Genomic DNA, 144,179 nt, shown 5'->3' on the forward strand with positions numbered 1-144,179 from the left:
AACCTTCTAGAAGGGAGGTGTGGTTTTACTTTTGCCGCCTTGGCTAGAGGTCACCTGACCTAGGGCTACTTAAGTGAGAGGGGGAACTTTTTCTAGTCAGTTGGCCAGTGGGGTAAAGCAGAGCTGGAGAATCCACGCAGGAGTGTAGGCGGTAGGGCCTAGCCAGGGACTTATGCCTCTGAGAGTGACAGGATTTAGGTGCTGCCTCTTAAGTGAGTGAGGGATCCTGTGAAACCCACTGATCCTGCCCAGCAGTAGGAGGACCCAGAGAACCTCTGCCCAGCCTGACTAGGAAGGACCTAGTCGCCAACTCACTCCCTACCCCCCAGGAACAGAACCCCCAAGGGCGACAGAGACATCTGCGCCATTAAGACTTTAGAGAACAACTGAATACTGAAACTGAATGCTGTGACTTCGTGTCAAGACTGAACATCGAAACTACATGCCTAACCGATTGTGTTATCGCTGAGGATCAACCAGGTCTTAGCGCTGTGACCCCTGCGCTCCCTGACCTGGCCTGGGATCCCCGGCAGCGTGCTCCGTTGAGCGCGGAGCTCCCCAGCTTAATTTGAGCCCCCTGCGGCGTGGAGGCTGAAGCGCGCTCACCGCTGCGGCCCGGAGACCGGACGAGTGCCCCTCATCGAGGCGAGGCCCGCGGAGAAACCCGGGGCCCCGTCGCTGCCGTCGCAGCTGCTGCGAGAAGTGCGTGAGGCCGTGACCTGCCCCCTTCGGGGAAGGATCAACTGCGGAGGCCGGAGCTGGGTTGGACGCCTCAAGACGTCGTGATCAAGGTAAGCCGGGAGGCTTGGGAAGGACCCCGGTGCGCCCCCTAGCGACCGGGAGCAGCACCGCACCCTGAGACCCTGGTTCCCCCTCCGTGGGAGTCCCCCGTTAACCCAGAACTGTAACCCCTCCGAGGGATTGCCCCCTTTTCTGCAAGACTGTCAAGGGGCGCTGTGCCCCACGAACTGCACCGGAGTGCGAGAGGCGCGCTCCGTAAGAATCGTTGTGCTCCGTGAACTGCTCCGTTCTGAAGTACTATTTGCTACTGATTACGAGTAGCGTTATGTTCTAATGCTCAGTGCTGAAGTATTCACTGCTTACTGATTACGAGTAGCGTTATGTTCTAATGCTCAGTGCTGAAGTATTCACGGCTTACTGGTTACGAGTGGCGCCATAGTCTAATGCTCTTCTCTGAAGTATGCACTGCGTGCTGGTTACGAGTGGCGCTATGTTCTAAAGCTCTGCTCTGAAGGTGTTTCTCAGATTTGTCCCGAGGTGTACGAGGCCCGCTTAGCGCGTAGAGCGCGGTGATCGCCACTGAGGCGCTACAGGTAACCAAGGTAGCGGTAGGCCCGCGAGGTCTGCCCTGGGTCCCTGCACGCCCCCAGGAGTGGCGCTACAATCCCCCAAACCCTACCACGGGGAGTAAGATATACAGGGGTGGCCTAGAGCCTGCAGAAACATACTGGTGAATAACCTACGGGTGAATATCATACTGGTGAATATGGGGCTGGCGGATCAAACACTGACATAAGTGAATTGCCATTGTCATCTCATTAACTGCATTTATATCTCATGAAGTGCATTTATATCTTATGAATTGCCTAGTTATCCCATGAACTGCATTTATCTTGAACTGCTTGGATAAACTTGAGTTATTTGCATAAATCTCTACAGTGTGGCGTCCCTTATTGTGTGCGTTCCTGGCTTCAGTGGATGTGCGTGTTGTATGGTCGCTTTACACACAAGCCTTTGGGTGCCCAGCCGCTCGTGTCACGTTACCCCCTTAGGGCCTGGAGACCCCAGCTCTTACATTGTTGGCGAGCGGTGGGATATTAGGACCTGTGACCATACAGCACCCTTCCGTGAAGCGGAGAGCACCACAATTAAACGCCTGTTGTTTCAAAGCTCTGCAACTATTATTTGCTGTATTTATTGATTCCACTGTCCAGGCTGAGAGTGTAAAAGAATCCTGGTTAGCTGGTAACTGTCACCCATATCCTAGGAATTTTTCCTTAGTATCTAGGTCCCCACCTGTCAAGATGGAATTCTGGTTAGCTGACCTCGAGGGGTACTCGGTGAAGCAACTGAGAGAGCTCGGGCAGGGGATGGGGGTTCCTGGGGTGCGGAGGGCCAAAGGACCGGAACTCCGTACCGCCATAAGGGCATGGGTAGAGGCCCACCCAGAAGGGAGAGAGGATGAGGGACAGGAGGCGCCGGATGCACCTCAGGAGGAGAGCGCCCAGGAAGTACTAGACATACTTAATGTGGATATGTCTGAAAATGTGCCCCCAGGGAGACGTTCTGGGGCCAGTAGTAGGGCAGGGTCTAGGAGGAGCGCGTCTCCAGAGGAGTACGAGGACAGAAGGTGTTGGACAGGCCACATAAAGGGCTTGCTCCCTCCCCGCATGACAGGGCCCGAGCCCCGGCCCTCCAGGTGTTACCCACAGAAGCGACCCGCACCCCGTCTCACACGGGACTCCTGCCCCCGGACATCTCTGTATCATGGGGCCGAACCACTACCGGCTCCCTCGCCCGGCCCGGCCGCCATCTTGGACACTGCACCACGAGGCCGCGTGGCCTCATCTCGACCCTAACCCTGGGCCTGGCCAGGCCCCGACATCCCGGCACCACCATCCACCCAGGAGGTGAACGGACCACTTGGCAGGTCAATGGGAGAAAGAAGTGTCGATGGCTCTCCCCCGCCAGGTGCCGATCGCCCCCCAGCTCCCCCGGGTGCTGGCTCCACCCCCCTGCTGGGTGTCTGGACTCCCTCATCCCGGACCTCCCGGCCTCCAAGTGCGAGGGTCCGGACATCAAAGGGCGCCAGACCTATAACTGGGGCAGCTCCAGAGCAGGAAAGTAGTTGTATCCTGGAGTCGAGAGACACCGTGAAGAACTCATCCTTGACGGACTACTGGCGCTGCCATAGCCCTGCCTTGCGAACTATCGTCCTGCCTGCTGGCGCTGCCGCAAACCTTCTGCATCCTCCATCCTCGTCGGGACCTGCTGGCGCTGCCGCGGACCGTTGTAACTACAACCTTCACCGGGACCTGCTGGCGCTGCCGCGGACCGTTGTAACTACCACCTTCACTGGGTCCTGCTGGCGCTGCCGCAGACCGTTGTAACTACCACCTTCACCGGGACCTGCTAGCGCTGCCGCGGCCCGTCCATCTAGAACGCCGAGCTCGAGGATTGTGAGCTATCCAGCATATCATCGCATCTACCAGATTGGTAACAAGACTGTCCCGCTACCCCCTTTCCCAACCAAGAGACTAGAATCGAGGGGACACCTGAGTCCTGGCCTCCTTGTACCATTCTATCGTACCTAAAGATTGCTTATAAAGAACGTTAAACCTTATCTTCGTGTGGTGTACATCTGTGGGGGGGGAAGTTACTCGTCTGTACGATCGCTGGAGACGGCTCTCCCCAGAGACCTCTCTCCTTGTCCTCGGCCGACCCTTCCGGTCCGTCTAACATTGGTGGCAGCGGTGGGATCCGAATCAACGCGTAATCGTACAGAGAGTAGCTCACCCCACGACGAAACCACAATGACAACCAAAGAGAGCGGATCCACCGAGAAATTCCAGATGGAGAAATTGGAAGAGTACAGCCATCGTGAGTTGAAACAATTCTGCATTGAACTAGGCATTGCTACCACGGTCTGAGTACCAAAGACGATTTCAAGCACGCCATTGAGTCGTGGGCAGAAACCGGGGCCGCCAGACCCCCGGACCAAGACATTGCAGCATCAGAGAGGAACACCACGGCTCCCGAGGAGCAAAGAACGGGTCTCTCGCAGGAAGAGATCCAAGAGAGAGAAAAAAGCAGACTACATGAGTTAGAAATGGCACGACTCAAAATGGACGGTGAACTAAAATTAGCCGAACAAAAACTGAACCTAGAACATCTGCGGCTCCGAGAAGAACGGGAAGAAAAACAGAGGCAGAGAGAGCTTGAAGAAAAGAGATTAGCGTACGAACACGAGCGCAAACTGGCAGAAATAGACCTACGAAAGCAGAACAAAGAACTGGGGGTGCCCGAGCAACCGCGCACCCCAGGAGCGACAGAAAAGAAAGTCCACATCCCCAAGGATGTCGTTCGAGAGTATTTCCGAGATGACGACATACAACAGTGGTTCAAGGCCTACGAGATCGCCATGACCTCCCACCGGATCGATCGAAGTGACTGGGGAGCCGGCATATGGGGGAGGATCGTCAATGAAGGCCGCGATGCCCTGTTACAGCTCCCAGACCATCTGATGACATCCTACGACCACATGAAGGCTGCCCTCCTCACCCGATATGGGCTCACACCCGAAATGTACCGCCAGAGGTTCCGAGACTGCACCCGGATCCCGGGTACAACTTGGGTGGAATATGTAAACTATTTCAGCCGAGCCTTCGAGGGTTGGATCAAGGGAAGCCACGTAACGACCTACGAGCAACTTTTTAATCTCATGGTGTGGGAGCACCTCTCTAACAACTGCTTCGTCGAGCTCCGGCAGCACCTCCTCGACAGTAAATTGACTGACCCACGGCAGCTCGCCGCCGAAGCTGACCGGTGGGAAAGCACCCGAGTAGGCCGGAGGGGGCCGCACAAACAGAACCGGAACAACCAAGGTCAGCACCGGCCCCGAGGAGGAGGAGGAGGCCAGGGACGAGGCAGAGACACCGTCCCGGCCGCCCCCGCTGCCAGCACCCCGCCCCCGGCCAGCCAGGGCAACCCCCCGATGCGCCCAGGGTTCCGAACCAATGTCACGTGTCACCGATGCCAGCGAGTCGGCCACTACGCCAATGACCCGAACTGTCCACAGAACCAAACTCCGAGACCCCGCCAGGTAGCTGCCGCCGCCCTGGGGGGAGAACAAATCTCCGAAGAACAGGAAGAATGCGAACAAGAACAACAAGAGTGGGAACCGGCCGCCATGATTCTAGCGTGCCTAGGGGGAAGAGACATGGTCCCGCGGGCTCCCCTACCCGCCAACACCAGAAAATACAGTCAGTTGGTGAACATTAATGGACGCAAGGCCGAAGCACTACGTGACACGGGGGCCAGTGTGACGGCCGTCCGCTGTCACCTGGTGACCCCAGAACAGATCTTGCCGAACATTCTCTGCCCCGTCCGTTCAGCCGACAATTCGGAGAGTCTATGTCGGATGGCCTGCGTCCCCTTCGAATGGGGAGGAGTCTCCGGCATGTTGAAGGTGACGGTCCGAGATGATGCCCCCGTGGACTGTCTCCTGGGGAATGATCTTGAGAGTTCCCCGTGGGCCGCCGTAGAAAGAAGAGAGCACCTGGGGATGTTGGGCCTCCCGGACTGGGCGTGCGTAACCACCCGATCCATGGCCGCCCGTGCCATCCCCCGACCAGAAGAACCAGAATGGCCAGCACCTCCTCCCCCGATCGCTCCAGTAGAGGACACCGACCATACCGACCCCCCAGAGCAAACCCCCGAAGGGCTCGCTCAGCCCCAGGACCTTCCCGACCTGGCTCAGTGGCGTCAAGAAGGGGGGCCCACCCAGGAACAGTTCCGTCAAGAGCAGAAGACCTGTCCCTCCCTCGAGGGACTCCGCCAGCAAGCCCTCGCCCAGAGCACAGGGGACACCATCGGAGCCCATTGGATCTATTGGGACAACGACCTGTTGTACAGTGAACAGAGAGTCGCGGAGTTAGGGGCCAGTCGAGTGCTGGTGGTGCCCCTCCGTTTTAGAGACTTCTTGTTAAATTTGGCCCTCGATGTCCCTCTGGCTGGACACCTGGGCCAGGACAAAACCTACAATCGCCTGGTGACCCACTTTTTCTGGCCAAAGATGAGGAACGACGTCCTCAACCACTGCCGGTCCTGCCCCACGTGCCAGGCCAGCGGGAAGAGCGGCCGCAAACTTAAAGCACCTCTGCAACCCTTCCCAGTTGTCACCACCCCGTTCGAGAGGGTGGGAATAGACATTGTGGGGCCCCTGGACCCCCGTACAGCACAAGGACATCGGTTCATCCTGGTACTGGTGGACCACGCCACCCGCTACCCCGAGGCTGTTCCCCTGCGAACTGTAACAGCCCCGGTGGTCGGCCGGGCCTTAATGGGGATCTTCTCCCGGGTGGGCTTCCCCCGAGAAGTCGTCAGCGACAGAGGCACAAACTTTATTTCAAAATATATGAAGTCCCTCTGGCAACAGTGCGGGGTCACCTACCGATTCACGACCCCCTATCACCCCCAAGGAAACGGACTAGTCGAGCGGTTCAACCGCACACTCAAGGGAATGATTGGGGGGTTGGAAGAGCCCCTCCGTCGCCAGTGGGATGTGCTACTTCCGTGCCTCCTCTTCGCATATCGAGAAGTTCCCCAGAAGTCCCTCGGCTTCAGCCCTTTCGAACTCTTGTACGGACACCCTGTGCGAGGGCCCCTCAGCCTAGTCAAAGAAGGTTGGGAGATGGCCCCCCTAAAGACCCCTCCAGACGTCTTCAAGTACCTCCTGGCCCTGCGCAATCAGACCAGGCAATTCAGAGAAATGGCGAAAGCAAACCTTGAGGCCAGTCAGGAGGACATGAAAAAATGGTACGATCAAAATGCCTCCTCCATCGAATTCGAACCTGGCCAACAAGTGTGGGTGATGTCCCCCACCGACCCATGTGCCTTGCAGGACAAGTGGACGGGGCCCTTCAAAGTGGTCGAGCGCAAGAGCCCCGTCACCTATCTCATCGATATGGAATCTCCACGGAACCCCCTCCGGGTCCTCCACGCCAACAGACTCAAACCCCACTTTGTGCGCTCGGAGCTCAGCCTCCTGATGGCTACAGACAGTGGAGCGGAAGAAGACTCCGAGCCTCTCCCTGATCTCCTAAAGACTCGTGAGAAAGATGGTTCCGTGGACGGGGTCCGACTCTCGGATGCCCTCACCCCGGAACAGCGCCAAGACTGCCGGGATCTCCTGCTGCAGTTTGCGACCCTGTTTTCCCTCACCCCAGGGGTCACCCCCTGGTGCTTGCACGACGTGGACACTGGGGACAGTCCCCCTATCAGACATCGGGCGTACCGCGTACCAGATCGGGTACGGGCCTGCATCCAAGAGGAGGTGTCAAAGATGCTCACGCTCGGGGTCATCGAGCCCTCGGACAGCCCCTGGGCCAGCCCAGTCGTGCTGGTCCCCAAAGCTGCTGCCCCCGGCACCACTCCTGAGCTCCGATTCTGCGTCGACTATCGGGGCTTGAATGCTGTCACCAGAACCGACGCTCATCCCATCCCCCGAGCGGATGAACTGATCGACCGCATGGGGGCTGCCCGCTACCTCAGCATCTTCGACCTGACAGCGGGCTACTGGCAGATCGGTCTCACACCCCGGGCTCAAGAACGATCCGCCTTTTCCACACCCGATGGCCACTACCACTTCAAAGTCATGCCATTCGGCATGAAGAATGCCCCAGCTACTTTTCAGCGACTGGTGAACCAGGTCTTGGCGGGACTCGAGGAGTTCAGCGCCACCTACCTGGACGATATCGCTGTGTACAGCCGCCACTGGTCCGACCACCTCCACCACCTCCGAGAGGTCCTGCAGGCCCTCCAACGGGCCGGCCTCACAATCAAGGCCAGCAAGTGCCAAATTGGTCAGGGGTCCGTGACCTATCTCGGACACCAGGTGGGAAGCGGTCTGGTGGCCCCTCTACAACTCAAGATCGCTGCCATCCAGTCCCGGCAGCCTCCAGTCACGCAGACCGAGGTCCGAGCCTTCTTGGGGCTCACCGGCTACTACCGGCGGTTCGTGAGGGACTATGGCAGCATTGTGGGGCCCCTCACGGAACTCACATCCAAAAACCACCCGAAGAAGGTCAACTGGACCCCAGACTGTCAAGCGGCCTTCGAGAAACTGAAGGCTGCCATGTGCACTGCCCCTGTGCTCCAGGCCCCCGACTACAGTCGGGAATTCATCGTACAAACAGATGCCTCCGACTATGGCATCGGGGCGGTCCTCTCCCAGTTGAACTCCGAGGGACTTGACCAACCAGTGGCCTTCATCAGCAGACGCCTCCTGGCCCGAGAACAGCGCTGGAGCACCATCGAGAGGGAGGCCTTCGCAGTGGTGTGGGCCCTCAAAAAGCTCCGGCCCTATCTCTTCGGTACCCACTTCTGGGTGCAAACAGATCATCGGCCCCTGCAGTGGCTAATGCAGATGCGGGGGGAAAACCCCAAACTATTGCGTTGGTCCATCTCCCTGCAGGGGATGGACTTCACTGTGGAACATCGACCTGGCCAAGACCACGCCAACGCGGATGGCCTGTCACGCTTTTTCCGCCTCGACGAGGAGAGTCCCCAAGGGGATGGGTGACTCTCCCCGCCTTCAGCTGGGGGGGACGCATGTTGGACAGGCCACATAAAGGGCTTGCTCCCTCCCCGCATGACAGGGCCCGAGCCCCGGCCCTCCAGGTGTTACCCACAGAAGCAACCCGCACCCCGTCTCACACGGGACTCCTGCCCCCGGACATCTCTGTATCATGGGGCCGAACCACTACCGGCTCCCTCGCCCGGCCCGGCCGCCATCTTGGACACTGCACCACGAGGCCGCGTGGCCTCATCTCGACCCTAACCCTGGGCCTGGCCAGGCCCCGACATCCCGGCACCACCATCCACCCAGGAGGTGAACGGACCACTTGGCAGGTCAATGGGAAGAGAGGCAATTAAAGTGGGAGCTAGCGAAATTGGAACATGAGAGAGAGAGAGAAAGAGAAAACAAGAGATGGGCAATGGAAGAAAAGAAGATGGCGCTCGAGCTGCAGCTGAAGGAGTTGGAGCTGCGCGCTATCCAGTTAAAGGCGTCCAATAAGGACAATGGTGGCAGCGTACCAAAAGATCCCCAGGAGTTAAAATTCTATTTATCCAAGGGTGATATCGCCAGGGTGTCTGAGGAGGCATTGGGGAGTGACCCTGAAGGGGGTGGTGCAGGGATCTTCCAACCCAGCGAGGTGGGAGAGGTGGTGAATAGCCCAGCTAGGTCCCCGGGAAGAGAGAGGGTTGTAGGGCCTCACAACCTATCCATAGGAAGGAGTGAGACGGGGAGGTGTCCCGAGGTGCCCCAACCGCAGTCTCAGGGCCTGGAGAGTTCCGTAAGGGAGCCTCAGGTTGGGAGCCTAGGCTGTCCTGATGTGCCGCCCGGTGAGGGAGAGCCCCTAGTGTCAGGAGGACCCGGGGCGACTGTAATCAGAGCTCCTGAGGTTCTGGAGTCGGCCCAGTCGCAGGGTTTAGATCCTGGGCTGGGATGCCAGGTTCAGGGGTTGCCTGACCTGGCGGGTGGGGCATCTGTTACCAGTGTCCCCCCAGAAGTGTCTTCCAAGGGTACTTCTCCTGTTGGGAGGGTGTGGAACTCTGGGAGGGGGTGCAGGGGGAGGGAAGACTCGCCCCTGGCACCGGTGCAGCCTAAGGTTTTAGACCCTAGGCTGGGGAACCAGTTGAAGGGTCAAGGCCCTCGACTGGGGAGGAGGGTGAAGAACCCCAGAAGGAGAGGTAGGGGGAGCAGAGCCTCGCCCCTGAAGGCTGGTCAGCCTGAGGGTGCGGACCCCAGGTGGAAGGACCAGTGGCAGTTTGGGACTGCAAGGAGGAGGAGAGGAGTGGTTAACTGGCACTACAGGCCTGGGGCTACTGCCCCCCACTCTGCGAAACCACAAGGGCCAGAGACAGCTGGATGGCCTAGGGGCCGGTCCTGGCCACAACCAGCTAGGGAGCCCCAGTGGGGTGGCTTTGTTGGTCCAGGGAGGTTTGAGAGGGAACCATCGGGTTCCAGAGTGGAGGAGAAACTGCGGGTGTTCCTGCAGTTGCGGGCCTGCGTCTACCTTTTCTCGCCCCAAGCAGGGAAGCCCATCAAGGCATTGACCGGTCTACCCTAGCTTTCGGCTGGGGGGGACGTGTGTTGGACTTGGCCCTTTTCCCTGAATTTTTTCATTTTTTATTTCTCCCAAGATGGCTGCCACAGATCCCTGCTACTGCAGAGTGGTCTTTATTAGTAGCACCCTAGCTGCCAGGAGCTGGCTGGAACCCCACAACAATGTTGCGACACCAGCCCGCCTTTTTGTCCCATAGGTAGAATGGGGAAGCTCCTGGAATGTGCTGGAACCTTCTAGAAGGGAGGTGTGGTTTTACTTTTGCCGCCTTGGCTAGAGGTCACCTGACCTAGGGCTACTTAAGTGAGGGGGGGAACTTTTTCTAGTCAGTTGGCCAGTGGGGTAAAGCAGAGCTGGAGAATCCACGCAGGAGTGTAGGCGGTAGGGCCTAGCCAGGGACTTATGCCTCTGAGAGTGACAGGATTTAGGTGCTGCCTCTTAAGTGAGTGAGGGATCCTGTGAAACCCACTGATCCTGCCCAGCAGTAGGAGGACCCAGAGAACCTCTGCCCAGCCTGACTAGGAAGGACCTAGTCGCCAACTCACTCCCTACCCCCCAGGAACAGAACCCCCAAGGGCGACAGAGACATCTGCGCCATTAAGTCTTTAGAGAACAACTGAATACTGAAACTGAATGCTGTGACTTTGTGTCAAGACTGAACATCGAAACTACATGCCTAACCGATTGTGTTATCGCTGAGGGTCAACCAGGTCTTAGCGCTGTGACCCCTGCGCTCCCTGACCTGGCCTGGGATCCCCGGCAGCGTGCTCCGTTGAGCGCGGAGCTCCCCAGCTTAATTTGAGCCCCCCTGCGGCGTGGAGGCTGAAGCGCGCTCACCGCTGCGGCCCGGAGACCGGAGGAGTGCCCCTCATCGAGGCGAGGTCAGCGGAGAAGCCTGGGGCCCCGTCGCTGCCGTCGCAGCTGCTGCGAGAAGTGCGTGAGGCCGTGGCCTGCCCTGGTCGGGGAAGGATCAACTGCGGAGGCCGGAGCTGGGTTGGACGCCTCAAGAGGTCGTGATCAAGGTAAGCCGGGAGGCTTGGGAAGGACCCCGGTGCGCCCCCTAGCGACCGGGAGCAGCACCGCACCCTGAGACCCTGGTTCCCCCTCCGTGGGAGTCCCCCGTTAACCCAGAACTGTAACCCCTCCGAGGGATTGCCCCCTTTTCTGCAAGACTGTCAAGGGGGGTTGTGCCCCACGAACTGCACCGGAGTGCGAGAGGCGCGCTCCGTAAGAATCGTTGTGCTCCGTGAACTGCTCTGTTCTGAAGTACTCTTTGCTACTGATTACGAGTAGCGTTATGTTCTAATGCTCAGTGCTGAAGTATTCACTGCTTACTGATTACGAGTAGCGTTATGTTCTAAGGCTTAGTGCTGAAGTATTCACTGCTTACTGATTACGAGTAACGTTATGTTCTAATGCTCAGTGCTGAAGTATTCACTGCTTACTGATTACGAGTAGCGTTATGTTCTAATGCTCAGTGCTGAAGTATGCACTGCGTGCTGGTTACGAGTGGCGCTATGTTCTAAAGCTCGGCTCTGAAGGTGTTCGTCAGATTTGTCCCGAGGTGTACGAGGCCCGCTTAGCGCGTAGAGCGCGGTGATCGCCACTGAGGCGCTAAAGGTAACCAAGGTAGCGGTAGGCCCGCGAGGTCTGCCCTGGGTCCCTGCACGCCCCCAGGAGTGGCGCTACAATCCCCCAAACCCTACCACGGGGAGTAAGATATACAGAGGTGGCCTAGAGCCTGCAGAAACATACTGGTGAATAACCTACGGGTGAATATCATACTGGTGAATATGGTGCTGACGGATCAAACGCTGACATAAGTGAATTGCCATTGTCATCTCATTAACTGCATTTATATCTCATGAAGTGCATTTATATCTTATGAATTGCCTTGTTATCCCATGAACTGCATTTATCTTGAACTGCTTGGATGAACTTGAGTTATTTGCATAAATCTCTACAGTGTGGCGTCCCTTATTGTGTGCGTTCCTGGCTTCAGTGGATGTGCGTGTTGTATGGTCCCTTTACACACAAGCCTTTGGGTGCCCAGCCGCTCGTGTCACGTTACCCCCTTAGGGCCTGGAGAACCCAGGTCTTACAGACACCAAATGTGCCCCCGTGCAGAACTTCAAATCACCAGAGAGTGCTCCCGCCCAGCCCGAATACACATCTGCCTGTCTGGGGAGGTGGTTACACCTCCCTTCGACAGGAAACCTATTGTCCAGGCCTCCCCTGCCAGAGTTTCGGTCAGCAGCAGGAGGCCAGACCCGGGTCTGTGGCAGAGGCATCCATTTTGTGATTCCAGGGCTCAAGAAAGTCCTACCGGGTTAGACCAGTGTGAACATGTCTCTCCCTCTAGAAGGGTGGAATGCTACCCCCGCCGCCAGAATTGGCAGGGGGGTAGTATTCCATAAGCGTTTGAAACCAAAAATGTAATGTTTCCGTGCAGCCATCCCAAAGTTAGCATTTACTGCGAGGTTATAATGCACTTAACAGTATATGGTCAGGCTGCACCACAAATAGCATCAGAGGAGGTACTCCGAATGCTGCAGAGGGGCTCTGCTCATGCAGGGGCACCCTCTCACATAAAAACCAAGCACTCTGCCTTCAGGATTGTTAAGGCCTGCCATAGGAGTGACTTATAGGTTTTATATGTAGGTGCAATGGTAGTGATATAGGTAGCCTATACCACAGTAAGGGGTGCAAGCACACCCTTACCCAGGCTGCAGTAGCAGACCTGTGGTGCCATTTTGGAGTGCTTCCCAGGAGTGGCATAATACATCCTTCATCCCCTGGTAGGCCTCTGAGGTACCTATGCCCTAGGTACATAGTATACCATATACTAGGGGCTTATAAGGCACTCCAGAATCCAATTAGATATGTACCTAATGTACATGGAAACCATTTTAGAGAGGAAGCAGCTAGGCTGTGGTCCTAATTAGCAGGGCCACATCCAGACTAAGGTTGAAAAACAGTGAAACACCAGCAAAAGTGGGGGTACCCATGTGAAGCAGATCCTACTCTCCTACAGTGGGCAAGCAGTAAAAGTAGCAGGGACAACTGGTGTTCATGGGCAAAAGGGGAGTTGCCGTGCCACCCTCGTGGAAGAGGCGAGAACAGGGAAAATAACCACAGAGCCCCTGAAAAGAAACTACGGCTCTAGGTCTGTTTGCTGAATCTCCTGGGTGTACTTTGCAGATGTCCTACTGCACAAGCATAGCCAGGTTGTCTTAGACCTGCAGACATAAGCTACAGCAGTGACATCACATGGGAGGGAGTGCCGAATTAGAATGCCATGGACCTGGTGGTTTTTGGGGCGCATGACCAGTGGCCCTGGGAGGAGTTACAAAACTCCATGCACGTCAATGGCTGGGGGTGGAGCAGACCGATGAGGCCAAGGAGGCAGTGGGTGGCAACAATTTGTTGATTATCCCAGAGGGGCAGGCTGCAGGGGGGGGTGCAGGGGGCTGCTCTCCTGGCATGAACGTGTGCATGTGGTTTCACTTTGAAAAAAAAACATTAACGCGCTGAAGACACAGAATGCTCCTTATCTCAAACATAGAGGCTCAAGAGAAAGAAGGGACCACCAACAATTGCACTAATGGACTAAGAGGTAAGTGTGCAGTTAAGCCTCTGCATCAGGGGCATCATCACCCCCACTCCCACCCTACCCTGCTTTAGCAGCTACAGGAGGAGTGGGGTTCTTTATAGGTCTCTTCTGTCTGCAGCTTGGCAGACAAAGGCTTATAATACACTTGGGAGGGTGAATGAGTAGAAGGAAGGATGGGTGAATGGATGGAAGGATGGTTGGATAGAATGGTGGATGAATAGATGCATGGAGGAATGAGGAAAAGGATCAATGTAAGAATGGAAGAGTGAAAGGGAGAGAGGGTGTATGAGTCAAAGGGAGGATGAATGGTTGGATGGAGGAGTGAAAGGATGGATCGATAGATGATGTGATAAAGGATTGATGGATAGATGAATGATTGAAAGGCTGGATGGAAGAGGGGAAGTGTAAAAGGGTGGATGAATGGATGGAGTGAAAATATGGATGGATGAGGTAAAGGATGGAGGAGTGAAAGTTTGTATGTAAATATGGATGAGTAAAACAATGGATAGATGAGTAAAAGGCAGGGTAGAGGGATGTATGGATGAAAGGATGGATGGATGGGTGAGTGAAAGGATGAATGTATAGATGAATAGATGGATGAGTGAGTGAAATGATGAATGGCTGAGTGAAAAGGTAAATGGAGGGATGTATGAGTGGATGTATGGATGGATGGATGATATGGATGGATGGATGTGATGAAGGGTGTAAGGATGGATGGCTGAGTGAAATGGTGAATAGATGAATGAGCCAAAGGGAGGAGGATGGATGGAGTGAAAGGATGGATAGATGTAGCAAAAGGATGGGTGGATAAGCGAAAGGATGGATGGACGATTGAAAGGATGGATGAATTAGTGGAGAAAATGAAGTTGGATTAGTGAAAGGAAGGATGATTGAGTGAATTGATTGGTTTGATGGATGGGAGGGCATTGGGCAACACGTACCTTCATATGGATGGGGGGTCTCTTGAATCCTTGACTTTGAGTCATACTATCTCACAGCCCAGCTTCTGAGTGTACCGGGATGGTTCAAATCCAGTTGTCTCTTTCGAGCCTACATATTTGAAAGGGGATCTCAGCCCAGTAGGTTTCTATGAATATGTGTGTGATAAAAAGTCAAAGGCCCACATCACATCCAGAATAATGAGAGCTGCACACTATAACTGGCCCCAATATCTGCACTGGCACCCGGACATGCTACCATATGTCCCCAAGGTCTCTCTGTACGCGTGCTAGTATTTTCTTAACGGGTCAGGCGAGAGGACATCTTGGACTTGCCTCGGGCTGCAACCACTGGTCGACCTCGGTGAATCTGGCCTGCTCCTGCCCTTTGACGACCTTACACAGTCGCATGACCTAGCACCTAGGCAGTTCCTGACCCACACTGCATTAACTAGGTTCACTGTGCAACGACGGGGTGGAAAGAATGGAGCCACAGACAGATGCGCTGCCGCAAAAACTACAGATAATGGTCAACAGCATGCACTTCCTTACATTTGTCTACAGGCCCGAAAGAACTATCAGTTCCAAACCTCTGACCCTCTATAGAACAAACAGGAGTGAAGTATGGACGAGCCCTCACAGACCCCTAGGCGTGTCATGCTTCATCATCGGGCAGCTCTTCGATGGGCCGGCACTGCAATGCCCAACGGGCTCCTCAAGGGGGCTCTTTGCCGGAGATCTTCTCTTTTTTGCCTATGTGTATTGCATGACTGAAGTGCACAATAAATAAAGGATGGTCAACGGGCGGGGGGGGGACAAACTCAAGCTGAACAGTATAAAATAAATAAAGCCAGCAATGGTCTTATAATGCAGTCCGAGTAATGTGGGCATCGCGGCTCTAAAGACAGTCAATAGGATTACAAAATAGATCATGGTAATCCCCAAGGAAGCAGGAGAAGTTGGGAAAAGACAGGAAGCGGAAGCGAGAGATCGCCTCCAGGTTAATACGTCAGATCTAGAAGACACAGGCGGTGGGAAGGATGAACGGGGAGCATGGATAGTGGTGCAACGGCTCCTAATGGTCTTCAGGACATCAGACGAGCAAGAAAGCTGCCCCAAGAAGTAATGAGCATAAATTATGTTAAATAAAAGAACTTCCTGGGCCCCCAATAAATGCGAATATGAAACAGCAACAATTGACAAGATATTCAATTAGAGTTTAAAAAAATGAAAAAACAGCCACCTATTTTGCCTGAGCAGCAAGAAAGAGAAACTGTTCACTTCAAGCAGGAAATATATGTAGGGCACATGCTCCTAATCGGTTAATGTTTGTAGTTATGTTTCCCATAAATGCTGAAAAATGTGCTTCTGTATGACTTCTTACTTGCTGCCATCATTTAATAAATGCAACCAGGAGAAAATAATCTGAGGGGTGCGTGTGTGTGCGTGCGTGCGTGCGTGCGTGTGAGTGTGTGTGCGTGTTGATGTCACTCTGTAGTTTGCCCAGGCTCACATACAGCTGCTCAGCGCTGCTCTATCTGCAGCCCTTTTGCCTTTGTCGGTCACGTACCTGAGGTTGCCAGTTTGCAACTGCATCCTTCCCTTCTTCATCTACTGCATCACCCTTGACCTCTCCCTGATCCGCCCACTGCTGGTCCTTCATGAGCCCCACCATCCACTGTGCCATCTTCCTTCTCATCCATGTTTTGGACCTGAGCTAGGCGTGTCATTGTTGTCTGTACATTGGCCCACCCTGAGAAATGGGGGCTTATTTATCAATGTGTTGCTTGCACTACGCAATGGGTCACAAGGGTGACACAACAGTAATGTAAGATGTATCCAGCCACGCAAGTCCACCTTGCGTGGCCCTGCATGGCTTGATAAATCTGGGGTAACGCAGTGCAGCACAAATTGCTCCGTTGCATTACTCAGACCTGGGAAGGTGTTGAGGGGAGTGTGGGTGTTTCCAAGCATCCACCCATGGATTTTGGCCAGTAGTCGAAGTGGGGAAAAAAAGTAGGGGAACTGTGGGCGGAGAATCAGAGGGCGAGCATAACCCAAGGATTGGGTCAGTGGGCGGAATCAGAGGTGTGGCCCGAAAGAACAAAACATCCCAATTTTTAGTATTTGTTTGGCATTTCACTGACCAGTTACAGCTCACTGCGTCATTTAATTCAACCAATGGACACACATGTTTATTTAAGGTTTAATATGAGTTATTGACATTAAAATACATTCATAAAGTGGGATACGTTCCCAATCACAGAATGTCCCAAATACGCTTAAAAGTGGAATCACACGCCATTTGTCTCACTGAGCCATGGAGTTTCTGTCATTAGCACTTCTCCCTTTTTCCACAAGAGCAGTTCAAACATGAATGGCAAAATATCATAATTTGCTATTGTTTTCCACATAATTATGGTTCTGCCATATTTGCCACATAATACATCATCTATTGCAAAATCTGCCGATTTTAACAAATAAATTGTTTGCAGCTCAAACGGATCAAAAGTTACTAAAAAAGGTGACTTGTATTGCTGCGAAGTGGACGGCCCTTTGCAAAGGTTGACTGAACACTTTTCCAAGTGCTGCATTTCTATGTTAAACTGGTACTAATAAGTCAAAATCTTTGCCCAGACAGTTAGTATGTGTAAAAATATCAAAATAAGAAAATATCAGAAAATATACCGCATTACGCTGCAGCCTTTTTTATGCTGCATAGTTTAGTCAACACTGCGGCATAATTTTGTCCTCCAGTGCTGCATAATTCCAAAGGCCCCAAAGCAGGTAGAACATGTAAAAGTGCTTGTGCATAAAGCAGAGAGACCTTGAATTTTCCAAACTTAGTTTGGTGTGTGTGTAAATCCTGCATTGCCGATCCCTGGCGAGTTACACTACTACTGCTGAAACAAGGCCAATGGAGGTGCCAAAGGGTGAGGCGGGCTGGCCTCAATGGTCCTGCGATCTCAGTGACAGAGTCATTGCCGCTCTGGATTGTGTTGCTTCGTAGGCCTGCCCCCAAGACTGGAGGTGAACTTCAGTATGGATTGTGGTGGACAGGCCTTCAAGGTTAACCCACACTTGCCACCGCTAGGGACTAAGGTCCACCTGCTGGTGCTAAGACACCAAGGCTTCTAAGGCCCAGCGGGGCCTTCTAAGATCCTGCATGGGAATGTGCTGTCTCAGGAGAGTGGTCTGAAGGCTGAACCTGGTTCCCCAGGTCCAAATTCGGCAGCTCTGGCCATAGTGCAACATCCTCTCCCACTCTGAACACATTACTGCCCCACTGAGAGAAACTCACACTGCCTTCAGCACAGCTACAACCCAATTGTGCCCGCTATAAAAACCAGGATGCCACTTAATTCAAATTATGCACTAGACAAGAGTAATAAGCTGCCTGAAATAGAAAGTAACGACATCCTGGAAAAAGCAAATACTGACAGGGAATGCTAAATTAGGTAAAGTATGTGAAATGTAAGCAGGAATACCAAACAACATGGTTACCTTAAAGCTTTTACACATTCAGAAATCAGTGAGTGTTTTTTCGTGAAAAGTTAAGGACATGACTACAGGGCCCAGAAGGGACCAGTTTCAATGTCCATTCCTTATATCCTTACAAAATGTAAGCAGTATGGTTTAAAAAGACCACTTCTGTGAACACAGAGGCACAGTACACATTTTGTTTTCTACACCACCCGTCAACCAGGTATTGCAGTACCTCCAAGAATGGTGCACTTCCCCACCCGGGTAAAACAATGTTGTTCTGGCCACTGTGCAACCACTCTGTCTTGCTTTATTTATTTATTTTCCATAGATTAAACCTTTTATTTCTCTTCCTCCCAAGTCTGCACTTTATAATAGAATGACATATCAAGTAAAAGTCTTTTTCTGTTTTTGGATCTATTTCACAGGGGAACAAATAAATGAAAGGAGAGGAAAAAGAAGGTAAGAAGAGTTTCTAGAACTCACGGTTTTCAGCAAGTGAGGAGGAGCAAGAGAGAAAGAGAGGGAATAAGAGGACGAAAGAGGGGGAGCAGCTGCCAGCAGCAGAGCAGGAGAAGTGCCCTTATCTTCTCTGGTCAAGAAGGAAAAGACAAAATCCTTTTCCTTCTCTGCTAACCCGCCCGTCCTCCAACGTCCGCGAGCGCGGGACGCATTCTTTAAAATAAAATGTAGGGGAACGCATTCCATTGAATTAAAGAAGTAGGGGCCCTGCCGATCCCGCCCACTTCGAGCACTGATTTTGTCGAATTTCCAGATTTACCATTAGTGGAAGACCTGGAAATGCATAAAAAGGCTAATCCTTCCCAAGGGAGTTGCAACGAGGAGGAATATCTTTATTTCTCCTTATTGTTTCCTCTTTCTGAATATTCTGCAACACACTTAGAAACAGGAAACTGCCTCTGAGGATTTGCCTACAGCACAGGCGCCCTTGCACTATGATGCTAGGGCGCCTGCGTTGGCGCCAGGCAGCCGAAAGGGCGCACGAGCAAGGGAAGGACATAAGTGCGCGGCACAATGTTAAATACGGCGCATACCCGCCCTTTCCCTTTCATGCCGCGCAGCAAGCCCTGCCACTTCCTGGTCCAGTCTGCATCTGGCAAACAACATCCAGGGCCACCGTCCTCCTCCCCCTCAGAGAAGGAACCGGAAGTGATGCATCCTCCTGCACAGTTATCTGTGTACATTCTTTATCTGATGTGGGGTTTGAGGGGTGGCACATTCACAACGTTCGTGACTGACTCTTCGCTCACTCGAGGCTGTGTCTGCAGGGAGGCAGCAGTCACATGTTGCGAAACACACAGTCGAAGACCCAAGGACACACTGGTTCATGGTCCAGATAGTACTGCGCCCCTGCTGTCAGGGGCAGTGAGAGGAGGCAAGGCGATGGAAGTGGGAGGAAGCTGATCAGAAACACTGCAGGGGCCACCTTGCATTTTGAAAGTACTAACCATAGATTTGAAGTGCTCCTTTGTCGATCAAAGGTTTTCCTGTCAGTTGAATGTCCCCAGGGACCGAACTAAACCAGATGACAAAATGGGTTGTTCCTTTACTAGAGCCTTCACCTGGCCTTCATTTGAGAATCAGAGACTAGTCAAGGACATACATTCCACCTTCATGGCAGAGATAAATGGAAAGAAAGGCAGGGCACACTCTTCTTTAGGTGTCCCATGCAATTTATTTTAAAGGTTTAGCAATGCACTAGAGGCCTCATTTACAGTGATTTGGCGTAGGGCAGCAGCACAAATATATTTCCTGCGCTGCTCGCAGTGCTTAATTTGAGCTGGGGCTCTCCGGTGCTAAGCACCGGTTTCCGGTGCTCGCACTGGCACCTAATTGTCAACACCATACATAGAACAGTCTGCCACATGGTGGCGCTGCTCATCTAATTTAGAGATGAGCAGAACAACGGTTGTTTAGGAATACAATATACATTAGAATTGCAAATACCTGCCTCCCCAGCCATTCCTTTAGCTTTGGGGACCTGGAATAATCTGAACTGTCGCCTTTACATGCGTGAAAGATGATTTGTAGTTGTTTTGGCAACAATGACAAGGGCGATGAGTGGTGCAAGCTGCAGTGGCCTCCTGGTCAGAGCCCTGGCACTTAATATTTTACAAATTAATCACTGATCAAATCGAAAGGGCAGGTGTGCACCATATTTATGAGACATGGTGCATTCCTGTCCTTTCTACCTGCGCTGGCGTACAATATGGTGCCTGCGTTGTTGGCAGGATTGTTTTTGTGCAGGCAGGTGCCCCTTGCATGGACACGGTTTCCTCTTTCTATGTGTGCTTTCAAAGCATTCCCAGGTTTACAGAAAGTTGCAAATCTGGAATGTGTCAAATGCCATGGGTGTTACTTGTAAACACCCATGGCACGCCTCCCCATCGCAGTGTGAGTCAACACAGCAATTTGCGCTGCATTGTCTCGCACCATGGGCCTGATTCACAGAACTGACTTAAGACAAAATCCTAAACTTACTACCATTTTGGTATTCACAGAAGGCTCTTACACATTTTGGTATTCACAGAAGGCACTTACTCATTTTGGTATTCACAGAAGGCACTTACTCATTTTGGTATTCAAAGAAGGCACTTACTCATTGATGAGTAAGTGCCTTCTCTGTATACCAAAATGAGTAAATGGTAGTAAGCTTAGGATTCTGTCTTAAGTTAGTTCTGTGAATTGGGCCCCATATGTACATGGCCATGTAAAGACACACAGGGCGGCTTTACTTGGCGTTGTAAATATGGCACTGCACTGTGCACCACCAGAACATCAAAAAGTGAGGCTCTGTCAGCATACAGCGGCTTGTAAATGAGGCCCTTCATTTGTAAAAGAATAATTGCTGGTGTACAAAGTTTTGCACAGAAGCCAGAGGTCAGAGCTATCGACTTTTAGGGCGCTCAATACAGAGGCTGTGTGACTTTGTTTCCACATCAGCCCTCTTTCATCGACCATTAGACACTCTCGGGCGAATATGCCTCCTTATCCCGCAGTCTTTTTGTCCACAGGGAATCACAACGCGGTCGTTACAACGACCGCGTTGTGATTCCGCATACCATTACTCCGCAAGCCGGAACAACGACTTGCGGAGGGGGGCGCTGGATGTTGGAATAGTATAATTTACTATTCCAACTCCAGTCTGTGCGGACAGTAGGGAAGGTGTTGGATTTTAAATCCAACACCTTCCCCCCCCCCACCCCCCCTGCAAGTCGTTGTTCCAACTTGCGGAGTAATGGTATGCGGAATCACAACGCGGTCGTTGTAATGACTGCGTTGTGATTCCCTGCGTACAAAAAGTTTCGTTATAAACTTTGTTTACCCTCTCGGTCTATTTATCTCGCTCTATCAGCCTTGCTTTCTTTTTTCGTCTCTGTTTTTCCATCTTTCTCTTGCTTCTTATGTCCCTATTTTGTGTTTTTCTCCCTCTTGCTGAGTTCATGTCATATAAGAGCCAGTGGGCACGACCTACAACCACCAAGCTCAAACTAAGTACTGCCTTTAAAATCATCTGGACCACGGAATACACCTTTTCCTCAGCTATTCCATTTATTTTTCTTTTACCTGAGTACACAACACATACTCCCAGGTGTATTGTGTTTCTGTTAAACGCATATAAGAAAAATGGAGAGATTAATTGAACCCTTTCAGTCATTCAACACGCCAGAGGTTCACAGGCTCTTCCATTTAGGGGCTTAAAAAATACAAAACGTCCAGCCTACACAGCTAAGTGCTTAGATGTATTCATAGAATATTAGGTCATTGTGAGATCAGGCGTGCCAGCACACAGAACAACATATCAGGTCACCAATGCCGGGTCTCAGTCCAAATGTTAGGACTTTAGAATTGAAGCTGCCTCAGATTCTGGAAGTTGGCATAGCCTCTTAGCTCATTATATTTGTGATAAACACGCCAATGTATGGAGAGCAGTGTCTATTTGCCAGCCTGTACTCTCAGTTCTACTGGAGTGTGGACTCAGTGGACCCCTGCACAGATGCCCAGACATTGGTCTGATGTTAGCGCTGGGACGTCCCTGTTTGGGGTAGCTGTCGCGCTTTATAAGCTGCTGTATTATTATTATTATTATTATTGGGGGTACATACAATGTAGTACCATGTGGGACCACGATGGATGCAGGGGTGGAGGGTGTATATTCACCAACCACCCTTATGGGCTGCTATGGGGCATGAAGTGCATCTGCTGATACCGCTACTTCATGCTTCTGCCTTGGTGGTTAATGGCAGGGGTGTAGCTTCAGGGGGTGTTTCGGGTGTTACACCCCGCTTAAAAAATTTATTCTGTAGTAAATAGTTGGGTACAAGTGCTTTCAGTGGGGTAATGTGAAGTGTCTGTTGGGTTTCACCTGGTATTTTTACGTGCTCACACTGACACACTTGGGGTATTTCTCAGATATGTTTAAAAGACTTTAAAAATGTTGATTAATTTGAAAATTAATGTATTTTAAGTCCCCCTAAAAATCTGCTCTTCTCTCTCTTTCCCCTGCCCCTTGAGCCCACCTCATGTACCGCTTCTCATATAATGTGTTTTAACAATGTGTCCCTGTGTGACAGTTAGGACATCTGAAACTCACACCCCCCAGACATACTGACCAAGCTACGCCCCTGGGTTATTGTTCCACAAGTCATTGCATGATTTATGTCACGCCCACCTCCCAGTGAGTAGCCATTTTGCTTGGGAAAAAAGCCTTTTGAGGTATCCCTGTCCTAAAAGTTGCAGTGCTCATGACAATATGAAAACTACACCTAGACTCCACCACACTCAGTGGTGGGAAAATGGGAAAATGCTTTTTAAAAAAAAAAAAAATAACCGTCACCCACTAGCATGCTTCATCATTGGATTCACTTTGACTACTAAATGGTTCCAGGGAGATCTTTGAATACTTTGGTTTTTGGCTTTTCTTTTATAAAATTTCTCATCCAACCCCAAGGAATCCCTTTATTGATCGGGTTGTTGGGAAAGGTTAAAAATGAAATGAGGTGCACTCAGGATATTGTGGTCCTATGACCCTATAATTAAAAAGTCCACATGTTTCTGCCCTACTCTATTGGCCGAACAAAGGCCCTGGTCATTCATCAGTGCAGACCAGAAATGCTCCCCCAATAGCGCACTCCTGTGCTGCAGATCCTGCGTGGCATGCACGGCTCTTTACTGCATGCAGTGATTATGGTGTGCTTGCCGTCTTGGAAGTACCTGGAGGCACAAAAATTATTGTCACAAGTGTGTATTTTATCACAAGGTGTGCTCTTAACCTTCTCATAACAAGTGCTTATTTACAAAAATAGCATAATACTGAATGTGATTAAGGCCCCCTAGATTCTGGGTGACGCATTATTATGAGCATAGTATCCGCGCTTGTCGCCTGCTATGCTTGTACGTGACCCAAGCAACCAAACTTTGGTGCTGCTTGTCACCTGACTGATAAACAGACTAATCAGTCTCAGTAACGCACACAAAATGTACCACTTACACACGGTTTCAATAATCATTTGTATTTGATTAACGACTTAATATATCTGACGGATGACCAGATAGTCATGACTTACAATCGTGATTTTTCAGAAAAACAAACAAACAGTGGCATGCTTTTATGGAAAAAACACATACCCTGTGTTGGAAAACGAGGCATTATTTCTGAGGCCTACATTTGTCCTTCACTGGGAAACAATCACCTCATTGTAGCGCTTGACTCTCAGAGGGTAGCGTTGCAGAGCAGTCTAAGGCTTACTCAAGGGAGGTGGTGTGGGCTAGTAATCGCCATTTACAGGTACGCAGAAATAACACTCAATAATTGATTGTCCAGTCTGTACTTTACTTAATAAAAGGAAGAGTACATTTATTAAACACGCACACTACTCAATACTATTCAACAATTTACAAATATACATAAGCTGTTGGAAGTACTTCTTGACATTGCATAACCTTCCCACCCCTCCCGGGTCCTCCACATTCAAGTAGGTGAGAGAGTAGCTCAGGGAGGCCAGCCCGGCTGCTCTCGCTGTCTCTCCGACTGGCCAGTACCCTCGCGTGTCGCTGCGGGAGCTGGCTCTTTATTCTGGTCTGCCTGCTCCTGTGGGCAGACACGGATGATGCTGCCAGTCGGGTGGGGCCATGGGGGAGTGTGACGGCACTCCCCCCTCCTTCTTCCCGCTGCGGGGGAGTGCAATGGCACTCCCTCCTCCTCACTGCTGAGAGCGGGGTCTGTCCAGGGCCCCAGGAGTTTCTTCACGGGGAGCACGACGGTGCTCCCCAGTTTCATTTTTGGCAGGGCCCAGAGTTGGGGGGCCTGGGCTCCTGGCACCAGTTCATGGATGGCGCAACAGTGCTCCCCAACTTCTGTTTTTGTCGGGGGCCAGGGTGGGCTCCTGGCACCCCTTGGGGGCAATTACACGGGAAGCGTGACTGCGCTCCCTCACTTTACTTCTCGGGGGCCAAGGATGGCGAGCCTGGTCCCCGTAGGCTCCTTTCCAGGGGCGCAACGGTGCTCCATGGCATCTCCTTCTGGGGGCAGCTCCCAGGACCTGACCGACCCCGGCGGCACATCCAAGACTGGCAGCGGAGAACCACGCACTTCGTCGTCGGTCTACTCAGAGGTCAAAGATCGCCTACCTTCTGGGGGGCATATCTCGGCCCCTGTGTGGCCGATTTTCACAATCTTGGCCTCGTCTCATTCCTGGTGGCCAGCCCTAGCCATCTGGATCACTTTTCACCACCCAGCTGGCCTCCAAGAGGGTGACTCTGCAAGGAACTGTCTTCACTGGCTACCTGCGCCAGCCTTTCACCTGGCTCTCCATCTGGGCCTCTCTTCTTCTTGCGCAGAGGTCTAGGTTTCTTCTCACTAGCCCTGGACTCCCTCAAAGGTGCAGTCTAGAGTCCTGGGAAAGTCAGGTGGTTCCTCCTTCCAACTGTCCATGGCCCCAGGATCAGCACCAGTCTTCCTCAGCAAGACCGCACCCCAGAGAGAAATCCCCTTCCTGTGCAAGACCTTTTAAGAGAAATTGGAGGGGGCTGGCAGGAAGGCACTTCTGCCCTATCCTGCAGCGACACATCACCTCTCTGCCCCTGCACCCTCCATCCTCCACAGGCCTCTGGGATACTTGACGATGGTGGCGTCCAGGGGTCTCATGCCACATGGCCTCTGAAAATCCCCCTTTCCCCCTTGCTGACTTCAAGGCCCGGACCCAAGGCAGGCCTGGTGCCTGACACCGGGTGACAGCTGCTGATGGATAAACTGCAGCTTAACCCCCATCTCTCCCTCCTGGAGAGAAGACCTTCGCCCTTGGGAATGCTTGCAGTGAAGGACTAGGCTTCCGATGCTACAGCTTGGGGAGAAAGGTAATTAATCCATCCTGGAAGGATCACACTCTGGCCAGGCTCTGGTTATGAGCTGCGTCAGCGGAATATGACATTTCTGGATGACCAATAAGCAGTACAGATATGGCTTTGGACTCAGCAGAATACTTCCTCTCACACAACTTGCAGTGTACTTTGGTGCGTGTCTGGAATTTAGAGGTCCTAGGGAACTGAAAGTACCCTATGTGGCCTCTGTCTCTATAGGAGAATAATGGAGTGTTCCTACAGTGAAACAGTAAAGCACACTGACTTTTCCTTACATGTGTCTCGCCACATTATAAAGCCTATTCCATGTCACCACCCAACTCCTCATAATTCCTGCCACACCATTCTATCTGTACCTGCTCCTGGGCTGCGCACAACAGGAATCTCCCCTGCGCAGCCCTTACACCAGTGCACACACGTGTGCAAACATGTCCACATGTAACCAGTCCGGTGCCCCCTACCCTGGCTGCAGGGCAGTGACATTCTTCACAATGCGGACACCGGTAAAATCCACATGCGGTGTATTTCATCATGAGTTCACCATGGGTCAGTCCCAGGTTATGAGGCTCTCCCACAGTAAAAGCTCAAAAATCAGGTGTTCAAAAAGTGAAAAATCCAGGCCGCTCAGATGTTCAGAACCACCTTCTCACACCCTGATAGTAGGCTAATTATACTCATCAAGAGCCGCTGGGGGTAGGCCTTGCAGTCACACTCTAAGTTAACTATAATAGGAGAAAAAACAAACAATCGCTGCTTTGTCAGCTTTATTCACAATAACTAGTACTGTGCTTGTGCTAGCGTTAACAAGGGTCCCTAATTTGCCATAAACAAAACGGGGCCCGAAATGCATCAGAGGCCATCTACTTACATCATCAAGGCTACCTACCCTCAGCGTACCTATTCGGTGTACCGCTCATCTTGGCTGGTGGCAGAGAACTGCCAAGAGAGGCGGTTTTCTCCACCAGGGATTTAGCCAGCTGTCTCCAATGTTGTGACCCTTAACTCAAACTGTGTGTTATCTTCCAGCTGTAATGCATTTAAGAGCCTGCTAAGCTTGGTAGGTGAGGTCCCTGCTTCCTTCAGGTGTGGGCAAGAAACGCCCATAGCCAAGCGCAAACCCAAAGGTGGCGCAGTCACAAAGACGCGAGGGCTGCATATTTTGTTATTGATAGGAGTGGCATTTGACCACTAGTCTGGCCCCCTCCATTGGGATCTCTAGGTGGAGCGCCCACGCGTGTTACATGCATGTGGAGTCTAACCCACCCCTAGAAACATGCAAACCCAATCGGGCGTGGCCACAAAGTGGCATGTGCTATGCCCTTTGTTATTAAAAAGAGCAGTTGACAGGCGCCCTCACTAGAAAGCTTAGGTGGGAGGGCCTAAGTATGGAGAATGCATGTGGGATCTAAATTGTCGCTAGGTATTTCTCAGAGTGGTCAATAGTGCATTATGGGAAACAAAGTCCTCTCTGCAGAGGGGAGGGAATGATAACTTTATTTTAGGCAAAAGGCAGTGCCTTATCAATACCAGACTCTGGTTTTCAGTGGTAATGATTAAGTCAATGTATTTTTTCTTTGGAGATCAAAAAGTGTATTGATTGTAGGGTTAATTTGACCAACAATCAGAGAATGGAATACTTATACTTATGTCTAAGTGAGATCTCAGGGAGTGTGACTACATGAACTGCTCTTGATATGCCGGTGAATAATACCTCCGTCTGTGATATTGCAATGTTTCTTCTGCTGCAGGATCTATTTGAGATTCAGTTGTTGCCACGGTATATCATCATTAAGCCCACCTTTATTTGTCTGGAGTTCATAAACCCACCTTTGCTCTTTTTCTAAGAGATTGTTTGTAATGTCTCCTCGGGGAGTGAGTTTTTCAAAGACTGACCATTTAGGGAGTGTAGTAGTTTTTCTCCAGGAAGTGTGAAGTGAGTTTAGTTGATGATCTCCTACATTGGACTGTACTTCCATCCTCACTTATCTGGATTTTCACTTTCCTGGTGGTCATTCCAATATATCGGAGTCCACATGGGAATGTGTGGTGTAAATTACTTTGCTATCGTTAAAGTTGGTGTGAGCCCTTTCTTCCCATGCTGATGTTAGTCCCAGGTCGAGTGATTTTGATTGTCAGTAAGAGGGCCCACCGAGCAATTATTGCACGGATAGTGCCCTGTCCCTGGAGGAAGGTCCCACACTGTGGTTTATTGTTCTGAGGCCCCTTGACCGGTATTACTATGCAGAAATCTGTCCCAGATACTTCTATTCCGTTTGAATGAGACCATTGGTTTAGAAAAGAATAGTTGGTTTGATGTTAGTATTCCGTAGTGTTTGTTGGCTATTTCTTTTATACTGTTTGATGAGGAGTGATATGTGCTGATGAAGACAAGGGTATCTTTGCCTTGTTTGTAGTAGGTCTCCAGTATAGCCTTCTTGGGATATTTTGTGCCTGATTTTACTCCTTCTTGATGATTTTTTCACAATAGGTTTTTTCTCTAAGTTTTCAGTGAGAATTTCAGCTTCTTTTTTGAAATCCCTTATGTTAGAACAATTTCTCCTTATTCACAAGAATTGTCCCATGGGCAAATCTTTTCTTAGTGCACGGGGATGTGCACTATTAACGTGCAGGAGGCTGTTTCGGTCTGTGGGCTTTTTTGTACAGGGAGGTGGTGAGTCTTCCATCCTTGGCTGTGATGGGCACATCAAGAATGAACACGGTGTTCCTATCTGCAGTTAAAGTATAATTCAAAAAGGAGTTTCTGTCATTTGCCATGTCATGAATGGTTTGCTAGTTGTATCGTTGCCATGCCAAATCACAAGGATATCGTCTATATAACGCCACCAAAAATGGGTATCATCACTGTAGGGGTGGTTTGACCTGATGCTTTCCTCCTCAGAGTACACCACATATAAGCTGGCTAAGCTTGGGTTAAAGGTGCTTCCCATAGATGTCCTGTGGAGCTGCAAGTAAATCTAATCTTTGAAAGACAAGAACATTTACCTGAGTGCATCTTAGCCAGACACATAATCCAATGGACTGGAGATTGGATTGTGCAGCTCCAATCCGTTGGATCTTTTGCCTGGCTAAGCTGCCACTCACAAGAAATTTCTTCTCATAGGTGTCACTGGGTAGTTTTGGTTAGGATCGTGTTTTGTTATGTTGTTAATAATTTTGGCGACATTTGATGCATCTCCACGAAACGTCCCAAATAAGTGCTACTTTTTGAACAGTTTGCACATGGAAAGTTTCGGGGTGATCTGTATCGCAGGGGCCAAAAAAAAGTAGGTCCCAAAACGCATTTTCCCCATTCATTTTTCCATTAGAACTTTAGACACATCTTCAGCCAAAACCACTGAAACAAATTTACAACAAATTTGGCAGAAAGCTAGATCTTTGTCCAGAAAGAGTGCTTTTTGTGATTTGGTGTACATCCGTTCAGTTCTTTTTGAGAAGTTAATGTGCAAAAACTTTGTATATTTCATGCCACGAAGGATCCGTGAAGCCACATCAACAAGGATGTGTTGGCCACCATTTTAGGACTTGGGACTCAATCTCGAACCCAAAAGAAATGCAAAAAAAGACATAGGGGTAGGTAGGGATACCCTAACCCCCGAGTCCTGGTGGTGGAGTCACTGAAGGATCCCACCTGGGGCCAAAAAAAACAAGCAGAAGCATCTGGGTGGGCGGCGCATGTATTTATTAATGGAAGGGGGACGTGGTCTCCCTCCCCGAGCCTCTGAGACGCCCCATCCTCCAGGGCTGAAATGTGTTGAAAATGGGAGTGGGCCACATAACTGTCCTCCCCAAGCCTAGAAAGGCCCCTTCCCCAGGGGCTAAGTAATTAAATGAAGAGATCCACTCCCCAAGCCAAATTTGTCCTCGGGGACCCCATCCACCAGGGTCAAAATGTAGAGTAAAGAGGTGGGGCTGCTCTGCCCCACACCAGTCACCTTCCACCGGGGCTGGCTCAGTGACTGTGTCCTGTGGAGCTTACCCCGGGGACAAGGCAATTTTCCTGCCCAGACCAGCGTGGGTAGGGAAACATATGTTTGCTCACATCTGGCGGCAGCATTTTTAAATCTCCCAACAGATGGGTGCAAACGTGCAAGTCAGTGGGTGATTTTATCATGTTCCTTTCAGCAGACTCCTGTTCTGTTTCCCTGCCTGCACTCTTGTGGGAAGTGAAACACAACAGATTTTTCTCCTGCCCAGAGGAGACAAGCATTGATAGCTGCTCCTTCAGGTGGGAGCAATGCCGGCTCCCGCTCCATGTGGTACGTGCCCCCTTCCCTTAGTATAAGTGTTGCTTGGTGGATGCCCCGGGAGGGCACTGGGTCACCCCAATAATTTGAAAAGGCTCTGGGTCAAGAGGCTCTAGGTCTATCCTCACAGCGTGGGATTGCCTGAATGGGAGTCCTGCAGCCGACCCCCACAACACACAACCTTTTGCAGGGGGTTTGGCTTTACATATGGTAACAAAATATTACTTTGTGTTAAAAAAAAATACTAGAAATTCCCTGTCAAAAACAAAGGTTAAAGTAACGTAATAGTTTGGAGAAATGTTTAGTAACAACGTACTGTTTTAAACTTTAAAAATCACAGAAATTCACCAGTTATAGTTATCTCAAGTAACTATAACTCGAGACCTAAGATAACTATACTCATGGGTTCGCCATGCACTGCTAATTACCCCACATATTACATCACTCACAACATCTTCAATGATATCATTGACAATATCACTGCAGCATTTTTAATGAAATCATTGCTTGATGGGGACGCAGGTTATACTTAACTCAGGGCACGAGTTAAAGTAACTTAGATTACTGCAACTATAACTGGTAAAAGTTGGCATTTTTTTTGTTTAAAATATTACGTTGTTACCCATCAGCACCCTGGGAGATGGGGTCCCCAGGCCGTAAGGGCTCTGAGTGCGGGGTTGCATGCCTTCTCCCTTTATTTAAAGAAAATTGCCCGAAAGATGGTGCCCCTTGGGGCTGTAGTGGCTTGGGAAGGGGAGCCACATGCCTCCTCCCCTTATTGAAAAATACAGCCCCTGCAATGGGCCCCCATGTCTGTAGTGTCTCAGGGACGGCACCTGCCCCCCCTCTTCCTATTAAAAATACGGCCTCAGGGGACGGAGTTCCCGGGGCCCGAAAATGCTCAGGCAGGAGGGCCGCACACTCCCCTCATATTATAAAAAATTAAGATATGAATTTCCCAGGTGGGCACCAGGGAACCCAATAATTTTATTTTTCATAAAATTATTAATAAATTAGCATCAGGAGCAGCTCATTTATCATTCACTGTTCCTAGTAAGGAGCTCCCATAATAAACAATGTGTTAATGCTTGTGGTGCCCCTAGAAGTGGCAGGGGCACCACTAAGCATTTTTTCTATTGGTTGTGGGGGCTACAGGAAGTGAAGAAATCCCGCGCAACATTATAAAAAATAATGTAAGTCTCCTAGGTCATTAAAATAATGCCTGTATGAGAATTTACCATATTATTTTTAATTACTCATAGCTGGAGCATTGTGCTCTTCAATGGAGTGCAAGACCCTCTTGTGGTTGTTTTAATGGTTGTAGTTTGTGGGCTGTAAAATGTTAAAAGAAAGATTTAGAAACATGTTGGTTTTATAAAAAAAAAAAACAATTCGTCTCTCAGTCTTTTTCTTAACATTTTTCACTCCATAAACTATAAAAACAAATACTATGTTAAAAGATAGATTCACAGACATGTTTTGTATTGAAATGTCATTAAAGTTTTTGTAATAATCACTATTAAACATTGGAATGTGTGAATTTCTGAAATATACATTAGATTAGAATTATTGGGGATTTTTGGAGAAAAGTGGTAATACGCTCACTTTTTATATTTTGGTGTTATGACTCTTTTTCAAAGTCAATAAGTCACCTGAATATAGCCAGGATCTGTGAGACCAACCACACGCTGCACATGCCAGAAGCCTGTGCGATGCGTGGGGTTGGCTTCTCGCACGGAGTTAGACACAGGACCTGGCCGCCTGAGGTCAACCTCCCGCTACAAATGGCCAAAGGCTGTGCGAGGGCCAGGTGGCTGCCCACAGGGTGTTGGCCACAGGGCCTGGTCCATCCTCTTTAGTGAGGTGTTACATCTTGCTGGCTCCCACTTGTGTGGATCCGTTACGCTTTGTGGGTGCCTCCAATCACTGGTCCCTGCTTGGGGAGTGGCTTTCACTTGCTTTATTTTCTGTGGTAGTTATATCTTCAGGTTGTGTGGGGTTGGGCCCCTGGATACCACTGTACAGAGACCACCAGTGATCCAATCATTGTATGCTTTAGTAGGTGGAGGCTTCGTGCTGCCGTACAGAGATAGCCTTTCACTGCTCCATGAGCCGTTTCTCTTTGTCCACTTACTTGTGAGCACCTCCTTTGCTCTGCATATTATATGTTTCTCCCACTGCAACATGTATAGATTCAGATTGCAGAGTGTTCCTCTGCATTCTGTTAAGAACACTGTTGGAAGAATTCTGTGATGAGTTCCACTTGAGTCAGTGGGATCTGACTGTTGGTGGATGAGGTGAATTAAACCCATCTTAAATAATCGTTATTCAAGAGTATCGTTTTGAGTTATTTCGGTGTAAAACACTACATTTATTTGGCGACGAGCGGGTCCTCCATCACCTCAACACCAGATGAACTCGAATATTTTTTTTAAAGATCTCCACATGAAAAGACGTATTCCTCCTCCAGAGGCAGTATTTATAGGAAAAGAGAAGTATATCTTCTCCAGTGGCAGATTAGCAATCAATTGCATCAGCGCAGGTGTTGAGTGAACAGAAATTACGGAACTTACGGTGAGGAGGATAGAGGGTGGAGTACCTGGTGTGGCGGGTTTGCGTTCCAGCGTTTGCGTGTCAAATCTTCAGTTTGAGAGGATTTCAGGCCATTGTTGGAACTGTCCTGCGTTCCAGTTTGCGTTCCAGTTTGCTCACTGGATAACGTTATGGCCATTGTCTTTCTCTCTTAGACTATTGGATACATGCTGCGCATCATCTCTGACGGTGTTAAAAGCTGAGCTAGAAAGTAACCGAGCGCTGTGTGTCATCGCGTATGGTGTTCATAGCGAGGCTTGGATGGAACCAATCAGAGCGTGACAGGTCATGTGGTGACTCCATTTTGAAGGATTGGGATCTCCTTCGTTCTCTAATATTACAACGCGAGAATTTACATGGAAAAGAGAACCGCTTCTTCGAGTTCGTTTTAATTGTCTGGATTATGTGAGTCAGCAACTACATCGCAATATTTTTACACACATGTGAGGTATTATTATATGAACAATTAAAATATTGGCATCTTCTGCCAGTATTTGCGGTGACTGGCACACCTTAAACAGTGAATGTGGTGTTTGAAAGTTATGAACTACATAATTTTCAATTATAGAAATTAATCTTATTTCTCGGATCCTTTATAATAACATTAGATGAGTGCACAGGGGTATTAATATAGTTTTTTTTCTGTAATACAGTTTATTGAAGATTGTAATAAGTTTGGTCTGGCAAGTCTCCATTTAACCTCTTCTGTGCCCATGACGAGATAGTCTCGTCATGGAGCACGGTTGCGCTGTGCCCATGACGAGACTATCTCGTCATGAACCCCGCCCGCTAATGTAACGGCCGGCACAGGAGGGGGAAAGGGCGGGGCACTGAAGGGGTTAAGGGAAATTTTACATAGATTATAAGATGCAAAATGTAACTCAGCCTCCATTTTTCTTAACAAGTCCAGGTGAACCTAATGTGAAGTGGCAAAAATTGAATAATTTTTTTATAAACTATGCTAGGGTTTGTGGAACTAATTTGAGTGCAGAACGCAAACATTCATTATTATTACATTGTCTTGGAGGAGAAGGGCAAGAAGTCTTGGAACATCTTCCTGAACTTAATGCAGCAGAACAAAGGAATCTCAATGAATATGAGATATGCATTTTGCAATTAGATCGTCATTATCTTCCACGTTTAACTACAATAATGGAAAGGTACCACTTTGGACTTAGAGAACAAAAGAAAGATGAGTCTGTTGAGGAATTTGTTTCAGCTTTGAGAAAACTTGCTTTTTCTTGTAAGTTTGGTCCTGCGGTAGAAGAAAGGATCAGAGATCAGTTTGTGTTGAAGTGTGCTCATGACAACATTAGAAAGGAACTTTGGTTAAAGGATGAACCTCCATTGGAAGAACTTATAACAATTGCAAAACAGGTAGAACACATGATGAAATGTGTTGATGAACTTAGTGGAGAGAAGAATAAAGTAACCACAACAGAAGCAAAGATAGAAGAGGTAGTATGTCAAGTACAGAAGAAAAATACGATAGAAAAAGACAAGAATTCTTCTTCACCTAATAATGCTAGTAGTTTTTCTCATGTAGGAAAACCAACATGTTTTAGATGTGGACGAATAGGTCATTTGGCTAATTCTTCTTTCTGTCCTGCTTTACGTGTTGTTTGTAACACCTGTGGTCGAAAAGGCCACTTTGCTAAATGTTGTAAGAGTAAAGTTAATAGAAGTGAGCATTTATCTACTAAAAGTCAACCAGAGGTGAAAGTAGTTATGCTTCAAATTAATGAAGGAAAAGTAGATCAGGGAACCTGGTGAGCACAAAACAACAGCCGAAGTGTGGCGTTTGCAAGGACCGTTTCAGGGCTTAGGGGGTTCACCAAAAGGTTGGGGTCCAGACCAGTTGAAGCTCTCTTAAAGGTTTACAATGCAAAATGCTTGGCCGTTGCAATGTATGGTTGTCAAATATGGGGTTATACCAACCACAACAAAATTCAGTTAATAGAGAACAAGTTTTTGAGAGATGTTCTCTCAGTTCCTCAGTCCACCCCCACTTTTTCTATCCACACAGAAGTGGGGGTTGGATTTGTTACTGATCAAATCAAAATTGCACCTTTGATATATTGGTTTAAGGTTTGGTTGACTGAAGAAATTACCCTAAACCATACACTACTCAAAAACTGCCTAAAAATGGATAACGCTAACAAAATTCCATGGCTGGCTTATATAAAATCTGGTTTCCAACAAATAGGGTGCGAGGCCCTTTTCTCCTCACCTGAAACTATAACAAGAAAGGACCTTGCTCTGACAAGAAATTCCCTACTGGCTTTGTTATCTTTAGAGCGAGAGGAGACAGAAATGAAAAAAACAAAAGTAAGAGCTAATTGTGCCTTGGTTAGCTGTCCAGGCCCTGAGCCATACTTGACTATTGTGAATACCTCATACCATCGGTATCTTTTAATAAGATTTAGGTTTAACCTGATACACTTTTCTCTGGGTTTTTTCCGAACATGTTGTACTATGGATTGTGCTGACCCCTGTAAATGTGATAATTTTTCAATACAGGACACCCTTCACTTTTTTATGTTTTGTAATTTTTATAATGATAGTAGAAGGAAGTTTTTTTTCCCAATTTTGAGGGAGGCGGGATTTATACAGGTTAGGCCAGCACTTGTGTACCTACAGCAACTAAATTCCCCACGAATAATGTTTCATGTTGCTAGTTTTCTGGTTGCTGCTATTCGTGTTAGGAAAAAAATAAATATCTCACTGCCGGATTTAATTGGTTTTAATTAGAATACTTCTTGCATTTTAAGATGTCCTCGATGCATAATTTTATGGTAGTGGTTTTTAGATTATATTTATTTATGTTTGTGTTTGATTGGGTTAAATAGTTCATGACAAGTATATTATGAACTTTTTATATATTAAGACTTTTTAACTATGAAATTAATTGTGGTTGTTTATGATTGTATAAATGTCTTTTATGATATTGATTTATCGAATAAAGGAATTTCACTGACTGAGATCATCCTTCACATATGGTGGACATTGAGGGTGTGTTACTCAATTTCAAATTTGACTCATGTTCCAATTTACCAATGATAGGTGAAGACATTTTTTCGTCAACATTTGTCTAACAAAGTCAAACTTGCCAAATATGATCTTTCTCCTTTAGGATATGGGGGCATTCCTATTAAAATGATAGGTTGTTTTGTAGCAACAATTGAACTGGGTGGAAGAATGATCCCTGGGAGAATTTATGTTGCTAAACATGGTGATTCTCTCTTAGGTTGGCCTCACCAATGATTACTTGGGGTACGACTTAATCCCAATGCCTCTCCACAAGTTCAGGTCCAAGAGTTAAATGATCTCTCTTCTATGTTTGCTGAACAATTTGATGATGTGTTTAAAGACAGTCTTGGCTGTCTCAAAGGTTACAAACATCGTATTAAGCTGAGAGAAGGCGCTGTTCCTGTTGTTGCTAAAGTCAGGAGAATTCCGTTAAATGAACAGGCCGGTGTTCAAAAAGAAATTGAAAAACTGATAAGTTTGGGTGTCATCGAACCTGTGGAAGTCACAGAGTGGTTGGCTCCCATAGTGGTCGCTAAGAAAGCCATCGGGGAGATACGCTTGTGCATTGATTTACGCTCTTTAAATAAAGAAGTAATTGTTGACAAATTTCCGTTACCAAATATTGATGAGATGATCAGTACATTGGAAGGTGCTAAATACTTCACAAATCTTGATTTAGCGTCAGCCTATCATCAGGTTGAATTAGATGAATCCTCACAAGAGTTAACAGCATTTTTCACTCCTATGGGGACATATAAGTTTTGCAGGATGCCGTTTGGGCTTATTTCGGCTGTTTCAGTGTTCCAGCGTATTATGTCAAGAATTATTAGAGGACTTAATGGTGTCAAATGCTATCAAGACGATTTGTTGATTTTTGGTAATTCAATGAAAGAGCATAATGCTCGTGTGTGTGCTGTGTTGCAGTGGCACAGGGAAGCTGGTTTGTCCTTCAGAAAAGATACATGTAAATTTGGAGTGGAAGAAGTGAATTATCTGGGTCACAGGATTACTGAGCACGGAGTCTTTCCGAAGAAGGAATCAGTTGATTCCATAGTCAACATTGCTGAACCAGTCAACAAGGAAGAGCTTCTCTCTTTTCTTGGTTGAATTTGACAGTAAATTAATTCCTGACTATGCTAAAAAAACTTATAATTTGAGGAAACTCACGATAAAAAATAATGTATTTCAATGGTCAGTTGAGTGCATGGAAGAATTTATGTCTATTAAGGAAGAACTAAGAAAAGCACCATCTCTTCAAGCTTTTAATCCTAGGGATCCCACTTTTATTATGACTGATGCAAGTAAAAAAGGGCTGGGTGCTGTTCTTATTCAAAAGAAGGGTGATATTGATTGTTTGATTACATGTGCCTCTAGGTGTCTTAGACAGTCTGAGCTTAATTACTCAGTCATAGAGAAAGAGTCTTTAGATATTTTTTGGGCATTAAGAAAGTTTAAAAATTTGATTAGGGGCACAAAAGTTAACGTGTTGTCTGATCATAAGCCTTTGAAGGAAGTTTTCTCAAACAAAGGTCTTGATTCAATATCGTCAAGAATTAAAAGGGACAAATGGATTGATTCCATAATATCGACCTCTCAATCCATGACCTCCCGAGGTGTGTCATTGATTTTCAAAAAGCATCTTGGGGCCAGGGTACTAGATTTCAAGGTTGACCCTGCGGGGAGATGGGTTATTGCCTCCCTGGCAATTTTGGGTGCTCGTTTTACAGTGGTTGGATATTACGGCCCCAATCTTGACGACCCTTCATCTTCGGAAGTGATTTTTTTCCATCTTTTGTCCTTTCCGGAACCAGTGATATTAGCTGGTGATTTCAACATCGTTTTAGATCCAATTTTGGACAAATCTCATAACAGTAGATCTCGTGTCCCTTCGAAATCAAGATCCTTCCTGTTGGATGTAATGAAACAGTACGGATATGTGGACATTTGGAGATTAAGGGCCGGGCAGCAGCAGGGGGTCTCTTTTAGAAATTATAAATATAATCATCAGTCCAGGATAGATTTTATATTAATCAACCATAGCTTAATTGACGCTGTTAAGGACATTCAATATCTCCCGCTACACTTATCCGACCACTCTGCTGTATTCCTGGAACTTATGGTACCTACTTCTGCTGTGGTAAGGTCTTGGTCCTTTGACCGCACTTTACTTTCTCATCCTGAAGATGTCACCTTTCTAAAAACTGAGGTCGGATCTTTCTTAGAGGTAAATGTGGGTTCTACTGGACCCGGTGTGGTCTGGGACTCACTTAAAGCCTTTTTGAGAGGCCTTATTACGGGCAAGGTGTCATATAGAAGGAGGGAATACAGAGAAGCTATTGCCTCTGTGGAGGCGAAGTTGTTTCCACACCAGAGGCTCTTTCACTAAAGGATGCGGCTGAGGCAGCACATGATCTGCAGGATTCCATCGCCAATGCAGTGGAAAAATTTGCTCCTGCATCCCTGCGATATGTAGCCCGGCGCAAACCATCAGCACCATGGTTCTCGGACCATCTCAGAGGACTACGACAGGGCTGTAGAAGCAGCGAGAGAAGATGGAGGAAATCTTGGGATCCCATGGACAGGGAGGCCCATAAGTCTGCTCTTCGTGAGTACAAGCAGAAAGTGATTATGGAGAAGCAGAAATACTTCTCCAGCCTTACCAGCTCACTCACTTCCTCTAGGGAGCTCTTTAAAATTGCTGACTCGTTGTGCTCCCTTCAACTTCCAGACCCTGTAGTCAGCTCTCAGCGTCTTTGTGACGATATTGCAGACTTCTTCCATACTAAGATCTTAGATATTTATACCTCTTTGGAAGCACAACGTCTTGCCCTGCCGGAAATTCTTCTATCAGTCCCTTTCAGTCCTCCTTTAGTATCCCCTAGCCTTCTTTCTGCATTTCCTTTAATGTCTTTGGAGGGTCTGAATGGCCTTTTGGATAAGATCAAATCCTCCTCTCCTCTTGATCCACTGCCGCTCAAAAAATTAAAAGAGTGTAGGAACAGCCTTCTCCCTCCCTTACTTGAGGTGATGAATAAGGCAATTGTTCAAGGCATCTTTCCATCAATATGGAAGAAGGCCATTGTGAAGCCGCTCCTAAAGAAGCCTTCACTTGATCCAGGCCTCCTGAAAAATTTCAGACCGATCTCCCTGCTCCCTGCACCCGCAAAAATTTTGGAAGCCCACCTGAATCGCCACTTATCCTCTTTTCTTGAAGTCTCTGAGTATCTTGACATTACCCAGCATGGTTTTCGAAAACACCACAGCACAGAATCCGCTCTCACCTTTGTAGTCGATAGCATCCGACGCAAGGTGGACGCTGGACAAACAACTGTTCTTGTGCTACTGGACCTCACAGCCGCTTTTGACACTCTGTCCCCTGCCATTTTAACATCCCGGCTTAGAGAGGCAGGTGTCACTGGTTCGGCATTGAGTCTCCTCAATTCCTTTCTCCTCGATAGGGAACAAAGAGTAATGCTCGGCAACCACCTCTCCCCTGCAAAGTCTCTGCAATGTGGGGTGCCACAAGGGTCGGCATTAAGTCCCACCCTGTTTAATATCTACGTGGCCCCCCTTGCTAGACTAGTAAAATCGCAGGGGATGGAGGTGGTATCATATGCCGACGACACCCAGATCATGGTTTCGCTGACTCAATCCTCTGTCACAACATCTGCCTTTAGCTTCCGGTCTTGCATGCAACATGTTGCAGACTGGATGGTTGCAAACTCCCTAAAGCTAAATGGCGACAAGACTGAGGTTTTGATTTTCGGGAAGAACCAAGAGATTTGGTCAAGTGAGTGGTGGCCTTCCTCTCTGGGTATCTGCCCGACTCCATCTCAATCTGCCAGAAATCTGGGTGTAATGTTCGACACCTCACTCTCAATGTCCCTACAGGTGAATCGGACTGTCTCGACCTGCTGGGGCGTGATCAGGACGCTCAATAGAATTCGCAGCTATCTGTCACTTCAAGCTCGCAAGCAGATTGCAGTCGCCCTTGTTGGCTCCAGGTTGGATTATTGCAACTCTCTTTACATGGAAGCCAACAAGGGCCTTATACATCGACTGCAAATCGTGCAGAATGCTGCTGCACGTTTTGTCCTGGATCTCTCCAGGTCTTCTTCTGCTACTGCTGCGAGGAGAGACCTTCATTGGTTGCCTATTCAGCACAGAATTAACTTTAAAATTCTGTGTCTGACATACAGAGCAATGGAGGATGAATCTAAAGGCGCCATCAGCTCCTTGCTTACTCGTTACTGCCCTTCAAGAAGTCTGCGTTCTTCAGGGCTGCTTCAACTTGTTGTCCCTCGTTTTAAGCTCGCCAGATGGGGAGCCAGGGCTTTCTCAGTTGTTGCGCCACAACTTTGGAACAGCCTGCCGATAGAGCTGAAGACTCTGCCTTCTTTAGCTCTGTTTAAAAAGGCCCTAAAAACCTGGTGCTTCTCTAGAGCTTACACAGGTTGAGCTGCAGGAGCTTTGTTATGAGCTGGATTTGGAATTAGGCGCCTTGACGCCCATTGGGCTATGTTTGCGCATGACAAGATCCCTTTTATTATTATTTTATTTGTCTAAGACGCAGATTGATATTGATGCCAACTTAGCGTCCACAGATGATGTCTTAACACCTCTGCGGGCTAAATTACTTACTCTAAGGGGCCAACTGACTTCGATTCTCAACCGGCGGCTTCAGGAAAGATGGGAGGCCAGTAAAATCGCACATTTCCAGTATGGAGAGGGTGCTGGTAAGTTATTGGCATGGAAAGCAAAAACCGATCAGGTCCGTAATAACATTAACCAGATCAATGTCAATAACGTCCCTCTTTCTTCAGATACAGATATTAGAGCAGCATTTAGAGACTACTATCAAGCTATCTACCATGAAGATAAGAAATTGGATACTGCTACTATCAATGATTGGCTTAGGAAAATAGATCTACCAAGTCTTTCGGCTGATCAGTCAGTAATGCTAGATAGTGAAATCTCGGAAGAAGAGGTAAGGAAAGCCATCCAGGATGCCAAGAAAGGAAAGGCGTCTGGGCCTGATGGCCTGCCTGCTGAAATATATAGAACTTTGGAGCAGGAACTTGTCCCCTTCCTGTCCACGCTGTTTAATCAGATTTTTCTGGATGAAGTGCGACCGCCCGTGTCATGGGATAACGCATCTATAACTGTAATTTTGAAACCAGGGAAGTCCCCAACAGCCTGTGGTTCTTATAGACCAATCTCTATTTTGAATGGAGACTATAAGATCTTTGCCTCCATTCTTGCAAAGACATTGGCTCTAGTCGCTCCCACTATTTTACACACTGATCAGAAAGGATTTATTAAGGGGCGACAGCTTTTTGAATTGACTTTTGATTTGATTGGATCAATAGATGTGGCAAGTTTGAAGTCTCTGCCCTTGGCGGTTCTCACGCTGGACGCCACCAAGGCCTTCGACAGAGTCAATTGGTTGTATCTGTTGGAGGCCTTGGCAAAATTCGGCGTGTTGGGTAGATTTCGTCAGGCGATTGGTCTTCTTTATCGGAACCCTAGTGCCCGTGTATTGGTTAACGGTATTTTATCTGACCCATTTGACATCTCGAGGGGCACCAGACAGGGTTGCCCTCTCTCCCCACTCCTGTTTGATCTGTACGCTGAACCTTTTGCCCAGATTTTGAGGGATAGTGTTAACGTCAAGGCATTCGCATACAGGGGTTGGGAGAGAAAGGTGGCCCTCTATGCCGACGATATTCTTATATTTACCTCTGAACCACATGAGGCCCTCCCAGTAATATTTAAGTTGGCTTCGGAGTTCGGGAGGGTCTCCGGCTATGAAATTAATACTTTAAAGACCGAGATGATGACCTGGAATATTGACCAAAGTACTTTTAATTCTGAAAACCGGCCGGGGAGTAAGTTGAGGTATCTAGGTTTGGATATTGTAGCTGACCTCGATCAGATTACTATTATTAACTTTTCAAAAGTTGTAAAAGAATGTCGTAAGCTGCTCCAAACCTGGGCCCATCTTCCGCTCTCCCTACTGGGTAGGGTCAACCTTGTTAAAATGTCCATTTTGCCCAAAGTTTCTTTTTTGTTTAATACGATACCCTTATATTTTGACCTCGCCTCTATCAGAAAATTGCAGTCTGATATTAGTACCTTTATCTGGAATAAACATCTTCCAAGAATCTCCTGGAAAAAAATCAGGAGGCGTAGGGAAAGAGGTGGGCTCGCTGCCCCTGACCTCCAGGCTTATGCCTGGGCCTTCCAGCTATCTCACGCTAGGATCCTATTAAAGAGTCCAGTAGGTTATGGAGTGGGGTTCACTTATTCTATGTTATTGGATGTAGAAGGGGTAAGCCAGTCAGGGTTTCTTTTCAAATTTGGAAACCCCAAGTTTTTCAAAAAAATTAAATTGAAAATGTTATGGGGTATGGCTAAAATATGGGCTCAGATGTCTAAGGCCATTAAAGTCGGGTACTATGGAAGCAGGACACCGCTGTGGGATCTCCCTGATGGTCCAACTTGGTTAGGGGATGCACCAGCTATGTCTATGAGAGAAGCTGGACTGGAGGAGTGGGGTGACCTATTTGTTGACGGGGACTTGTTACCCTGGAAATATCTTTGCACTAAAATTGGTCCAAACTTCTCCAGGCTTAAGTATCTTCAAATATCGAGTTGGGCTTGTGCATATTCTGTTCAAACTCCACATGGTGGTAAATATCCCTTGGGTGCGTATAGTTATCTTATAACGCTTTTGACAGATAAACTGCCTGCCAAGAAGGAAATTTCACTGTGGTATAATCTAATCCTGGAGGAAATGGATGGAATATTTTCATTGCCAGAGGAGCTTTGGTCTTTGCATGTCACCAATCCCGATCTACAACATCTTTGGAATTCGTCCTGTACGTTGATGTGGGACATTGTCAAACCTGCATGGTTACGCAGGAACCATCTTTTTACCATCCATCGAGCATATTATTCACCCCTTCGTCCCTCCAAATTTACCATGGGAGTAGTGTGGCTTGCGCAAAATGTGGTTTGGTGGCTGCTTCTGACATTCATATGTTCTTTGAGTGCCCGCATTTGTCCTTATTCTGGGAAGCCATTAGTAAGACTCTTTCACTTTCTGTTGGTATTAACATTCCCTGGATCTTACATCAGTAATATTTGGTTGCTACCAAGGGGTCCCTTCCTTGGCGAAAAAGCTTATCTTTTATGCCATACTGCTTGACAGGAGGGAGATATGTAGGAAGTGGAAGGATTCTTCATCTCCTTCTATCAATGACTGGTATGCTTCTACTCTGCTGGTCTCTAAGTTGGACCTGGCTAGAACCGGTAATCCAGATAAAAGATCCTTTTGGCATCTTCTGAATTGGGTCCATTGAGTATCTTTTTTTTTTTTTTCCCCCCAGGTCCAATGATTAAGCCATCAATCCCATTCTGGGGGATAGCCATTTCCAGGTGCTATTATTAGTACCTTGGCTGGATTCTAGCAACCCCTGTTTGGTTTTATATTAGCGATCACTATTGGTTGAAACATTACTGCTGAGGGGTGAGCTCTCCGGTCCACTACTGCCCCAACCAGTCATAGTAACTGAGGCAGCACAATGTGTGTAAACCTACAAGATTGCATATTGAAACCTGTGTGGCAGACGAGGACAAAAAAAAAAAAGAATTAAAAAATGGGTCATTTCTTTGCAGGAGTTCAATTTTGATGTTGATTATATTCCAGGTGTTGCAAACAAATCTGCTGATTGTTTGTCAAGACTGGTTAATGTGAATGAATGTGTTGAGGATGAGGGGTGTCAGGATGAAGAAATAATCAATGTTTGTGAGATTACTTTTGGCGCTGTTAGTAAAATTGATTGGAAGTGTGAAATTGAAGAGGATGATGAGATTAAAAAAGTAATGGAGATGTTGAAGAACAAAAAGAGCTTAGGAAAACCTTGGTCTCTTGTTTGTGCAGACCCTTCTGTTGTGGATGGTGTACTAGCTAGGGGCACACAATTGGTCCCTCCTGAAGGGGTAAGAAATAAATTACTCAATGTTGCACATAATGGTCATCTTGGTATTGTGAAGACAAAAGAATTGTTAAGATTACAATTTGAAGTCTAGACAATCACCCATGGGCTGTAGGAAATTGCCTAATCATCCCTGGGATGAGATTTCTATTGATATAGTTGGTCCGTTACATGGTGTGTGTGACACTCCATATCTAATTGTAGATTTAGATTTATACTCTAGTTGGATAGAAGTGGGTGCTGTTAGGGAGATTTCAACTGATTGTATTGTTACATTTTTAGAAGATATTTTTAAAAGAGAAACAGTATTCTTTCAGATAATGGTCCACAATAGTGTTCAAGTGAATGTAAACGTTTTCTCAATAATTATGGCATTGTTCATAAGATGTGTGCTATTTATCACCCGGAGACAAATGGTGCCATGGAGAGAGTCAATAAGACTCTCACGGAAAGTATACAACTTGCCAGGGTCAATTATTATTATTATTATTATTACATTTATATTGCGCACGAATCATCCCCAGGGGGATCTCTCGGCGCAGATGAGGCAGGCTCCGAATGACCACAGCAGATCACCTAAACAGCCAAGTCTTTAGATGTTTTCTGAAGATGTTTAAATCTGTACAAGAGCGCAGATCCCAGGGCATCTGGTTCCAATACTTGGGCGCGAGATAGGAGAAAGCACGACCCCCCATTTTTTTTGTCCTGATTCTCGGCGTTTGAAAGAATTTTTGGCCACTCGATCTTAGGCACCTTGCCGGAGAGTGCCAAACTAGTTTCTTAGTGAGATAAGCCGGACCATGACCGACCCGTACTTTAAAGGCCAGACAAAGGAGTTTAAAGAGAGCCCTCTTTCTAATTGGTAACCAATGGAGTTCTCTCAATAAAGGGGCAGAAGGCGTGCATTTATTTATTTATTTATTTATTTTTATCATTTATTAAGCGCGAACAAATGCCCGCAGGCGTCTCAGCGCTGTACTGTTATTACTCTCCCAGTGATCTTATAAGTTTTAGAGGTTAAATAACCAGGTCTTCAATTTCTTCCTAAAGGACATTAACTTTGAGCAAGATCTTATGGTTTGTGGGAGTGTGTTCCATAGTCTTGGGGCGACTACTAGGAAGCGCCTGTCTCCCCAGTTGACCAGCCTAGTCCGTGGCACTACCAGGTCATGTAGTTTTGCTGATCGTAGCGTTCGAGTGGGGACATATGGAACCAAATGGTCGCACAAGAATTGAGGCGCTTGATGGTGCAGTGCCTTGTAGACAATGCATAAAGTTTTGAATTTAATTCTGTTCCTAACAGGAAGCCAGTGGAGAGTCCTCAAAGTCTCAGCCACTGGTTTAAATTTAGGAATATCAAGAAGAAGTCTGGCTGCTGCATTTTGGATTGTCTGCATTTTCTTGATAATCCTGACTTGCGCATTGCCAAACAAGCCATTGCAGTAATCCAACGCTGACAAGACCAGAGCGCTGACCAATGTCTTTCCCACATTTTTAGGAAGAAAAGGGAGAATCTTCCTAACCAGCCGTAATTTATGGAATGCCGTGGAGGCCGTTTGATTGACATGGGCCATGAAATTTAGATTGTCATCAAAGATGACTCCCAAATTTCTCACCTTCGTGACCGGTTTGGGTACCGCTCCAAAGGAAGAAGACCACCAGGTTGGGGACCAGCTAGGATTGAGATGGCCAAAAGTGACCACCTCGGTTTTGTCAGAATTAAGTTTCAGACAGTTTGCTGACATCCAGTTACCTATGGCCAGCATACCTGTTCTGAAACTCTCCGCCACTGCTTCCCCATCATTTCTGACAGCCAGTATCAGCTGTGTATCATCTGCATATGAGGTAAGGTTCATCCCATGCGCTTTGATGGTTTTTGCGAGGTCCGACACATATATATTAAATAGCGTCGGACTGAGGGATGAACCTTGAGGTACCCCACATGGCAGTGATAACTCAGCGGATACAAACTGGCCTAGTATGACAGCCTGGGATCTCTCTGCCAGAAAAGACGCCAGTAGATTTTTTGCTAGGCCTTGCACGCCCATTTTTTCGACACGGTTGACTAGGATCTTATGGTCAACCGTGTCGAAAGCAGCCGATAAATCTAGAAGCACCAAGAGTGCTGTACCGCCTTGGTCTCTGATTAGACGGATGTCGTCCGCCGCTTTAATGAGCGCTGTTTCCGTTCCATGAAACTTGCGGAATCCGAATTGTGATTCGTCGAGCAGATGATATTGCTCGATGAATTCCGCAAGTTGGATGTTCATGGCTTTTTCGACAATCTTAGCCAGAAAGGGTAAATTCGCAATAGGCCTATAGTTTTTTAGTTCTGCTTTATCTAAGCCCGGTTTCTTCAGGAGGGGTTTGAGTAATGTCTTTTTTAATTAGTTAGGAAAGATGCCTGTGCGAAACATGACGTTAATTATTCGTGTGATAACTGGAGTAACAGTGTCCATTAGTGAACGAAGGGTATTCAGAGGACAGGGATCTAGAGCTGATCCAGATTTAATAGTGTTAATGATGTGTTGGATTTGATCCTCAGTGACCTCTGCGAAGCGGGAAAAATTGTTGCTTGAAGATGATCTATTTGTTTTATCTGTGTCCTGTTTATCACCTAGGTTGAACGCAGAAAATATGTCGTTCACCTTGGTGAAGAAGAATGATGCCAGTGAATCACAGGCATCTTGTGAGCAAGGGGGATTAAGGTCTGGAGCACATCCCGCTAGATGTTTGGTTATTTCAAAAAGCTTTTTATTTGAGTTTTTTGCGCTTTCGATTTGTTCGGTGTAATACTTCTTTTTTGTCTCAATAATTAGAAGTTTATATTGAGTTAGCAATTCCTTATACACTTCCCTACTTTCGTTATCATACTTTTTCCTCCAGTTTCTCTCTTTATTTCTGCACTGCTGCTTCAGTTTCTTCAGCTCCTCAGTGTACCATGGTGCTGAGGGGGAGCTTCTGTTTCTGGACATTGTTTTAACTGGTACCAGTCTATTAGCAGCCTGGCCCACCCATGTGTAGTATTGCTCAATAGCAGTTTTCGGGTCGATGGCCCATATGGGTATTGAATTGTGCAACGCCTCCTTAAAACAGGGAATGTTAATGTCTTTCCAGACCTTGAACAATTCTCGCTTGGGGGGGGTTGTCATAGCGGTAGGTGTTTTATTAATTGGGGGTTGGGGCATGGGGGTTTATTTAAAGCCAGACGCGCTGCCGTATTTTGTACGACCTGTAGCCTTGACAATAGATCTTCCCTGACTTCTACCAGAAGCGCATTCCCATAATCGAGTCTGCTCACTAATAGTGACTGGATCAAGACCCTTCTTGCAGAGAGGGGCAACCAAGGAAAGATCTTCCTTAGAGTGCGCATCATGCCAAAGCAGTTACCTGTCACGGTTTTAACATGCTGTTCCATGGATAGATTCTGATCCATAATCACACCCAAATTTCTAACCCATTTTTTTGGAATGGGTGAGGGACCCAGTGCCTCTGGCCACCACTCATCCGTCCATACTTCCTCTGCCTTCCTGAACAATAAAATCTCCGTCTTGGTGGGATTAAGTTGGAGATAGTTGTTTTTCATCCAATTGGAGATTTTCATCATGCAGCTCTTAAATCTTTCTCTCGTCAGTAGGTGATCCTTTTCTATGGGGATAAGCACCTGAGTGTCATCCGCATAGGAGATGGTTTGGAAACCGCAGGATTCTATGATGGCGGCTAGTGGGGCCACGTAGATGTTAAACAAAGTGGGGCTCAAGATAGAACCCTGCGGTACCCCCTTCTCCACTACTGTAGACTGAGAGACAAAAGAGTCTACCTGCACACACTGCCACCTGTCTGATAGAAAACTTCGCATCCACTCCCAGGCCCTTCCATTGACACCTATCTCCCGCAGCCTGTGCAAGAGAATTCTGTGGGAGATGGTGTCAAAGGCCGCTGACAAATCAAGTAGGACCAGCACAGCCGGGGTCCCCTCGTCCAGAAGAAGCCTGATGGTATCTGTAACCTCCACCAGCGCTGCCTCCGTGCTATAACCAGCACGGAAGCCCGACTGCGAGGGATCTAGCAGGCCATGCTGGGCCAGATGATCCGACAGTTGGCGATTTATCAGCGCCTCCATGATTTTGGAGCATCCTGGGAGGAGCGAGATGGGTCTATAATTCTGCAGGTCTGCAGTGTCCAATGATGGTTTTTTTGGCAGAGGTTTGATGAAGGCTTTCTTCCAGCTGATCGGGACGGAGGCAGTCGTCAGTGAGACATTACAGATGTCTGTCATAGGGTCAACAAGCTCTAAGGCTAGATCTGACAGCACATAAGGGGGAGCTATATCTAGCGGCGATCCTGACTTTAGGCCTTTTAAAAGTGGTAGCACCTGTTCCCTCGTGATCACTGAGAATGCTGCCAGACTCACCGACGGGGGACTCACAGTGTTCTGCAGTTCCTCCCAGTTCTCTGGCAGCGGCACAAAGGAATCATAAATGGTGTCTATTTTGTTCTTGAAGTGGCTCGCTAGCTTATCACAAAACTCCTGGGTGGAAGGGCACGATGAATTGGGTGCAGTAAATTCTTTTACTATCCTAAACAATTCTTTAGAGGAGCCCTTTGCCCCCTCTATACGAGTGGCCAGGAAAGCTCTTCTTGCCGCATTGCAGTTATTAAGGTATCTCCTGTGAGCGATATTATAGGCCATTCTATCTAAATCGGTTTTGGATTACCTCCACCTTCTTTCTTTTTTTCTACAGGCCGCCTTTTCGATCTTTAACGTATCTGAGTACCATGGGGCTGGACATTTTTTGTCATAGATTATGACAGCTTTCCTTGGGGCCATCATGTCAAAGGTTCTACTGACCTCAGTCTCTAGTTTATCTAGCACAGAGTTTATGTCCTGGCCTTCACTAGGCTGGGGGGGAGAGAAAATTGTTTTAAAGCTCTTAGGGGAAACCTTCCTCCAATGTCTGCGTACCAATCTGCGACCTTGCACTATTTGCAGGCCCTTCGGTACCCTGAAGGAAAAGTTAAGAGCCAATGGTTTGAGTTGGAAGGATATGCTTCAAGATAGGATCACAGCATATCGTTTGACTCCTCATTCCACTACTGGAAGGTCTCCCTTTGAACTGTTCAAAGGTAGAATTCCTAATTCTATAATATGCCCTGGATGGATGAAGTTAAATAAAGGATTTGTTGATAACAAAATAGGAGAATGGAGGAAAAGTGAAATGGACAAACAAGTTGATAGGAAACTGTATTTTGATTTTTAAAAAATGCTCAATTTCTGGATGTGAAAGTAGGTGATCTTGTTAAAATTAAAGCCCCTGTTGGATCTCGTCCTTGGTCTAAATATACCAATGTAAGACCTCTAGTTAAGGTGTTCAAGAACGCTGTCAAAACTAGTGATGGGAGAATTTGAAACAAGAGTCGTATTGTGTTATTTAATTCTGACATGTCTAAGAAAGTGACATATCAAGAGGATGTTAATTACCATTCCAAGTTACTTAATACTCTGCCTTCTACTAATAATTCTTCATGTGTTCCAGGCGCTGTCAGAGAAAGGAGTCAAAGATTACGCAGACGTCCTGTATATATGAAAGACTATGTATAATGTGCTCTCCTAGTGTTCTCATGTATGATGTATTTCATTTGATATTTGTTTATGTACAAGTCATCTTCCTTGGTTATATTTAGGCTTAGTTTTCAATAGACTCCACTTTGTTATTTGTTTTGTTGAGGAGGAAAATGTGTGATATAATTTCATGTTTCTCCCACTGCAACATGTATAGATTCAGAATGCAGAATGTTCCTCTGCATTCTGTTAGGAAAACTGTTGGAAGAATTCTGTGATGTGTTCCACTTGAGTCAGTTGGATCTGACTGTTGGTGGATGAGGTGAATTAAACCCATCTTAAATAATCATTATTCAAGAGTATCGTTTTTAGTTATTTCGGTGTAAAACACTACAATTTTTTGCTTAGTATCTGCACTGTGGTCTGGTTGTGTAACATCATTCTGAAAATGTAATTTTCATTTTGAAAATGTCATTTCAGATAGTGGTTTGCTTCTGCTGTGTGTGGATTGATTTATCTGATTGTAGTTATTGGTCTGTTGTTTCTTTCCTTGAGGATGTGGTGATGTTTGTGCATTGATGTTCACATAGGTAGGGAGGTATGTGAGTGTGGTGTTGAATAATGTATTTTGATGCCTGTGCCTGCAGTTATGCGGTGCTGCCGTTGTTTGGACTTTGTTATGCTTTTGAGATTTGCCTTCGTACTAAGACTTGACTTTGATATGTGGGCTTCTCCACTGGCAAACTCTTGGCATTTGTTTTCCAGATTCTGTATGGTTTTGAACACTGTTACATAGCTGTACTCAGTGTTGCCCTAGGAAGGCCACAATTTGTACTAAACAGACACAACGCAGCCACACCTCTTTATTTAGGTTTACCCAGGCATCAATCTGTTTCAGGTTCTTTGGTCACACTTCACAGGCTTCCCATTAAAAAAACAAGGTCACATTTACAGTACTATGCATTGTATACCAAACTTACAATAAAAAGCGTCCAAGCCTTGTGCATCATCTGGGACAGTCCAGCAAGATGTCCGAGATCTTCATCTTCTCACCTAGCACTGATCCCTAAAATTCTGAAATATTGGAGCGGAGGCCGCTCCTCTTTAGGTCAAGCCTAGCGGCCGCGCGCATGCACTGCTCTCTCTGCAAAACTGCTGTAGTAGAGTATGGGAGAGAAGCCACGTCCTCACTCCTCCCATATTTTTGTTTGCTTGTATCAATGTTTTTCGTAAATGCTGCCTTCGGATTCGTTAATAGGCTTGTTAGTCCCTCCTTATCATAGCCATGTCTTCATTTGTGCCCTCCCATTGCTACTGGCCCCTTTACTTCGGTTGTTACAAAGGACCTGTTATTTAGTCTGTAAGCATTATTTACTTTATTGAGTTTCTCTTACGGCAGGCCCGACACACGCTGCTTCAGCTGAAACCGCTTGTGTTTTTTTAAGCAGCACGGCCGCCCCCATAACACGGGCGCCTACTTTCAATCCCTTTAACAGGCATTGTCTTGAGTCTGTTTCAACCCCCCAAGTAAAATGGATTTAGAAATGATTTGCGAATTAAGTCATGTGAATTCCAAGTAGCACAGTGCTAATGGGCTGAAGCTGACAACAGCATATCTATGTTACATGTCATCTGCACTAAGCCACCTGACGGGTTGTTTTCAAAAGCCTGTTTTATTAACAACAACACCACCACCAATACCACCACCACCACCAATACCCCCACCTCCACTACCAGCACCAATACCAACACCAATACCACCACCACCAAGCCACCACCACCAATGCACCACCACCAATACCATCACCACCAACACCACCACCACCGCCAATACCACCACCACCACCACCACCAATACCACCACCACCACCTCCACCAGAAATACCACCAATGCCACCACCACCAATATCATCACCACCAATACCATCACCAAAATCACCACCAATACCACCACCACCTCCAATACCACCCCCAATACCACCACCACCAATACCACCACCTCCAATACCACTACCCCCACCAATAACATCAATACCAATACCCCCACCACCAATACCACCACCCCCAAAACCTCCACCAATACGAACACCACCAACAATACCACCAATACCAACACCACCAATACCACCACCACAAATACCAATACCACCACCTCAGCGCCTCTCGCTCCCTAGTAATAGCAGGGCCACTGTACGAGGACGGAGCTGCAGCCGAGACCATCCCTCCCTCCCTCCATGCCTGCCATAAAGAACAGCTCGCCCTGTACCAGGAGGTGAAGCCAGGGCTCTACTACAGCTGGAGTGTTTTTTATTAGACCAAAGATAGCAATGACATTACGCAATGCCACACTGCACACTCAAATCATGGAGATGTGGAAATTTAGTTTGTAACTAAACATTATCTGCACCATCTTGTCTCTCCTCAAGCGCCACACGCAGAAAACGCGCGATGGCCATTTTAGGCACCATGACCTCATTGCCGATCGCCAGCGCGTCCCTCTGGCACTGCGAACATCCCCCCGCACGTTGACCACCCCCGCTCTCTCGTACATGGGTCATAAACTCTCTCCTTCTGCGCGACCCTGCTATGGAACCACATCTCGCGCCTGACCAACACCTCTTTTCATCCCATACATGGTCATACATCCTTTTGATAACCCCCTTCCTCTGTGCCCGATTGTCCGAACCGATCCCAGGCCATCACCTAGCCCTGCGGATGCAGTTTATTGCCCCTACTGTAAGGGAAAATACCTCACATCAAAGGGATTACAGTAGATCAAGGCCCCCACCCCCTGAGACCCGACCAGTCGCACACACCCCCGGGAATTGGCGGAATGTCCAGCTGTGTGATAGCCATCTCCTACTGTGGGTAGGGTGGGGACCTCTACTGTAGATATGTGTGAGAACGAGCTTGAGGTGGGGATTCCGAGGATGTTCTTTCATGTATCAAAGCAATCTCAAGGATGTGCCATGTACCATAAACCGTGTAATAAAGCAATAAACTTGTGTATAAGAGGCCAGGCCTCAGAGATGCGGTTAGAGCACCTCGAGACGATACTTTGCTGTCCGATTTGATGTGTTCTGCTCCGACGGAATAAAACTTTGTTTCCTGCCTTCCAGTCTCCGGCGCCTGCCTCTTTTGTTAGTTAATCATCGAATGGTGTAAGAGGCGATTACCGCCGGGCAATACTTGAAAGGTTATCGACTGAAACTGCCGCTACCATTTAACAATTGGCGTCCCAAGCGTGGGGCCCATCAGCGACACGTGGATCCAGTGGGAGAGGTCCCGACGACAGAGTGAACGACTGCAGCGATCGGGAGAGCTCCTGCCTGATAGACCCTCGTCTGGCAGCCAATCATCCGAACTTCACTGGTTCCGAGCAGACCTCTCTCGAGTGATCTACGGTCCTGACTGGGAACCATCAGGAGTGCCGTGGCAAATACGGAGAGTAGAGGACGATCGGGCGCTGGAGGCGGAAGATGAGAAACTGTCCATGCGGTCCGGGTAAGGTCGTATAACACGACAAACTGCGAAACGATTGATTGATTGATTGAAAATACTAGTATTGCTTATTTGATTGTTCTTTTTGAGATATTCGCTGTCTACAAACGGGGATATTCTCTCTCCCTTTGCAGATAGTGAAGGGTAGGTAACGCGGACTTTTGTCCCCCTTTGTAATCTGTCGTGCCTATTATTCTCCCCACTGATTGATTGTCCGAACATTGATTGTTTTTGACGAATAGTGCTTTTTGAGATATTCTCTGTTTGCAAATAACGTAGAATAGAAATATTCTGTCTTGTCTTTGCAGATAGTGAAGGGTAGGTAACGCGGACTTTTGTCCCCCGTTGTAACCCGTCGTGCCTATCTCTTTCTCACCATTGATTGATTGATTGTCCGAACACTGGTTGTTCGATATTGGTTCTTTGGAGGTATTCTCTGCTTACAAATAACGTGGAATAGAGATATTCTGTCTAGTCTTTGCAAGCAGTGAAAAGATAGGTAGTGCAGACTTTTGTCCCCGTTGTAACCCGTCATGCCTATCTTCTCCCCACCGATTGGTAGTTGGTTCTGCCCGGACCGCTTATTAGAGATGAACCATCCGGCTCCACTGGAAGGCACCCCTAATAAGGACATGTTTACTAAATATGGACTAGTCGCTGTAGCTTATAGCAAACTATGGCATAAATATACAAAGAAGGACTCCGAAAGTCAGTGGCCACTGATGGGATCCTTTGATGACCATAAAATAGAAACTCTAGAAATAGCTCTACGTAGCAATAAAACGACGCCCACTATGCTCGACAGTTTCGGCATGTGGCGCAAAGAAACAACGCAACGGAAGAAGAGAGAAGAAGTAAAGGCAGAAAAAGAACTACGAAAGACAGCCCACCTTGTCGCTAGAAAGTTAGAGGAAGAAATAAAGGAGAGAAAGGAAGCTAAACAAAAACAAGAATCTGAAACGTCAGGCCAATGCCCTGTTAGGACCCCCTCTACGCTCTACCCTGAGTTGCCTTCCAAGCAACGGGCGAACGATGAATTGCTATTAGGTCCTCCAATCATCTACATGCCCCCTCCATACGCTCCCTCCCAACCTATAGTGCAGCACCCACAACCCCCGAATGCAAGCGAAAACAGTACCAGGGCCTCGGTCCTCACGGCCTCCGCGCTGGCTGAGCCTCTTGTACTGAACACGACGTTAGCAATAACGTTAGATGACCCCGAGACGAGAAAGAAAGATTCCGCCAAAATGAATCGGCTAACAAAGGGTGAACGAGACGGAATCGATAAGGTAGTGAGAACACTAGTAGAACGGAAGGAAAGTGAGGAATATGTGACAGATATGTACAACTCATATGCCAACAACCACAGACGACACCTTGTCGTACGACTTTGTTATCACGCTCTGAATGCCTATGAGGATAGGTACCAGGATAGAGGTCCCGAAGGCTTAGCAACCTTGTATAGAAAGGTTGATATTGGAGAAGGGGGAGAGGGCGATGTGACGGACCTCTTCACACGTACACTCAAAGTCTTCCGACATCTTAAAGAACACAGACTGACGACCAAGACAGAAACCCCCATAGCGACTGAACCCCAGGCAGGAAAGGCTGATACCATGATGCCCATCAAGGAAGCCGCTCCTTACTGGGTCCCCCCACGAGGTCAGGGATCACACGATGACATCAACCACCAAGATGCGAAGGGAAGGGTTGTATATAACTGGGTCTATCAGCCATGGGACCGACAAGACATCCTGACCTTTAGAAAATCCCTACCCGACTTAAGAAAGAACCCGACTGCCTTTTACACAGAACTAGGTACGGCCTTAGGTTCAACTATAATGACCTTGGCGGATATCGATTTGTTCTTCGGGTTATGTCTGCCGGCTGATGTGTGGAAGCAAATCCGGAAAGTCGACCACGCTGAACCGTTCGGATATACCTGGGTGCAACTCGATACCATAGACAAGCAGCGAGAACCTGGACAGAAACCTCTAAAAGCCATATTGGAACTCCCAGACAAGATTGTTCAGAAATTAAAGACCCTAATCCCAGAAAGAAAAGTAGACTGGTCGATAGTGACGGCTTGCCGCCAGAAACCCCAGGAGGATGTATCCGAATACTTCTCTCGATTCGAGACAGTGTTTTCCGATTATAGTGGCCAGGACATGACCACTGCAACCGGACATCACCTCTTTGTCCAGAATTATGTGAAGCGTCTGTCACAGGAAGTCTTCCAGAAGTTACAGACCAGCGAGAGTAGTTGGGCAGCCTCCAAACCCGCGGCTATCCTCCAGATGGCCCAGTACTACGAACACCAAAAGAATGAGAACGATAGGGCGTCCGAGAGAAAGAAAAAGGAGCTGAAGGAAAGGGTAATGATCGCACAGTTGCAAGGGGTGACCATAGGAAGGGAACCTCCCAAGGGAAACTACCAACCGACTGCCCCTAGGAAACCACCCCCTAGAGACCATGCACCCGCACCCTACGTTGGACGCAGGGACTTAGACGAGAATCAGTGTGCGTTCTGTAAAGGGTTCGGACACTGGAAATCCCAGTGCCCGGTCCTTCTGGATATGAACAAGAATAGGGACACAAGAGACATAGCAAACAGCCCTAGAAATAGAGGACAGGGACGAGGGTACACGAACGACACCACCAATGACAGGCCATACAGACCAAACACCTTCGACCGCCCCCGACAGGACCAGTGCCAGCAGTCCGACTACAACAACACCCATGACTTTGCATAGGACCGCCGGGGGCAAGGGAGGGGTCCAGTCGAACTCCGTGTTGACCAACAAGGTCCTTACATCACTGCTAAGGTCTTGGGCACAAAGTCTCCATTTTTGGTTTACACTGGGGCGACACGTAGTGCGCTATCTAAACGGCTGATCCCAAGGGCACCCTTGTCTGGCTCACATGTAACCTCAATAGGCTTTGATGGAACGCCCTCCACTAATCCCTTCTCCGCACCAATCTCCTTTGACTTGGAAAATAACACCACTGACACAACATTTCTGCTCTCCTCCAACACCCCCGATGCCATTATGGGTCTTGATTTACTAAAACATTTCCGGGCTACCATCAGATGTTCCCCAGACGGAGTCCGGGTCATACTGCACGATAACCCAGATCTGTTCAGGCCTTGTCTCACACGACGTATGTTCTCCATAACCGATGCTGACCTGTCCCTACTTGACACGTTACCCACACATCTATGGGCTAAAACCGACTCCGACGTAGGATGCATGGTGATCGACCCTGTACACATAACTGTCCGACCGGAAGCGGTGCTCCCAAAGCTTCCGCAGTATCGGATATCGCCCGAAGGCGAGAAGGCGTTGGTGGAAATCATCCAGTCCCTAGTTGATGCAGGAGTGGTAGAAGAAGTAGTTAGTAATGTTTGCAACAGCCCTATCCTACCCATTGTTAAGATGCAAGGCGAGGGAGATGAGAAAGCATACCGCTTCATTGTCGACTTACGAGAGGTTAACAAAGTAGTCATACCTCAGTACCCCGTAGTCTCAGATATCACCACCATCCTCACCCTGATTCCGTCCACTGCCACTACCTTTACCGTTATTGATCTCAAGAACGCATTCTTTTCCATCCCCATCCACCCAGACAGCCGCTACCTTTTCGGCTTCACCTTAAAAGCCCGTTCGTACAGATTTTGTAGGGCACCACAGGGCTACGCTGAGAGTCCCAGCATATATAGCCAGGCCCTCAAAAGACAACTGGATGCAGTTCAACTACCGGACGGAGTGGTGTTAATACAGTATGTCGACGATATTCTTTTGGCGGCTGACACCACTCCGCTCGCAGTCACAGCCACCATCCACCTCCTCCACTTCCTTGCGGAGAACGGTCACAAGGTCTCCAGGAAGAAGTTGCAATTCTGCCAACCCCAAGTGACATACCTAGGCCACCTCCTATCCAAAGATGGGAGGAAGCTTACACCTGACCGAATTCAGACCATCCTAGAAACCCCTGTTCCCAAAACTCAGAAGCAAGTGCGGTCTCTGGTAGGCCTCACCTCCTTCTGTCGACAGTGGTTGCCAAACTTCAGTCTTATTGTAAAACCTCTGCTTTCCCTGTTGGCTAAAGATGTCCCCTTCCCCCTCCCCTGGACACCCGAATGCCAATCCTCCTTCAAAGAATTACGAGATGCCCTTTGCTCAGCACCAGTCCTAGGAACCCCAGACTACACTAAACCTTTCTCCCTCTTCACCCACGAAAGGGAGGGATGCGCGTTGTCTGTTCTAACCCAGTCCATAGGTCCCAAGCAACGCCCTTGTGCCTACTTCTCTGCCACTCTTGATCCTGTAGCAAGAGCTTTGCCCGCCTGCCTTCGAGCGGTAGCCGCCGCTGCTGTCTCTATCCGACAAAGTGAGGGGATCGTGCTTTCAAACCCCCTCACCGTGCTAGTACCCCATGCAGTTGACACCCTCCTGAACCAGACTAAGACTCAACACCTAACTAGCGCACGACTGACTGGTTATGAACTGACTCTGCTTGCACCCCACATCACGTTGAAACGATGCACCACTCTGAACCCAGCCACTCTGCTACCTCTCCCTAACAATGACCCAAATGCGTCCCCTATACATGACTGTGTGACCCTCACCGACGAACAGACCAAGAGTAGGGTTGACCTCCGAGATACTGCCTTCCCAGATCCTGACAGAGAGCTGTGGGTAGATGGCTCATGCATCAAGCTCCCCGACGGCACCACCTCAGCCGCCTATGCAGTCACCACGGCCCGAACAGTTGTTGAGACAGCCCGCATCACACAGCGATCCGCACAGGCGGCTGAACTGATTGCTCTCACACGAGCATGCATCCTAGCAGCGGGGACAACCGCAAACATTTACACCGACAGCCAGTACGCCTTCGGGGTGGTTCACCACTTTGGGCTCCTATGGAAGGAGAGGGGATTCCTGACTTTCCATGGCACACCCATCCTACATGGAGATCTAGTCTCCGCCCTGACCGAAGCAGTCCTCCTCCCCACACGGCTAGCTGTGATCAAATGCCAGGCACACAAAAAGGTGACGGACCTTATAGGACAGGGAAATGCGCTGGCTGACATCACTGCCCGAACCACAGCCGAGAATAGGTCAACAACACACATGTACGTGACCAGGTCACAAACTGAAAAATGGAAGGATGCTAGGGAAACCATTAGAGACATACAATTGGCCAGCTCACCACATGAATTGTCTGAATGGGCACGGGTGGGATTGAAAGATGATGAAGGCTGCTGGCGAACTAGAGGCACAAACAAATGGTTGCTACCTGACTCATACCTGATTCCCATGCTGACCATGACACACTCCCCCGCACACATAGGGTCTGCCCCCATGATTGAACTCATCTCCAAAGTCTGGCACAACGACAAAATCCCAGACTCAGCTAAACGCCTAGTCCAACAATGTCTGATATGCCTCCAACACAACCCTGGTAAAGGAACTGCTGTGCCCCGGGGAGGGTTTGGGGTTCCTAGTCACCCCTTTGAGGTCCTACAGATGGACTACATTCAGTTAGAAAGGTGCCAAACCCTGAAGTACGTGCTTGTCATTGTGTGCGCCTTCAGCAAATGGGTGGAAGCCTACCCAACCCGCGACAACACTGCTATGACTACCGCAAAAGTACTACTGAAAGAATTCTTCCCCCGTTACGGCCTTTGTCGAATTTTGTGGAGCGACAACGGCCCCCACTTCGTAGCCGAAGTTATCCAACTCATCTTAAAAGGGTTGGGTGTAAAACAGAAATTCCATGTGGTCTTCCACCCCCAATCTGCAGGCTTGGTTGAGCGACATAATGCCACATTGAAACTCAAACTAGCCAAAATTGTTGCCACCACAGGACTGAAATGGCCAGACGCCCTCCCACTAGCATTGCTATCAATGCGTTCCACTCCTACCAAGCACCACTTAACCCCCTACGAGGTCGTCTTCGGGCGACCCATGAACCTTTGGACAGCACCAAAACCAGCATCCATTCACGACGTCCCGGATGTCCTCATGTCTGACTATCTGTACAATCTAACTAAAACATTGTCTGTTATCCATCAGCAGGTGCTGCAAGCCATTCCCGACGCTTCCAGGGGCCCCGGACACGACATCCAACCCGGCGACTTTGTCCTAGTGCGCAACTTCCAGCGCACCAAGAGTCTGGAGCCCTGGTGGACGGGCCCCCTGCAAGTCCTGATCACCACCCGAACAGCTCTTCGAGTGGAGGGGAAACGTAATTGGCTGCATGCACACCACTGCAAGAAGGTATCATCGACCCTGACGACCACCGACAACATCACCGCCCAAGAGGAACTTCTGGACAAGGACCGACCATCCCTGAGTTGCTGCCCGAATACAGAGACACTTGAATTAACTGAATATCCCGATCCCACTGTGCCATCCAAAGAAGGGTATAACCTACGACGCAAGGAGGGAACATCGGCTAAGCAAACCACGAACTAAGTTGAGATCTCAGAGCGGTTGCCTAGTCACCTCAAAGGCCTCCAGGAGAGAAACTAAACAAAGTCTGTGGTTCTGCCCGCTACCGAGTCCCTTGAAGGTGATGGAAGCACCCGACATGAAGATGATGGAAGCAACCGGACGTCCGAAGATCCACTACAAAAATCCAAAGACTGACAAAATGCACAGCTCAAAGACCATTGCACTTTTTGTTACCCTTCTCCTTTGCCTCCTTCTCATGGTCACTTTCTGGATCCTGGAAGAAAACGCACCCGCTCATAAGACATTGCTGACCACTGCCCAACCCACCACCATGAAAGAACACCATCTGATTTCACTTTCACCCCAACTCTGAGAAAGACGTAAGGAGTTCTGGAATAACTCTTTTGTGCAACTGCTCCACCAACACAACCTTGCCGCCAATGCCACTAACTGCTGGATCTGTGGATTGCTACCACATGCCACTGGACATTCCATCCCTTTCATCCCTTCGCCCTTCTCTGTCCATGGCTCCTGCCTCGCTTGGCTAATCCTCCTGCAAGAAAGTTACAAGGACAATGCCACTTCCGGCAAAACTGTGTCGCACTTCTACCATGGGTTCTGGCTGAACCAAACTGGGAAAACCTCTGCCCCCTTTTGTCCTCTGAGATCAACCACCTCTTTCCATATGGACATCCCTGCCAAAGAGCGAGTTGAAATGCAGGTGTTCAACAACCCAGCCAGACCCACCTTCTCTTACCTCCGGAAACGAACGGCCGCCACCCTAACAGTGGCCCTATCCGTCGTCAACATCACAGGTCTGGTGTGCCTCGAAGGCCTAGGAACACAGCCGGTAGGCCACAGTTCCTGTCTCATCACCCGAACATTGAACTCAGTTGACCCACCCTCCTTTGTTACCTCCCCAAATATGTACTTCGTCTATGGTACTAAGGCCTACACCTGGCTTCCGAAAGGTTGGGGAGGCACCTGCTACATCGCTTTTATCCTTCCTCCAACATATGTGGCTCCAGCAAACCATCACCGGCAGAAACGTGCAAAGGACATTGTACAAGCCGACTCCACTGGAGCGCAGTTCATGGACGCAGTAAAGGGACTTGTTCCACTGTGGGGACCAATGGCAAACAGCCGTGCCATCCGGCACCTAACCCAGGCAGTCGAAACCACAATGAACATTACAGCCGGCATCCTCACCAACAACACCGCTGAGCTTCAGGCCGTCCGCCTGGTAGCTCTTCAGAACCGCCTCGTTCTAGACGTGGTTCTGGCTGATCGTGGAGGAGCATGCCGCATCATTGGGTCCAGCTGTTGTACCTACATACCGGATAACTCACCTTCAGTCTACAAGGCGATTGAACACCTCCACAGACTTTCCGCAGAGGTTCATCAGGAGCAAGAAGGATGGTCGCTTGGGAGTTGGTTTTGGGACACTATTAAAAGTTGGGGGTGGAGGTTTTTTACGTTTATCCTAATACCGATTGTGGTACTGTGTGGATGCTGCTTGGGGATTCAATGCTTGCCACCTCTATGTTCACTTTTCACGAACTGCATCTGCCCTAAGACTCTGAACTTTGAAGCAGAACATATGAAAGCTCTATACGAGGTAGAAGTTCGTGGTATTATGGGGATAGATCCGAACTAAACAAGCTGGCGAGATATGTTAAAAGGGAGGACTGTGGAAATTTAGTTCGTAACTAAACATTATCTGCACCATCTTGTCTCTCCTCAAGCGCCACACGCAGAAAACGCGCGACGGCCATTTTAGGCATTATGACCTCATTGCCGATCGCCAGCGCGTCCCTCTGGCACTGCGAACATCCCCCCGCGCGCTGACCACCCCCGCTCTCTCGTACATGGGTCATAAACTCTCTCCTTCTGCGCGACCCTGCTATGGAACCACATCCCGCGCCTGACCAACACCTCTTTTCATCCCATACATGGTCATACAGCCTTTTGATAACCCCCTTCCTCTGTGCCCGATTGTCCGAACCGATCCCAGGCCATCACCTAGCCCTGCGGATGCAGTTTATTGCCCCTACTGTAAGGGAAAACACCTCACATCAAAGGGATTACAGTAGATCAAGGCCCCCACCCCCTGAGACCCGACCAGCCGCACACACCCCCGGGAATTGGCGGAATGTCCAGCTGTGTGATAGCCATCTCCTACTGTGGGTAGGGTGGGGACCTCTACTGTAGATATGTGTGAGAACGAGCTTGAGGTGGGGATTCCGAGGATGTTCTTTCATGTATCAAAGCAATTTCAAGAATGTGCCATGTACCATAAACCGTATAATAAAGCAATAAACTTGTGTATAAGAGGCCAGGCCTCAGAGATGCGGTTAGAGCACCTCGAGACGATACTTTGCTGTCCGATTTGATGTGTTCTGCTCCGACGGAATAAAACTTTGTTTCCTGCCTTCCAGTCTCCGGCGCCTGCCTCTTTTGTTAGTTAATCATCGAATGGTGTAAGAGGCGATTACCGCCGGGCAATACTTGAAAGGTTATCGACTGAAACTGCCGCTACCATTTAACAGAGAGGGCAGGAAATTGCCCCCTCCCCCGCTCTTCCTCCTGATCCACCACAGTGTAACCACAGAGTGAAAGTTGTTGGAGCACTTTGTTAATGTTTATGGCTTGGATCATATGTAATTCACACTTCACACTTTGTCTTTTTTATTTTACAACACTTACACATCTTCTCGGCACTATTTATCACTACTTTGAAGACGTCACAAGCCGGTCTCTTCCCCTGATATTTACAATCTAACAAGCGGTTGAGAAGGCCCTTTATTGCAATGCAATAGGTCTCGCAAATGAGTTTAAGCTATTAGTATTGTAAATGACAATGCCTTTTATTTATGTTTTAAAGCCCAAAACATAAATAAAAGGCATTGTCATTTACAGTGCCACTAGCTCAAACCTGCGTGAATGCGAGACCTATTGCATTGTAAATGTTTGTTCTTCTTGGTTTCGAAACATTGGAACTCTTTGCCTATGAGGATGCGGGTGTCGCTGAACTCACTATCAGGAAACTTCTTAAAACTTGGCTTTTTGTGTTAATGACGAGTAGTCTGTATTCTGCGCTTGAACTATTCAGCATTGGGAGGTCCGTTTCGGGTAGCTAAGCACTTTATAAATCATACAGAATAGAATCATAGTTGTGGGATTGGATTAAGACACAAGATGTGGTGACACCAGGATGACATTAGAAGTAGGAGGCTTAGGCTACATGACAGGAGGGGGAGGGGTAAACTCTCCTGTGCATAGGGATTGGCATCGCTGGATGTGCAGTAAACACTGCACCCCCATCATTATTCCCTGATAACTCTTGGCAGGTCACACCTGCTGGAAAACACACGCGGAATTAGTTATTGGAAACAGAAACTCTGCATGTTATGCCTCATTTTCAAGAGGAGAGCTCACAAAAGGAGGCATTAACTGCACTGGCTAATTACTGCACCCGCTAAATACTGATCCCGGAAAATACTAGACTTATAAAAACTGCACCCAGGAAACACTGCACCTGCTAAATACTGCACATCGGAAATACTGCACCTGCTAAATACTGCACCCGGCATATACAGCACTTGCTAAACACTGCACCCGGGAAATACTGTACCCAATAAATACTGCACCCAGTGAATATTGTACCTGCAAAATACTGTACCTGGGAAATACTGTACCCTATAAATACTGCATCCAGAAAATACTACACCTGCAAAATACTGCACATTGGAAATACTACACCTGCTAAATACTGCACCTGCTAAATGCTGCACATCGAAAATACTACACCTGCTAAATACTGCACCTGCTAAATACTGCACATTGGAAATACTACACCTGCTAAATACTGCACCTGCTAAATGCTGCACATCGAACATACTACACCTGCTAAATACTGCACCTGCTAAATACTGCACATCGGAAATACTACACCTGCTAAATACTGCACCTGCTAAATGCTGCACATCGAACATACTACACCTGCTAAATACTGCACCTGCTAAATACTGCACATCGGAAATACTACACCTGCTAAATACTGCACCCGGCATATACAGCACTTGCTAAACACTGCACCCGGGAAATACTGTACCCAATAAATACTGCACCCAGTGAATACTGCACCTGCAAAATACTGTACCCGGGAAATACTGTACCCAGTAAATACTGCATCCAGAAAATACTACACCTGCAAAATACTGCACATCGGAAATACTACACCTAATACTGCACATCGGAAATACTACACCTGCTAAATACTGCACCTGCTAAATACTACCCCTGCTAAACACTGCACCTGCTAAATACTGCACCTGCTAAATACTGCACATCGGAAATACTACACCTGCTAAATACTGCATCTGCTAAATACTGCACATCGGAAATACTACACCTGCTAAATACAGCACCTGCTAAATACTGCACCTGCTAAACACTGCACCTGCTAAATACTGCCCTGTGAAATAATACACCAGCTAAACACTGCACCTGCTAAATACTGCACATCCGAAACACTACACCTGCTAAATACTTCACCCGGCATATACAGCACTTGCTAAACACTGCACCCGGGAACTACTGTACCCAGTAAATACTGCATCCAGAAAATACTACACCTGCATAATACTGCCCTGGGATATACTACACCTGGTAAAAACTGCACCCAGGAAATACTACACCTGCTTTTAAGTACTGCAACTGGGAAATACTGCACCTGCTAAGTACTGCACACAAGAAATACTGCACCCACTAAATACTGCTTCCGGGTCTTACTGTACCCTGTAAATACTGCACACAGGAAATACTGCACCCAGTTAATAATACACCCACTTAATACTGCTCACGGGTCTTACTGTACCCGGTAAATACTGCACACAAGAAATACTGCACCCACTAAATACTGCTCCCGGGTCTTACTGTAGCCACTAAATAGTGCACCTGGGAAATACTCTACTCGGTAAATACTGCATGTAGGAAATACCTGCTTAATGCTGCACCCAGGGAATACTGCACCCGAAAACTACTGCACCCAGGTAATACTGCACCTGCCAAATACTGTACCCGGGAAATACTGCACCAAGTGAATAATGCACCTGGAAAATACTGTACCCGCTAAATACTACACGTGGCAAATACTGCACCCAGTGAAAACTGCACCCGCTAAATATTGCACCTGGAAAATACTGCACCTGCTAAATACGGCACCAAGTAAATACTGCACCCGGTGAAAACTGCACTCTGCGGGGTGGTGTAATTACCGTTCTCTTTCCTGATCTATACGTAGCCAGGGCCCATGTGTTACGTTTGACCCTTTTGAGTGTGGTTTGGGGTAATATTAACTAATTTACCTTAAAATGTATGGAAGAGCCAGAGGGTGGTTTTGAACTCTTGTTGTGTGAGCGTTGTCGTGTCCTGGTGAGGGCGGGCGTCGGCCGCTGAGTTCATTCCCCTCCTTTATCTCGTGCTTTTTATCTTTCAAACATTTCTTTTTCTCTGTGCCTCCGCTGCGTTAAATTGCCACGGGGCAGTGGGTTGAGGGTTGGCACTTTATGCCAAGGCTCGACCCACAGAGCCAGTGGCAGCCTCTCTCCTCCCTCAGTCTGCGGCTTTGGAACCCCCCCACAGGCTCCAGAGGCCACATCTGGAAACCAGAGATCACAGGAGGCTGAGCCTCAAGGCAAAGATTGACACAATGTAATTTAATTTAATCCTCCAGCGTTTGCCCTTCTTCAGAGGAGTCGTACAATTTCATTGCTTAAAAGAAACCTAGAAAAAGGAACATAAGAAGATGCTTTGCCGAATAAAAAAAAAGAATGCCAGAATGGAGAAAGAAAACACCAGTAATAATAATAATATTAATACTTTATTCGGTATAAAAAATACCATAAAAGTGCAGATCAAATACATCATAATATAAAAACAAAACAATCAACAGCTTAAAATGATACATGTTCGATCCTTCCATGAGTGGGAACCTCTTGTCACATGAAATTCATATTAAAGACCAAAGAGAGGCTAACATCGCGGGCCACAAAAGTACATATAAAAAACATCAAAATTAAGAGAGGAACATAATAGTTTGACAGCTTAGAATTGATATATATTTGATCCCATCACAATTAAAATAACCTTCCCATCTTCAAATTCATTCATTTTTTTTATGGTGCCTTTTAGAAACTGGTATTACGAGCCACATTTGTTCATCTGGTACCTCTTGTATTTCTGATTCTGATGGCTGCCCTTAAAAAGTTTACAGTGCAGAACAGGGTTAATGTGTCTGTGGACAATTTTAAAAATAACAGGCCACCTTTGCATGTTTAAATCTAGAAGTCTTTAAAATACTTTTTAAAAACAAACTCCTAGGTAGTGAATAAAAAGGGCATAATAAAACAAAGTGAAGAGTATCCTGAGGAGACCGATGGTCGCAGCCACACGGACCCTTCAACTCTATGGACGGGGTGCATCCTGCCGGATCAGCTAGTGTGTGGTGCAATAGATTGAGCCTAAACCGTGTCATTATAAATCAAACATGGGCATTATGGAAATAAGATAAATAGGGCTCAATACCCAAACATGATTTAGTCAGGAGGTGTTCTCTAACTGACTGTTTAACCAGTTCCCTATCTTTCCTGAGTGATATAACATGCTTCTGGAACCGGGCCTGTACCAAAATCTTGTCATGCACTGACATTTTAGTGGGGTTATTAAAAATATCTGCGCATCCTATGGCTTCTAAAGTCTCCTTTACATACTTAAGCCATGGGATGTTCAGACCCGGGTCACAGGCAAGGCAGTTTGTTATAATCTGCTTACTAAATGAGGCCTCTGTATTTGCCCATATTTTGGCCCAGCAGGTTAGGGGTTTGGCTTCCAACCTATCTCTGATATAACTGACACCCAGTTCTTCGTAAATGATGTGAGACGGTGTGCTCTGAGGCACTTTCAGTAGGCGCCGAAGGTACTTGTTTTCCTCGGTCTGCAGATGCTGCGTGTCAATAAAACCCCATACCTCACTTCCATAAAGAATTTTGGCACAACATTTAGAGCTGTATAATCTCAGTATTTGCTCCAGGGACCAACGGCCCAACCTTCGTGCAAAGTTCATGATCGACCCAGAGCGCTCAATAGCGTGCGGCATTTCTCTTCTACAAGGGCCTTAAAATTAAGACGACTCTCAAATAATATCCCCAAATAAGAAAAGGTTCCCATCACCTTTCCCAGGTGATGGGAACCAATCGAGTAAACATCGTTTTTACTCGTTTTTTCCTCACTTCCATGATGTATGACTTAGTTAAATTGGGGGACAGATCTAGGTTCTCCATAAAGGAAACAAAGCCGTCTATCAAACCCTGGAGCCCTTTGGATGTCCGCGCGAGGAGAACCGCGTCGTCCGCGTAAAGCAGGACGGGGATCCCTCTTGAGCCAATCCGCGGTGTATCAACCATAAAAGTGCTAAGTGCCTGATCCAAGCCATTTATGTACAGGGTGAACAGAAATGGGGCCAGAATACATCCCTGTCTCACCCCACTTGAACATGGGAAAGGGTCAGTGGTACTTTTCTCCTGATTGTATTTGACACTGGCAGTGGTATTCTGGTGCAATACCGTGAGAATGTTAATAAGTCCAGGGTCCACACCAAGACCTCCCATAATTGCCCATACACCAGTATCTATTTGGGGGGAGAAGATTCATCTTTGGCTGACCAGCAACAAAGAGCCATGAAATCTTCTAGATCCTAAATGTTCTCTTTGCAATTCTGTCATCCTTTCATCCAAGCATGCGTGCATCCACCCATCTGTCCACTCACCGTTTCATGCTATACAAATGTCTGTTTTAACACTGAGGACAGCCTTTATTTAGAATTTAGCTCAATCATTGACCATTGCACAATTCTCCACAAATATATGTGTTCATAAATTAGCTCAGACCTTTATGTTGTACAATCATAAATGTCCTATATTAAGTCTAACCATTTTTTTTTGCCTTTCTTCAGTAAAGAACTGTCACCATCAACACTTTCTCTCCGAGTCTGTACCCTCTGCCCCCACTCAGAATAGATTTAGAGGTTTTGGTTTGTACAGGGTCAATGATTTTCAGAAGTAAGAATCTTGTAAAATCATTGAGGGTGACACAGGTGTAACATAGATACATTTTCCTATTTGTCTATATTATTGAACAGAGACAAATAGGAAAACTATTCTATGTTACACATGTGTTACCCTCAGTGGTGTTACAAGATTCTTACTTCCGAAAATCTTTGACCCTGTGCAGCGCATCACTCACTGCCTTTTGGCTAGGTTCACGCTGTGGAAATGTCACATACTTACATGCATACATACATACATACATACCTACATGCATACATACAAACATACATACATACAGATCTCTCATACTAACAATCTTAAGATAATTGATTGCAACGATGAAGATAACTCTAAAAAAGACAGCACTACATAAAAACACTTCTAGGTGCTGGATTCATATTGCCCGAGAAAATAACAGCCTTAGCAAAAATATCACTCAAAGTCCTAGAATATTCCAGAGTTTTGTGCATAGATCTCTGTAAAGGTGTGGGCATATAAGTGCAAGCTTATATGTCCCTATAGTAGCCACCTTTTATAAGGGCCTACCATAAGTGTTCAGGGGCCTATAGAATAACATCCCCACGTTGCCAGCTCCATTATGGTCCCACTTAAAATTGTCATAATTGGTATCAAACAACTTGTCTCATCAGACCCAACCTTTTTCTAAAGTTGGATTTAAAGTGCCCTGCACCCAGGTGGCTACCTTAGAGGATGCACCAGCCTTTCCTGTACCCTGGCTGCCAGCCTGCAGTTGCTGCCGCCAAGACAGGAATCTGATCCCTTGCCAAGAGGTTGAACTCTCTCAGGAGGCAGAAACAAAGCCCTGCCTGGGCAGGAGGTGTTACCTCCCTCCCTGGCAGGATGGCTAGGAAAGTGGCACATTGTTGGATTTGGCCCTTCTGGCAAGTTCACCCCTAGAACTTTTTGCAGTATCCTAGCCTTTTTCCTGTGTTGTACTAGTGGTTTTAGGCCTCTAGGCGCTTTCACACTGTGTCCCAGTGGAAAGTGCGTGAGCTCTGGGTTACATTGAATGAGACTGACCTGCCCTCCCATAGGAATGCATGGGGGATCTGAGTGACCGTGCTAGTTCCTGATGCGTGGGAAGTGCAGGTGCGAGTTTGGGTATGTACGGACTCGTGTGATGAAATGCTGCGCGATGATGTGTGCGGCATCCATGTAGCTAGTGTAGAAGTGCCACTTCTAGACGCTGGCATAAATGTGCAGTGACTGCCTGGCGTGTGATTGGCTGGTGTGCCTGGCCCCAGGAGTCAGGATGGGTCTGCCCCAGTGGTGGGTGGAGAGAGCTGCATGTTGATGAGTGGGAGGAGTATACCTGGGACCTAAATAGGGCTGGGCTTTCCCCACACAATGCTGGCTCCGCCCCCTGTGGTGCAACTGATGACCCTGGCCTGTTCTCTGAATAGGGAGAGGGGCTGAGCAAAACAAAGTGCTCAGGAACCAGTTGTATCTGGTTCGCCCCTTCCCTGCACCTTGAGACAAAGGATTTGGTGTATAAAAGAGGGGCTGTGACCCCATGAAAATGTTCTTGTTCTGACTTGAATCTGCCAGGGGTGTGCTGCTGCTGGGGCCCAGGGGAAGGCTTGCCTCCCTGGGCCCTGCCCAGCCCCTGGATACCTGATGGACTCCAAGGACTTTATTTCTAGCGCCTGGTGAGCGCTTTATTGCTGGTTCTCTTCCAGGATCCTATCTGAGGGGCGGCTGCTGCTGCTGCTGGAGGCCAGGAGGAACCGCCACTTGGGACTGCCTTCCTGCCTGGAGGGCCCAGTGAGCTGGCCCCTGGCCCAGCCTTGCCCCCCTGCCTACTTTCCTGAACTTTGCCAGGACTCTGTGGCTGGACCTTGCTCAAAGTACCTGGGAAGCGCTATCTCTTTATTTACCAGGGAGCACCTGCGTTATGGCCAGCAGCGCTGAGCTGCGATAATTTGCGAGGGAACCCCGACGTAGGGATTCCCCTGCTGTTTGCCCGTGTTTGGTGGTGGGTGCCCACCCCGCATTGTGGTGCTCGAGCGGGAGCCTACCCCGCTTTATTGGAGAATTAATATCCCTAGCGGGTGCCCACCCCGCCAAGGACTTTGCCGTTTTTGTTTCATCCCCCTCGCGGGTGCCCACCCCGCATCACCGCAATCGAAAATCACCGCCGCGGCCTCTAAATGTGGTCATTTCTGCCTAGGAGGTTGTTTTACCTGTTTAGGTTGGTGTTAGGGAGATTGTACTTCCCTGTGCGATATATCTGTAATCAGAGCTCCAGTAGTCCTGGTGTCTGGTGGTACCGCTCCAGTTTGGGAGGGTGCGGAAGTCCAGAGGGAGGGGTGAGAGGGGGAGGGATTCCCCAGAGGGAACCAGTAGGTCAGGGACCAGCCGGGATGGCTGAGTCGCCACTGAGTGACCGCGGTGTCGCCACTTCTGTCCTGGGGGGTCTGCACGCACTGTCAGATGGACAGGAGGTCGTGAGATCAGCGCCAGGCAGACTGTCACATGACCCATTAGTTATGTGTCACCCTCGTTAAGTCCTGGTTCGCCAGGCATCTGACCAAAGGGTACGTCCCTCGGTTGGGGAGCCAGTAGTTTGTGTTTACGGATCTGGACGTAAGGGCAGCTGTAGTCCTGAGGGCAGGTGGGGCTCATCTTAAGTGAAGAGACCCTGCTCTACAGTGGAAGGGGGTGCAGAGCGAGGGAGTCCTCGCCTCTGACCCCTTGGATCCCAGGTGGTAGACCAGTTGGTGGAGAGAGGTCCTGAACTGGTGGGAGAGTTGTGTTCTGGTGGGTGCTTCCCTGGGAGGGTGCGGAACCCCAGAAGTAGAGGTAGGGTGGGGAATTCTTGCCCGTGACCTCTGGTCAGCCTGAGGGTGCGGACCCTAGGTTGAAGGATCAGTGGTAGTTGGAAACTACACTGAGAGGGAGAGTGGAGAATGGCTGGTATGCCAGGGGTTACTACCCCCCACTCTGGGTTTGGCAAGGACCAGTGGTATCTGGGTGGCCTAGGGCCTGGTCCTGGCCGTGGACAACTAGGTAGTACCAGTGGGGTAGCCTAGTTGGGCCTGAGTTTTTTTCGGTTGTTTTTTTTTTCAGATGGAACCACGTTGATTGAGAATGGCGTAGAACCGGAGAGTGTCCCTGCAGTGCGGGCCTGCGTCCGTGTTCTATCGCCCCAAGCAGGGAAGACCATCACGGTGGTGATTGGTCTGCCCTGCGTTTTGGCTGGAAGGGGGTTGTGTTGGACTTGGCCCTTCTGGCAAGTTCACCCCTAGAACTTTTTGCATTATCCTAGCCTTTTTCCTGTGTTGTACTAGTGGTTGTAGGCCTCTAGGCGCTTTCACACTGTGTCCCAGTGGAAAGTGCGTGCGCTCTGGGTTACATTGAATGAGACTGACCTGCCCTCCCATAGGAATGCATGGGGGATCTGAGTGACCATGCTGGTTCCTGATGCGTGGGAAGTGCAGGTGCGAGTTTGGGTATGTACGGACTCGTGTGATGAAATGCTGCGCGATGATGTGTGCGGCATCCATGTAGCTAGTGTAGAAGTGCCACTTCTAGACGCTGGCATAAATGTGCAGTGACTGCCTGGCGTGTGATTGGCTGGTGTGCCTGGCCCCAGGAGTCAGGATGGGTCTGCCCCAGTGGTGGGTGGAGAGAGCTGCATGTTGATGAGTGGGAGGAGTATACCTGGGACCTGAATAGGGCTGGGCTTTCCCCACACAATTCTGGCTCCGCCCCCTGTGGTGCAACTGATGACCCTGGCCTGTTTTCTGAATAGGGAGAGGGGCTGAGCAAAACAAAGTGCTCAGGAACCAGAAGGATTTGGTGTATAAAAGAGGGGCTGTGAAAATGTTCTTGTTCTGACTTGAATCTGCCAGGGGCGTGCTGCTGCTGGGGCCCAGGGGAAGGCTTGCCTCCCTGGGCCCTGCCCAGCCCCTGGATACCTGATGGACTCCAAGGACTTTATTTCTAGCGCCTGGTGAGCGCTTTATTGCTGGTTCTCTTCCAGGATCCTATCTGAGGGGGGGCTGCTGCTGCTGCTGGAGGCCAGGAGGAACCGCCACTTGGGACTGCCTTCCTGCCTGGAGGGCCCAGTGAGCTGGCCCCTGGCCCAGCCTTGCCCCCCTGCCTACCTTCCTGAACTTTGCCAGGACTCTGTGGCTGGACCTTGCTCAAAGTGCCTGGGAAGCGCTATCTCTTTACCAGGGAGCACCTGCGTTATGGCCAGCAGCGCTGAGCTGCGATAATTTGCGAGGGAACCTCGACGTAGGGATTCCCCCGCTGTTTGCTGGCGGGTGCCCACCCCGCATTGTGGTGCTCGAGCAGGAGCCTACCCTGCTTTATTGGAGAATTAATATCCCTAGCTGGTGCCCACCCCGCCAGGGACTTTGCCGTTTTTGTTTCATCCCCCTCGCGGGTGCCCACCCCGCATCACCGCGATCGAAAATCACCGCCGCAGCCCCCGCGAAACCGGAAGTCAGGCAACCGGAGTTAGGACGTGGGCGGGACATCGAGCAGGAAGCGGCGGGAGCCTACACCGCGCTTCTGCAGAGGAAGAAGGAAACGAGGCAGCGAGACGCTGCTGCCCCGCCGGAGTGCTACCGGCAAGAGCGAGAGAGACCCCGAGGAGCGGGAGCTCTCTTGTGACCCATCGCGTTGTCCTGCATCCAAAGAATCCGCTGTGCCTGGAGCCTCGGAGGCTCCCCCGGAGAGGAGCTCTGGTGAGAAAGGCTCCAGCGGGCCGTTCGCCCCCGGAGCTGAATCTCGGTAAGTGGAGCTCGGCGTGACTGGGGCTGGTGTGAAGGGAGACTGAGCGGTCCCGCCGTGCAGGGACCGCTCCCGCATACCCGGGGACAGTGTTGATTTGGAGCCCTGATAGGCTCCTGCTGAGGGGGCATTTCTGTTGTGCCTGCACAAGGCACCGGGGCATCACAAGTATCGGGCGGCCCCGGAAGACAGCGGGCTGCCCCCACGTGTTTGGGGACAATGGTTAAGAGCCCGGAGAGGCTCTAAACATAGGGGGCCATCTGTGTCATCAAAGAGTCCCCCGAGTAGGTCTCCACCGAAGGAGGCAGTGTTCCCGAGCCCCGAGAGGCTCCAACGAGGCCCACATTGTTTGTCTAAGAGCCCAGGAAGGCTCCCACGCTGGTGGGCATTGTGTATTTTAGAGCGCTGGTGCGCCCCAACGAAGGGGCCATCATGTTTATTCTAAGAGCCTAGAAGGCTCCAACGAGGGGTTTTGCCAGTGGCGCCGCCGTAGCGGGCCACTGTATTTCTTGGGGACATGTTGTCTTAGAGCCTAGGTGGCTCCAACGTTGTGACATTGTCTTCAGGGCCATTGAGAGCCATGCCTCATTTTACTACCACAGCTGTGCTGCACTTAGTGCCAGCTGCAGCGTTTAGGCCCTGTGCTTGTCCCCAGCTGCCCAGCAAGTAGTGGGCAGCTGCTACGTTTAGGTTTTGGTGCGACCTGGACCCTAATGTCATTGGGTGCTAGGAAATGTACTGTGTATAGCATGTTTTGCGCACCCTGTGTTTTATACCTCTAAATGTGGTCATTTCTGCCTAGGAGGTTGTTTTACCTGTTTAGGTTGGTGTTAGGGAGATTGTACTTCCCTGTGCGATATACGCCCCTAGTGTAGTTATACTTAGGTGGTTAGGTCTAATGCGTTAGACTGATGAGAAATTGCATAAATGTGTTTATGCCCCTGTGATGGATGCAGGATAGGTTTTATACCTGATACTAGTGTGATGACGCTGAGGTCATTATTGCACCAGTAGTTACTGGTTGTGCTCTACAGTGCTAATTTGTGTTATGTTCTACATGTACACTTGGTGATTTGTGCTAATTCTGACAGTGGCCCATGTGGCCCTGTCCCGTGTAAATAGTCCCTTGTAAAATTCTGCCCAGTGCCAGTTGGCACAGTGTAAATTATGTGAATATTATCTAATGTGTTTTGGTATAATACAAAGGCTATTTTTATATAATACCTTGTGTGGAGTTTCTTTTGTGGTGGGCCTTGGGTGTTGTTGCTGGGTGCGCGCGCAAACGCTTTACACATTGCCTCCGGGATAAGCCTGACTGCTCGTGCCAAGCTACCAAGGGGGTGAGCAGGGGCTATCTTTGGCGTGTAACTCCCCAGCCCTGACTAGAGTGGTGGTTTCTGCCTGGCTTTGGCGCAAGCCTCAGCCAACCAGAAATCCCATTTCTAACACACATCAAGTCAGGGAACTTCAAAGCTCCCACCGCTCTGATATGCAGTCAGGCCTCCTCCCAAAGAAGGACAATGCCTTTGGAACTGGACTCTGGTCTGGGACGAGTCGCAGTCCTGCAGTTGCAGGCTGGTTGCACAGGTGCAGGTTAACGCTCCTTTGCTTTGTGCGGGTCCTGAAGTCACAGACTCGGGTCTCTTTTGTCCTTGGTTGAAAGTCGATCAGATCTGAGGTTGTGGTTCCAGAGGAACCCCTTAAATCCTAGATATCCGGACGTTAGGGGTGAGGGTGCTAGTTGCCAATGTACTACTAGCCCCAGCAACTAATCTGCCCCTGAGGTGACCACTTCCTGTGGAGGGCGTCACGTTTTCCAACCAGAAGTCTCTGTTCTGACACTATTAGAAACGGCAGAACCCTTCTTGAGCTGTACAGACCATATAGCCTATCGTAGGGGTGTGGCTAGCCTTCTGAGTCCACCCCCAGAAAGCTAGCCTCACCCATAAGATGGGGGTATCCACTGCTCCACAGTGAATCACTGGTTGGCCCTTTGGACACCAGCAAGACAGTGAATGCAGTTAGATAGCAAAGTATGCTGGTGCTCTGTTTACTTTTGGGCTGCATTTGATTTGGTCGACCAAGGTATACTGTGGAACAAATTAAAAAGCGTTAACATCCCTGCTGATTTATTGTACACGATACACACAGCAGTTGCACTTTTAAAAGTGGCTTCCGTTGCATCCGAGAGGACAAGATGCCCTCTCAGAGATTGGTATGTATTAGCTCCCTTCCCTTTTAACCTGTTTATTTCTGCTCTTCCAAGCAAATGTCTGTAAACAAATTCTTTCTCCCCTAAAATTGGAGGATGTCATGTCCTGTGTCTCATGTGTGCCAATGATCTTGTCCTGATGGACAATGCCCCTGTCAGCCTCCAGTAAAAACTCTAATACTCTTTATGCATACTGTGAGACAAATAAACTTATGATTAACATAGAAAAAAATATCTTAATTTTCTTATTTCCTTAAATATGTTTCCCCGGAACAGGTAAACGTGTCTAAGTGGCAAGAGCTTACCTTTGCAAATATTCTGAAATGGGACAAAACACCTGGGAACTTTATAAACCTCCTTAATGGTGGTGGACAATGATTTAAAAGATAAGCATTATTTGCTATTCAAAAAATCTGTAAGAACTCAATTGAACATTTGGGAGATGGAGGGACTTTTTCCTACTTTTTCAAAATTCCAGAAGAAGAAGTACAGACTGGAATATTACTGATCCATACAGGTATTGATCCCATATGGAGAATCCCAGGGCTTTGGAAGAAAGTTCACCATAATAAAGGTTATTGCTCATGTGACCTAGAAGTTAAATATAACTCATCTGGTTCTTGATTGATTACTTTTTGTAGATATAAGGAAACAAATTCTTTAGCTCAGTTTTTAAAAAGGTGGAGTGCTCTTTAGAAATGTAGTGCTAAACACTTTGGGGCAGATTGACAAGCAAGTGACGCATCTGTACAGATGCGTCACTTTCCCTGCGCCACCCTTAGAAACCCTTGCGCCACCATAGATGCGCCATATTTAAAATATGGCACACTATGGCGCAAGGATAGACACATCTGTTGGCGGAAAAGTCACGCATTGCTGGAGTCGTGTCGCAAGCACGACGCAACTCCAGCAATGTGTGTTGAGGCCTATTCCCACTACACTGCGCCACTACTTACGCCTGCTTGAAGCAGGCGTAAGGTTTTGACGCAGTGGCGTCCTAAAAGTGGTGCAGTGAAATCTTGTAGATTTCACTGAGTCACTTTTACGAGGCCTTCCTGCGTGGGAACGCCCACCCTGCATACATTATACCTGACGCAGGTATAATGTGACGCAGGGCTTTACAACTTGACGCATCTCCCTAGATGCGTCACGTTGTATATAGGCTGCATTGTTTGCGCCGCTGTTGCGTCAAAAAAGTGACGCAACTGCAGCGCAAAAGTCATGCAAGGGGCTTGTAAATCTGCCCCTTTATTTAGGGGAGAGGAGTTGGCCTAACGGCTACGGTCGACCTCGAATGTGGCGAACTGGGTTCGAGTCTCGGGAGGGACACACAACACAACATCCCGTTATTCTGGGCAAATCACTTAGGGGCATATCTACAAGGCGGCGATAAAAAATTATCGCCGCTTTTGCCACCGTTTTCAGCTTAAAAGCGGCGATAATTTTATCGCTATATCAGCAAGGTCACGCTATCGCGTGAAACCTTGCCTTAGCGCCTGAATTCCTAACGCCATCTTTGCATCTCTAATGAGATGCAAAGTGGCCGTTCCTCCCCAGGATAACGGGAGAAATGTCGCTTATCAAGCCTCAGGCAAAGCAGCATAGCGACAAGAAAAGTAGCGATAACCTCTGTTATCGCTACTTTCCTTACGCCTGCTTTGAAACTGACTTAGCCATGATATCCTAAGGAAGGTGGATATCTTGGCTAAGTATGTGAGGCCCTATCAGCAAGCTATCGCCAAACGTTGTGAGATTATTGCTGGGTTTCCAGCGATAATCTCACGTTTGGCAGTTAGCGCTAGGATTTTTATCGCTTTTGAGATAAGCGTTTCTAATAGCACGCTATCTCAGTGATAAAAATCCACGCTAGCCGGCGATAATTATCCTAGCGGTAAGTGTGCTTAGCGATAATTATCGCCAGTTGTTGCTGATATGCCCCATTACCTCTCCGTGCCTAACAAAAAAAAAATGTGTAATGCAACTGGTGCTATGTAAAGCACACTGATACCCAATTCGGGTCAAGTTCGCGCTATTTAAAACTCTGTAAAAAAAAAATCTTTATGTTGTGGTTGTTGTTATGGCTGTTGCACGATTTATTAATGCTATACAGAAAAGGTCAGTTTTTATCCTGCGAAGAAGTCACCTATGTTCTGATGCTAAAGTGTGAAATGTTGGTTGTTCATTAACATTATAGAAATTGATTTAACTAATCCTTGTATTATGCATCTATCGAAAAGTATTTAATTCGTACTACAATTTACTTAATTGTTTTACCTGGAATTAAGCTGATTATACTAAAATAAGGATAGTAAACCACTTACAAGAAAAATAGGAAAGATTTTTAGAGGAAATATAAAATGAGAATCTCAAGCAGTGGCTATGGACCATTCTTTGTCCTTGTAGAGAAGGGCACATCATTATAAATTTGAAGTATGGCCTTAAAACTTTGAAAACTTAAATTGTCAGGGAATACAACATAATTGAGAATACGGTACACAGTAAAGAGTGTACTTGGTAAATAATAATCCTAGAAAGAATTTTTTTTGTAAAAGTCCTTTAGAAAAACCTGGTGTGCATAATAATTAGTAATGTTCTAATCTGTTCCTTGGCAGTACAGAAAAGTAAGGAAAAATAAAGAATTGAAATATATGAACACAATGCAAAAACAATAGCCAGATGATGGGAAAGATAAATAGCAGTTGCTATGGAATTAAAGGGGACAGTTCATGATTTAGGAATAAATAAATAGGAGAAATAAAGATGGCGAAGTTTAAGTAAGATAATATTTTTCATAGTAAAGTGGAAAAATCAGAATAAAATGGTTAACAATTAAAATTGGACAGAGAAAAGAGGAAATATAAGTACCATGTTATATTGGAATTTAATAAGAAATGTATGAACTATATATACCTATATGATGAACAAGCTTGCATGTGATAGAGGGTAACAGATACATTTGATCGGTTTTTGCTGTTTCATTAGATCCAGAACATACAGAGATCATCAACAATTTACAAACAAAGAATACAAAATTCCTGACCACCCATATTCTGTGGAAGGCTAACCAATAATGTGTCTGCTGGAAGCTTGACTATGAGGTCGGTTGGTTCATTCAGTAAGATAAAGTAAAACCATTACATTTAGCCCTCCTATAAAATCGATACAATTAGGAGTCATCAGTGTTCTCAATGGAGAAATTATGATTTTAATGACTGTATGTTTAAAGAAGGTATATATATATATATATATAGGTGTATCTGTGGTCAATTAAGCTTTACACAGTAGCACATGCTCTAACGGGACAGTGATTGTTTCAAGTGGGAGATTCTACTCAAAATAAAAGTAAGTTATTAATATATAATGAAATTCGTAATTTATTACCATGGTATATATCGCATTATATGAATTTTGTTGTTTTTGTAAACAAATATTTCACTGTCTCTCTGTGAAGCAGCAGCATATAGATGAAAGATGCCCAAACAGGAAAGGGATAACTCCATGTTTATTTCAGGAGAAGAAACCCCACCCACTCTGTCTGCTGAGTGACAAGTTATAGCAGTCCACTCTTATGCATTCCATATTCTATTACAGGCAGGAGGACAGAGCAGATCAGAATCATAACCAATGCAGTGGTCATAACAAAAGGAAATACAGAAACTTGTAACACACACATATCACACTAGCATTTCAAGTTCTATCATTTAGGGGTCGATTCCGATCTCGGTCGGAAGGGCACCAAATCGGGTTCGGCCGGAAAAACTACGAACCGAACGCGTGTTTTCCGGCCGACTCGTACAGCTGTACGAGCGAGCAAGTACGATGCGAGCTACGTGAAATTCACCGACTGAGTCGTTTCCGGGTCCGAACCGCTCCGTACGTTCCGGTCGGAAGCTAACCGTGGTGTGCAAGGGATGCGATTTACAACCGAGCCAGTACGATGCACACATCGGACAGCCTGTGCGAGCCGGAGTATCCGGCTGGCTAAAGCTCCCGGAGTCGGACTTTGGGGGTCCGTGTCAGACCCCCTGACACCCTCAGCCCTACGACTCGGACACAGGGGGAGACTTATGGGTCTCCCCAACACAGGCATGTACGGTGCGGGTGGCACCGACGCGTACCCACTGTAGGGGGTGCACTTGTTCGAGACGTACCTGTTCAGTCAATGGGAGCCCATGTACGCGTCGTACGACCGGCTCCCGTTGACTTCTATGGGAGTCCGACCGAACCGAGTCCGACAGCATACGTGCGCATCGTACTCGCTCGGTCGGACTGTAGGGGTCTGGCTCAGTCGGGAAACACTCCGGATCCGACTCAGTCGGAGTTCTTTCCGACCCGGATCAGAATCGGCCCCTTAGTTGTTAAAGTTACTAAAAAAGTAGCAAACATCAATATTTAACCAGTTATTAAGAAAGCATGGCACGTGGTGCACCATAAACTGTAAACAGCCTTCTTGGCACTATTAGCACACTGATTTTCACCGAAACCACCACTGTGTCATATATCACTCAACTTAGAGCATTGAAGGGGTGATTGTCACAATATTTGTTGTAAAAACATTGATCAGCAACAATATCAAGTCCACAACACTGACTACCACAATATCCTCAAAGTAGTATATTTTGGATTGTATCCCAAAATGTATGTAGCGCTTACTTCCCCTAAGTGGGTCACTGAAGCGCTTGTCTACATAGTCAGCATGCTGTGCGGAGTAAGGCGAGTGGTCTTTAGTTTTGGTCCTATGTGGGATCTGTTTCCATGTCGAGCGTGATGACCATCGAGGTGTTATGGGATGCATCGTTTAGCCGTGTGTTGGATGGCGAGGCATGATAAGTGGGTGTTCAGTATGGTTTTCCATATGCTTGTAGCATTCAGCATCTCTGCAGGTCCCTTTACGGTATTTCTTACAATCATAAACACTTAGCTGGTTACTGCTCTGGGTTGTCCAATGTGAGATTTTTTGTTTAAAATGCCTGGCCCTGAGCAGGCATGGTTGGAGAGAAAAGCGATGGGGACATCAGCTGGGATAGACTTTCTTTCTGTCACCCTACATCTGATTGCCATTGTGAGATGTCAGCAGGAATCGCAGTATGTAGCTAGTTGGTGCCTGCACTGGCTGACTGGATTAGAGGCCTGTGATTGGCCAGCAGCGTGTGGCAGCTGTCTTCAGTATTCCATGCTTATTCAGCTGGTGATAGCTGGGGTATGGGCTGATACAGAACTGGGTGATGGACAACTTCTGTAGCAGATCACTCATTGTTGACTGTGTTCAATCGTATTTTGGGTTTTTTATTTTGAGTATTATTAATGATGATTCAAATTTATTTTCACACACGAGTTTACATAGACTAACATGTTTGCAATTGAAACGAGTTTCATATGGTGTGTGGAAATATGTTTATTAGAGTATTTTAATTATGCCACATTTCCAATATAAAATTACATTTTAGATAAGATGGATGCCAGCTCTGTCACTCACTCTTGCTTCCCCACCTGCACACATCCTCTCCCACAGGCTTCGAAGAGCACGCCTTTGAGCTGATGGCATGGTGGTTAATTCCACTGCTGTATGTGTCTTGCCTGGGTTGAACGTGCTATGGTGTGGATGTAAGATTGCAAAACATATTATAAATTGTTTTTTCCATACTGGATCCCTTCCTTGGGAGAAGGTCCTGTTGTCAATGTTTCCTAATAGCAAGAACATCTCCAGAGAACATTAGTATAGAGGGTGCTGAATATTTTTATCCTAAAACTTGGATGGTGGTTAAGTCTTAAGGTAATGACGTGTACTTATCTTTGTGTTCTGATTTGCGAAAGAATGATACTTTTGCTCATCCCACAGTGATTTCACAGTTTTCCATATCTGCTATGCAAGAATTATGTGAACTACTGGAATTTTGGGAGTGAGCCAGAACAATTTCCTATTCTACTAGGAATGCTACCAAACTTCTTTCTACGTTTGTTTTTTTTGCTCATTTGGAACGTAGAATCATTTTCTGATTTTGCATTTGGTGTATAAATTTCAATATTCTGTATCATGTATTTTTGAACTTCTGTAATAAAACCTTTTGACTTTTTATTGAGCTAGAACTCAGTTATTGAGTGGGCCCCATTACTTACTGAACTGCTTTAGTCTTCTAAATGATATTTGGGAGGTGCCTCAACACGAGGACAATATGTCTCATGAATGTGAGTTTCAACACCTCCTGTAATCCAATAAACAGGGGAGGACCAACTGAGGTCAATTTTGGGGTGTCCAAATGCTGGAGTATAGTGTTTGCTCCCACAACTATAAGAGAATTACGCTGTATAAGGAAGTTATTCTGCATACTATATTTACTACCATTGGATGCCAGCTGCTGAGTGTTATGGTATGAGTATTTGTGGGAGCCAAACACGTCATAAATGAAATGATATTATGATAAATACCTAGTCTAGCCATAGAGGTCAGCCCTTAATAATTTTCCTGACTATGGAGAGTAATGTTCTAGTTCAGGTTTTATATATCTGTGGGCTGCAAACTGTAGAATGTATTTGAAGGTGCGATTATCAATCCGGGTTCTATGCAGAGGGTGATGTAGTGATCCTAAAAATTGCCATGTTTTCTATTGTTTTCTGAAGTATATATGCTCCTGAATGCTTCCAATTTTTGCTTGTCGGGTGCTCCAGCGCTTAGCACCCTGTACTGAGAAAGCTGCGCCACTATTTCCTGTGGTTTTAAGCTTGTTTTTCTTGCCATCATGTGATATTGGCTCCTCACCGTGTGACCGTGTGATGGGAGCCGATATCATATGTCACGCAGTGGCACCGTGTGAGTTGCCAAGTCTGATACAAGCTAGTTTAAAGCAGTCGAGCACTTTCACTCAGGCTTGCACCACGGATCATCATACCACCTTACCGTAAGGAGCTCCAGGAGGCACCACTTTCTCTGCATAAGCTGCTGAGAAGTGAAACTCACGACCAGCCAAGATCTGATGCAATCAGGAATATATCCACTTCAAAAGAGAGTTGAATATGCGGCTATTTCCAAGTTAACTACATCATCCACCAACTCTGGAATAGAACCCAGAACAAAATTTACACCCTGAAGTACAGTTTACAGTCCACAGAAAAGGAACAGCCAACCAGCACATTTCTTTCTTATGTCAGGTAAGTTATGAAAGGCTCACCTACGTCTAGATTGGGAAGTTTATAGTAATGTGAATTAATATATAACCCTCATTAACACTAATACGATAACAGTGGTCGGGCAGCTGACGGCAGGCCATACAGACTGAGTAATAATTCCATTATTCTGTTTAACACTTTTACACTCACATAAGACAAACCGCCTGTGGGTCATGCCCATCACCCAGTACTGTACCAGTCCACAGCAGTAACCCACCCATCAACAACAGAGTAGCCACGGAACAGCTGAAGAGAGCTGCTGCAGGCTTCTGGTCAACAAAGGGATTTAATTTACTCCACCACTGCAGGTCCCAACAAGCTACTTGCTATGTCTGCTTCTTTTCATCGCACAATGACAAATAGATATGGGATGATAGGAATAAAGTCCATCCAACAGACTTCTCCACCATTTATCCCTGTGATCTATGCCTGCTAAGGACCATAAACTTTGAACAATAATCTCAGAATGGACAACGCATCACAAGAATCAGTTAAGCGGACTACGGTCATAGGAAATATCCTCAAAGGACCGGCGGAGTTGTCTGCCAGCTTACACCTTTCTCCACACGTCTTCATCCAGCAAACTACTAAGCTCTGTGTCCCATAACACATAACCACATGACATGGAAACACTTTCCACAAAGGATCCCAAACAAATACAACAACCTTATAAACACACACCTTACAAGGTGTAGACTCCATTTCTATTGTGTGCATGAAGAAGCACACACAGGTCCACTTGAGCCCTTTTGGCTTTGCCATGACTTGTTGTAGTATTCCTCCAGAGGAAGGACTGCCCCAACCACCCAGGAAGGAGGAATCGCCATCGCACACGAGAACTCCCTCAGACTCACCACCTCCAGCAGGAACGACTCCTCGTCCCCAGCGGAACACCTCCATTTCCAGATCCAGACCAGCCCCAGAATGACCCTATGTGGCACCCTCGCCTACAGACCTACCGGACCTCGAACTGCATTTACCACTACCATCACCAACCTCATGGCCCCCCACGCCATTGCCTCCATGGACTATATACTGCTCGGAGACCTCAACTTCCACCTCTACAATCTCAGCGACCCCAACTCCTCCGCCCTCCTGGACAACCTCGCCAACATCAGTCTGAAGCAGCTCGTCACCACCCCCACCCACAAGGGAGGACACGCCCTCGACCCCATCTTGCAGGAGGCAACAAAATCCACTTCAGCAACCCCCCTTGACGGATCACCACTGTGTACACTTCTCTTTTGACAAGGTCACCACTCACAAACCCATAACATGCCCTCTGCCAAGGAACTGGAGCACGGTCACCGAGGAGCACTTCAACTCCTCCCTCAACCACGATCTCCATCCCACCTCGACAGACGTCAACTCTGCAGCCAAAGAACTCAACTTCTACTTCCACCTGAAAATCATGGCCCTCTACGACAACTTCAACAAACTGATACCAGACACCGAAACCACCCCTTCCTACAGCAATGACAGCCAGCCTACCATATCGGCCTGAACCGCGGTCACCACTGAAGACACCGCCAAGACCATAAAAAACATTCACTCAGGAGCTCCCAGGAGCTCCCACAGAACCCTGTTCACCGCACATCTTCCACAGAGCCGCAGCCACCATAGAACCCAATCTTCAATGCACCATCAACGCCACTTTCGAAACGGCACTTTCCTCGACGACTGGGAACACGCAGAAGTCAAGCTCCACCTCAAGAAGCCCTCTGCAGACAGACCTCAAAAACTACATACCCATCTCTCTCCTCCCCTTTGCAGCCAAAGTCACTGAGAAGATCATCAACGTCCAGCTAACGAACTTCAACAAAGAGAACTCCATCCTCAACCTTGCCTCTCTGCAGCCTGCGACACCATCTCCCATCACACTCTCATGCCAGACTCCATGACGCCAGCATACAGGGAACTGCCCTCAACTGGCTCCGCTCCTTCCTCACCAGCAGAACCCAAAGAATCAGACTCCCACCCTTTCTCTTCGAACCCACAGAGTTCAATTGCGGAGTACCCCAAGGATCATCGCTCAGCCCCACTCTCTTCAACATGTACATGGCCCCCCTCCCCGCCATCGTCAGACAGCATGGACTCAGCATAGTATCCTACGCCAACGACACCCAGCTCATCCTCTCCCGCACAAAGGATCCCCACACCACCAGACTCAGCTTCCAGGAAGGAATGAAAGACATCGCATCCTGAATGAGCAGCAGCTGCCTAAAGCTCAACTCGGAGAAGACAGAAGTCCTCATCCTCTGATCTACACCCTCAGCATGGGACATCGCCTGGTGGCCCACCGCCCTTGGAAACCCCCCACTCCCACGCACCACGACCCAAACCTTATCTTTTTTGATTTGGGATTTATAGAGTGAATGGCTGCCTGAGGACTTTCCAGCACTAGGCACCATTCGTCATACTCAACTTCTCCCTCACCATGACCCAACAGATCAATGCCATCACCTCCACCTGCTTCAACACCGCCTGCATCCTTCGCAAGACCTTCAAATGGATCCCCACAGAATCCAGAAAGACCATCAACCTCGAAATCACAAGAAGCAGACTGGACTATGGGAATGTCCTCTATGCCGGAATCAACAAACTCCTGCTCCGCAAGCTCCAGACCATCCAGAACACCGTAGCCAGACTCGTCTTCGGCATCCAACCACACAAACACATCACCCAACCCCCTACGAAACCTCCACTGGCTCCCCAGCGAGAAGAGAGTAACCTTCAATCTACTCACCCACGCCTGCAAATCCCTCCATAACACCGGACCTCAATACCTTAACGAAAGAGTCTCCTTCCATGTACCCAAGAGAAACCTCCACTCTGCCGACCTCGCCCTCGCCGAAGCCCTGTGCATCCGCAAAGTCAGAGCCGGCGGAAGAGCATTCTCCCACACCTCGGAAAAGACCTGGAACAAACTCCTGATCAACAACAGACCCTCCCCAACTCTGCACACCTCCAGGAAGAGCTTCAAGACTTGGCTCTTTGGCTGACCCAGAGCTTCACCCCTCCCCCCTCTAGCGCCTTGAGGTCCTCACAGGCGTGTAGCGCGCTTCAAAATTCCCTGATTGATTGATTTCACTCAGCTCTCCACAGACCGCCCCTGTACTCATCTCCTTCTGTTGTCTGCAGGCTATATAATAATTTTAACAGTTTTGTGTTTACTGAATGCCTATCTATTAACTGCATTGCGCACACATTACAACTACTGTAGGTTTTACAAAGTGGTTTTGAAACGGAAAATACAATCAAGTTACAGATGTGCAGTGTTTCTGGCTGCACTAAACACACCTTACAAATCGTGTTATGCTAACAGAGCACCTGTGTGGCTGACAGTGCCATTTATGTTACAGATGAACGCAATGTGCTATGTGTCTGTTTGCAACTGGCCCCCAACTTACTAATAGTGTAGTGTTCACAGAGCGTCTTTGTGGCTAATAGCACAACTCATGCAGTGTTTACAATCTGCCTTTGGGTCTGACTGCACAGACATCATGGAAACAGTGATGTGTTTACAGTCTGTTTACACTATTGTTATATCCATATAGTGCTGTTGGCACACTTTGTTCGCGTGTTTACAATAAGCACAAGGTACAGATGGTGCAGTGTTTATAGTATTCGCCTGCATCACTACAGTAAAGAACATTGTGGGGCCTTTTCATCAGTTAAGTGCACTTTACGACAGGTATTCTCAGCCTTGGTACTACTGTGCCAAGGACTCCTGTTTTGGTCTTAATTCTCTTGGGCACTGTATTCACAGGGAAGGTTTCACTATTTATTGTCATACATAAATCATGTAATATAAATTGTGCAGTGTGTATGGCATGTTTGGTTGCACTAGTGATGAGACGCCTCGTCATAAGTGCGCTTAATAAATAATTCAGTCAGTCATATCAAACATGCAGTGTTTGCAGACTCTCTCTACTCTAAGCATCATCACTAATGGTGCGGGGTTGAGTCTCTCGGCCTCCAGGACGCATCTCACAAATAGGAGTCTGCACGAAGCAGTTTCTATAAATAACCCAGTGCTATAAGACGTGTGTCTGCCTACACTGCTCACAAAAACAAGAAACACACTGGTCCCTCGTAACAATACTTTAGATGCAAAGAACCAAGTGATAACTAAAATGTATTCAAAGGAGTTTATGAAAAGCATTTTCAAGACAAATGGAATGACAGTGAATATTGGTGCAAAATAAATGTGCTTGGTGCTGTCTTTAGGGGTGATACACTCACGTGTTATATCGTGATCAACAAGTGTACAAGATACAAGCAGCCCAAGAGAGACTATGAAAGGTAATGCAGTTGCTAAAAAAGGGGGTCCCTAGTGACAAGCCTCAGGAACAGGGTAGGTGAGGATGGCCTGAGCTGCAAACATGCAAAATACCTATAGGGGTGGCTCCAATCAGCAGCAGTGGGAAGCACATGTGTGGTGTGGGTCCCTTTTGAGAACTCATTGTCCTGACACAACTCCATGCTGGCAGTCAGTGCTATCAGTGCATCACCCCTTTGGGAATGATTCAAGCCCATTGAATGAATCTGGCATTCAACCTTGAGACACAGACCCCCTCCTATAGGAACTGCATTTCCTTTCGTAATTTCTCTCTCTGGCTCATTTTACCCTCCTGGGTCCTGATGATGATCCCACCATTTTTTATTGAAATTGAAACACGGTTGACTTTAAAAACTTGGACCCAATAGGATTCTTGAGGGTTCACTGACAGAATATCGATATAAAAAATTTAGAAGTAAAAAATATCGACGAAAAAATATAGAACGCAAAAATATCGACTCCCTATACTTAAAAAGGAAAGTAAAAAAATATAGAGAAAGAAAATATTGATGTCAAAAATATAGTTGTACAAAATATTGATTTTTATATAGATATAAAATAGAATATTTAAAATGTTAAACAATAACATTAATATAAAACAATAAAGTATATTTAATATAAATTTTAACAAATACAACAAATAAACTTAATTTAAAAAGTTAGACACGCATACATAATAATTAATATATATATTTACTTTAAAACAATTAATAAACTATTCATTTTAATTTATTTTATAATTTTAAAATTATATGAAATTTTACAATTGTATTCTATTCCCACTCCAGTGAGTGTAACAGTAGGGAAAGGGCTGGATAGCAGAGGGGTAGCAATTGATATTCTCACTCCAGTCAGTACAAAATTAAAAAAATACAAAATATTAACAACAAAAATATTTTTTTCAAACTAAATAAATAAAAAATATATAAATATGTTAAAAGTTCAAATACAAATGTATTTAATATTAAAAATTAAAAACATATTATAATGTTAAATACATATGACAAATACCTATAAATATTATATTAAATGAAATAAATTCAAACAAATAAATATTTTTATTAGAAATTATTTAGAAAAAAAAACATTAATTATTACATACATTTACTTTTTTATTTCCTACCCTACAACACCACACAATTCACAACCATTGTCTAACTCTTTTGAAAAATGTACATCTTTAATTAGCATAATTAATTCTCAATTAAAGAAATATTATGAATTGAAACTCATAAAAATGTATTAACCTACCACACTTTATCCCTATAATCCCCAAAACCCACAGCTAGAATTAAACTGTAAAAAAATAATTACACAATTTGAACTAATTTTCAATTTAAAAAACTAATACTATTTAACAACTAATTGTATAGGATGTAAAATTAATTTCCTCCCCACACTGTACCCCTATAAAAGTGAAACCCACACACACAAACATATCATCTAATTATTTATTCATTAAACATAAATTCCCTCCCACTCTTTACCCCTATAAACCTCACAACCCACACCTAAAATTAATTCCACAAATTCCATATTTAATTGTCAATTAATTAATCAATATTAATTGACAACTAATTATTAATAAATGAAACATGAATTACTTCCCACCCGTTACCCCTATAAACCCCACAACCCGCACCTAAAATTATTTACACAATTTCCATAAATAATTTACACTCAATTAATTAATATAAATTAACAAATAATTATTAATATTTAAACATAAATTACTTCTCCCCGACTCCTATAAACTCCACAACCCGCACCTAAAATTAATGACTAAATTTCCATAACTAATTACCAAATAATTAATTAACATTAATTAACAATGAATTAATAATTATTCACAAATAAATTACTTCCCACCCTTCACCCCTATAAACCCCACAACATGCACCTAAAATAAATTACACAATTACCATAATTAATTACCAATGAATTAATAATTATTATTATTAATTAACAACCAATTAATAAGTATTTAAAAATAAATTACTTCCCACAATTAACACTAAAAGATCTAAATTAAATAAATATTAATAAATAAATAAAAAATATCATTAATGTATAATAATAAAATTACTTCCCACCCTATTCCCCTATAAACCACAACCTGGCCAAAAAAACACAAAATTTACTTAAAATAAAATTCATAACCACTGAATATTTAGAAAATATATTAAAAAAGATAAACAATACCTATACAAAAAAACATACTATAACACTAATTTAAAAATCGATATTTTAAACAAATATGTTTTTGCAAACTATATTAATGACTTCTATATTTTTTAAAACAATTTTTCTTTCCTTAAATCCGATATTCTTGACCACGATATTCATGCTGCCGCTATTTCTGTGTCACGATATTTCCAACTCTGTATTCTGTCTGAATACCATTCTTGAGAACTTGCTGTAATGGGCCGTACTCTTCTTGTATTTGTTGATCACAATTCATCACCTGAGGGTATCACTGCTAAAGAGAGCACCAACCGTGTTTATTTTACCCAATATTCACTGTGTCGACATGTGTCTTTATAGTTATCACCCCAGGTCCCCGGTGATCCTTGGGTCTGCCTTGTTGAATAGTTTTACACTACCACAAGTCACAAACAGTGCAGTATTAAGTGACATACTTCGTGTCTAAGGACAGAGCACTGTTTGCAGACTGTGTGCCTGCCTACGATCTCAAACCTTGCAAACAGTGCAGACTCCATTTCTATTGTACGCAAGGAGCGCAGTCGATTCCCCTTGGCTTTGCCATGGCTTGTTGTAGTAATTCACTCAGTTCTCCAAAGACCACCCCTGTAGTCATCTCCTGCTGTTGTCCGCAGGCTATGCGACAATTTAACAGTTTTATTACAGAGCAGCCCCTGAATAACTGATGGTTGAACCCCAGCTCTGCCTTGAGTCTGATGTGGACATTTTATACCTGGATCAGTGTAGAGTGAAGGGTCGTGGCCCTCTTTACACAACAGGGGCCTGAATGGACTAGACAAGGGGCAGATGCAGTTTCTTAAGTTTCTATTCGTTTTGTTACTGCCTGCGAAGAGCGTTAGGGCTGTTCTCACTTCAGGAGTTGTGTGGGTCTCAGAGCTGGAGCAGGGAGCAGAGAGCTGCACAGCAGAGAGTGGAATGTATCAGAAGAGCTGCACAGCAGAGACTGGAATGCATCAGAAGAGCTGCACAGCAGAGACTGCAATGCATCAGAAGAGCTGCACAGCAGAGACTGCAATGCATCAGAAGAGTTGCACAACATAGACTGCAATGCATCAGAAGAGCTGCACAGCAGAGACTGCAATGCATCAGAAGAGCTTCACAGCAGAGACTGGAATGCATCAGAAGAGCTGCATAGCAGAGACTGGAATGCATCAGAAGAGCTGCACAGCAGAGACTGGAATGCATACGAAGAGCGGCACAGCAGAGACTGGAATGCATCAGAAGAGCTGCACAGCAGAGACTGCAATGCATCAGAAGAGCTGCACAGCAGAGACTGCAATGCATCAGAAGAGCTGCATAGCAGAGACTGGAATGCATCAGAAGAGCTGCACAGCAGAGACTGGAATGCATACGAAGAGCGGCACAGCAGAGACTGGAATGCATCAGAAGAGCTGCACAGCAGAGACTGGAATGCATCAGAAGAGCTGCATAGCAGAGACTGGAATGCATCAGAAGAGCTGCACAGCAGAGACTGGAATGCATCAGAAGAGCTGCACAGCAGAGACTGGAATGCATTAGAAGAGCTGCACAGCAGAGACTGCAATGCATCAGAAGAGCTGCACAGCAGAGACTGGAATGCATCAGAAGAGCTGCACAGCAGAGACTGCAATGCATCAGAAGAGCTGCACAGCAGAGACTGGAATGCATTAGAAGAGCTGCACAGCAGAGACTGCATTGCATCAGAAGAGCTGCACAGCAGAGACTAGAATGCATCAGAAGAGCTACACAGCAGAGACTGCAATGCATCAGAAGAGCTGCACAGCAGAGACTGGAATGCATCAGAAGAGCTGCACAGCAGAGACTGCAATGCATCAGAAGAGCTGCACAGCAGAGACTGGAATGCATACGAAGAGCGGCACAGCAGACACTGGAATGCATCAGAAGAGCTGCACAGCAGAGACTGGAATGCATACGAAGAGCGGCACAGCAGAGACTGCATTGCATCAGAAGAGCTGCACAGCAGAGACTGGAATGCATCAGAAGAGCTGCACAGCAGAGACTGAAATGCATCAGAAGAGCTGCACAGCAGAGACTGCAGTGCATCAGAAGAGCTGCACAGCAGAAACTGGAATGCATCAGAAGAGCTGCACAGCAGACACTGGAATGCATCAGAAGAGCTGCACAGCAGAGACTGGAATGCATCAGAAGAGCTGCATAGCAGAGACTGGAATGCATCAGAAGAGCTGCACAGCAGAGAGTGGAATGCATCAAAAGAGCTGCACAGCAGAGACTAGAATGCATCAGAAGAGCTGCACAGCAGAGACTGGAATGCATCAGAAGAGCTGCACAGCAGAGAGTGGAATGCATCAAAAGAGCTGCACAGCAGAGACTAGAATGCATCAGAAGAGCTGCACAGCAGAGACTGGAATGCATCAGAAGAGCTGCACAGCAGAGAGTGGAATGCATCAAAAGAGCTGCACAACAGAGACTAGAATGCATCAGAAGAGCAGCACAGCAGAGACTGGAATGCATCAGAAGAGCTGCACAGCAGAGAGTGGAATGCATCGAAAGAGCTGCACAGCAGAGATTAGAATGCATCAGAAGAGCTGCACAGCAGAGACTGGAATGCATCAGAAGAGCTGCACAGCAGAGAGTGGAATGCATCAAAAGAGCTGCACAGCAGAGACTAGAATGCATCAGAAGAGCTGCCCAGCACAGACTGAAATGCATCAGAAGAGCTGCACAGCAGAGACTGCAATGCATCAGAAGAGCTGCACAGCAGAGTCTGCAATGCATCAGAAGAGCTGCACAGCAGAGACTAGAATGCATCAGAAGAGCTGCACAGCAGAGACTGGAATGCATCAGAAGAGCTGCACAGCAGAGAGTGGAATGCATCAAAAGAGCTGCACAGCAGAGACTGCAATGCATCAGAAGAGCTGCACAGCAGAGACTGGAATGCATCAGAAGAGCTGCACAGCAGAGACTGGAATGCATCAGAAGAGAGAGCTGCACAGCAGAGACTGCAATGCATCAGAAGAGCTGCACAGCAGAGACTGGAATGCATACGAAGAGCGGCACAGCAGACACTGGAATGCATCAGAAGAGCTGCACAGCAGAGAGTGGAATGCATCAGAAGAGCTGCACAGCAGAGACTGGAATGCATCAGAAGAGCTGCACAGCAGAGACTGGAATGCATTAGAAGAGCTGCACAGCAGAGACTGGAATTGAGGTTCCGTGCGAGACGGAACGACACTTTTTGGGTGTTGTCGAATATGGATGAGTTTGGTGTCTACGAACCGCAAATGACGAGTTTAGTGGGTGTACGCAGTTTCGCTACGCAACCACGTATGGTTCGTCTCATTTTTGGGTTTGTCCATCCGAACCCTCGGGTTCCATTTTAGATGCGGCATCCATCTTGGCTCTTGCCCTCAAGTAGCCAGCAAACGGACTTTGTCCGCTCTGTGACCCTGGGATTCCCAAGCTTACATGAAGGACACAAGTTTCCTTGAGGGTGACTTTTATGATAGGGAAATGACACGGCGAAGGCAGATGGCCCCGCTCCAGGCTCATCTTACCGTGCTGGTCTATTGTTTCAGTCGTGCATGCATTGGGCACGAGGTCTATGATCCCGTAATCAAGTTCCCGTTATTACTCCCAACACTCTTTTCCAATCTGTCGTGCATCCTTGTTCTTTCTTTGCATCTGTTTCTGTCCCTTCTCCTAATGTGTTTACAGTCAGAATGGAATGTGTTCAACTGTGGGGATGATATGTTTTTACAGTTGGGAACCGGCAATGCTGCTGTAATTATGTTCCGGCCTCCTGAAACATGAACGCGACTCTTTTGAAGTTTATTGTGGGAACTGAGTTGTAACCTTTGTTTGCCATGTTGTGCAATGGCAAAAACGTGTATAAAAGGAGCGATCCACTTTTGCCATTCAAAGCAGTCTCCGAGAACCTACACGTTGTGTACTTCTTGCGATTTCTGTATCCCTGCAGTAAATAAACGCTGATCTTTGACGTCGCTGGAAGTGTCCCGTGTCTCTGTGTTTTGTACGCCAGAACAGGTAACCCACGAAGGTTTCAGGTGTTGTCCCCTGGCACCGCTGGGTCTTAGAGTAACCCAGTCCTTCAGTTGGCGCCCAACGTGGGGCGACATCAGCGGTACCGGTCCAAAGCCCAACGATCGTGAGGAACTTCGTGTGAAATCTCCGAGGGAAGGTGCACCCCGCTTCATCGATCCAGTTGTCGAAATAAGTGGCCCGAAGTCTTTTCCCGCGAAGATTCCCGCTTCCAGACGGCTGCGACGGACTGATGCCCTGACTGTTGACCTGTTTTGGCGCCTGGCGTAGTCCTTTGTACGGCGAGACGATAGACGGGCCTTCCTGGTGACGCCATTGCTCTTTCAGTTAAGTATTTGTGGGTCGCTCCCAGAGTTACCTTGTTGTTTGCATGGTTCCATTGCATTTGTGGTTCTTAGTTGTTGGTTCTTAGTTGTTGGGTTTTATTTGACGATTGCAATTGCCAAAAACCGAGGGTCTTGCATTTTTTGTGCGAGGACATCATAATTCGATAGCCCTCGAAGTTTGTAAAGTCGGTTAGTGTGCACGATGCCTGGCCGTAGTACGTTGTTTGGTTTCCTTAAATGTTGCAGCACGGCTTCCCGGCTGGAGGATTCATGTCCGATACCTCCGGTTGGAACTCCAATTTACGAGCTCTATAGTCGCCATGGCGTAGGTCCTATCGTATATAATGAATATTGGGTTCGTTACACTAAAAATGATGGTGTTCTTAGTTGGCCATCACATGGTAGTTTCGAAACTGCTGTCTTAGATAATCTTGAAGCTAAACTGTTTAAAAGGAAGGCTAGGCCGGCCATGTTTGATTCCTTCCGGTTATGGCGCAAAGAGGCCAAGCAGAAAGAAATCAAACAGATTAAGAAAAATAAGAGAGAAGGTGTTATTACGGTGATGCGAAATGCAGAACAGTACCAGCGAGACAAAGATGAGAAGGAGCAGGAAGTCAGTGCTCGACTTCATCACATGGCGGTGGATAAGTGTTATCCGGCGTTACCGTCTAATTCTGATAAGACGGGAGAGGAAGTGATAGAAGATTCGTTATTGTCTTATCTATTGAAATCACCACCTCCCTATGCTCCAGATACCGTGGGTCCTATGATTCTTCCTATTCCTCAACCTGCTGTTCTGGCGGCTGCTGGTCAGCCCGTCGTTCCTCCTCCTCTCCCGAATACCACTACTCCTGTTATCCCGTCCACTGCTACGTCTCTACTCCTACTGTTGTTGCTCCTGTACCTCCTTCTTCTTCTCCTTCTGTTCGTAGCCGTCTCTTTAACGCTGTTGCTACTCTCTATTCTCCGCTTTTTGGGCCAATACTCGGATCGACTCTTTCTGATGTTGCTCAGAGGCGCAGTCAGATTCCTGATGGTAGGGAACGTGAGTCGTTGGTAAAAATGGCGCGTAAATGGATTCGCCATCCTGTGAAGTACACCTCGCGTATAGTGTTTGAGACATTTTCCCAGTTTAATGCGCCCACACAGCGGTTCGTGTTCGAGGAAATGTGTAAAGCTTTGCGAGAAGAGTGGGATAATGTTGCGGTTGATAATGTACCGCCCGAGGTCTCTGAGCTCCAGAATCAATTTACGACTGGTGTGATTGTAGGTGATAATGTTCGATGTGCTCTAGAGCGTCTGTTATCTTTTCGATGTACAGTGCAACCTCGAGCATTGTTTAAGGACGAGACTGAAGAGTGGATGGCCAAACCTGGTCAGTATCCTATGCGGGAAGTTCCCCCAGTATGGATGCCAGGTGATCCTAATGCTAATCCCGCTATTCCAGCACGTTTTCAGAGAGTTTGGATACACCTCCCTTGGAAGCGATCGGAAGTTTTGCAGGTAAAGCAAACCTTGCCCGACCCCCATAAAAATCCTGCAGGTTATTATAAGGAGTTGTCCCAACTAGTGGATGCTACCGTTATGAACCTTGCCGATATTGACATGTTGTTTGGCAATGTAGTGCCTCAGCCGATTTGGGCGAAAATCCGTCATGAGAATCACGCGGCCGAGTTAGGCGGTGACTGGGATGCTCTTGCGGCGGCAGACGCCCAGCAAGTTGGTGGGGCTAAACCTGAACAGCTTATTGCGGATTTGCCCCAGAGGATAATTACCCTTATGAAGACACTTATGCCAGCAATACGCGTTAATTGGGACAAGTTGTCTGCGTGCAAACAAAAGAGGGATGAGAGTGTCTCAGATTTCTTTACGAGATTTGAGGAGGCATTTATTGATCATAGTGGTCAGGACATGAGCTCTGAGGGTGGTCAGCGGTTGTTCGTTGATAAATTCGTATCGAATTTGTTGCCTGAACTCAGCAACAAGCTGAAGAATTCTGAAAGTTCGTGGGCTGTTTCTACCACTGCTCAGATATTAGCTACGGCCCAGTACTATGAAAACAGAGAGAAGGAAGAAAGCGAACGCGCAGGCAAGAAAACGAAGGATCTTAAAACTAAGGTCTTATTGCAGCAAGCGTATCCTCCGCGCTCGAATTACAATGACTCGCAACAGCCAAATCGATCGCAATCGCAGTTTTCTAGATCACAGTTGCGTAATGACTCTTCTGCACCTCGCTTTGTGTTGGGGTATAATCAATGCGCGTATTGTCGGGGTGAGGGCCATTTGAAGTTTAATTGTCCAGTTTTACGTGACAGGAACAATGGTGTTTCGGCTCGAGGAGGTCGTAGTGGTCCTCAACAAGCTTCACGTGGTAGAGGTCGCGGTATTACTCAGAATCAGACCGAGCGTCTTGCTACTTCCTCAGACTCGCAAAATTGTTTCGATCGACGCGATCTCTCGTCTGGTAGATCTGCACAGTATCATGTGGATGACTATTATGTCGAGCATGATGTTGACGCGGATGGTATCTACTAGGACAGCCGTAGACAGAGGAAGGGAGAAGTATCAGTTCTGGTTGATCAGAGAGGGCCTTATGTCGCAGTTGCCACATTGGGCGTAGTCGAGCCTTTTCTGTTGGACACTGGTGCAGCAAAAAGTTCCATCATGCATTCGAAACTCCCTGGCGTGCCTTTGTCTGGCTTAACGAATGTTTCCGTTGGATTCTCTGGCACCCCTGTTAGCAATCCAGTTTCTAGCCCTTTGCCCCTTACAATTGGGTCTTCTGAGTTAGAAGCTCCGTTGATTTTGACTACTGGTTGTGGTGAGAATCTTTTGGGCTTGGATCTGTTGAAACGGTTACATGCGACTTTGTATTGCTCTCCCGCGGGAGTGGAGCTTACATTGGGTCAGAGAGTGATCTCCCCTATGTATTTGTCGATTGATAAGCTCCCACCGGAATTGAGTTCTCTTCCGGCTTCTTTGTGGGCGACAGGTCCCAATGATGTGGGCCTGTTGGATATACCCCCTTATGTTGTTCAATTGAAATTCAACGCGCGACTGCCGCGCATACCCCAGTATCGTATCTCCCTTGATGGTGAACGAGCACTATTAGCGATCATTTACGATTTGATCGATAAAGATGTCATTGAGGAAACACGAGGTAACGTGTGTAATAATCCTGTGTTGCCTATTTTGAAGCGAACTGATCCCTCCAAGCCTCCTGTGTACCGTCTAGTTATTGATTTAAGGGAGGTAAATAAAATTGTTGTTCCACAGTTTCCTGTGGTACCTGACATTACCGCTTTGCTGACTCTGATTCCAGCCTCTGCATCTTGGTTCTCGGTAATCAATCTGAAGAATGCGTTCTTTGGCATTCCGATTGCTGAGGAAAGCAGAGATTTGTTCGGTTTCTCATTAGGTGGTCGTAGCTTCAGGTTCAAACGTGCACCTCAGGGCTACTGTGAAAGTCCATCGATCTACAGCCAAGCCCTAAAGAGTCAACTTGATGCGTTCGTGCTGCCAACTGGTGCGGCCTTGATTCAGTACGTTGACGATCTGTTGGTAGCTGCAGACACTGAACAGATTTGCAAGACTGCTACAGTGTCACTGTTACAGCATCTTTGTGACTTACATCACAAAGTGTCACCTACTAAACTGCAATATTGTTGTCAAGAAGTAACCTACCTAGGTCACTTATTGTCAAAGGCGGGAAGAAGGTTGACCCCCGAAAGAATTGCAGCAATTGCTCGAATGACTGTGCCAACAACTCAGAGAGATGTGCGTGCCTTTCTAGGTATCACATCATACTGCAGACAGTGGATTCCAAATTTTTCACTGTTAGCGAAGCCATTGATAGCGCTCACGTGCAAGGATGTTTCGACTCCTCTGCCATGGACGGAAGAATGTCAGAAAAGTTTTTCTGAACTGCGTGATGCGTTGTGTTCGGCTCCTGTGTTAGGTACTCCTGATTACAGTAAGCCATTTACGTTATACGTTCACGAGAGGGAAGGTTGTGCGTTGAGTGTTTTGACGCAACAATTTGGTGGCAGGCAGCGTCCGTGTGCATACTTTTTCCTCGACCTTAGACCCGGTAGCTAGAGCGTTGCCGAGTTGCTTGAGGGCGACGGCGGCAGCTGCGGCGTCTATTCGACAATCCGCAGGTTTGGTCATGGATAATATGCTCATAGTGATGGTTCCGCATGCAGTTGACACTCTTCTGAATCGGACAAAAACTCAACATCTGACGAGTGCAAGGTTGTCTGGGTATGAGTTGACCCTTTTGGCAAGTCATATACAGATCAAGCGTTGTAATGTATTGAATCCGGCGACATTGTTGCCGACTAATATGGAATCAGATGATGTACCACCACATGATTGTTATTTACGAACTGAGGAAGAAACAAAGGGTCGTGTGGACCTGAAAACACTCCATTGACAGATCCCGATGGTACTTTGTATGTTGATGGTTCCTGTTTTAAATTGCCGAATGGCGATGTGACGACTGCGTATGCTGTAGTGACGTTGAGCACGGTTGTGGAAACTGCGAGATTGAATCAGAATTCAGCGCAAGCGGCAGAGTTGATTGCATTGACAAGAGCATGTGTTTGTCTAAAGGAAAGCGAGTGAATGTGTTTACCGACAGTCAGTATGCATTCGGCGTTGCGCACAGTTTTGGACGATTGTGGAGAGAAAGAGGATTTATGACATCACATGGCACGAAGATCCAACACGGGCAGCTCGTGAATGATCTTTTGGATGCACTTACATTGCCTAAACAGGTGGCGATCGTTAAATGTAGTGCACATCGGAAAGTGACGGATGATGTTGGTCGTGGTAATGCATTTGCGGACGAGATTGCTAAGGAAACGGCTAAGAATCTTGCAACCCGAATGTATGTGACAAGTTCAGCGAGATGGTCGACGGAAACTGGTATGTGTGAAGACACTGTTGAGAGTGTGAAAGCCATTTAGAACGAGGCCACTGGAGCTGAAAAGACCAAGTGGAAAGAAAGCACGGGAAAGTTGGATATGCATGGATGTTGGGTTGACTTGTCGGAACGTCAGAGGTGGATGTTACCGGATGCGTATGTATTAGCTGTCGTGACGATGGCTCATGGGTTGTCACATATTAGTGCGAAAGGGATATGCAAGTTTTTGTCCCCTGTATGGAAGAATGATGGTATTGCTAAATGTGCTGAGAGAGTGGTTAAGAATTGCATGGTGTGTTTGATGCATAATCCTGGCAAGGGCACCCCCACTCCACCTGGTCATTTTGCTCCCCCTGTTTGTCCCTTTGAGGTTATCCAACTGGATTTCATCCATATGGAGAGATGCAATAATCTAAAATATGTTTTGGTTGTGGTTTGTGCGTTCTCCAGATGGATTGAGGCCTATCCCCTTAAGGATAACACTACCCTGTCCACAGCGAAAGTCCTACTGAAGGAATACTTTCCTCGGTATGGAATGCCACGGATTGTGTGGTCAGATAATGGAAGTGAGTTCGTGGGGAGTGTGATGCAGAGTGTATGTAAGGGCCTTGGAATTCGGCAGAAATTCCATAGCGCTAATCATCCTCAGGCAGCGGGTTTAGTTGAAGGGTACAATGGTACCCTGAAGCTGAAACTTGCAAAGATACAAGCTACGACTGGTCTATCATGGCCTGATGCCTTGCCTCTGGCTCTCCTGTCAACCAGAGCGACTGTACACTCTCGAGTAGGGCTTAGCCCATATGAGATTGTGTTCGGCCGCCCTGCGAACATTTGGGGAGTCCCGAGACCTAAGGCCTTTGATAGTCTTGAGTATCCAATGCTAATTGATTATCTTCATGATTTGACCACTAAATTGAGGTTAACTCACCAACAGGTCTTTGAAGCTCTACCGGCACAGACAGAGGGTCCTGGACATCGGCTCCGGCCAGGCGATTGGGTCGTTACCCGAAATTTTGGCCGAAAACGTAACCTGGAGCCGAGATTTGTGGGACCCTTTCAAGTATTATTAACAACGAGGACTGCAGTTCGGTTGGAAGGCAGAAAGAACTGGGTACACACCGGCCACACGAAAAAAGTACCAATCCCCTCACCAACAGATGGTTGGGTGAGAACTGGGATTGCGGCAACGGAAACTGAGACCCCTTTATGCTTTGTGCCGTTTAGTGATGCTCAACCTGTAGGAGACAATTCGTCACTGCCAGACACACCTGTGGAGTCATCAGTCGTAGAGAACTCAAGGTCTGAATCGTCGTCCACTCCACCGAACACTGTTTTACCAGCTGAACAATTGTTTGTAGAGCAGACTCAACCTGGAAGAAATCGATACTTTCTTCGTCCACGTAGCAAGGACTAATAAAATTTTGTTTTATATTTTTTTTACTGGTGCTACGAACACTATGAACAATTACATCCTTTCTTTTTGAGTTTCTCTTTATGTGCTTTTCACTGCTAAGAGATTTGTATTAAAGCAGAGTGTTTAAGAAAAACCTATCATCCGGGTTAACCGTAGGGCCGTGCGGGTACTCCTTTCTGTTTAGCAGGTTTCTGACACTAGGTCGGTTACTTTTGTCGGCTCCTGGGAACTCCTGGGAATTGATAATCGCTACTCAGAACGAAGTGCGTCAAGTACGTCACGGGCGGTTTTAGAGGATGGCATTCTCTAAGCTGTTGGAAGTAGAAAGGATGTCGGCGCAAAGATCAAAATTGCATAAGATTGTACGAACAAAATGTTTTCTGTTTCAGGTATTCCTATTGTTTCTGACTGTGTCTATGCTATTGGTGGGCGGAGTGTATTTTGGAATACAGTCGTTATTACCTTCTGTTTCACCTACTCTTTCTCCTAAACTAAGCTCCATTACCACTGTTTCCCCACATTCTTTTCATCCCCTGCCTCAACACGAACAGGTTAGACGTGCAGAATTCATGAATAACTCCTTCGTTCAACTCCTACATCAGCATCAGTTGGTGATGAATACTACCAACTGTTGGGTGTGTGGGTTAATGCCACATACCATGGATAGGGGTATTCCGTATCTGGTTCTTCCTTATAGCTCCCAAGGGTCAGCTCGAGCATTCCAAACTATGTTCCGTAGTGCACTAGATTCCTACCTCAGTCGAGAGCCACGCTCTGCAAGCTTTGGTCCTGGTCCGTACCACAAGCCTTTGGCGATAGCGATTGCTGATCTAGATAGAGATGTCTTTGATGCATCGCTTATTCCAGATGAAGAGGTGCAAGCCTATAAGGATCTGAGTGAGGCTGAGTATAGTACGTCAGTGGGTGATAGACAGCTCAAGAGTTCGTCCCCAATATGGATCGTACCCCACCTCGGTAATTTCTGCTTGAAAGGTTTGGGTCGAAATCCGAGAGCACAACTTGGGAACAGTGCTTGTACTGACACGTATGTCCTACCGATGCTCTCTTCCCCTGTTTTTCTGACTGCTAAGGGCACTTATTTCGTATGTTATGAACGTGCATATACATGGTTACCCCGTGACTTCTCGGGTACCTGTTATATTGCGAATCTTTTACCACCGACTTTTACAGTTGCCTCAGACTATCACAAGACTAGAGTTGTGAGAGGCGTTATTAGCAAAGAGGACACTGCCGGTCACGAAGCAGGAGACTTCTTTAAGGGTTTCTTGCCGTTTTGGGGACCTATGGTTAATAGTAGGAACCTAAGACAGTTGACCCGTGTAGTTGAGTCGACTGCTAACATAACTGCGAGTGCTCTTGGTAATTTAACAGCCGAACTTCAGGCGGATAGACTCATGACGTTGCAGAACCGTATGGTTCTAGACGTTGTTCTTGCAGATAGAGGTGGTGTGTGTAAAGTTATCCACTCGAGCTGTTGCATTTTTATTCCTGACAATGCTCCAACTGTTTACCAAGCCATCTCGAAGTTGCACAAGATTTCCGAGTCCGTACACGTGGACGAAGGCAATTGGACACTTCTAGGATGGTTTTGGGGCTTGATATCCACTTGGGGTTGGAAAATTCTGATGATTGTAGGGGTTGTTGTAACGTTTCTATTCACGTGTTGTCTTTGTGTACAGTGTGGTCCTGCCTTATGTGGCCTTTGTGCTACAACGTGTATAAGACGGCCATCTGTTACCAAGGAGACATTGATGGATAGAATGATGTTCCAGCAGCAGTTGAACGATTTGATGAATATTGAAATTGATTCCGATCTTGACTAGTGCTTGCCTACATGAGGGCAAAAGGAGCGTCTGAGGTTCCGTGCGAGACGGAACGACACTTTTTGGGTGTTGTCGAATATGGATGAGTTTGGTGTCTACGAACCGCAAATGACGAGTTTAGTGGGTGTACACAGTTTCGCTACGCAACCACGTATGGTTCGTCTCATTTTTGGGTTTGTCCATCCGAACCCTCGGGTTCCATTTTAGATGCGGCATCCATCTTGTCTCTTGCCCTCAAGTAGCCAGCGAACGGACTTTGTCCGCTCTGTGACCCTGGGATTCCCAAGCTTACATGAAGGACACGAGTTTCCTTGAGGGTGACTTTTATGATAGGGAAATGACACGGCGAAGGCAGATGGCCCCGCTCGAGGCTCATCTTACCGTGCTGGTCTATTGTTTCAGTCGTGCATGCATTGGGCACGAGGTCTTTGATCCCGTAATCAAGTTCCCGTTATTACTCCCAACACTCTTTTCCAATCTGTCGTGCATCCTTGTTCTTTCTTTGCATCTGTTTCTGTCCCTTCTCCTAATGTGTTTACAGTCAGAATGGAATGTGTTCAACTGTGGGGATGATATGTTTTTACAGTTGGGAACCGGCAATGTTGCTGTAATTATGTTCCGGCCTCCTGAAACATGAACGCGACTCTTTTGAAGTTTATTGTGGGAACTGAGTTGTAACCTTTGTTTGCCATGTTGTGCAATGGCAAAAACGTGTATAAAAGGAGCGATCCACTTTTGCAATTCGAAGCAGTCTCCGAGAACGTACACGTTGTGTACTTCTTGCGATTTCTGTATCCCTGCAGTAAATAAACGCTGATCTTTGACGTCGCTGGAAGTGTCCCGTGTCTCTGTGTTTTGTACGCCAGAACAGGTAACCCACGAAGGTTTCAGGTGTTGTCCCCTGGCACCGCTGGGTCTTAGAATAACCCAGTCCTTCAGAATGCATACGAAGAGCGGCACAGCAGACACTGGAATGCATCAGAAGAGCTGCACAGCAGAGACTGGAATGCATCAGAAGAGCTGCACAGCAGGGACTGGAATGCATTAGAAGAGCTGCACAGCAGAGACTGCATTGCATCAGAAGAGCTGCACAGCAGAGACTGCAATGCATCAGAAGAGCTGCAGAGCAGAGACTGGAATGCATTAGAAGAGCTGCACAGCAGAGAGTGGAATGCATCAAAAGAGCTGCACAGCAGAGACTAGAATGCATCAGAAGAGCTGCACAGCAGAGACTAGAATGCATCAGAAGAGCTACACAGCAGAGACTGCAATGCATCAGAAGAACTGCTCAGCAGAGACTGGAATGCATCAGAAGAGCTGCACAGCAGAGACTGCAATGCATCAGAAGAGCTGCACAGCAGAGACTGGAATGCATACGAAGAGCGGCACAGCAGAGACTGGAATGCATCAGAAGAGATGCACAGCAGAGACTGGAATGCTTCAGAAGAGCTGCACAGCAGACACTGGAATGCATCAGAAGAGCTACACAGCAGAGACTGCAATGCATCAGAAGAACTGCTCAGCAGAGACTGGAATGCATCAGAAGAGCTGCACAGCAGGGACTGCAATGCATCAGAAGAGCTGCACAGCAGAGACTGCGCAATGCATCAGAAGAGCTGCACAGCAGAGACTGCATTGCATCAGAAGAGCTGCACAGCAGAGACTGGAATGCATCTGAAGAGCTGCACAGCAGAGACTGCAATGCATCAGAAGAGTTGCACAGCAGAGAATGGAATGCATCAGAAGAGCTGCACAGCAGAGACTGAAATGCATCAGAAGAGAGAGCTGAACAGTAGAGACTGCAAAGCATCAGAAGAGCTGCACAGCAGAGACTGCAATGCATCAGAAGAGCTGCACAGCAGAGACTGAAATGCACCAGAAGAGCTGCACAGCAGAGACTGGAATGCATCAGAAGAGCTGCACAGCAGAGAGTGGAATGCATCAGAAGAGCTGCACAGCAGAGACTGAAATGCATCAGAAGGGCTGCACAGCAGAGACTGGAATGCATCAGAAGAGCTGCACAGCAGAGACTGGAATGCATTAGAAGAGCTGCACAGCAGAGACTGGAATGCATCAGAAGAGCTGCACAGCAGAGACTGGAATGCTTCAGAAGAGCTGTCTTAGCGCCACAAAAACAGAGAATGCAGCACATTACAAAAGATGTGCATCGGAAGAGCTGTCTATGGACTATAGCGCTGGAATAGCACAGAGCGCTATACATCAGAAATGAGGTGCATCGGAAGAGCTGTCTATGGACATTAGTGTGGGATTAGCACAGAGCACTATACATCAGAAATGAGGTGCATCGGAAGAGCTGTCTATGGACTATAGCGCTGGATTAGCACAGAGCTCTATACATCAGAAATGAGGTGCATCAGAAGAGCTGTCTATGGAATATAGCGCTGGATTAGCACAGAGCGCTATAGATCAGAAATGAGGTGTATCGGAAGAGCTGTCTATGGACTATAGCGCTGGATTAGCACAGAGCGCTATACATCAGAAATGAGGTGCATCGGAAGAGCTGTCTATGGCCCTTCGCCCCGGATTAGCACAGAGCTATACATCAGAAATGAGGTGCATCGGAAGAGCTGCCTATGGACCTTAATGCTGGATTAGCACAGAGCGCTATACATCAGAAATGAGGTGCATCGGAAGAGCTGCCTATGGACCTTAATGCTGGATTAGCACAGAGCGCTATACATCACAAATAAGGTGCATCGGAAGAGCTGTCTATGGACTTGCGTGCTGGATTACCACAGAGCGCTATACATCAGAAATGAGGTGCATCAGAAGAGCTGTCTATGGACTATAGCGCTGGATTAGCAGAGAGCGCTATACATCAGAAATGAGGTGCATCGGAAGAGCTGCCTATGGACCTTAGTGCTGGATTAGCACACAGCGCTATACATCAGAAATGAGGTGCATCGGAAGAGCTGTCTATGGACCTTCGCCCCGGATTAGCACAGACCGCTATACATCAGAAATGAGGTGCATTGGAAGAGCTGCCTATGGACTATAGCGCTGGATTAGCACAGAGCGCTATACTTCAGACATTAGGTGCAGCGGAAGAGCTGTCTATGAACTATAGCGCTGGATTAGCACAGAGCGCTATACATCAGAAATGAGGTGCATCGGAAGAGCTACCTATGGACTATAGCGCTAGATTAGCACAGAGTGCTTTTCATCAGAAATGAGGTGCATCGAAAGAGCTGTCTATGGACTATAGCGCTGGAATAGCAAAGAGCGCTTTACATCAGAAATGAGGTGCATCGGAAGAGATGTCTCTGGCCCTGCGCGCCGGATTAGCACAGAGCGCTATACATCAGAAATGAGGTGCATCAGAAGAGCTGCCTATGGACTTTCGTGCTGGATGAGCACAGAGAGCTATACATCAGAAATGTGGTGCATCAGAAGAGCTGTCTATGGCCCTTCTTGCCGGATTAGCACAGAGAGCTATACATCAGAAGTGAGGTGCATCGGAAGAGCTGTCTATGGCCCTTCTTGCCAGATTAGCACAGAGAGCTATACATCAGAAATTAGGTGCATCGGAAGAGCTGTCTATGGAATATAGCGCTGGATTAGTACAGAGCGCTATACATCAGAAATGAGGTGCATCGGAAGAGCTACCTATGGACTATAGCGCTGGATTAGCACAAAGCGCTTTTCATCAGAAATGAGGTGCATCGAAAGAGCTGTCTATGGACTATAGCGCTGGAATAGCACAGAGCGCTTTACATCAGAAATGAGGTGCATCGGAAGAGCTGTCTCTGGCCCTGCGCGCCGGATTAGCACAGAGAGCTATACATCAGAAATGAGGTGCATCGGAAGAGCTGCCTATGGACTATAGCGCTGGATTAGCACAGAGCGCTATACATCAGAAAGGAGGTGCATCGGCAGAGCTGTCTATGAACTATAGCGCTGGATTAGCACAGAGCGCTATACATCAGAAATTAGGTGCATCGGAAGAGCTGTCTATGGACTATAGCGCTGGAATAGCACAGTGCGCTATACATCAGAAATGAGGTGCATTGGAAGAGCTGTCTATAGACCTTCGTGCTGGATTAGCACAGAGCGCTATACATCAGAAATGAGGTGCATCGGAAGAGCTGTCTATGGCCCTTCTTGCCGGATTAGCACAGAGCGCTATACATCAGAAATGAGGTGCATCGGAAGAGCTGCCTATGGACTATAGCGCTGGATTTGCACAGAGCGGTATACATCAGAAAGGAGGTGCATCGGCAGAGCTGTCTATGAACTATAGCGCTGGATTAGCACAGAGCGCTATGCATCAGAAATTAGGTGCATCGGAAGAGCTGTCTATGGACTATAGCGCTGGAATAGCACAGTGCGCTATACATCAGAAATGAGGTGCATTGGAAGAGCTGTCTATAGACCTTCGTGCTGGATTAGCACAGAGTGCTATACATCAGAAATGAGGTACAACGGAAGAGCTGTCTATGGACTATAGCGTTATATTAGCACAGAGCGCTATACATCAGAAATGAGGTGCATCGGAAGAGCTGTCTCTGGCCCTGCGCGCCGGATTAGCACAGAGCTTTATACATCAGAAATGAGGTGCATCGGAAGAGCTGCCTATGGACTATAGCACTGGATTAGCACAGAGCACTATACATCAGAAATGAGGTGCATCGAAAGAGCTGTGTATGGATCTTAGTGCTGGATTAGCCCAGAGCGCTATACATCAGAAATGAGGTGCATCAGAAGAGCTGCCTCTGGCCCTGTGCGCCGGATTAGCACAGAGCGCTATACATCCGAAATGAGGTGCATCGAAAGAGCTGTCTCGGGCCCTGCGCGCCGGATTAGCACAGAGCGCTATACATCAGAAATGAGGTGCATCGGAAGAGCTGTGTATGGACTTTAGTGCTGGATTAGCCCAGAGCGCTATACATCAGAAATGAGGTGCATCGGAAGAGCTGTCTATGGACTTTAGTGCTGGATTAGCCCAGAGCGCTATACATCAGAAATGAGGTGCATCGGAAGAGCTGTGTGAGTTTCTCATCCCTGGAATAGAAGATAAGTGGTACATCACAAACTAGGTGCATCACCAGAGCTGTGTAAGAGTGTCAGTGGTACAGCAGGAGATGAGCTGCACATCACAAACGAGGTACATCATGAGAGCTGTGTGAGAGTGTCAGCCCTGGAGCAGAAGTTGAGCTGTATATCATAAATGAGGTGCATCATTAGAGCTGTGTGAAAATGTCAGTTGTAGAACAAAAGATGAGCTGCACATCACAAACGAGGTACATCATGAGAGCTGTGTGAGAGTGTCAGCCCTGGATCAGAAGATGAGCTGTACATCACGAATGAGGTGCATCACCAGAGCTGTGTCTGAGTGTCAGCGCTGAAGCTGAAGATGAGCTGCACATCACAAAGGAGGTGCATCACCAGAGCTGTGTGAGAGTGTCAGACTTGAAGCTGAAGCTGAGCTGCACATCACAAACAAGGTGCGTCATTAGAGCTGTGTGAGAGTGTCAGCCCTGGAGCAGAAGATGAGCTGCACATCACTAACAAGGTACATCATGAGAGCTGTATGAGAGTGTCAGCACTGGAGCAGAAGATGAGCTGCACCTCACAAACAAGGGGCACCACCAGAGCTGTGTGAGAGTGTCAGCCCTGGAGCAGAAGGTGAGCTGTATATCATAAATTAGGTGCATCATTAGAGCTGTGTGAGAGTGTCAGTGGTAGAACAGAAGATGAGCTGCACATCACAAACGAGGTACATCACGAGAGCTGTGTGAGAGTATCAGCCCTAGAGCAGAAGATGAGCTGCACATCACAAACAAGGTGCACCACCAGAGCTGTGTGAGAGTGCCAGCCCTGGAGCAGAAGGTGAGCTGTATATCATAAATGAGGTGCATCATTAAGCTGTGTGAGAGTGTCAGTGGTAGAACAGAAGATGAGCTGCACATCACAAACGAGGTGCATCACTAGAGCTGTGTGAGAGTGTCAGCCCTGGAGCAGAAGGTGAGCTGTATATCATAAATGAGGTGCATCATTAGAGCTGTGTGAGAGTGTCAGTGGTAGAACAGAAGATGAGCTGCACATCACAAACGAGGTGCATCAGAAGAGCTGTCTATGGCCCTTCTTGCCGGATTAGCACAGAGAGCTATACATCAGAAGTGAGGTGCATCGGAAGAGCTGTCTATGGCCCTTCTTGCCAGATTAGCACAGAGAGCTATACATCAGAAATTAGGTGCATCGGAAGAGCTGTCTATGGAATATAGCGCTGGATTAGCACAGAGCGCTATACATCAGAAATGAGGTGCATCGGAAGAGCTACCTATGGACTATAGCGCTGGATTAGCACAAAGCGCTTTTCATCAGAAATGAGGTGCATCGAAAGAGCTGTCTATGGACTATAGCGCTGGAATAGCACAGAGCGCTTTACATCAGAAATGAGGTGCATCGGAAGAGCTGTCTCTGGCCCTGCGCGCCGGATTAGCACAGAGAGCTATACATCAGAAATGAGGTGCATCGGAAGAGCTGCCTATGGACTATAGCGCTGGATTAGCACAGAGCGCTATACATCAGAAAGGAGGTGCATCGGCAGAGCTGTCTATGAACTATAGCGCTGGATTAGCACAGAGCGCTATACATCAGAAATTAGGTGCATCGGAAGAGCTGTCTATGGACTATAGCGCTGGAATAGCACAGTGCGCTATACATCAGAAATGAGGTGCATTGGAAGAGCTGTCTATAGACCTTCGTGCTGGATTAGCACAGAGCGCTATACATCAGAAATGAGGTGCATCGGAAGAGCTGTCTATGGCCCTTCTTGCCGGATTAGCACAGAGCGCTATACATCAGAAATGAGGTGCATCGGAAGAGCTGCCTATGGACTATAGCGCTGGATTTGCACAGAGCGCTATACATCAGAAAGGAGGTGCATCGGCAGAGCTGTCTATGAACTATAGCGCTGGATTAGCACAGAGCGCTATGCATCAGAAATTAGGTGCATCGGAAGAGCTGTCTATGGACTATAGCGCTGGAATAGCACAGTGCGCTATACATCAGAAATGAGGTGCATTGGAAGAGCTGTCTATAGACCTTCGTGCTGGATTAGCACAGAGTGCTATACATTAGAAATGAGGTACAACGGAAGAGCTGTCTATGGACTATAGTGTTATATTAGCACAGAGCGCTATACATCAGAAATGAGGTGCATCGGAAGAGCTGTCTCTGGCCCTGCGCGCCGGATTAGCACAGAGCTTTATACATCAGAAATGAGGTGCATCGGAAGAGCTGCCTATGGACTGTAGCACTGGATTAGCACAGAGCACTATACATCAGAAATGAGGTGCATCGGAAGAGCTGTGTATGGATCTTAGTGCTGGATTAGCCCAGAGCGCTATACATCAGAAATGAGGTGCATCAGAAGAGCTGCCTCTGGCCCTGTGCGCCGGATTAGCACAGAGCGCTATACATCCGAAATGAGGTGCATCGAAAGAGCTGTCTCTGGCCCTGCGCGCCGGATTAGCACAGAGCGCTATACATCAGAAATGAGGTGCATCGGAAGAGCTGTGTATGGAATTTAGTGCTGGATTAGCCCAGAGCGCTATACATCAGAAATGAGGTGCATCGGAAGAGCTGTCTATGGACTTTAGTGCTGGATTAGCCCAGAGCGCTATACATCAGAAATGAGGTGCATCGGAATAGCTGTGTGAGTTTCTCATCCCTGGAAGAGAAGATAAGTGGTACATCACAAACTAGGTGCATCACCAGAGCTGTGTAAGAGTGTCAGTGGTACAGCAGGAGATGAGCTGCACATCACAAACGAGGTACATCATGAGAGCTGTGTGAGAGTGTCAGCCCTGGAGCAGAAGTTGAGCTGTATATCATAAATGAGGTGCATCATTAGAGCTGTGTGAAAGTGTCAGTTGTAGAACAAAAGATGAGCTGCACATCACAAACGAGGTACATCATGAGAGCTGTGTGAGAGTGTCAGCCCTGGATCAGAAGATGAGCTGTACATCACGAATGAGGTGCATCACCAGAGCTGTGTCTGAGTGTCAGCGCTGAAGCTGAAGATGAGCTGCACATCACAAAGGAGGTGCATCACCAGAGCTGTGTGAGAGTGTCAGACTTGAAGCTGAAGCTGAGCTGCACATCACAAACAAGGTGCATCATTAGAGCTGTGTGAGAGTGTCAGCCCTGGAGCAGAAGATGAGCTGCACATCACTAACAAGGTACATCATGAGAGCTGTATGAGAGTGTCACCCCAGGAGCAGAAGATGAGCTGCACATTACTAACGAGGTGCATCACCAGAGCTGTGTGAGAGTGTCAGCCCTGGAGCAGAAGGTGAGCTGTACACCACGACTGAGGTGCATCACCAGAGCTGTGTGAGAGTGTCAGACTTGAAGCTGAAGCTGAGCTGCACATCACAAACAAGGTGCATCATTAGAGCTGTGTGAGAGTGTCAGCCCTGGAGCAGAAGATGAGCTGCACATCACTAACAAGGTACATCATGAGAGCTGTATGAGAGTGTCACCCCAGGAGCAGAAGATGAGCTGCACATTACTAACGAGGTGCATCACCAGAGCTGTGTGAGAGTGTCAGCACTGGAGCAGAAGATGAGCTGCACCTCACAAACAAGGGGCACCACCAGAGCTGTGTGAGAGTGTCAGCCCTGGAGCAGAAGGTGAGCTGTATATCATAAATTAGGTGCATCATTAGAGCTGTGTGAGAGTGTCAGTGGTAGAACAGAAGATGAGCTGCACATCACAAACGAGGTACATCACGAGAGCTGTGTGAGAGTATCAGCCCTAGAGCAGAAGATGAGCTGCACATCACAAACAAGGGGCACCACCAGAGCTGTGTGAGAGTGCCAGCCCTGGAGCAGAAGGTGAGCTGTATATCATAAATGAGGTGCATCATTAAGCTGTGTGAGAGTGTCAGTGGTAGAACAGAAGATGAGCTGCACATCACAAACGAGGTGCATCACTAGAGCTGTGTGAGAGTGTCAGCCCTGGAGCAGAAGGTGAGCTGTATATCATAAATGAGGTGCATCATTAGAGCTGTGTGAGAGTGTCAGTGGTAGAACAGAAGATGAGCTGCACATCACAAACGAGGTGCATCACTAGAGCTGTGTGAGAGTGTCAGCCCTGGAGCAGAAGGTGAGCTGTATATCATAAATGAGGTGCATCATTAGAGCTGTGTGAGAGTGGTAGTGGAATATGTATTGAACCCACATCTGACCAGAACGCAGGAAGCACAGCCATGAAATGAGATGGACTCATTAATCATTATGTTCCAACAATAATTTTCATTGTTAATCCATATTTATTTCCTCCAATTTAATCCATATTCGAAGTGTATTTCAACTTCTGTTTTCAACCAGAAGTTCAACATTCGCCTGTCCAGGCTTCTCTTCAAAACACACAGGGATTCCCCATTTCTCATAGTGCAATGTTGAATAAAATACCCCAATGCATTTGTGGCATTAATTGCCCTTCCTCGGGGGTAACTACAATGAAACAAAACATATGTAAATCTCCTGTTCTCTTCCCACACTCATCTGTATAGTTGTTACTCGTGTGCCCCTTACAAATGTCCTACATCCTCCATTGACATGCATTCCATGGAAGAAAAGGAACTCCACCACCCTTTGTTTTATCTTGAAAAACAAATTAAATTAAATAGAATTTACCAGCATGCTCCGTGACCAAAAACCCGTGCCTGAAGTTTACAACATAGAATTGACTGAAACACCCAGTGCCCCGCTCCTAACGTATTTGAAAGGACTAGCTTAAAGAAACGGTTTTACCTTCAACCTCATGCACACCACAACTTGCCAGGCTACTGAATGTGCTCATTAACCAACCGTGAACCTCCCGAACCATGCCACGTGATGTCGCAAAACATAAAACTCGACAGAATACTCCAATTGCTTAGTACTCGCTTGCCATATAAAACAAATTACAACATTGATGTGAAACAAATTGCAAACCTATAAATTAACAAAGCGCAAATTATGACCTTCAAAAACATTTAAATGAAAACTTAAATGCTTGACATTCAACAGAAACGGTGTTTTTGCTAAATATATCGATATAAGAAAACATTATGTGGCGGCTGGTGTATAGGGGCAAGATGGGCGTCGCCCTGCCACCCTGCAGGGATAAAAGAAATGTGAGGTGGAACACCGAGCAGCTGGCTGCTCGGTGAACAGCCATGTGTAAATCTGGGTTTTTCCTTGAGGGGGTGGGGAGAATATACTTTAGCTCTGCGCATGCCTCCCGGCCGGGCGAAGAATTCTTCGACCTAGTGCAAGAAAGCAGGGCAGTGACGACAAACTGCTGGGCGCTGCCTGTGTATCACTGCAGGAATCGTGTTTGAGTTTGGGCGTTAATCGCATGGCCCAGGGAGGAGTCGGAAGCCCTCCATTCATTTCAATGGCAAGTGGCAGGGCAGTCCGACTGAGACCTAGGGAGCAACAGTTTATTTTTTAAATGATTGGTGGGCTGGGGTTTGGGGGAGGAGTCGAAATTCAGCAGTGTCCCGTTCCAGTCTTACGTACATTCCACGCGTCACTGTCTGCAGTCCAAATCATAAGGAGCCCGGCGCGAGTCGAGAACGTTCCGTTGGTGAGTTAAAACTCCGGTATTAAAAACCATTTGCGTTTCTGTGTTGCTTCCCTACGGTTTTGGTTCTGTCAGCACCTGCCTTGTTGATGCTTTGGAAAAAATAATCTAGGGCATCCACGTGCCAGAATCAAAAGGGCCCCAAATTAACCAGTGAGGATTTTTCCACAGAGTCAGGCTAGCAGGGTGTGTGAGGTGGAGAGCTGAGCACGGGAGGCAAGGAGGGCGGTGTCACTGCACTGATCTTTTGCAACAAGATGATTTTCTAAATCGTGCCCCCCTAGAGGGCGTGCGATGACGCTTTGCAGAGTGAATGAAAAAACATCGCTGGCAGATATAACTTGTATTTTAATACAACGCTTCTTACAGCATTTCTGTCCTCTGCATCTCCCTGCTGTACATCTCCCTACATTTCAAACGACCCACTATGTCCCTAACCGACTCTTCACCTCTAGAACATTTGCTTTCCCCCCTCCCCCTAGGGGCCCGAGGGCGACAGAGCAGGAGGGGGTGCAGCTGGCTGCATCGTGAGCCACAGGTCCTGGACACATAGCCTTGAAACACAGAAGGTCAGGGTTCTCAGTAAACGAGTACCCCAAAGACCGGCCCTGGGACAGCGCCTCGAGGCGCAAACCAATGTCTAGGAGGGAAGGGCAGGAGTAGTTTGTAGTGCCTAATACTGGTATTTGCCCAGAATTTGCAGGAGAGAGTGAGAGGAGAGAGAGAGGGGAGAGACACAGAGAGATGGGATCGAGATAAATACAGAGTCTAGATAGAGAACCTGAATGTGCCTCAGAACAGTAAGGGAGGAGAAAGTGGCTGTGAATAAGGAGAAAGCTCTAAAAACACTCGATGACACATTTCAATAGATGGCGAAAGTGGCTGTCAGCAGGGACTGGTGAAATGACTGCACAGGCGCAGACCATGATAGCACAAACAGATCACAAGACCTTGATTCCAAAGTTCCCACAACTAAACGGGCACCTTGTGACACTAGCAGCATGGCTGGATGGACAGGTGCAACGACAGTGTAAGGATCAACATATCTGTTTAAGAAAACAAATGCATGCATTTCTTGGAAGGTGGACGCTTTATCGGAAGGTTACTGCAGGAGGGCTGTGCACCCTTCCTCAGCTCAGCATGTCTTCTAGTGCGCAAGCTCAGACAGAAAGTTTCGATCACGAGCTTCAGGAAAACAGCCGGCTCCATTTTGAAAATGAGAGATAGAGATGGATATTTAATGAGCTCCATGCTTCTGCTTTCCCATCTCCGCAAACCAAAGGGAAGCCAATTGCAGGATAACTTGCTTTCTCTATATCCATTTGATCAGCATTTAAACAGGACAAGGTCTGACGTGGCGGTGGCTGCAGATGAGTAGCCTGAGCCACAGCCGAGCAGAGGATCTGACTCGGATCTTACCGCCGGTGTACGAGCCGAGCCCTGAAAACTTTGCTATGTATATCACACAACATAAATAAAATAAGATAAAGTTGTTTCAAAGTTCAAAAATGTGTATTTCTATTACATCTGACCTGAAGCTTTGACATCTCTTGCCTCTTAGCGCACTGACTGATCGTTTGTTTCAAAACTATTACTTTTACTAAGGACTTCTCAGTGCAGCGCTATGATATGACTGAAATACATATTAATGTGACTTCAAGCGGCCCATGGGTATGTTTGGCTCTTGCAGACATGTTTTTTGCCTCTTTCGCTCCGCTACCTCGGTCTAGTTTCGTTTTTGCAGCACATTTCAAACGTTTACATGTTTAAATTAGTATTTGGGGTGTTACATTTTTCCATCACCAATGGCAAAGAGGATTTATCAAGTTCTTTGCAGAAACAGAAGTGTGATAGGGTGCGGGAGGGAAGTGGGCAGGTCCAGCCCAGTTGGAAAATATTCTCGACATCAGGAATTTTTATTTGCATTTGTGTTCCAATGAGAAACAGATTTTTGCTTTGTAATGTGACAGAGCTGGCCACGTGTTCTATTCTGTACATTGGCTGGCATTGTGATTTTTTTTGTGCGCTTTTCCAAGAGGAATAGAATTGCGAGCTTGTCACACATTGAAAACTGAATAAATTCCTTCTGCCTGGAACGAAGTAATCGTTTCACAGCAGTATTTGTCTTCGGTTAATAAGCGCTGGTGGGCAGATACTTATGCAGCCCCTGTGTGTTTCATCATTTGTGCTTCATTCACAGATTAATGATCGAGGTGGGCATTTTAGCTGCATTCGAGTACCATTTGATATGTACATGTAATGTGCATTTAGGAGACTTTTAACATATCTCTGTTGGTAGGTTCATTTGCTAATTGTGTCGCTTGTGTGCCTTTTGGTTTCTATGTATTGCACTTCTTTTGTGCTATTTGGAGTTTATTTAATTTACTTGTATATCTGTTAACTAGTTTCTGTCTCCTCTTTGGTATTATGTACGTTTGAGTTTTTGGTGTGTGGGTGTTGTCATTTGGGTGGATGTGTTCCGTTTCGTTTGTACGTATAGCATTTATTGTGTTTGCTGCTTATCTTTATATTCCAGATGGTACGTGTGTGTATGTTTGTGCCAGTAGTCCTTTATGCCATTTAATATGTATGTGACATTTAGCGTTTCGGAGTGTCTGTGACGCTTTCTGTATTTGGGCCTGCCTTTTGTTTGTATTTTATGTCCACGTTCTGCTTGCTGCTGAGTGCGTATGTGGTATTTTGGGTTTTTCTGTTTCCATGTGTATACTCCGTGTGCCCTTTATTTTGATTTTCAATTGCCCATTGCGCTCATCTGGGTATGGAGCATCCTTTGTTTGGGGTGTCTGTTATTTGAAAGCGTGTTCTGTTTAGTGTATGTATGCCACTTCTATTTGTTTCTAGTTCTCCCGCTTATCTACTGCTCTCGTCTCTGTGCTGCAGCTGGCTCTATTTGTAGCACCAGTCCTAGTCACAGTGCTGCAGCGGGCTCTATGTGTGTTTGCAGCTCTAGTCTCTGTGCTTCTCAAATTTGCTTGAAAATGCACCATTTACCCTCTCTTTTTTCAAAATTTTCTCGGGGGGAATACCCCCCGAAACTCCCTTAAGATGTTTGTGCTTGCTGGCTACGCTCGCTCGCCACGGTGCACTCCAACAGAAAGTTTACGCCTCTCCACTTTCAAATGTCACCAGCCGCCACTGATTAAATGCGTCCATTTTCTTCATGAAATGACGAATTTCTTAAGAGTGACAAGAAAAGCCTGTTGGTATTTTTTGGTGCCTAGAACTATGCTGGAAAAGTGAACCACCACTGCTCTGTTTTCCTTTTTACTGCTTACTTCACCATTGTTTCTTTGGGTGCAAACGAACCAGTGGACGTAAAAGTAGGTATTAATTCTGCAAGGACGGTAGAATGCACACCCAGGAGATGCTCAAAGGCTTTGTGTTACAGCGTGCTACCCCGGTGCGCATTGCGTCCGTTTTGCGCGTGACGCATACTGGACTATGTGTTAGACCCACATCTGGCCACAACCCAGGATGCACAGCCATGAAATGACATCAACTCATTAATCATTATGTTACAACAATAGTTTTCATTGTTAATCCATATTTATTAGCTTCAATTTAATCCATAATCCAAGTGTGTCGGTGGTAGAACAGAAGATGCGCTGCACATCACAAACGAGGTGCATCACCAGAGCTGTGTGAAAGTGTCACCCCAGGAGCAGAAGATGAGCTGCACATCACAAACGAGGTGCATATCCAGAGCTGTGTGAAAGTGTCACCCCTGGAACAGAAGATGAGCTGCACATCACTAACGAGGTGCATCACCAGAGCTGTGTAAGAGTGTCAGTACCCAGGAGCAGAAGATGAGCTGCACATCACAATAGAGGTGCATCACCAGAGCTGTGTAAGAGTGTCAGTACCCAGGAGCAGAAGATGAGCTGCACATCACTAACGAGGTGCATCACCAGAGCTGTGTGAGAGTGTCAGTACCCAGGAGCAGAAGATGAGCTGCACATCACTAACGAGGTGCATTACCAGAGCTGTGTGAAAGTGTCACCCCTGGAACAGAAGATGAGCTGCACATCACTAACGAGGTGCATCACCAGAGCTGTGTGAAAGTGTCACCCCTGGAACAGAAGATGAGCTGCACATCACTAACGAGGTGCATCACCAGAGCTGTGTAAGAGTGTCAGCACCCAGGAGCAGATGGGCTGCACATCACTAACGAGGTGCATCACCAGAGCTGTGTGAGAGTGTCAGTACCCAGGAGCAGAAGATGAGCTGCACATCCCTAACGAGGTGCATCACCAGAGCTGTGTGAGAGTGTCACCACTGGAACAGAAGATGAGCTGCACATCACATACGAGGTGCATCACCAGAGCTGTGTGAGAGTGTCAGCCCTGGAACAGAAGATGAGCTGCACATCACAAACGAGGTGCATCACCAGAGCTGTGTGAGAGTGTCAGTACCCAGGAGCAGAAGATGAGCTGCACATCACAAACGAGGTACATCACCAGAGCTGTGTGAAAGTGTCAGCCCCAGAACAGAAGATGAGCTGCACATCACAAACGAGGTGCATATCCAGAGCTGTGTGAAAATGTCACTCCTGGAACAGAAGATGAGCTGCACATCACTAACGAGGTGCATCACCAGAGCTGTGTGAAAGTGTCACTCCTGGAACAGAAGATGAGCTGCACATCACTAACGAGGTGCATCACCAGAGCTGTGTGAAAGTGTCACCCCTGGAACAGAAGATGAGCTGCACATCACAAACGAGGTGCATCACCAGAGCTGTGTGAAAGTGTCACCCCTGGAACAGAAGATGAGCTGCACATCACAAACGAGGTGCATCACCAGAGCTGTGTGAAAGTGTCACCCCTGGAGCAGAAGAAGAGCTGCACATCACGAACGAGGTGCATCACCAGAGCTGTGTGAAAGTGTCACCCCAGGAGCAGAAGATGAGCTGCACATCACTAACGAGGTGCATCACCAGAGCTGTGTGAAAGTGTCACCCCTGGAACAGAAGATGAGCTGCACATCACAAACGAGGTGCATATCCAGAGCTGTGTGAAAGTGTCACCCCAGGAGCAGAAGATGAGCTGCACATCACATACGAGGTGCATCACCAGAGCTGTGTGAAAGTGTCACCCCTGGAACAGAAGATGAGCTGCACATCACTAACGAGGTGCATCACCAGAGCTGTGTGAGAGTGTCAGTACCCAGGAGCAGAAGATGAGCTGCACATCACAAACGAGGTGCATCACCGGAGCTGTGTAAGAGTGTCAGTACCCAGGAGCTGAAGATGAGCTGCACATCACAAACGAGGTGCATCACCAGAGCTGTGTAAGAGTGTCAGTACCCAGGAGCAGAAGATGAGCTGCACATCACAATCGAGGTGCATCACCAGAGCTGTGTGAAAGTGTCACCCCTGGAACAGAAGACGAGCTGCACATCACTAACAAGGTGCATCACCAGAGCTGTGTGAGAGTGTCAGTACCCAGGAGCAGAAGATGAGCTGCACATCACTAACGAGGTGCATCACCAGAGCTGTGTGAGAGTGTCAGTACCCAGGAGCTGAAGATGAGCTGCACATCACTAACGAGGTGCATCACCAGAGCTGTGTGAAAGTGTCACCCCTGGAACAGAAGATGAGCTGCACATCACAAACGAGGTGCATCACCAGAGCTGTGTGAAAGTGTCACCCCTGGAACAGAAGATGAGCTGCACATCACGAACGAGGTGCATCACCAGAGCTGTGTAAGAGGGTCAGTACCCAGGAGCAGAAGATGAGCTGCACATCACAATAGAGGTGCATCACCAGAGCTGTGTAAGAGTGTCAGTACCCAGGAGCAGAAGATGAGCTGCACATCACTAACGAGGTGCATCACCAGAGCTGTGTGAGAGTGTCAGTACCCAGGAGCAGAAGATGAGCTGCACATCACTAACGAGGTGCATTACCAGAGCTGTGTGAAAGTGTCACCCCTGGAACAGAAGATGAGCTGCACATCACTAACGAGGTGCATCACCAGAGCTGTGTGAAAGTGTCACCCCTGGAACAGAAGATGAGCTGCACATCACTAACGAGGTGCATCACCAGAGCTGTGTAAGAGTGTCAGCACCCAGGAGCAGATGGGCTGCACATCACTAACGAGGTGCATCACCAGAGCTGTGTGAGAGTGTCAGTACCCAGGAGCAGAAGATGAGCTGCACATCCCTAACGAGGTGCATCACCAGAGCCGTGCGAGAGTGTCACCACTGGAACAGAAGATGAGCTGCACATCACTAACGAGGTGCATCACCAGAGCTGTGTGAGAGTGTCAGTACCCAGGAGCAGAAGATGAGCTGCACATCACTAACGAGGTGCATCAAAAGAGCTGTGTGAAAGTGTCAGTACCCAGGAGCAGAAGATGAGCTGCACATCACTAACGAGGTGCATCACCAGAGCTGTGCGAGAGTGTCACCCCTGGTACAGAAGATGAGCTGTACATCACTAACGAGTTGCATCACCAGAGCTGTGTGAGAGTGTCAGTACCCAGGAGCAGAAGATGAGCTGCACATCACTAACGAGGTGCATCACCAGAGCTGTGTGAAAGTGTCAGTACCCAGGAGCAGAAGATGAGCTGCACACCACAATCGAGGTGCATAACCAGAGCTGTGTGAAAGTGTCACCCCTGGAGCAGAAGATGAGCTGCACATCACTAACGAGGTGCATCACCAGAGCTGTGTGAGAGTGTCAGTACCCAGGAGCAGAAGATGAGCTGCACATCACAAACGAGGTGCATCACCGGAGCTGTGTAAGAGTGTCAGTACCCAGGAGCTGAAGATGAGCTGCACATCACAAACGAGGTGCATCAACAGAGCTGTGTAAGAGTGTCAGTACCCAGGAGCAGAAGATGAGCTGCACATCACAATCGAGGTGCATCACCAGAGCTGTGTGAAAGTGTCACCCCTGGAACAGAAGATGAGCTGCACATCACTAACGAGGTGCATCACCAGAGCTGTGTAAGAGTGTCAGCCCTGGAGCAGAAGATGAGCTGCACATCACTAATGAGGTGCATCACCAGAGCTGTGTGAGAGTGTCAGTACCCAGAAGCAGAAGATGAGCTGCACATCACTAACGAGGTGCATCACCAGAGCTGTGTGAGAGTGTCAGTGTTAGAATCCGGGTTCTCTGGTTGGCACAGGTAGGTACTTGTGACAAGCAGGGAACCTTCCCTCTAGTCAGGGTAAGGGGTTACACTCCTAAAATAACCCCTGCTCACCCTCTAGGTAGCTTGGCACGAGCAGACAAGGCTTATCTCAGAGCGTTATAGGTTAAGCATTTGTTAACACATACAGTAACCAAGTGACAACACTACAAATGGACACCACACAGGTTTTTATATTAAAAATAAGGATTCTTTCTATAGAGTTACCACAAGACCATTAAACGACAAAAATACACAATACTGTTACTTTAGATGGTAGAAGATTGCTTAGTTCTCTTAAGTTCTTAAATGCGACACTTTAAGTCAATGTACCTTAGATGCGACACGCAGGGCAACGAAAGTGTTGCAACGATGCTGATGCGATGAAGTCTTTGGTGCAAAGAAATAAAGACGTGAAGATCTTCCAGATGCATTACGCTTCTCCGATGTTGCGAGAAGACTCGACTCGATGCGTCGGCTGCAGCGGCGTCACCTCTTTACGTGATGCGACGACAGTGGCCTTGGCAGCGGCACTCTTCTCCGACGTTTGCGAGACGCTTCCGCTCGATGCGATGCTGCAGCGGCGTCACCCCTTTACGCGATGCAACGACAGCAGCTCCGACGGCGGCACGCTTCTCCGTGGATGCGAGGCGCTTTTCTTGATGCGGTGTGTTAGACGGACCGGGAGGGTCGGCCGAGGACAAGGGGAGAGGTCTCCGGGGAGAGCTGTCTCCAGCGATCGTACAGACGAGTAACTTCCCCCCCACAGATGTACACCACAGAAGGATAAGGTTTAACGTTCTTTATAAGCAATCTTTAGGTACGATAGAATGGTACAAGGAGGTCAGGACTCAGGGGTCCCCTCGATTCTAGTCTCTTGGTTGGGAAAGGGGGTAGCGGGACAGTCTTGTTACCAATCTGGTAGATGCGATGATATGATGGCTAGCTCACAATCCTCGAGCTCGGTGTTCTAGCTGGACGGGCCGCGGCAGCGCCAGCAGGTCCCGGTGAAGGTGGTCGTTACATGGTCCGCGGCAGCGCCAGCAGGTCCCGATGAAGGTGGTGGTTACAACGGTCCGCGGCAGCGCCAGCAGGTCCCAACGAAGGTGGTAGTTACAACGGTCCGCGGCAGCGCCAGCAGGTCCCAATGAAGGTGGTAGTTACAACGGTCCGCGGCAGCGCCAGCAGGTCCCAATGAAGGTGGTAGTTACAACGGTCCGCGGCAGCGCCAGCAGGTCCCGACGAGGATGGAGGATGCAGAAGGCCGCGGCAGCGCCAGCAGGCAGGATGATAGTTCACAAGGCAGGGCTACGGCAGCGCCGGTAGTCCGTCAAGGATGAGTTCTTCTCGGTGTCTCTCGACTCCAGGATACAACTGCCTTCCTGCTCTGGAGCTGCCCCAGTTATAGGTCTGGCGCCCTTTGATGTCCGGACCCTCGCACTTGGAGGTCGGGAGGTCCGGGATGAGGGAGTCCAGACACCTAGCAGGGGGGTGGAGCCAGCGCCCGGGGGAGCTGGGGGGCGATCGGCACCTGGCGGGGGAGAGCCATCGACACTTCTTTCTCCCATCGACCTGCCAAGTAGTCCGTTCACCTCCTGGGTGGATGGTGGTGCCGGGATGTCGGGGCCTGGCCAGGCCCAGGGTTAGGGTCGAGCTGAGGCCACGCGGCCTCGTGGTGCAGTGTCCAAGATGGCGGCCGGGCCGGGCGAGGGAGCCGGTAGTGGTTCGGCCCCATGATACAGAGATGTCCGGGGGCAGGAGTCCCGGCTGGAGACGGGGTGTGGGTTGTTTCTGTGGGTAACACCTGGAGGGCTGGGGCTCGGGCCCTGTCATGCGGGGAGGGAGCAAGCCCTTCATGTGGCCTGTCCAACATGCGTCCCCCTGTGGAAATATGGATTTTTATGATCAGTTATGTCCCCTATCTTGGACCCCAACGGTTTCATGTATAAATCACAAATACATGTATGTTTCCTCCAGTTCCAGTTATGAAGACGCAAACACATGTGCATCCACCGCCAACATGTTCTCTTTCAGATCCGCCATGAATGGGCCGGATATTCTATTTCTAAGTATGAAAGGCCACCGGCTTTATATGGTTCATTTATCCCATTTTACAGTCCAGGCGAGTAGGCCCTGATTCTGCCATTAAGCCTTTTTCTGCTTTCTGCCTCTGAAAGCTCCAGTCTGAGCTCGCATCTGTACCCATGAACTTTGTCCTACTCCCTGCGCGGCTAACGGTGCCTGACTCGATCTGTCTGCTTGCCAAAAACTGTATTTCACCTTCAAGATTATCTGCTCTGCTCCGCTCCTCATCCGATGCATTCCTGTCTAGTAGTTTAAGTAAACATTCTTCCAGCTACCGAGCAAAAGGCCCGGCTTCTCTGTCTTTATGCAAGTAATTCATAGCCCTGTTACCATGGAATATTCCTACCCCCTCGCATCTAGTGTAGACACTTAGACGCTTGTACACGCACTAACAGTCAGTATAGTCAGTATAGAATAAGATTCTATCCTAAGAGACCTCTCTTTTTGGATAACATAGTTCTTTAAACATAGGATGTTAGATATGATTTGGGATTAGGTTGACATAACCCCAGACTTCTGTCTCCACATGTAGAGCTAAATGTCAAGTCCCCTTCACCCCCTAGTCGCACGTCAATCACACGTCATGCTGCTGCGCGCGCATCTCTGCCAAGTATTTCTGCTGACATTGCGAAATTCTTTCATGGAACCACCCTATTGTGACATCATACCTGATGACGTTCTTTAAGTTACGCCCAGTTACACCAATTTTAGTTACGCATGTATGTTCTTATCTTTGTTATCAACTGTTACGCCTCCTGCATCTGTTTCACTGTAATGCCTATTGTATAAAAATGATTACTTGTCAATAAAGTTGGTCCTTCACTTCCTGAACCTTCGTGGTGATGGAATATGGAGTCCATCAATTCGAATTGATTTTGGAATAAAGCCCGTTCCGAACCTCTAATACCACGGATTCTGCCTCTTATTTTACTGAGCTATTATTATAGATTTTCCGCATCAAATTAAGTCCCGGTAATTAAATTATTTACCACATATATGGCGCCCGAACAGGGACACTTTCTCATCTCACGCGCCGGCGGTGCGTTGCAGGCCCGGTCTCCTGCCACAGCTGGACGGACAACAACGCGTACCCACAGGATTTCCTGTATCTCCCTCCTGCCGAGCGGGGGTAACTGAGGCTGCGATCAACACCCAGACGAGGCGGTGAGAAGTGCGAAGTATCCCGACCAGAGCCTAGCTGAGAGAGCAAGATCCGAGGTATACAGAGGCCCACCAGGTTCCGAAGTTCCGAAGTTTCGAGTCGAGTCCGGTCCGAGTCCGAGTCCAGTTCAGTTCAGTTCCGAGGCCTTTCGTTCCGAGCTACCCGGTGAGTACCATTGTCGGGGAGGCGTTCTGACGTGCACATAGGTTGTGCCGGTCAAGACGGGTTTGGGTACACAAATCCGGTCTGCACTGTTTCAGCAGTGTATCTGTACTGTTTAGCAGTATATCAAGTATGTCTAGTATATAATCCAGAATTACCTAGTTAGTGCCGAGTATTATGCTTAGTGACTAGTTCCCTAAATGGCCATCATTGTTGTTCATTAAAGGTTAAATGTTAAAATGTTTTAAATACGTTCTGCATATTGTGGTGTGAATGACTGTTCAGTATTGTGTTTTGTTGTATTAAAACGTGTTCAGAATTAGGTATCAGATCAGTTCTCAAAAAATGCCGCTCTTTTCGAAATTAAGACAGATCAAAACTAGAAAAGGGGTACTCGAAGAAGCTGTTCCCATTCCTCCTAGGGACACTCCAGGGTACTTCATGTATCATAAACATGGCCTAGACGCCATATTATTTCTTGATTTATGGGTAGACTACACCAAGGAACTACCAGAAAGTCAGAGGTGGCCCGCAGCTGGGACCTGGGATGCAGATTGCATCATGAAAGTAGAGGAAGAATTATGGAAAAAGAAAGCTAGACAATCACAGAAAGATGCCATTGAATTATGGCGTAAAGAATCGTATAGACGCACAGAAAAAGCACGTAGACAGGAAGAGAAGAGTAAGGAGAATTCAGATAAAGTCCGAGAAAATCTATTAATTGAAGAAGGTACCCGAGTAAAATCAGAACAAACAGACAGACAAAGAAATGCCCTTATGAATGGTATGTATCCTCTTCTGGCCGAAGGGTTACCTAAGGCTACTCCGGAGATACTAAAAGACTTGCCACCCCCATTGTTCCCGATAAAAGTACATCCCAAAGGGCATCCCAGAACCGCAGAAGATGTTTTTCTTTCCTCTTATTTAGACGACGCAGCTCCCGAGTATGCTAATGCTGCGCCACATAGACCGCCTGCCGAGGGGGTTCAACGCCAAGACCCTCCTCCGTCTGTACCTCCGCAACAACAAACTCCGACACAAGTTCCGGCAAGCACATCTGTTTCTACAGCTGTACCCACACCTATGGTTGCTATATCACGTTCAACGAATCCTTTCACATCCAGCACCCCAGGCGGTGCTACAGGAGGTGCATCCAACATTTTTTCCACGCCACCCAGAGTAAATAAACTTTCCTTTCAAGAATTAGCCCACCAACGTACGCCCAAACTAGTAACTCCCGACGCGCTTAAGGAACTTCTAATAGATTGTAGATATGACCCGGTGCCCGGAAAAGGGGACGAAATGCTGCTGGCATCATTACGTATCCGACGAGCTGCAATATATTTAGGGAGGCTACCAGGAATGACTACACATTTAGAAAATATATATCACTTTGTCCAGTCAGGACGAGATTCCGAAAGTATTAATAGAGCCTTGGAGTACCAGAAAGTGGAGATACAGGGGGAATTGTTACGTTTCCTCATAAATTGTGTGATCAGAAATCAAGACAGACCAGGGGTAAATCCGGAAGAAATGCAAATTCTTACCACATGGAGTCGGAATATATCAGAGGGGAGACATGATAAACGATCATGTATAGTAGCTATGTGCCGCAAGATCCGCAAAGAAGTAGAACGAATACACGAAGAAAGATTAGCAGTAGACGAGCCTGAACAAACCGAGGAGGAGGAAGAATTAGAACTACCCACAGGACAGTTAGAAACAATGGCCTATGTAGGTAGAGGGAAATATTGTAATAATACTAGATGCTTTACTGATCCGATACGTCCGATACGTCCAGATAATAGCAGAAATTTCCAAACTCCTATAATAAATATACGGTCCCCCGAACATTCGTTCCAAGCCGCTGACAAATTACTCCGAGAACGAAGGGGTTATCATCTACTCGATTCTATGGACGAACAAGAATTAGCCAGGTCAGCCGTTCATTGGGTTGACAGTCCCGGAAAATATAGTGATGATACATTAGCGCACACGTTTTTGAACCTCACCCCAGATGAACAGCGTTTAGCTGGTATCTATATGATTTAACAACTCCTTATATTATATAAAAGCCAACACTCCGATCCTGGTCCATTACCTGATATATTGACTGAATTACTCACGAATAAATGGAGAGGTTCAGGTACTGAGTTAATTAGAGAAATACTAGAATCCAGAAAGCAGTACATTCTTTTTGTATGTCCCGAACATGTCTCACTGCCCATAAAAGAAAGAACGACGTATTATATGGATAGACAGAATCCCTTACGCGAAGTGCACCCGATAAAAGGTGATGACAATCAGTTTAAACGTGTGTTTGTATACACACCCATATCTAAAATAGAACTATTAGAAATGAAGAAAGTGGTACCCAGTCATGACAAAGACCCAGCGGGTTTCCACCGTGAAATTAAAGACATGTTGCTCATGGGAGAGTATACCTATCCCGACATTATGACAATATTGAAGGTATTAATGCCTGCGGGCATTTACGAAAAACTCAAGGAAAAGGATTGGGAGGTGGGAGACCAGAAGATAGATTGGACAGCATTAGAAAACGAAGAAAAAGCTCGAGGTCCAGGTTCAGGGCTTGGGGAAAAGACCAAAACACTACCAGGTTTACTAGTACAGGTACTGCCACGTTTATTAACTACGAAAAAGGAAGACTGGGGTGCAATCTCAGCCTGTAAACAAAAGCACGATGAGGACACTAGTGATTTCTATGCCCGATTCGAAAAATGTTTTGGTATAAATAGTGGAATAAAAGCAAGTAGCGAATCGTATCCACATCTGTTTGTGACAAAATTAGTTGAAAATTCCTTGCCCCAAGTTAAGAATAGAGTATTGAAATTCGAGAGTACCTGGCAAGGTAACTCTCCGTCACAAATGTTACAAATGCTACAGTACCATCATAATAGAATTAGAGAGGAACAGGAACATGAACAAAGACGCATGAAAGACACGAAAATGAAAATGCTAGTTTCTCAGACAGTTCCAGCTGACGGTCATAAAAAGGGTATGACACAGTCTAGTGTTTCAGCAGGTCCTGTAAAAGGGACATGCAACTATTGTAAACAGCCAGGCCATTATGTACACGATTGCCCAGTTTTAAAACATAATATCGCCATAGGTAATACAAAAGAAAGACCACGGCCACTTAGACAGGATCAGAACCAACAAGGAGCTCCGCAGCATGCACAGTCCATGCCAGCTCCGCAACAGTCTCTGCCAGCTCCACCACCGCAGCCTATTGCTGCCACACAAACAACGACACGACAGATGTACCAGACCGCACAGTATGACTATCCTGATTATCAACGATACTCATGAAACAGCCTAGAGAGGGAAGTTGGCTTACCCCTTATCGAGGTCCCTGTAGATCAAGAAGGACCTTATGTACACAGTGAACTATTAGGCCAAGATAGAAAATTTTTACTTGATACAGGGGCAAGCCGAACAACCATAAAACGAAGTGAAGTTCCAGGGGCACCCCTCTCAGGCTCACAGAATATTTCCCTTGGCTTTTCAGGAAAACCTATCGTTAATGAAGTATCACAGCCTCTTCCCCTTACGATTGGTCCTTTGACACGAACTACAGATTTATTGCTTACTAAATCATGTCCAGAAAACCTGTTAGGTATAAAAACATTGAAAGCTCTAGGAGCTATAATATGTTGTTCTCCGGAAGGAGTAAGATTGTTTTTACGTGATTTCAAAGGGCACTACGTGTCCCGAGACATGGATCACCGACTGCAGACTTTACCCGCACATTTATGGGCGCAAGGCCCTACAGATGTTGGTTGCATGAACATTACACCATATCGAGTCACACTAAAGGCAGGAGTGGTACTACCACGAATGCGACAATACAAGTTACCCCCAGATGCTGTAGTGGCTTTACTGCAAATCATTGACGAACTTATTACCCAAGGAGTGGTTGTGGAAACCGACTCCAATGTATGTAATTCCCCGATAATTCCGATTCTTAAACGAACTGATCCAAAAGCCCCGCCAGTATATCGATTGGTTATTGATCTGCGCGAATTAAATAAATGTATTGTACCACAATACCCCGTAGTTCCAGACATTTCTTCATTACTGACAGCCATTGATTCCGAAGCAACATTCTTTACTGTAATTGATCTCAAGAATGCCTTTTTCAGCGTCCCAATAGATCCGGAAAGCCAATACTTGTTCGGATTTAGTTTAAATGGACGAAGCTTTAAATTCACACGCGCACCTCAAGGATTCACAGAAAGCCCCAGCATCTATAGCCAAGCACTGAAACGAGAACATGACAGTATACACATGCCAGTCAACACTGCCCTGCTTCAATATGTCGATGATCTGCTGATCACCGCTAGAAGCGAACCTGAATGTGAAAAAGCTTCACTGACGGTTTTACAATTTTTGGCCGAAAAGGGGCACAAGGTGTCCCCTTCTAAGCTGCAATTCTGTGTCCAGCGAGTTGTTTACCTTGGTCACTCGCTGTCCAAGGAGGGAAGGCAGCTTACACCCGACCGCATACAGTTAATTGATAACATGTCAGTACCCAAGACACAAAAGGAGGTGCGGGCTTTTATAGGCCTCACTTCATATTGTAGGCAGTGGATCCCTCAGTATGCATTTCTAGCAAAACCACTCATTCAGTTGACAACACAGGAGGCAGCCACATCGACTGTCCTCCCTTGGACTCAAGAACATACACATGCCTTTGAAAGTTTAAAGAAAGCTTTATGTCAAGCACCTGTCTTAGCAACACCATGTTACAATAAACATTTTACACTCTTTGTTACAGAACGCGAAGGTACTGCTTTGTCAGTACTCACACAGGAACAAGCAGGATCACACAAACCATGTTCTTATTTTTCTAGTACATTAGATCCCGTAGCTCAGGCTCTGCCTGCGTGCCTGAAATCAGTGGCAGCGACAGCTTTAGCAATCAGACAAAGCGATGCCATAGTGTTAGGACATCAATTGACAGTACAAGTACCACACGCAGTAGAGGTTCTCTTGAACCGAACGCAAACACAACACTTGACAATAGCAAGACTCACTGGTTACGAATTGACATTGTTTCAGCCACACATAGAAATCAGACGTTGTAGTACATTGAATCCTGCCACACTGTTACCCGTAAACGGAACAGACCCACTAGCACATGATTGTATTGAAGTTATTACTATCACGACGAAACCCAGACAAGACTTGACGGACGTCCCATTGTCAGACCCAGACCTGACGTTGTATGTAGATGGTTCATGTATGAGAACAAGTACAGGAGAGCTAGTGGCCGCGTATGCAGTCACAACAGACACTGAAGTCATTGAAACAAATCGTATTAATACCTTATCAGCTCAAGCAGCAGAGCTCATCGCTCTGACACAAGCCTGTATTCAAGCCACAAATAAGAAAGTCAACATATACACTGATTCACGTTATGCATTCGGAGTTGTACATGACTTCGGCGTGCTGTGGCGAGAGAGAGGTTATTTAACTTCTCACGGTGCCCACATTCAGCACGGACCCCTCATTCATGCTTTATTAGATGCAATACATCTACCCACTGCAATATCAATTATGAAATGTAAAGCTCATACGAAAGTTACTGATATCATTTCCCAAGGCAATGATCTAGCTGACAGAACAGCTAAACAGACTGCTCAAACTCACACATCTGACATGACAAAGACAATAGTTCAGACACCAACACATTGCATGATGGTTAAGGATCCCGCTCTTGACGTAATTGACATACAGACACATGCTACATCAGACGAAATAAAGAAATGGACTGAATTAGGAGGGATCCAAACGGATCAGGGATGGATGACGAGGGAAAAATCTGTATGGTTCCTTCCTGATTCAATGGTCCAAGTTATCATAAATACAATACATAGTCCTGCCCACCTAGGAGAAAAAGCTATGCTAGACAGCATTCAACACATTTGGTTCAACAAACATTTACGAGCAGCAGCTAAACAAAAAGTTCGTACCTGTATGATCTGTTGTCAGTTTAACCCAGGTAAAAGCATTCCCATAGAACAGGGTGGATTTCAGCCTCCTGAGCACCCTTTTGAAGTCCTCCAGATGGATTATATCCAGATGGAACGATGTCGAGGATTCAAATATGTTCTTGTAGTTGTCTGTGCTCTTTCCCGTTGGACAGAGGCATACCCGGTTTCAGATTACACTGCCCCGACTACTGCCAAACAGTTAGTTCGAGAATTCTTCCCACGGTACGGTTTACCACGTGTTGTCTACTCAGATAACGGCCAGCCGTTCTCATCCGAACTAATGAAACACGTTTCACTTTTGTTAGGATATCAATGGAGATTTCATTGTGTCCGACACCCCGAGGCAGCAGGTCTCGTGGAACGACATAATCAAACTCTGAAAATTAGATTGTCCAAAATATGTAGAGAGAAAGGTGTCGACTGGGTAGTAGCCTTACCAGTTGCACTCTTTTACATGAGAATGGTAGCGCACTCTCGAACAGGGCTATCCCCATATGAGGTGATCTTCGGTAGACCACCAAATATGTGGGGGACGCCTATACCACGCAAAATAACTGATGTAGACTGTAATATGCTGACAGATTACCTAGCTTCCTTGATGTCTGCACTACAATCTTGTCGTTCACAGGTAGCTGCAGCCTTTCCCGACAACACCGAGGTGAAACCCCATGACGTAATTCCCGGGGACCTGGTGTTAGTGAGGAACTTTGACCGGAAGTCTCAGCTGGATCCTAGGTGGAAATCGCCTCAACTCGTACTGTTAACCACGAGGACAGCCGTGAAGATCGAAGGTCGAAAAGGCTGGATACATTCAAGTCATATCAAGAAATTTCATGGATTACCATCCGATATAGAGACTAAACCCTGTATTTCCTCAAAGACAGACTCAAAGCTCCCCTTGGTTGAGCAAACGAACTCAGAACTATATAGACTAAAATTGAGGTCCAATAAGTCAGACAATTTGATTGTTTAAGTCCTCTCCAAGGTGAATCGGTTGAATTTGTCTCTGACATGTATCCTCTGGACCGGAATAGAGAAAGAAATAATCAAATCCAGTTGAAAAAACATGCGTACTGTAAATCACTGCGTAGTCATTGCACAGTGATGTTATTAATTCTGTTTTTCTTATGTCTTTTAATAATCGCTGCAAGTATATTATTGCACATATATTATCCTATTTCTAAACATGTTTACAATGTTACTGCTGAACATTCTTTTAGTGAATTACCCCCGCATGAGTTGTCCTATAGATTTGCGCTGCGCAATAACACTTTTATTAGTATGTTACATCATTCCCATCAGGTTAGCAATGCTACAAATTGTTGGATATGTGGCCGACTCCCTCCCTATCAGAACTATAAGGGAATTCTGCCTCTCTTTCCATATCCGTTCACACACAATGGCTCCTGTGGAGCATGGTTTAGTTTAATTAATTCCCTAGATTCGAATTCCGCAGTTTATCAAGACAACTGGGTATGGGGAAACATGAACTTAGTTTTGCTTAAAGTCTGTTACCCTAACAAGGAGGGACTTCCCAAAAGAACAGGAACTGATCTAGAAAATGAAGTATATGGATTAGGTAATTTCACGCTTAATCTCATGATCCTGAATGTCGAATCCGAAGCTGCACCAATTTTGCCCGCTATGTCAGTATTTCCAGTTAAAGGTGAATTGTGTATAAGAAAGAATGGCTCCCTACACATGGGCCATAGTAAATGCATCACTGTAATAGAATTCAGTGATCAAGGCAAATCTACATTTAGAGCTTCTCGCCATTCCTACTTTGTATGTGGTCAGACTGCATATATACGTCTGCCTCTAGATTGGGATGGTACCTGTTACATCGGATTCCTTTTGCCACCTGTTTTCCTAGCTCCTCCTGATTATCACAGAAATACTCATTTAGTACACAATAGAGAACGGAGAGATCTCCCAATAGTCGACTACACTGAAACAGCATGGGAAAAATACACAGATTTCAATAAAGGTCTCTTTCCCTATATAGGTACAGTCACTAATAGTAAACTGATACGTAGATTAACCAGAACCCTTGAAGCAGTAGTAAACGAAACTATTTCCGCCTTAGGCAATTTAACAGAAGAGCAGTCTGCTATGCGGATTGTTGTGCTTCAAAATCGTCTTGTCCTTGACGTCATTCTGGCCGATAGGGGCGGAGCTTGTAGGGTCATCGGATCAAGTTGTTGCATTTTCATACCAGAAAATTCGCCGTCAGTATATAAAGCCATAACCCGCCTTCATAAGATTGTAAGCCAGATACACCAGAATCCAGGCACCTGGACTTGGTCCGGTTGGTTCTGGGGCGTGTTGTCAGCCTGGGGATGGAGAATGCTCTCCTTCCTAGGTATTGGCTTTTTCATACTATTCAGTTGCTGCTTATGTCTACAATGTGGGCCAGCGATTTGTGGTCTGTGTGCCACCTCGTGTATCCCACATCCAAGTTTTCGTTTGAGATCCCGGAAGAAGAAAGAAGAACAAATGATGTTATCTGAACAGATCAACGGATTGATGAAGATTGATATCTCTTAAGGGCAAGTAGGGGACAAGGAGGGAATGTGGAAATATGGATTTTTATGATCAGTTATGTCCCCTATCTTGGACCCCAACGGTTTCATGTATAAATCACAAATACATGTATGTTTCCTCCAGTTCCAGTTATGAAGACGCAAACACATGTGCGTCCACCGCCAACATGTTCTCTTTCAGATCCGCCATGAATGGGCCGGATATTCTATTTCTAAGTATGAAAGGCCACCGGCTTTATATGGTTCATTTATCCCATTTTACAGTCCAGGCGAGTAGGCCCTGATTCTGCCATTAAGCCTTTTTCTGCTTTCTGCCTCTGAAAGCTCCAGTCTGAGCTCGCATCTGTACCCATGAACTTTGTCCTACTCCCTGCGCGGCTAACGGTGCCTGACTCGATCTGTCTGCTTGCCAAAAACTGTATTTCACCTTCAAGATTATCTGCTCTACTCCGCTCCTCATCCGATGCATTCCTGTCTAGTAGTTTAAGTAAACATTCTTCCAGCTACCGAGCAAAAGGCCCGGCTTCTCTGTCTTTATGCAAGTAATTCATAGCCCTGTTACCATGGAATATTCCTACCCCCTCGCATCTAGTGTAGACACTTAGACGCTTGTACACGCACTAACAGTCAGTATAGTCAGTATAGAATAAGATTCTATCCTAAGAGACCTCTCTTTTTGGATAACATAGTTCTTTAAACATAGGATGTTAGATATGATTTGGGATTAGGTTGACATAACCCCAGACTTCTGTCTCCACATGTAGAGCTAAATGTCAAGTCCCCTTCACCCCCTAGTCGCACGTCAATCACACGTCATGCTGCTGCGCGCGCATCTCTGCCAAGTATTTCTGCTGACATTGCGAAATTCTTTCATGGAACCACCCTATTGTGACATCATACCTGATGACGTTCTTTAAGTTACGCCCAGTTACACCCATTTTAGTTACGCATGTATGTTCTTATCTTTGTTATCAACTGTTACGCCTCCTGCATCTGTTTCACTGTAATGCCTATTGTATAAAAATGATTACTTGTCAATAAAGTTGGTCCTTCACTTCCTGAACCTTCGTGGTGATGGAATATGGAGTCCATCAATTCGAATTGATTTTGGAATAAAGCCCGTTCCGAACCTCTAATACCACGGATTCTGCCTCTTATTTTACTGAGCTATTATTATAGATTTTCCGCATCAAATTAAGTCCCGGTAATTGAATTATTTACCACACCCCCCCAGCTGAAGGCGGGGAGAGTCACCCATCCTCTTGGGGACTCTCCTCGTCGAGGCGGAAAAAGCGTGACAGGCCATCTGCGTTGGCGTGGTCTTGGCCCGGTCGATGTTCCACAGTGAAGTCCATCCCCTGCAGGGAGATGGACCAACACAATAGTTTGGGGTTTTCCCCCCGCATCTGCATTAGCCACTGCAGGGGTCGATGATCTGTTTGCACCCGGAAGTGGGTACCGAAGAGATAGGGCCGGAGCTTTTTGAGGGCCCACAACACTGCGAAGGCCTCCCTCTCGATGGTGCTCCAGCGCTGTTCTCGGGCCAGGAGGCGTCTGCTGATGAAGGCCACCGGTTGGTCAAGTCCCTCGGAGTTCAGCTGGGAGAGGACCGCCCCGATGCCATGGTCGGAGGCATCTGTTTGTACGATGAATTCCCGACTGTAGTCGGGGGCCTGGAGCACATGGGCAGTGCACATGGCGGCTTTCAGCTTCTCGAAGGCCGCTTGACAGTCTGGGATCCAGTTGACCTTCTTCGGGTGGTTTTTGGATGTGAGTCCCGTGAGGGGCCCCACAATGCAGCCATAGTCCCTCACGAACCGCCGGTAGTAGCCGGTGAGCCCCAAGAAGGCTCGGACCTCGGTCTGCATGACTGGAGGCTGCCAGGACTGGATGGCAGCGATTTTGAGTTGCAGAGGGGCCACCAGACCGCTTCCCACCTGGTGTCCGAGATAGGTCATGGACCCCTGACCAATTTGGCACTTGCTGGCCTTGATTGTGAGGCCGGCCCGTTGGAGGGCCTGCAGGACCTCTCGGAGGTGGTGGAGGTGGTCGGACCAGTGGCGGCTGTACACAGCGATATCGTCCAGGTAGGCGGCGCTGAACTCCTCGAGCCCCGCCAAGACCTGGTTCACCAGTCGCTGAAAGGTAGCTGGGGCATTCTTCATGCCGAAGGGCATGACTTTGAAGTGGTAGTGGCCATCGGGGGTAGAAAAGGCGGATCGTTCTTGGGCCCGGGGTGTGAGACCGATCTGCCAGTAGCCTGCTGTCAGGTCGAAGATGCTGAGGTAGCGGGGCAGCCCCCATGCGGTCGATCAGTTCATCCGCTCGGGGCATGGGATGAGCGTCGGTTCTGGTGACAGCATTCAAGCCCCGATAGTCGACGCAGAATCGGAGCTCAGGAGTGGTGCCGGGGGCAGCAGCTTTGGGGACCAGCACGACCGGGCTGGCCCAGGGGCTGTCCGAGGGCTCGATGACCCCGAGCGTGAGCATCTTTGATACCTCCTCTTGGATGCAGGCCCGTACCCGATCTGGTACGCGGTACGCCCGGTGTCTGATAGGGGGACTGTCCCCAGTGTCCACGTCGTGCAAGCACCAGGGGGTGACCCCTGGGGTGAGGGAAAACAAGGTAGCAAACTGCAGCAGGAGGTCCCGGCAGCCTTGGCGCTGTTCCGGGGTGAGGGCATCGGAGAGCCGGACCCCGTCCACGGAACCATCTGTCTCACGAGTCTTCAGGAGATCAGGGAGAGGCTCGGAGTCTTCTTCCGCTCCACTGTCTGTAGCCATCAGGAGGCTGAGCTCCGAGCGCACAAAGTGGGGTTTGAGTCTGTTGGTGTGGAGGACCCGGAGGAGGTTCCGGGGAGATTCCATATCGATGAGATAGGTGACGGGGCTCTTGCGTTCGACCACTTTGAAGGGCCCCGTCCACTTGTCCTGCAAGGCACATGGTTCGGTGGGGGACATCACCCACACTTGTTGGCCAGGTTCGAATTCGATGGAGGAGGCATTTTGATCGTACCATTTTTTCATGTCCTCCTGACTGGCCTCAAGGTTCGCTTTCGCCATTTCTCCGAATCGCCTGGTCTGATTGCGTAGGGTCAGGAGGTACTTGAAGACGTCTGGAGGGGTCTTTAGGGGGGCCATCTCCCAACCTTCTTTGACTAGGCTGAGGGGCCCTCGCACAGGGTGCCAGTACAAGAGTTCAAAAGGGCTAAAGCCGAGGGACTTCTGGGGAACTTCTCGATAGGCGAAGAGGAGGCACGGAAGTAGTACATCCCACTGGCGACGGAGGGGCTCTTCCAATCCCCCAATCATTCCCTTGAGCGTGCGGTTGAACCGCTCGACTAGTCCGTTTCCTTGAGGGTGATAGGGGGTTGTGAACCGGTAGGTGACCCCGCACTGTTGCCAGAGGGACTTCATATACTTCGAAATAAAGTTTGTGCCTCTGTCGCTGACGACTTCTCGGGGGAAGCCCACCCGGGAGAAGATCCCCATTAAGGCCCGGCCGACCACCTGGGATGTTACAGTTCGCAGGGGCACAGCCTCGGGGTAGCGGGTGGCGTGGTCCACCAGTACCAGGATGAACCGATGTCCTTGTGCTGTACGGGGGTCCAGGGGCCCCACAATGTCTATTCCCACCCTCTCGAATGGGGTGGTGACAACTGGGAAGGGTTGCAGAGGTGCTTTGAGTTTGCGGCCGCTCTTCCCGCTGGCCTGGCACGTGGGGCAGGACCGGCAGTGGTTGAGGACGTCGTTTCTCATCTTCGGCCAGAAAAAGTGGGTCACCAGGCGACTGTAGGTTTTGTCCTGGCCCAGGTGTCCAGCCAGAGGGACATCGTGGGCCAAATGTAACAGGAAGTCTCTAAAACGGAGGGCCACCACCAGCACTCGGCTGGCCCCTAACTCCGCGATTCTCTGTTCACTGTACAATAGGTCGTTGTCCCAATAGATCCAATGGGCTCCGGTGGTGTCCCCTGCGCTCTGGGCGAGGGCTTGCTGGCGGAGTCCCTCGAGGGAGGGACAGGTCTTTTGTTCTTGACGGAACTGTTCCTGGGTGGGCCCCCCTTCCTGACGCCACTGAGCCAGGTTGGGAAGGTCCTGGGGCTGAGCGAGCCCTTCGGGGGTTTGCTCTGGGGGGTCGGTATGGTCGGTGTCCTCTACTGGAGCGATCGGGGGAGGAGGTGCTGGCCATTCTGGTTCTTCTGGTCGGGGGATGGCACGGGCGGCCATGGACCGGGTGGTTACGCACGCCCAGTCCGGGAGGCCCAACATCCCCAGGTGCTCTTTTCTTTCTACGGCGGCCCACGGGGAACTCTCAAGATCATTCCCCAGGAGACAGTCCACGGGGGCATCATCTCGGACCGTCACCTTCAACATGCCGGAGACTCCTCCCCATTCGAAGGGGACGCAGGCCATCCGACATAGACTCTCCGAATTGTCGGCTGAACGGACGGGGCAGAGAATGTTCGGCAGGATCTGCTCTGGTTTTACCAGGTGACAGCGGACGGCCGTCACACTGGCCCCCGTGTCACGTAGTGCTTCGGCCCGGCGTCCATTAATGTTCACCCACTGACTATATTTTCTGGTGTTGGCGGGTAGGGGAGCCCGCGGGACCATGTCTCTTCCCCCTAGGCACGCTAGAACCATGGCGGCCGGTTCCCACTCTTGTTGTTCCTGCTCGTATTCTTCCTGTTCTTCGGAGATGGGTTCTCCCCCCAGGGCGGCGGCAGCTACCCGGCGGGGTCTCGGAGTTTGGTTCTGTGGACAGTTCGGGTCATTGGCGTAGTGGCCGACTCGCTGGCATCGGTGACACGTGACATTGGCTCGGAACCCCGGGCGCATCGGGGGGTTGCCCCGGCTGGCCGGGGGCGGGGTGCTGGCAGCGGGAGCGGCCGGGACGGTGTCTCTTCCTCGTCCCTGGCCTCCTCCTCCTCCTCGGGGACGGTGCTGACCTTGGTTGTTCCGGTTCTGTTCGTGCGGCCCTCTCCGGCCCACTCGGGTGCTTTCCCACCGGTCAGCTTCGGCGGCGAGTTGCCGGGGGTCAGTCAATTTACTGTCGAGGAGGTGCTGCCTGAGCTCGACGAAGCAGTTGTTAGAGAGGTGCTCCCACACCATGAGATTAAAAAGTTGCTCGTAGGTCGTTACGTGGCTTCCCTTGATCCAACCCTCGAAGGCTCGGCTGAAATAGTTGACATATTCCACCCAAGTTGTACCCGGGATCCGGGTGCAGTCTCGGAACCTCTGGTGGTACATTTCGGGTGTGAGCCCATATCGGGTGAGGAGGGCAGCCTTCATGTGGTCATAGGATGACATCAGATGGTCTGGGAGCTGTAACAGGGCATCGCAGCCTTCATTGACGAACCTCCATGTTAGACGGACCGGGAGGGTCGGCCGAGGACAAGGGGAGAGGTCTCCGGGGAGAGCCGTCTCCAGCGATCGTACAGACGAGTAACTTCCCCCCCACAGATGTACACCACACCAAGATAAGGTTTAACGTTCTTTATAAGCAATCTTTAGGTACGATAGAATGGTACAAGGAGGTCAGGACTCAGGGGTCCCCTCGATTCTAGTCTCTTGGTTGGGAAAGGGGGTAGCGGGACAGTCTTGTTACCAATCTGGTAGATGCAATGATATGATGGATAGCTCACAATCCTCGAGCTCGGTGTTCTAGCTGGACGGGCCGCGGCAGCGCCAGCAGGTCCCGGTGAAGGTGGTCGTTACAGGGTCCGCGGCAGCGCCAGCAGGTCCCGATGAAGGTGGTGGTTACAACGGTCCGCGGCAGTGCCAGCGGGTCCCAATGAAGGTGGTAGGTACAACGGTCCGCGGCAGCGCCAGCAGGTCCCGACGAGGATGGAGGATGCAGAAGGCCGCGGCAGCGCCAGCAGGCAGGATGATAGTTCACAAGGCAGGGCTACGGCAGCGCCGGTAGTCCGTCAAGGATGAGTTCTTCTCGGTGTCTCTCGACTCCAGGATACAACTGCCTTCCTGCTCTGGAGCTGCCCCAGTTATAGGTCTGGCGCCCTTTGATGTCCGGACCCTCGCACTTGGAGGTCGGGAGGTCCGGGATGAGGGAGTCCAGACACCCAGCAGGGGGGTGGAGCCAGCGCCCGGGGGAGCTGGGGGGCGATCGGCACCTGGCGGGGGAGAGCCATCGACACTTCTTTCTCCCATCGACCTGCCAAGTAGTCCGTTCACCTCCTGGGTGGATGGTGGTGCCGGGATGTCGGGGCCTGGCCAGGCCCAGGGTTAGGGTCGAGCTGAGGCCACGCAGCCTCGTGGTGCAGTGTCCAAGATGGCGGCCGGGCCGGGCGAGGGAGCCGGTAGTGGTTCGGCCCCATGATACAGAGATGTCCGGGGGCAGGAGTCCCGGCTGGAGACGGGGTGTGGGTTGTTTCTGTGGGTAACACCTGGAGGGCCGGGGCTCGGGCCCTGTCATGCGGGGAGGGAGCAAGCCCTTCATGTGGCCTGTCCAACATGCGTCCCCCCCAGCTGAAGGCGGGGAGAGTCACCCATCCTCTTGGGGACTCTCCTCGTCGAGGCGGAAAAAGCGTGACGGGCCATCTGCGTTGGCGTGGTCTTGGCCCGGTCGATGTTCCACAGTGAAGTCCATCCCCTGCAGGGAGATGGACCAACGCAATAGTTTGGGGTTTCCCCCCCGCATCTGCATTAGCCACTGCAGGGGTCGATGATCTGTTTGCACCCGGAAGTGGGTACCGAAGAGATAGGGCCGGAGCTTTTTGAGGGCCCACACCACTGCGAAGGCCTCCCTCTCGATGGTGCTCCAGCGCTGTTCTCGGGCCAGGAGGCGTCTGCTGATGAAGGCCACCGGTTGGTCAAGTCCCTCGGAGTTCAACTGGGAGAGGACCGCCCAGATGCCGTGGTCGGAGGCATCTGTTTGTACGATGAACTCCCGACTGTAGTCGGGGGCCTGGAGCACAGGGGCCGTGCACATGGCGGCTTTCAGCTTCTCGAAGGCCGCTTGACAGTCTGGGGTCCAGTTGACCTTCTTCGGGTGGTTTTTGGATGTGAGTCCCGTGAGGGGCCCCACAATGCTGCCATAGTCCCTCACGAACCGCCGGTAGTAGCCGGTGAGCCCCAAGAAGGCTCGGACCTCGGTCTGCGTGACTGGAGGCTGCCAGAACTGGATGGCAGCGATTTTGAGTTGCAGAGGGGCCACCAGACCGCTTCCCACCTGGTGTCCGAGATAGGTCACGGACCCCTGACCAATTTGGCACTTGCTGGCCTTGATTGTGAGGCCGGCCCGTTGGAGGGCCTGCAGGACCTCTCGGAGGTGGTGGAGGTGGTCGGACCAGTGGCGGCTGTACACAGCGATATCGTCCAGGTAGGCGGCGCTGAACTCCTCGAGCCCCGCCAAGACCTGGTTCACCAGTCGCTGAAAGGTAGCTGGGGCATTCTTCATGCCGAAGGGCATGACTTTGAAGTGGTAGTGGACATCGGGGGTAGAAAAGGCGGATCGTTCTTGGGCCCGGGGTGTGAGACCGATCTGCCAGTAGCCCGCTGTCAGGTCGAAGATGCTGAGGTAGCGGGCAGCCCCCATGCGGTCGATCAGTTCATCCGCTCGGGGGATGGGATGAGCGTCGGTTCTGGTGACAGCATTCAAGCCCCGATAGTCGACGCAGCATCGGAGCTCAGGAGTGGTGCCGGGGGCAGCAGCTTTGGGGACCAGCACGACCGGGCTGGCCCAGGGGCTGTCCGAGGGCTCGATGACCCCGAGCGTGAGCATCTTTGTTACCTCCTCTTGGATGCAGGCCCGTACCCGATCTGGTACGCGGTACGCCCGGTGTCTGATAGGGGGACTGTCCCCAGTGTCCACGTCGTGCAAGCACCAGGGGGTGACCCCTGGGGTGAGGGAAAACAAGGTAGCAAACTGCAGCAGGAGGTCCCGGCAGCCTTGGCGCTGTTCCGGGGTGAGGGCATCGGAGAGCCGGACCACGTCCACGGAACCATCTTTCTCACGAGTCTTCAGGAGATCAGGGAGAGGCTCGGAGTCTTCTTCCGCTCCACTGTCTGTAGCCATCAGGAGGCTGAGCTCCGAGCGCACAAAGTGGGGTTTGAGTCTGTTGGTGTGGAGGACCCGGAGGGGGTTCCGGGGAGATTCCATATCGATGAGATAGGTGACGGGGCTCTTGCGTTCGACCACTTTGAAGGGACCCGTCCACTTGTCCTGCAAGGCACATGGTTCGGTGGGGGACATCACCCACACTTGTTGGCCAGGTTCGAATTCGATGGAGGAGGCATTTTGATCGTACCATTTTTTCATGTCCTCCTGACTGGCCTCAAGGTTCGCTTTCGCCATTTCTCTGAATCGCCTGGTCTGATTGCGTAGGGTCAGGAGGTACTTGAAGACGTCTGGAGGGGTCTTTAGGGGGGCCATCTCCCAACCTTCTTTGACTAGGCTGAGGGGCCCTCGCACAGGGTGCCCGTACAAGAGTTCGAAAGGGCTAAAGCCGAGGGACTTTTGGGGAACTTCTCGATAGGCGAAGAGGAGGCACGGAAGTAGTACATCCCACTGGCGACGGAGGGGATCTTCCAATCCCCCAATCATTCCCTTGAGCGTGCGGTTGAACCGCTCGACTAGTCCGTTTCCTTGAGGGTGATAGGGGGTCGAGAACCGGTAGGTGACCCCGCACTGTTGCCAGAGGGACTTCATATACTTCGAAATAAAGTTTGTGCCTCTGTCGCTGATGACTTCTCGGGGGAAGCCCACCCGGGAAAAGATCCCCATTAAGGCCCGGCCGACCACCGGGGCTGTTACAGTTCGCAGGGGCACAGCCTCTGGGTAGCGGGTGGCGTGGTCCACCAGTACCAGGATGAACCGATGTCCTTGTGCTGTACGGGGGTCCAGGGGCCCCACAATGTCTATTCCCACCCTCTCGAACGGGGTGGTGACAACTGGGAAGGGTTGCAGAGGTGCTTTGAGTTTGCGGCCGCTCTTCCCGCTGGCCTGGCACGTGGGGCAGGACCGGCAGTGGTTGAGGAGGTCGTTTCTCATCTTCGGCCAGAAAAAGTGGGTCACCAGGCGACTGTAGGTTTTGTCCTGGCCCAGGTGTCCAGCCAGAGGGACATCGTGGGCCAAATTTAACAGGAAGTCTCTAAAACGGAGGGGCACCACCAGCACTCGACTGGCCCCTAACTCCGCGATTCTCTGCTCACTGTACAATAGGTCGTTGTCCCAATAGATCCAATGGGCTCCGGTGGTGTCCCCTGCGCTCTGGGCGAGGGCTTGTTGGCGGAGTCCCTTGAGGGAGGGACAGGTCTTCTGTTCTTGACGGAACTGTTCCTGGGTTGGCCCCCCCTTCTTGATGCCACTGAGCCAGGTTGGGAAGGTCCTGGGGCTGAGCGAGCCCTTCGGGGGTTTGCTCTGGGGGGTTGGTATGGTCGGTGTCCTCTACTGGAGCGATCGGGGGAGGAGGTGCTGGCCATTCTGGTTCTTCTGGTCGGGGGATGGCACGGGCGGCCATGGACCGGGTGGTTACGCACGCCCAGTCCGGGAGGCCCAACATCCCCAGGTGCTCTTTTCTTTCTACGGCGGCCCACGGGGAACTCTCAAGATCATTCCCCAGGAGACAGTCCACGGGGGCATCATCTCGGACCGTCACCTTCAACATGCCGGAGACTCCTCCACATTCGAAGGGGACGCAGGCCATCCGACATAGACTCTCCGAATTGTCGGCTGAACGGACGGGGCAGAGAATGTTCGGCAGGATCTGCTCTGGTTTTACCAGGTGACAGCGGACGGCCGTCACACTGGCCCCCGTGTCACGTAGTGCTTCGGCCCGGCGTCCATTAATGTTCACCCACTGACTATATTTTCTGGTGTTGGCGGGTAGGGGAGCCCGCGGGACCATGTCTCTTCCCCCTAGGCACGCTAGAACCATGGCGGCCGGTTCCCACTCTTGTTGTTCCTGCTCGTATTCTTCCTGTTCTTCGGAGATGGGTTCTCCCCCCAGGGCGGCGGGAGCTACCCGGCGGGGTCTCGGAGTTTGGTTCTGTGGACAGTTCGGGTCATTGGCGTAGTGGCCGACTCGCTGGCATCGGTGACACGTGACATTGGCTCGGAACCCCGGGCGCATCGGGGGGTTGCCCCGGCTGGCCGGGGGCGGGGTGCTGGCAGCGGGAGCGGCCGGGACGGTGTCTCTTCCTCGTCCCTGGCCTCCTCCTCCTCCTCGGGGACGGTGCTGACCTTGGTAGTTCCGGTTCTGTTCGTGCGGCCCTCTCCGGCCCACTCGGGTGCTTTCCCACCGGTCAGCTTCGGCGGCGAGTTGCCGGGGGTCAGTCAATTTACTGTCGAGGAGGTGCTGCCTGAGCTCGACGAAGCAGTTGTTAGAGAGGTGCTCCCACACCATGAGATTAAAAAGTTGCTCGTAGGTCATTACGTGGCTTCCCTTGATCCAACCCTCGAAGGCTCGGCTGAAATAGTTGACATATTCCACCCAAGTTGTACCCGGGATCCGGGTGCAGTCTCGGAACCTCTGGTGGTACATTTCGGGTGTGAGCCCATATCGGGTGAGGAGGGCAGCCTTCATGTGGTCATAGGATGACATCAGATGGTCTGGGAGCTGTAACAGGGCATCGCGGCCTTCATTGACGAACCTCCATGTTAGACGGACCGGGAGGGTCGGCCGAGGACAAGGGGAGAGGTCTCCGGGGAGAGCCGTCTCCAGCGATCGTACAGACGAGTAACTTCCCCCCCACAGATGTACACCACACCAAGATAAGGTTTAACGTTCTTTATAAGCAATCTTTAGGTACGATAGAATGATACAAGGAGGTCAGGACTCAGGGGTCCCCTCGATTCTAGTCTCTTGGTTGGGAAAGGGGGTAGCGGGACAGTCTTGTTACCAATCTGGTAGATGCGATGATATGATGGATAGCTCACAATCCTCGAGCTCGGTGTTCTAGCTGGACGGGCCGCGGCAGCGCCAGCAGGTCCCGGTGAAGGTGGTCGTTACACGGTCCGTGGCAGCGCCAGCAGGTCCCGATGAAGGTGGTGGTTACAACGGTCCGCGGCAGTGCCAGCGGGTCCCAATGAAGGTGGTAGGTACAACGGTCCGTGGCAGCGCCAGCAGGTCCCGACGAGGATGGAGGATGCAGAAGGCCGCGGCAGCGCCAGCAGGCAGGATGATCGTTCACAAGGCAGGGCTACGGCAGCGCCGGTAGTCCGTCAAGGATGAGTTCTTCTCGGTGTCTCTCGATTCCAGGATACAACTGCCTTCCTGCTCTGGAGCTGCCCCAGTTATAGGTCTGGCGCCCTTTGATGTCCGGACCCTCGCACTTGGAGGTCGGGAGGTCCGGGATGAGGGAGTCCAGACACCCAGCAGGGGGGTGGAGCCAGCGCCCGGGGGAGCTGGGGGGCGATCGGCACCTGGCGGGGGAGAGCCATCGACACTTCTTTCTCCCATCGACCTGCCAAGTAGTCCGTTCACCTCCTGGGTGGATGGTGGTGCCGGGATGTCGGGGCCTGGCCAGGCCCAGGGTTAGGGTCGAGCTGAGGCCACGCGGCCTCGTGGTGCAGTGTCCAAGATGGCGGCCGGGCCGGGCGAGGGAGCCGGTAGTGGTTCGGCCCCATGATACAGAGATGTCCGGGGGCAGGAGTCCCGGCTGGAGACGGGGTGTGGGTTGTTTCTGTGGGTAACACCTGGAGGGCCGGGGCTCGGGCCCTGTCATGCGGGGAGGGAGCAAGCCCTTCATGTGGCCTGTCCAACATGCGTCCCCCCCAGCTGAAGGCGGGGAGAGTCACCCATCCTCTTGGGGACTCTCCTCGTCGAGGCGGAAAAAGCGTGACAGGCCATCTGCGTTGGCGTGGTCTTGGCCCGGTCGATGTTCCACAGTGAAGTCCATCCCCTGCAGGGAGATGGACCAACGCAATAGTTTGGGGTTTTCCCCCCGCATCTGCATTAGCCACTGCAGGGGTCGATGATCTGTTTGCACCCGGAAGTGGGTACCGAAGAGATAGGGCCGGAGCTTTTTGAGGGCCCACACCACTGCGAAGGCCTCCCTCTCGATGGTGCTCCAGCGCTGTTCTCGGGCCAGGAGGCGTCTGCTGATGAAGGCCACCGGTTGGTCAAGTCCCTCGGAGTTCAACTGGGAGAGGACCGCCCCGATGCCGTGGTCGGAGGCATCTGTTTGTACGATGAACTCCCGACTGTAGTCGGGGGCCTGGAGCACAGGGGCCGTGCACATGGGGGCTTTCAGCTTCTCGAAGGCCGCTTGACAGTCTGGGGTCCAGTTGACCTTCTTCGGGTGGTTTTTGGATGTGAGTCCCGTGAGGGCCCCCACAATGCTGCCATAGTCCCTCACGAACCGCCGGTAGTAGCCGTTGAGCCCCAAGAAGGCTCGGACCTCGGTCTGCGTGACTGGAGGCTGCCAGGACTGGATGGCAGCGATTTTGAGTTGCAGAGGGGCCACCAGAGCGCTTCCCACCTGGTGTCCGAGATAGGTCACGGACCCCTGACCAATTTGGCACTTGCTGGCCTTGATTGTGAGGCCGGCCCGTTGGAGGGCCTGCAGGACCTCTCGGAGGTGGTGGAGGTGGTCGGACCAGTGGCGGCTGTACACAGCGATATCGTCCAGGTAGGCGGCGCTGAACTCCTCGAGCCCCGCCAAGACCTGGTTCACCAGTCGCTGAAAGGTAGCTGGGGCATTCTTCATGCCGAAGGGCATGACTTTGAAGTGGTAGTGGCCATCGGGGGTAGAAAAGGCGGATCGTTCTTGGGCCCGGTGTGTGAGACCGATCTGCCAGTAGCCCGCTGTCAGGTCGAAGATGCTGAGGTAGCGGGCAGCCCCCATGCGGTCGATCAGTTCATCCGCTCGGGGGATGGGATGAGCGTCGGTTCTGGTGACAGCATTCAAGCCCCGATAGTCGACGCAGCATCGGAGCTCAGGAGTGGTGCCGGGGGCAGCAGCTTTGGGGACCAGCACGACCGGGCTGGCCCAGGGGCTGTCCGAGGGCTCGATGACCCCGAGCGTGAGCATCTTTGATACCTCCTCTTGGATGCAGGCCCGTACCCGATCTGGTACGCGGTACGCCCGGTGTCTAATAGGGGGACTGTCCCCAGTGTCCACGTCGTGCAAGCACCAGGGGGTGACCCCTGGGGTGAGGGAAAACAAGGTAGCAAACTGCAGCAGGAGGTCCCGGCAGCCTTGGCGCTGTTCCGGGGTGAGGGCATCGGAGAGCCGGACCCCGTCCATGGAACCATCTTTCTCACGAGTCTTCAGGAGATCAGGGAGAGGCTCGGAGTCTTCTTCCGCTCCACTGTCTGTAGCCATCAGGAGGCTGAGCTCCGAGCGCACAAAGTGGGGTTTGAGTCTGTTGGTGTGGAGGACCCGGAGGAGGTTCCGGGGAGATTCCATATCGATGAGATAGGTGACGGGGCTCTTGCGTTCGACCACTTTGAAGGGCCCCGTCCACTTGTCCTGCAAGGCACATGGTTCGGTGGGGGACATCACCCACACTTGTTGGCCAGGTTCGAATTCGATGGAGGAGGCATTTAGATCGTACCATTTTTTCATGTCCTCCTGACTGGCCTCAAGGTTCGCTTTCGCCATTTCTCCGAATCGCCTGGTCTGATTGCGTAGGGTCAGGAGGTACTTGAAGACGTCTGGAGGGGTCTTTAGGGGGGCCATCTCCCAACCTTCTTTGACTAGGCTGAGGGGCCCTCGCACAGGGTGCCCGTACAAGAGTTCGAAAGGGCTAAAGCCGAGGGACTTTTGGGGAACTTCTCGATAGGCGAAGAGGAGGCACGGAAGTAGTACATCCCACTGGCGACGGAGGGGCTCTTCCAATCCCCCAATCATTCCCTTGAGCGTGCGGTTGAACCGCTCGACTAGTCCGTTTCCTTGAGGGTGATAGGGGGTCGTGAACCGGTAGGTGACCCCGCACTGTTGCCAGAGGGACTTCATATACTTCGAAATAAAGTTTGTGCCTCTGTCGCTGACGACTTCTCGGGGGAAGCCCACCCGGGAGAAGATCCCCATTAAGGCCCGGCCGACCACCGGGGCTGTTACAGTTCGCAGGGGCACAGCCTCGGGGTAGCGGGTGGCGTGGTCCACCAGTACCAGGATGAACCGATGTCCTTGTGCTGTACGGGGGTCCAGGGGCCCCACAATGTCTATTCCCACCCTCTCGAACGGGGTGGTGACAACTGGGAAGGGTTGTAGAGGTGCTTTGAGTTTGCGGCCGCTCTTCCCGCTGGCCTGGCACGTGGGGCAGGACCGGCAGTGGTTGAGGAGGTCGTTTCTCATCTTCGGCCAGAAAAAGTGGGTCACCAGGCGACTGTTGGTTTTGTCATGGCCCAGGTGTCCAGCCAGAGGGACATCGTGGGCCAAATTTAACAGGAAGTCTCTAAAACGGAGGGGCACCACCAGCACTCGACTGGCCCCTAACTCCGCGATTCT

This window comes from Triturus cristatus, chromosome 3_1 (assembly GCF_964204655.1).
Source record: "Triturus cristatus chromosome 3_1, aTriCri1.1, whole genome shotgun sequence".
NCBI classification, from domain to species: domain Eukaryota; kingdom Metazoa; phylum Chordata; class Amphibia; order Caudata; family Salamandridae; genus Triturus; species Triturus cristatus.